The 121896-nt window shown below is 34.2% G+C and overlaps 2 protein-coding genes across 4 annotated transcripts; both read left to right on the top strand.

Annotated features, from left to right (window-relative positions):
• Positions 1-2893: 2893 nt before the first annotated feature.
• Positions 2894-96864, top strand: LOC129800712 (protein sprouty). Of its 3 annotated transcripts, XM_055845309.1 has the most exons (4): positions 2894-3827; positions 14916-15103; positions 15235-15617; positions 89037-96864. In XM_055845309.1, the coding sequence occupies exon 4, from the start codon at positions 89114-89116 to the stop codon at positions 90428-90430; it is 1317 nt and encodes a 438-aa protein (XP_055701284.1). In that variant the 5' UTR covers positions 2894-3827; positions 14916-15103; positions 15235-15617; positions 89037-89113; the 3' UTR covers positions 90431-96864. The 3 variants fall into 3 exon arrangements, with proteins under 3 accessions (XP_055701284.1, XP_055701283.1, XP_055701282.1); XM_055845308.1 differs by having other exon boundaries at positions 2970-3827; positions 14916-15617; XM_055845307.1 differs by lacking the exons at positions 2894-3827; positions 14916-15103; positions 15235-15617 and adding an exon at positions 50316-53543.
• On the top strand, positions 33605-37166 carry LOC129800711 (uncharacterized). Its single transcript, XM_055845306.1, has 2 exons — positions 33605-33866; positions 33971-37166. The coding sequence occupies exon 2, from the start codon at positions 34235-34237 to the stop codon at positions 36725-36727; it is 2493 nt and encodes an 830-aa protein (XP_055701281.1). The 5' UTR covers positions 33605-33866; positions 33971-34234; the 3' UTR covers positions 36728-37166.
• Positions 96865-121896: the final 25032 nt, after the last annotated feature.

Genomic DNA, 121896 nt, shown 5'->3' with positions numbered 1-121896 from the left:
GGAGCCCATTCGATTGTGCCTTCCGAATAACTCGTCGAGCACTTACAACCCCATCTAGAACTATAGCAATATCGTGACTTAAAGTTAGCCACCGTTATAGCACCACTCAAAATTACCACCGCAGCTGAACAGCGATTGGTCATTGATTTATAAGAATCTTCGTCAGGACGGCTTTCTTCCTCCAACTCATCCAGGCTTAACAGTCCTACTACAAATATTTCAGTATTTTAAGTAGATCAATCACATTCGATCAGAGCCAATTCCTTATGGGCGACCGGGGCAAAATTAGTCATCAAATGAAATTTTTCATTACGTTTAATTTACAAAAAATGTTAGTATCAGGTTTATAAATATTTAAAAGAATAGGAAGGGAGGTATTTACTTTGATTAAATTATGCTTTCCTCAATAAAGTACACTCTCGCAAATTCGGGCTTTTGGGACCGAAATGTCACCCGAATTAGAGATAAATTCATGCGACAAATTTTTTGAAATTCAACGATTTTTTATTCATCTTCATACACATATTGAGTTTACATACTCATATTTTATGATAAATTTCATAAAAACCCATTAATAATGCAAAAACGCATCAGAACTAAGGCAAACCATGGCAAATTTGAGCATATTTGCTTCATTCGATAATCATAATCGAACTTGAATAATGTGTGTAGTCGGCGGCAGCCGCCGCTCGAGCTGCTAGTAACTTCTAACGATTACTTTCAATTTCCCTTTCTGCTGAGACAATATTTATACTTGTAAAGCTCGAGTGAATAAATATATTATATTATATTATATATGTCTACAAAATTTTTTCAAATTTAACTGCTGCCCGAATTAAAAAGTACAGCCCGATCTTGAAAGAGCCGAGTCTACTGTATTCCTTGAAAAGCAAACTATAACATCTCAATATCTATAATACCAATGCGTGACTAAATTTGCCCCAGTCTCCCTTACTGAAATATTGGTCTCTCTCCTAAATACGTATAGCTGTAGAAGAGAGACTACCACTACACCTACTAGTAGGGGAGACTGGGGCAAAAAGTCACAAATCGAAAAATTCAAAATTCAATATCTTCCAAGGTAAAAAAGATAGCGGCTCAATTTTTTTTCTATAGATAGCCTCCATAGACCTTCTTCAAAGTCGTGAGTTTCTTAGAATTCGAACAAGGAATTTAGAAAATAAAAAATATCGAAATTTTTAGCCCTATTTCTGAAATATTTTCCTTGCAGAAGATAACAATTATTAACTACTCATTTTCCAAAATTGATGCACTGGTGAATATTTTCTAAATAATTTGGATTTTTTGAATACGAATCCGCTATCTATTTTAGAATTTCACAAAAGTTCTTTTCTCCAAAAATCTTTTTATTAAAAATGGTCACTTGGGGTAAAAAGTAACAAAAGGTATAGAGCAAAAGGTAACAAAAAGCGAAGCAATTTCTGATGGTTCACGGCGAAAAGAAACGTCATTATCATGTCTCGTCGCTTTTTGTTTGCATTGGTCAAACGATTTGCAGTCCTTTGTGTGCTTTTTCCTAAAATAGCTTGAAAAGCGCTTTTCTCGTTTTCTCACTTTTCTCGCAGAGAAAACGGTGTTTTACAATGGTGTAGATGAATAAATTTTCTATGAAAATATGTCATCTAGGTATTTTTTCAAATTTACGGAAGCCCGTAATGAAGCGAATCAAAATATGATAATACCCAATGTCTGGTACTATTTGCCCCAGCATTTTTGAGAATTTTCACAAAATTACCTTTTACAAATTGGCTCGATAAACGTATTTCCTTACGAAATAGAGGAAAATTACTTTCACAAAGTTGTAGAGCGGTAAATTTTCTTTAAAACTGCGCTAATTGGAAATTTTTGAAGCGCTCGAGTAGCTTGTAAAAAAATAAAATATCCGTTTTGTGACTTTTTGCCCCAGTCTCCCCTAATCACTAGAAGCACTTCAGAATTCCAGCCCCGATTTCTGATATGTTTCTAATTACCATAGATCTATGAGACCGCAGCGCCTCTAGTGTTTGGATTACAAACTTTTCTAGTTCTAGAACAGAGGTGTGCAAAAACCGTTGAAACCGAATTAACGTCAAAATAAGTTTGTTATAGTAGCGTTTTGACCATTGACGTACATGTTTCATTTGACGTTTATTCGGTTTCAACGGTTCTTGCACGCCTCTGTTCTAGAATATTGTTAGTAATTTAAAGACCTTTAACTTTCTTATACTGAAGAATTCAATCGGTTCAGTAGAATCCGACCTACGGTTTACTAAGTATCAAAAACCAGAGAAAATGACTTTGCCTAAATTACAGGCGCAATATTAATTTTAAATCAAAATTATTGCCTGATGGAATTTACAAAGTATTCGTGTGCTCAGTTCTTAGCAGTGTAAGAGTAAAGAATCTCTTGGGTTGAAAAATGAATCTGTTGCCTCTTGAGAAACTTCTCTGGGCAGAAGACGAAGGGAAGATATTTATGACAGAATAAATACGAATTTATGAATTTTTCATTAATAAATTGTGCAAATCTCCATGATTTCTCCTTCTTCTCTCCTTCTTGTGGTGGAGGGAGGAGGGGGTGGAGGGGAGAAAAATGCATGAAAAGCAATCTTTGGCGCCAAAAACTTGAGAAACGCGTGCGCGATTTATCCGAGACACTTGAGAGACCCGAAGCGGGCTGCATGGAATTTTTCATTGTCGGATGGGCGCGAGTGTGTGAATTGCGGCTGGTAAGTTGTCTCAATGGCAAATTTGTGTGGAATGGGTGGAAGCGAGAGGGAATGATGGTGATCGTTTTGAGAGTGCGATCGCGAAAAATGGCGACGCCCGAACGTCCATTTTGCGCGCCGCGGAAGATGAGGCATCCGCGATCATTCCCACAGCGATCCACTTCAGTTTCCACACAATTCACCGTCTGATCGAAGTCTGTGTGCGCAACTTGACACCGCGATCGTGTGCCTTCTTACCCCTCCTTCCAAGAACTTTCCATTGAGGATCGTGTATTGTTTTTGTTTGGGTGATAGGCTATCCCAGAGGAAGGATCACCTGTGATCGATTGCTGGACAAAAAGCTGTTTTTTTGTAGCTTGGTGCAAGATCACCCTTTCAAACAAAAAAAAAAACGATCGCGGATTTTTCTTCGCATTTTCTTACCAATCGGTCGTTGTATGAGTGTTTTGTGTATTTCTATTGAGATCACCGAGTTAACACTCACACAGAACCATAGAAAAATCAAAGTGTTAGTGATTGATCGTGATGTTGCACGAAATGATCGCGAGTCAACATTCACGTCGCGTCTGTGACGATGTGATTTTTACATAATCACACAAGATATCCCCAACATATTGTACCGTCGAGTGAGAAAAAACTAGAAGGAAAAAATCTAGTTGCTTTCCACAAAAAAAAGATCCCAAATTTAAATAGATGATCCAACGGTTTTATCTAAAAAATTTCCAATAACGTTTATGATCGAAATCAAAAAGCAATAAAAAAAAGTGAGGTTATGCAGTGATTGTGAATGGGAATAGGTAGTTCCCATCAATAAAAAAAATCCATTTAGGAGTTTTTTCACGAGGAATAAGTGACAAGGAAGAGAGAAGTGGGTAAAATGTAAAAGTGAAAATGCACCGTCAGGAATTGCGCGATCGCCAAAAATAGTGCATGATGTGGTTGCATCAACCGACCAAAAAGTGATCTTAATTTATAATTATATGTGGCAAAATATTATATAAATATAAAAGTTAATATTCACTGTCGTCAGTGGGATTTTGCGTGTGTTAACTTCGTTTGGCTGAAGAAGCAGGAGGATTGCAGCAGGGTGCAAGCAAAGTGAGTGTTTTTAATGAATCGCCCACGCTTGATCGCGCCCAAAGATCGCAGCAATATTGAGCTCTTATGCTGCAAATTCCCCAAAAGCAAGATATGCTTCCTCCCAAGAAACTCTTGAGACCAAAGTGTCCAAGTGTCCAAGATCGCAATCGGTGGATCATTCAATGAATGCAAATTTTTTCTTTGGTTCATTCTCAAAGCCGCGATCCCTCTTCTTACCATCTTCTTGTAAACTTAATTGAAGATCTCAAGAGACAACAAGCAAAGAAAATCAACTAACAAAAGATCAGTGATCCTCAAAATGTCACAAGATCAGTTCCCTTTGCAGCATTATATCGTACGCACAATTCATTTTATTTTTGTTTGCAAAAGAAGTTACTGAAACGGGAGACGCCCCTATAAATAGTTGTTATTTACTTTTACGCAAAGCTGAATCAATTTTATTTTGTAAAAATATGTTTAAAAAAATATTCCTCTGATAGGGTAAGTGTGCCAAATTCCGGCCAGCTTGCAATTTTGGCCACCTTTTTTGTTCCTCGAATTTCCATGAATTTTTAGATTTTACGTACTCTAGGGATTATACAATGCAAAAGAATAACAAAAAATGTAGCTTCGACAAACGAGATGACGTGAAAAAGATATTGGAAAAATTCCCGAAGGGCAAGGAACTATGAGAATGAAGGTGGCCGAAATAGGGCACCAAAGCTATGTCTAAATTTTTTATTCATTTTAAAATGTATTAAGAATGATTTCAGAGTAAATAAAGACGATAAACTGTCTACAAGGTTCTAAGCAACACTTCTTAAAAAGAAGTACAGTCGACTCTTCGTTATCCGGCTGACGTGGGGACAAAATGACATTTAGGTTTTTTGAATGATCAACGGTTTTTCTATTTTGTGCTGTGTGAATTTATTTTCTGTCTGACGAAAATCAAGAGAATTTTCTTCATGGTATCCTTATGTTTCATTTTTTATCACAATTTTGTATTAAAAACTTCGATACAATGATAATAATACTTTAATTCATTCTGGAGAAACTTCATGTTTAATAAAAATAATTTTGAATACATCAACGGACAGTGTTTGGCAGTTGTCACTCCAAAAATGCAAGGATCGGATTGATCCGATTCAGACTTGTCAGATATTCCAATAACTCTCCAACGGCGTTAAGCTTACTAAAATCGGTTGATAAATACGCTCTCTACAGTTTTCTCGATTTTGGAAAATTCTATTTAGGAATGATTAGTGTAAATCTTTATATGTCTTTTACTTTTTTTCTAATTTTTAAAAATGTCAAAATCGTTCATATCGTTTTTTAGATACTGCCTGAAATTGTTCGAAAATTACCATTTTCAACCGCTTTTCCCTATTGGGGTCGCGGGACCATGACATTTAGTATAGCAGTCCACGCTTGTCGATCCTCCGGATCCTCTGCCATTTTAGGAAGATTTTCGGGTTCGATCTGAAGGAGCTCTAAGTCAAGATTCTGAATTTGATTCAGTCGTCTTTCCCTAGGTCTGTCTCAAGGTTAAAGCTAATCGTTCAAAAATTACGTAACTTAATTTCAGTATATCTCCGTTTATTATCCGGTTTGAAATGATTTTCTTTAGGTCCAAGCTCCAAGGTCGGTAATACGGACTTCAGACCTAAAAGGCTTAGCCATATGGCTTCACATCTATAATTTATTATTAGCCAAATTTTATTACTTAAACTCAAAGAGAGTGCAGTATACAATCCGCTTTTTCGAATTTATCATCGATCAGGAGCTTAAACGGTAAGAAATATCAACTTCAGATTTTTGTCTTCTTCTCCAAAACCATGTTTTTTGGTTTATTTCGAAAACGACTCCTACAATTTTTTTTAAATTCTCGCATATATTTTGGATATCCCCTATGTAAACATTCCTCTCGTTCAGTAATAGCCTTCCCGATTTGAGAGCTCTCTCCGGTTGAGGTTGTTCCTTTACCGATTCGAAGGTGTATCAGAGAGAACTTACCTAAAAAGCCGTTGGAAGTTCGAACGTATAAACTGGCGAGTTATACAAAAGTGAGCAAGTTCATGACAAGGACATTTATCTTAATAAAATTGCAATTAAAACATTCTACCCGCTAAAAATCCACAAAATGACACAAAAATTCACTTTTCCAGCAAATATTTGTACACTGTTGCTGACCGGTGGCAGCCAAAATCCCGAAAGCCAAAATCCTGAAAGCCAAAATCCCGAATGTTCATAATTCTGAAAGAGATAAAATTATATGGAGGAAAATGTTTAGAATAATTTTCTAAGACACAGAAGATTTCTCTTTGCCTCCAGAAAGCGCGGGTGCAATCGTGGGTGTAGCTATGACACTTTTAAGAATTCAGGATTTTGGCTTTCGGGATTTTGGCGTTCGGGATTGTGACTTTTAGGATTTTGACCGGGACCCAATGGCTCCGTTCAGTAATGACCTTTCGAAGAGACAAAGCCAAGCCAAACCTATTCGAAAATCTACCGGAAGCCTTAAGTGCAAGTTCATATACTCATCACTTTAGCGCTGATTGTTCTACCATTTCGAATTTCGATATTCTTGACACTTCAATCGTCAGTACCCAGAAACGTTATGTCAACAACGGGTCCCCCCCCAACATCGTTTCTGGGTGCTGACGATTGAAGTGTCAAGAATATCGAAATTCGAAATGGCAGAACAATCAGCGCTAAAGCGACGAGTATATGAACTTGCACTTTCGGTAGATTTTCGAATAGGTTTGGCTTGGCTTTGTCTCTTCGAAAGGTTATTACTGAACGGAGCCATTATGTCCATTGTTATGTATCTATGACCAAAAGCTTTTCGACATCAATTTTTCGAAATCCAAAGTTTAATCTTTCCGGTGGGCCTATTTTTTTTTAACCGATTTGGGTATATTTAGAATTCTTAGAAAGGTCTTGAAGTTTTCAATCTAGATGCATCGGTCCCAATCAGGAATGTATCGGTTAAGTACTAGTAATTGGTTTTTCTTTCTTTAATATTTTATTTTTATCCGATAGAAATTGTATTACCGGGTTAGTGGTCAAACTATGACAGGGATGACAGGTATCAACTTTCAGTTTTTCTTGTTGGAAAATTTTGACTTAGGATCCTTAGGAGTAAATTATTAAGGGAAAATGATCGATTCCGAAAATATAATAAAATTGGTTGATATTTAGGATTTTGAAATCTTCGGGAACTGGGCTAAACCTCTGGTTTGAAGATCGCCTAATACTCAGACGGAATAAGAAACATTAGAGCTCCGTTTTTTCTTTAAAACCAAAAAACTCTGAAGTGTTATAATCAAAATTTGTTAATTTATGTTTCCTGTAGAACTTAGATCAAATTCATGGAAGGAATATGGGAAAAATATGAAGTTTTCAAAGCCATAGTGTGTGCGAAGCCTGAAAGCTTTCACCTACTCCTCTCTTTCAGTCAAAGCAGAAATATGGCAAATTGAAACACTGAAAAGAGCTGTATAATCCTTATCTCCTTTGTAACCTCCTTAATTGGATTTAGCCTCCTCCAGGCTAAGTCCAATTTCTGCTTAAGGATGTTTAATATTAAATAGTTAAGAAGTAAGATAAACTATAAACAAAACATATCTTTCAAATATAATTGTCACAATTGATTTTTAAATTTAAGAACAGCAGAAGACCATTTGATCTTTAGAATAACTCAAGATCGCCTTTTCCAATCCTGATCCTTTTCAATTTGGAAAAACAATCATAAAAATAATAAAGTTTTTTTGTAACTGTATTTGTTCTACTTCTGCCATGAAAATAACAAGTATGGGTGAGGAGGAAAAGAAACAAGAACACGAGAGAGAGAGTCTCTTGGGTCCAGTGACCGCGTAGTTCTATTTATAAATATAAAATTTTCATTTATGTGGTGTTGGATATGCGATCGCATACAAAATGCTTCTCTGCGATCGCGTTCTACAACTTCTTGCTGGCTTCTTTGTAGGCACATCTGCACAAGTATTTGTTCTATTTCATTGCAATTGCCTGCAAGAAAATCCATCGATTTCTGTTCTTAACTAAATCTGAAGAAGACGGACACAAAATAGGCAAATTTCCGCACATGAGATTGCCATCGACAGAATCTCCATTCATGCCAATGAGATCGGTGGGGAAAAAAATGAATAAAATGCATTCTAGCCAGGAAATTGCTATGTATATTTCTATGAACCGGATATTGCGTGGCGCGAATTAAAGAAAATAAAATATGAATAGGCAAGTTAAGAAAAAAAAAGAGTGGATGAGGCAGTGAAAAAAAGTGAAGAAAAAACTGCTTAAATCAACAAGCTAATATTTGCACATATCACAGTGCGATTGAGAAGTAGCAAAAATCATTTTTTTCTGTCATTTATTTATATTATTCTATTAAACACACAATTATTATAAGCTCTTTCCCTAAAAAAATCTGGAAGTGAAAACTCGCAGAATGCTCGAACCGCTCGAACTTATGAATGATCTACTACAATTATTCGCTTTTTTACAGTACATGAAATTTTGGTAGGACTACAGAAGGTGAGATTGTTAGGAATCTCACCTAATATATCTTATATTTTGAAGTAGTTCATAGAACTTTACCAAAATATTGTAAAAGTAATAGTTTTTCATTTTAGAAAATAATAATTAATTTCAATTTATTGTAATGAAAACATGAATAAAAACCGATTAGGGTAAGGATTTCAGGTTTCATAAGGCCACACATGTTCAGAAAATAAAGTCCAATTTATTTTAAAAAAAAAAGCTGAGATTATAAAGAATCTTAGCTAATATGGGAAAAGTATGAAGCGTTCGAAGATAGAGTGTGTGCGAATTCCGAAAGCTTTCCCTTACTAGTTCTACATTGTTAATAAACCTTAAAGGTTTTCCGAAATGGTTCCAGAAAGCCTACGGAAAATACTGAAAATAATTCTTTCTTCGATTATCTAAAAGTGTCTCAGATAAAAGACAAAAGAATATCATTGAAGTTCGAAAATTTACACCGAACTTAGAGCATTCGAAATAGATTTTTATACGAGAGTTCAAGAATTTTTAATTAACTATTGATCTTGATGATTAGTAACGTCAAAATTAAGAGAACTAGATAATAAATCGCTCCTTGGAAATTACAAGGGGCCAACTCACTTTTTGGCGATTTTGAAGTTTTAATGCACTCAGACAGAGAATTTAATAAAATTTCAGATGATATGAGTCAATAAATTTCGTTATTAGAAAAGTTTTTCAAAATTTTACTCTTTATGATTGCTTGCGCGGTTTTGTTTGAAGTCAAGGGGCACAAAATAGATTTATTGTTCAAATTTTTGTGAAACAAGGGACTAACTCAAGCAAGTTGATCCCGTGTCATTCTAATTCGTATCATTCTAGCTAACTCATAAAAAAAAACATATTTTGAAAGGTAAAATTATGTATGTTTCGATGTTTATAATAATGCTCATACAAATAGAAAAGAATTAAATTGTTTTTATTAACATACTTAATTGAGATAATTATTTATACAAAGTTGAATCTTTCATGCTGTCTCCTGAAAAAGGGCTCAGATTGAGTTGTCCCCTTGTAATTTCCAAGGAGCGAAATAATCTTAGAAAAATAGAAAATTAATATCCCTTGTGTACGGTCTCTAGAACACAATAAACAAATATAGTTCCTGTAAGGGCATTCTGTAAGATTCTGGAAATACATGACAAATTTTATTCGAATATCAGGAAAGGTTTCCGAAAAAATGTTTCTATAACTATGGCATTGTAAGAAGCGTAAGAAGTCACATACTTCAGGTTTTTTACAATTCCAATGACAATGAATTTTATTAAGCAAATCGCTAAGTAAAGCGAGTTCATTAAAAAATCAACGAATTGAATTTTCGAATTCATGTGATGTGACAATAAAAGCTTGGTTCGCCTATAGTCAGATTTCGAACTTACGTGTGATAGTACCACAAAATATCCAGAATTCTAATTCTGAAAGAATTGATTTACTACGTCGACTTACATAAAAGTTCCGTTAATGTTCAAAAATTCAAAATGTATACGAAATTTTCGAAGTATTTTTTTACGTAAAGTTGAAAAAAAACCGAACAAAGAAATTCTTAAGTAAGTTCCGGTTCTATCATTATACACAGAAAAAAGTATTTCGTAAAATTGTTCGTAAATTCGTGCGGGATTTCTTATTAGGGATTTATGAAATGCTCGTAAATTGTATTACCCACGAAAAAGTTTGTAAAATTTTGGATTTTATCACAAACTGTGCTTATAATATGATCACATCACGAGTATTTTTTTTTACAAATATTTGTTCGTAAATGTTCGTAAACAAAACACACAGAATTATGTTTGTAATATTTTGCCATTTGTTCGTAAAGTTTTGCCAGACAAACAAAAATATACGAACAAATGTTTGTAAAAGAACGAAAAATGTTCGGCAAGTGATCATGTTACGAATAAAGTTTGTAAAAAAGTGCAAACTTTTTCGAACTTTTTTGTCAGCTATACGATTTACGAACATTCGTAATTCACATACCCATTAGGAATTCACAGACATTTACGATTAATTTTACATTTCTTTTTCGACGTAGAGTATTAGATAGACACCATAATAGCATAAATCTCGTATCTTTGATTTTTCTCACAATAAAGTGAAAATTATTGACACTCTTCTGACACTTCGAATTTCGAACAGGGAATCAGATGACTATCTATGCGGAATTTATAGAAATTCTTAATGGAATACTTCTTTGATATTTTTATCTTATGGAAATTATGCTCAACGCACAATAACATTTGTTTTGTAAACATGTTTTTGACATTTTAGTAAGAATGAGTGAGATCTCAATCTAGTCATCTCGCTCACTCTCATATGTAATTTTGAAAACATGTTTACAAACAAAAATTATTGTGCGCTGGGCATTATACTTATGTTTAGATAGAGTTATGCCCAGTGCACAATAACTTTTGTTTGTAAACATGTTTTCAAAATTTTCTATGAGAGTGAGCGAGATGACTAGATCTAGATCTCACTCACCCTCATCGAAATGTCAAAAACATGTTTACAAAACAAAAGTTATTGTACGTTGGGCATTACTCCCTCCCAAATCATACAAAATTCGTTCGAAAACCCATGAGAAATCTAGAGTTAAAGCTAGCATTTTTGACGCTTGTAAGCTCTATACGGAGCCAATGAAAAACAAACCAGCAAGACAATGTTTGTCGTAAATAAACAATGTATATACTAATGTAATTCATAATTAGATTGATTATAGATATTCGTGTGACTTTGAGTTAGAGCAATAATAATTGTAAGTGAGAGAGCGAGATTGTGACGATGGACGCGTGAGACGCAAATACTCGAAGATCATTGAGTGAATTTGTGGATGAAAATGATCACCCAATATTAACTTGGTGATCTTTGGCGTGAAAATGTGCATTCGGTATGACCTTGATTGGAGTACGGTCTTATTATCGTGTTGAGAATGCAATTTTTACGAGTGACAAAAATAAGACAGAATCAGTTTTTTGTTGCTTTAATTAAAATAAACAATCACGAGGCATTTTTATTTCATTGTTTTTCACACACTTAATTGCCTGAGAAATTGATAGCTTTCGTCACCATCCAGGCATTTTCCCGCGCCTCCCCCCTTCAAGTCCTCTTCTATAGCACACTTTCTGAGGACGTTTTCAATTATTCACTGATATTTCGTTTTTGTTGAAGATCCCATGTTTACAATTATCTCTTATCACTTCAGTCTCAATTGCATTCATACTTTGCGATCCCAAGAGAGCTATTTCAGTTTTCCTACAGTGGATCACTCATTTTATGGGAAGACTTGCTCGAAGGATTATTTAAAAATAACGCTTTTATGATCTACTCAGATTAGGGATAATAATTTAAGGACTCTCCTTTGCTTTGGTGATAAGCAGTGGATTCCTAGTCACCACAAAAAGAACAAAAAAATAGATCTTCGAAATTTCAAAGATTGGTTTCGAAAATTTCTTTTTCGAAATTCGAAGTACCTTGTGTCAATAGAGTCAATGGTGTCAATACTCAAATTTTTGTATGAAAAGAACAAAACAACTGAGTAACTTTTTTAACAGCTTCTTCATAATTGAGAATCCTAAATTTAGCTTGAGTCCTTCGAAAAAAAAGAACATCTTGTGCAATTTACCATTTAGCCAAGACACCTTAGTCCTTTTTTCCTATTCTTAAATGAAATTGGTCCTGAATTACATTGCGATAAGGCTCCTGACGCTCAGGATCATTTCAAAGAAAAGAAAAGCCCTATTTCAAATGTGTTCTAATTCTGAACTACAGTAGACTCTCGCTCAATCGGCCGAAAAATTTTGTTGACAATTTTCACGTTTAATTATGAAGCAAATTTGCTCAAATTCGCTGTAGTTCTTCCTATTTTATCGTGATCTTTATAATTGAGCGCTTTTTGTGGAATTTACAAAAGATTTGACGCCCAAATCTATCGAGAATCCAGTAGGGGAATTCTGTAATTTTCGTGACATTGTCATGCGTGAGTTCGAAACCTGACAATGTCATTCGAGCTTTTTTTGTCATATCATATGAGTTCGAAAATGCAATTCATTGAATTTTAAATGAAATCCCTTTACTTAATGATTTTTTGAAAATACAGTACGTTTTGTGGTTGATTTGTTTAACAAAATTCATTGTCATTTGAATTGCCAGAAATCTCAAATATGTGACTTCTGACAATGCCACGTGAGCTGAAATGGCAATGTCACGGCTACAGAATCGCATTTTCGAAAAAGCTCTCCTGAGATTCAAACCCAATTTGTCACATGGCATTGCCAGAGCGTTACAGAATTTCCCTCCAGATGACATTTTGCCCCAAATGCCCAATTGAGAAAGAGTCTACTGTATCCCATTTTTTCCAATTGTCAATAATGCCTGAGGTTTAATAACAATTTTCCTCATTTGAGAGTTCTCTCCGGTTAAGGTTTATACTGTACCTGTTCGAGGGTATATTAGTGAGAACATTACCTTAAAAATCGATTAAAGTTCGAATATTTAAACCGAAGATTTGCATAAAAAAAACGTTCTGCCATCCTGAAATTCCATAAAACTACACATAAATTCACTTTTTACAGTAAACATTTACGCATTGTTCCTGACGCTGTTGACAATTGATGGTGTCAAGAATACCGAAAATTCGAAATGGAAGAATATGCAGTGCTAAAGCGGCGAATGTGTGAATTTGCACTTTAGACTTTCGATTGATTTTCGAATAGGTATAGCTTGACTTTGGACTTTGATTCTCTAATATTTAGTGTTTTGGATAAAAGATAAACGGAACTCTATTTGCACAAAATGTCGTTGATATTCGAAGAATTCTAATTCAGTTTCGTATTTTCATACTAAGTTTTCATACAAGTTGGGGAGAATTTGTAAAGCATCACACTAAAAGTTGGCAAAAGGGTTACTGAATGTATACGAAGTGATTTAATAAAGAAACAGGAATACTAAGTTTGCCACTTGAGTACAGTCGAGTTCCTCAAATTGGAACTCCTCAAATTTGAACGACGCGACCGTAGCATTCAAAATGTAAAATACAAGGTTATGTAAAAGAAATGTTGCATTGCGTCTGAATTAGAACTATTTTTCTCTGGTGTTTCATCAATATTGGTGTAATATTTAAATTTCCTCAACAAATTCTACGTATTTAACAAGAAATTCAATTGATAAAATACTCTAAAGTTACTTTCCTTTATTTAGGAAAAGTGAATTTTACATGAATTCCGTTACGTTTTTGAAAATATTGTTCAAATTTGAGGAGTGAGAAATGTCATCTATACCCCCCAAATGTTCAAATTTGAGGAACTCTACTGTATTTCGAAATTCAAAAAGGCCACCTTGCGGATTTATCAAGTAATAACAATGTCTCTTTTTTGGCTCTTCAAATAGATCTTAGAATTTTTCAAACTCTATTTGTGAATGGCAAGGCCCTGTCACTTCGAAAGACTATGCCAATTTTGTTGTATTAATCTTTTTAAAAAAAAAAAGTAAAAGTGAAAAATCTTAAAAAAAGTTTCTTGAATTGTAACAAGAAGTTTTGTTGCAATCCTGCTCCAGCCTATCCCTCTTTATCTTCTTAAGGTGTCTACACATTGAGAACAATTTTCGTCAAAAATTGCTTTTTTGAAGGAAATTGGCTGCAGTGCTGTAGGCAGAAACGTCAAAATTCTGTCAAAAACGCAATTTTTGACGAAAATTGCTCCTAATGTATAGAGGCCTTTAGTATTTCGATTGGATTTTCAAATTGGAAATTTGATTAAAGTGTTAAATATACAGTAAAAAATTATTTGCTGCTTTACCATGATTTTCATTGTAAATTTTACATTAAACATGTAATCGTGTGTACTGATACACATTTGTGTAATTTGTACACATTTTGTCTGAAAACTGTGTAATTTGTACACATTTTATTTGAAAACTGTATAATTTTACACGAAATATGTAAGATAATGTACACAATTGTGTAATCATTCGCAATTTATTACACGGTCTGCAATTACATCAAAATTAAGTTACACATTTTCATATTACACATTTTGCTGAAATACATAATTTATGTAACTTTACAAGAATAATCGTGGTAAAAAAGCAAACCAACGATTATCCTTGTAATTTTTTTTACTGTGTAGCATGTTCTCTCATCCCTCTTAAATTTTCATCACTTGACTTAGATATTTTATCCAAGACACACTTGGGAGATTATAACAGACTGTAGAGATTTTATCTGAGGAACGAACCAAGAGAGGGAGATTCTCCAAGACACACCAGTGCATTTCGAACTATCCAATTCTAAAGCAGCCCCAATAAGTAGATTTTCAGGGTTATCTTGTCATAACCTTCAGCCATTAATATTAATGATATTCCTGGGGAGGAAGCAAAACTTCCTGGGAGTTTGTAAGAAAAAAGGCACCCATTGATTCAATGAAACATGAAATTTCCGCTAGTACATGGCAATTAAAAGAAATTTCATATATCCATTTCCTTCCAAAGTGATATTAAATGTATAGGCACTAACAATAAATATTTTTGTGCTATTTACAGTGTTGATTTGCTGGTTGAACGGCGTGTAAACGGACGAAGATCATTAAGTGCAATCAGTGGATCTTTTTTTTTTTGCCCACTCTGTCGTCGTCTTTCTCATGGAGGATGGCTCATGAGCATAACATCAAATGAGGCTTCTTTGAACAATGTGCGCCTCTCAATAGGAATCATAATTAAATCATTACCCAGTGAGTGAACAGAAAATCCATCTCCTTGGACACTTTGTCCACTTGGCTGCATAAATAATATTATTAATAATTCTTTTTTTTTTGCCATCTTGGTTCAACTCCATCGGACTCAATCGACGGTTACAATTTAGTGCCAGTGAATTGCAATTTTGCCGCACTTCTCGTGTGAGTTGTTCTTGTGAATTGAAGCACAGTGCCTTGTCTCTATTTTTTTTTTATTAATTTTTTCCTCTGCTGCTCAACTTCTCTCCCATTTAATGAGAAATACAAGAAATAATAGTGCGATTAATAAATAAAATTGAGTGCTCGTGGAAGGGGCAGAGGCTTGATGTGAGGTGAATAGTGTTGAGAAACCTGGGATTATTAGCACAATTCATTCTGTGGAGAGCACATAATAAGCCCCCAAGGAGGAGGCAAAAAGAGTGGTACCCAACATAAAGAGTGAGACAGAGGATATTGACTAAGGCGGACAAAAAGTACTGCAGTAAATTGCATCTATAATTACAACACAACGGTAAGTTTTATTGAAGAAAAATCTCATTTCCAGTGACACTCCAGTTGCTAAGAAGCTGCCTAGGCAAAAAGAAAAAAGAGACCATTCTAAGTCAATTTTCCTTGGTTGCAAGAAGCGTGGAAAATTTCAAATGAAATTGCAACTCAGATGGACTTGATTAAGATGCTCGATGGCACTAGAAAAAAGTCCCCAATCAAACTTTTCCTATCATTCACCGAAAGTTCAAAATCACCATTCAGTACTGGACTTCAGAGCAAACTGATTCGAAAAAGCATATCTGTTTCAATATCGAAAATTAACTTTTGTTTTCGAATACTTCTTTTATTTATATGCAGGTGCATTTTCATTTTCCTCAATTTGTCATTAACTGAAAATATAAGGAACTACTTTCGAAAGCCTTTGATGATTTTTCGATATCGAAAATTAACTTTCGGATTCGAAAAATCAAAAGAAGGATTTCTCGGATATCAAAAGTTCGAATTGGATTTTTTTTTTAAATATCCTGATGATGATCCTGTGATCAAAAGCACATTATTCAGAAGATAAGTATATTTTCGATATCGAAAATAGACTGTCGCCTTCGAATACTCTCGTAAAAGTATCCTAGTTCTTCTGTTTTTCCCCAATTTATTAATTTGACCAAGAAAAAATTCAAATGAATTGATTCAATATTTATCATCATCATTATCATTTTCAACCGGGTTTAGAACATAGGCTAGCAGCCCACGCCAGCCGATTCTACACTACTTTTATAATTTGGATATTCACTCGGTATTAACCTTCACTGAGAGAAATCCGAAAAAGTTTAAATAACATTCCAGAAATGTTAATTTTACCCTGCAGTATTGATCCGATATCGGTGTAAATATTATGCTTTTTAGGTGTATTGGGGGTTAAAGTTACCCTTTTTTCATGTTGATTTTATCCTTAAAATGTGTAAAATTAACATTAAAAAATGTTGATATATTTTTACACTTAGAAAGTGTTAAATTTATGAGGAAAAAAGTTAATCGCACCCCCTTTTTTTCTCAGTGTTCAGACGCTTACTGATTTAAAATGAGACGTTTGTTCCTTCGGTATCGAACACTTACTTTAATTTTCGAATTTTCTCTGGAACGCATTCTGATGTATCGTTTTATATATTTATGTGTTTTCGACATCGAAAATTGAAATTACATTTTGACTACTATATAATAACTTCTAATTTTCCCCATCTAACCTTCAATTTGAAATTGAATGTTTTCAGTACTATTTCAAATGTTATTAAATAAGGTAAAGTACCCTGTAGTCGGCCGGTTCCTCAACTCGGGTTATTTATTCAATTTACTTAGGTTTGCTATAATATGGTTTCACAGATCTAACATTACAAGGTCTATTATATTGTATATAATGTAAATCAGTGAAAATTTTATAGAAATTTACTATAAAACGCTAAAAAAATTGGTTAAATAATTCAACCGGCCGAGTTGAGGAACTGGCCGACTTGAGGATACTTTACCTTACATCAGTATTGCACTTTAGAACCAAAATTCACCGGTGTAATGAGTCTAGTTCCAGTTTTTTTCGATATCGAAAATTGTCTTTCAAGTTCAAATTATTTAATTTGATCGCAAATGAACTGGAATAGCGAAAAAAATTATTTTTTTTAAATGTTGTTTTTTTCGACATCGAAAAGTTAACCTTTAGCATATTCTCATGTATTTTCTTCCAACAGAAAAATAATTAATCAGCGCTAAAACGGCGGGTATTTGAACTTGTACTTTAGGCTTCCGGTAGATTTTCGAATAGACTTGGCTTGGCTTGGCTTTGGTTACTTTTATTTCGAAAAGTTACTTTTAATAGCTTCAACATTACTTTTTTTTAATTTACCGATTATAAAGCACAAAAAAATAGGTGAAAGCTTTTTAAACTTCTTCAGCTAATTTATTTGATTTTCTTCACTATTATAGAACTTTTTCAAAAATTTCTTTAAAACCGAATACGTGTTGAAATATATTAAATTTACAATCAAATGTTTTTAAAATAAATAAACGGTGCGGCAAAGTGTCCAAGGCTTTGCAAAATGCTCGAACTCGTGACTTAGATGCTGTATCTCAAAAGTACTTTCGCATCATTTACCGTATACCCAAAAGATTCTCCAAAATAGTTTTAAAAGTATTAGAATTGATGTTCGGACAAAAATTATTTATTCGATTTCATAACCGGTCTGTTACCACTTCACAATTGATTTGAACCGATTTATAAATCATTCAAAAAAATTCCCAAAATACATTTCAGGAGTAATATAATTGAATTTCGAATAACAATGAGTTATCGGTAATGAATCGTTTCATTGCCTGTTTACAACTGATGTGAATCGGTTTCTATTGGAAATTCCAAGACCTTTTCAACGAATCTGAACTTGAATAAATCGGTTGAAGAATACGCTTTTAAGAACTTTTTAATGCATGATCTTGAAAAGCGTTATAAGGAATTATTCAAGGTTATTATGTTATGTGGACGAAGATTGGACAAGAAAATATCTAAACGTTATATAAAAATGTTTATTGTATGTGAATATAAATCTAGGTACAGTAGACTCTCACTATTTCGACTCCTTTAACATCGGGCTACTTTTTAATTTGGGCAGCGGTTACATTTGAAAAAAGTTTGTTGACATTTTTCAAGTTCGATTATGAATATCAAATGAAGCAAATATGCTCAAATTTGCAATGGTTTGTCTCAGTTCTGATTTGATTCTGCATTTATTAAGGGGCTTTCATGAAATTTACAATTAATATGAGTATGTACACTTAATATGAGTATGCAGGTAAACAAAAGATCGTTGTATTTCAAACAATGTGATGCCCGAATTTCTCTCTAATTCGGGTGACATTTCGGTCCCAAATGCCCGAATTTGAGAGAGTCTACTGTAATGTTAATGAAAATTTTGGCTATATGGACCTGATTGAGTCTGACAGCCAAAAACATAAAAAGAAGAGAGAGAGAATGTTAATGAAATGAATGTAAAGAGCCTTTAATTAAAATACCTAACCGTTTGATCTCTGGATCTAGCAATGTCCAAATAGAATAACGAATTTAGTATTTATCTCTTGTCACGAAGTTCGATGATGAAAAAAAAACAATAAATGCGACTGATACTTAGTGGCTCTTTTCAGTAATATCAGAGACAAAAGCTAAGTCAAATCTATTCGAAAATTGACTGGAAGTTCAAAGTTCACATATTCGCCGCTGTAGCGCTGATCATTCTGTCATTTCGAATTTTAGGTATTCTTGATACTTCAATTGTCAAGAATGTCAATAACCGAATCTACCGAAAATGTCAATAACATTGCGTAACCTTCGCGGCAAAAAGTGAATTTTTGTGTAGCCTTTTTATGAATTTATTCCCTTTTTGTGCAATTGATCGGTTTAAATTTTCGAACTTCCAACGGGATTTTAGGTAAATTCTGTGATATAGCTTCAAATCGGTACATTATATACCGTTAACCGGAGAGAATGGTCAAATCAAAAACGTTGGGAAATATATTTTTAAAACAATAATTATAAGAATAAAAATAATATTGTTTCTTTTCAATATCGAAAACAGAAGTTTCTGCAGTTTCGGAAGTTATGAAATGTTTAGAATTCAAATCTATGTAAATACAGCCAAGTATATCGCATTTCTGTTTTGTATCGAAAATAGCTTATTTCATAAAATTACTATTTTCGATTTATAGTGTCTCTTGTAACATTCAAATAACTCTGCAACAAAATTCAACGTTGCCATCAACGTCTGTAAATGTTTCAATGAGTTACTTTTAAATGTCAAACTGAATGATTTTCACTTCTGAGAATCTTACAAAAGGAAACACTTTCCCTCCATTTAAATTCCTCTATACCCAAATCATCAAAAGAATTTTGGTTCTGTAGCAGGAAATTTTGTCATTTGCGTGCATTTTTCGGAGTTAGTGCGTTTGCGTCAGAAAATGGCCCAAAAGGAAAAGTTCAATGAAATGGCAAGTTAAAAGTGCGTTGAGGAAATTACGACAATCACAGAGAATTTGCCAGTGGCTTGTTTTCTCCTTTCGCCAGCAAATTTGCACCATTTTCCGAAAAAAAAGAACAAAAAATGCATGACTGCATTCTATTTTTTCCAAAGCGTCAGAGCTATTTTTCTTCTTTTGCACTTCCTGTTTTTCACCGAAAAACACACAGATTTTCACTGCAGTTGGGGCAACAGAAAAAGTTGCTGATAGGCTTAAATGAGCTTATAGGATCAGTGATTCAATTAATAAAATTGCGGGTTATGTATAGGGTGAATGGTGGAAAGCGAGACACTTATGAAAAAATTCAATTACAAATGCATTTTTAAACTGAATAAATAATTATTTTTACCATTTTTTTGTATCATGGGATTCTTTGACAAATATTTTAAAAGAATCTTAACCGTTGTTATTAAATATTGCAACCGAATAATCGGAAAATTCACGGAAATTAAAAAGTAACACATTTTGAAAAGATGGACAACATTTTGGAAAGTGGGACAAAAACTTTTGGAAAGTTGGACATAGTGATATTAATGACAAAATAACATACAAAATATGTAGAAAATCAAATGTTGAGGGTTTTCTCTGTATACTTGCACATTTGATGGTTATGCTAATCCTTCCTTTATGTCCGGGAAATAGTTGAGGAACGCTAATTACCGAGAACTTCTTGGACGTCCAACCAAAAAGATAAATAAATAAATAAATATAAATGTCCAGCATTTATAGCTTTAAAGCGGATGCAACTTCTTAGCAGATTTGGATACCTTATCCGGCCAGGTCCTTTTCCATTTGCTTTGGGAGTCCTGTAGAGGCTCCCCTTTGTCTTTCTCCAGGTGTTTTTGCGATATTTAACTATCCATTCTGTCAGAAAAAGTGGTCTTCGTAATCTGGAGATCCTTGCAGCCTTTTCCACGAGATTTTCTCCTTATCAGCTGCTAACTGCTGTTGCAACTATTTCTCCGGATACTTTAGGATCTTTGTCGTTCTTGTTAACAAAACCACCAAATTCGTTCACAAAACCAACTTGTCCAAGATTTCATAAAACTTATTTTAAAAGCAATACGAAATTAAATCACTTTTATATCCTTTTTAAATGTAATATTTCACAAATATTTTTCATTCACCTTTTAAATGGATGTTTGTCCTTCGATTTTCACTACGGACTTAATAATATTTCACAAATTATGCCGAAAAATCAAACAAAACACTTTGATATTTTCCTAGCAACTTCCATAAGAAACAAAGAAATACAACTACCGTGTGAAGGTTATGAATATCACGCATGCAATACATTTTTTAAATTCTTCTTGCAAGTCACCCTTTGATTGTTTTATAACGATTTTTGCATTTTTAACTTCTGTAATAATCATAAAATTAAGTTTAATAATGTTTTTATCGAAAATTTAAATATTTAAGTGATTTATTATCAAGTGTTTAAGAAGGTGTCTCACATTCCACACTGCTTTGTTCAACTTTCCAAACTGTCTCGCTTTAGGCAAATGACCCTACTAACAATGCATTGGGGAAATTTGCAAGAATTATAATTCAATTGTGCAAAGCTTTTCGACTAAAGGATTTAGAATTTAAAATTGAGAACAGTTGCCAGCGCCACATGCGGTAGAAAACAGTGACCTCACGCGGAAGAAATGAAAGTGGAAACTTGAGGCGACGGGTCATAAATGAATTTATAGATAGGGGAAAGTGGGGCACCTTTGAATTGGGGCATTTTTGAAAATGGATTTTTCTCATTATTTTTAAAGGGAATTCAGACTTATTCCAATGTAATTTAGCTTTTTAAGTGTTTTGTTAAAAAGACCCATTTTTGAAACTGCCACAATTCAATGGTGCCCCACTTTCCCTTACTAATGGGGTTTCCCGTTCACTGTAAAAGCGATTGCTATAGGGTAAGGGCTCATAATTTTGCCCAGTCTGCTTATAAGCATTGATGTTCCAAGTTTGAAGTGTGATATTTTCGATACTAATTGACTTTTTTTGTTACTCTCTTTTCAGAAGGGTTGTTTAGAAACTTGGCAAGCTATTTATTGTCTTATTTTTACTAAGATTAGTTTTAATACGTTTAAAAATGAATTGATATGTAGAGGTGAATTTGGCTCTAATTTGGACAACTTGGCTGTAAATCTGGACAGCTAATCCGCCTCAACAGGATGCCCATTGTTCTTCATTTCATGAACCAATCTTACCAAGTCCTTTTTCTGTTCATGTAAGGGAAACGTAGAATGTCACAAGAAGTCCGGAATCTTTCCATATCATTCATTAAAGTGAGTTGACTTCGGTACTCCAAGTACGTGCGGATTCGCTCATTCCCTGACCTTTCCGGGAGCCTTTCAAGGCTTTTCTCGCTACATCTCTTTCGCAGAGATGCTTCTTTGTTTCTCCAGGCATTTTTCCAACCTAGTTATCACAAAAGCTAAAACTTCACGAAATTTCGTGAGAAAAACACCTGTCCAAAATAAGGATCATCACCTCACTGGTAAATGTCTTAAAACATTTCCCATTTTTCACACGAAAAATCTAATTCACAAGGCAAATCTCACTTCAGGTCAAATTTACAAATCACCATTAATGTGAATCAACACAACTTTCAATGAATATTCAATTATATCACTCGAAAAAAGCGAAGAAACATTGTTAGTACTTCACCACAGCTAAATAAAACTGAAGTAAACACGAAGTTCTGTCATATTTCTCGTAAGCAATTGCTCACACTGAATTTTCAACAAAGCAATTTCAACTCAAATCATATTCAAAATTTAACGTATTTAGTGTTAAAATCTTCTAAAAAGAACAAATATTTAGACAGAATTCATTATTCATCAAATATTGGAATAAAAATCCATCATTTTAATCAATTTATTTTTAGTGTCCAATTTTATCCTCAAAGTGTCCAAAATAAGAAACTGGACAAAATTATGAGCCTTTCCCCTAAGTCCAAGTAGTAGACATAAAAATCAATGTTTACCACTCACCCAGTTTCCCCTATTAGCCTACATTGGTCAGTTCCGGTTCGTCGGATTCGATGAACCGGAACGTAATTTTCGGAATTAAGGATGGTCTAAAAAGAAACTCTGTGAATATCAGGCCAATCAGAGGTGATTAACCGAACTCGTGCATAGCAATAGCTGTGATTATGAAAGAATTGCAAACAAAAAGATGAGAAAATTTATTATTCATTTTGCCAGACGATGAAAATGTCTCTCCCCCTTTTCCGTTCTCTGGGAGGCTCTCTTTTGGGGACCCCTCGGCTCAGAGTGTTTTTCACCTCCACTGAACGCCGCCAGTCACACAAATTGCAGATGCACTAATTGAGCACATATTTAACTCTTTTATTTGCATAATATGTTTGAATATGCTCTCGTATGCAATATTCACTCTCCTTTTGCATATAGACATGCTGATGGCGGCGATGAATTTAGCTTTGGCCAACTAAAATTAGCAATTAACACAGATTCATCATTCTGCAACGCAGACTCTCTTGCTTGGAAAACTGCTTTGCTATAAATCCAAACATTCATTTTCCTTCTATTTTTTTTGCCATTTTCGAGGAGGATGTATTTTTTGGTCTGTCTATTTTATTTATTTATTTTTTCTTAGAATGGGAATGTCGTGATATCACTTTGCAATTGTTTGAATTAGTATTATGTCACTGTTGAAACAGAAGCGTTTCCAGGAAAATTGATTCAAATTCTCAAGAAAAAAGGCGCTATCTTAAAAGGCTTCCTGAAGTAATCACTTTTTCAATTTATTAAAATACAATTCAAAAGGCAAATAAGTAGCAAATTAAAATGCTTTTACGCAATGTTTGTAAAAGGAAAACCTTCAGAAAGATGAATAAACTTAGAAACTGTACAGAGCCAAGAGATGAGTTACGGTTAGCATAATTGTAATAATAATGATGATAATTATTTTTGATAATACAATATCGATTTAATTAGATTTAAATAGATTTTCATATTCCATTTTATTAGCCACTTCTAGGATAATTCTCTGATACGTAGGGGGAAGTAGGGCACCTTTGAAAGTGGGGTACCTTTAAAATTGGGATTTTTCTTCTATTTTTAAATGTAATTGAGCCATGTCATAATGTAATTTTGCTTCTCAATCTGTTTGTGCAGCTATATTATATCACGATAAGGCTCAATTTTATTTAAAAATAGATGAAAAATCCCAATTTCAAAGGTACCCCACTTTCAAAGATGCCCCACTTCCCCCTATGGGCACATACGGCCTATATAGACTCAGATTTATCCGATTTATCCTCGAGAAAATTTGTCAGTAGAGGACTAGACGAAGGAATTCTATGTAATGGATCTTTAATCGATGATCCTAATACCTGTTTCAAACTGGAGGTTTATCCCAGTTCTCCAATGTCTCGATCAGGGGCCTCTCGACATTTCATTTTCCATATGTTTTTGCATAGAGGCACTGAAAACTGTTGGCAAGTTTTTTCCTAAAGAGAATTGACTTATCAGTCTGATATATTTCGAAATCTTGCATTAAAATCTATCTAAAAATACATATTTCATAATGTTCGCCAAAATTATACAAGAACTACGAACATTTTTTTTTAAGTCGCAGTGCAATAGCCGCAAAATTTTTAGAAGGAAAAGTGAAAAATAGCTTCACTTTTTATTAGGCTTGATAGGCCCCTGGTCTCGATAATCCCAAATTTGACAGGATCATCCTGAGTTTCTAAGTCTATTTGGAGCCTTACAAGTTTTTCTTTCGCAAGTTCTAAATAAGAACGTTTCCTGCTTTTTCTGGAACACTGAGAAAATTTAATAAAAGATTTATTAAACCAAAAATCTATCATTTAATGATAGACCTTAGTACAATCGAATTTAGAGTTTCCAAATTGAGTTGAAAAAAAATTATTCAACTATTAAATCTCAAGGCAAATTTGAAAAATAATATTTAAACATCAGTAAAAGCTTATTTTTAATTGAATAATTTTCGGCCAGTATAAACTGAGTATCAGGGAACCTTATTTTTATTTTATATTATATTTTTTTTTATTTCGTAAAGTTCAATAATAATTTTAAAATAAAATATTTATAACTTGACTTAATTTTTACATATACAACTATTTGGATTTAATTTCTATTAAATACAAATTTAAAAAAATTTTCAAGTTCGTTTATAATTTTACATATTTCAATCTTGAAAGTTTCTATTCATATTGTAATTTTTTTTTTAAATTTTGTATTAGAATAACGCATAAATGTTCTTACATTTGTATTAATGAAAATAATGTTTTTTTTAAGCTATAAACTAGTATTTAAAAAATCTGGTGTCTTTTCATTTTTTTTATAATTGTTCACTTAAGTTTCCCTTGAAAAAATTAAAAAAAATTACAAGAAATTGGTACAAATTATTTATATTTCTAAATAAGGCAACATGATACTAATACCATTTTAAAGCTGAAAAACTATATTTTATTTTCTTTGAATTTTAAAATCAGGTAATATTTTTTAAATAATTTTTTTTTAATTTTTAAAATTCGAAATATTCTTTGAATTTTCGAAAAATGGTATTATTAATATTGAGATCAAATAGTATAAAAATGCTCAACTACGTTAAAACAACAAGTTGTTCTTTCACTGAAAAAAAAGAGGGTGCGATTAACATTTTTTCCTCATAACTTTAACGCTTTTTAGGTGTAAAATATATCAATATTTGTTAATTTTATACTTTTTTAAGGGTAAAATTAACATGAAGAAGGGTACCTTTAACCCCTAATACACCTTAAAAGAGTAATATTTACACCGATTTAGGATCAATACTGCAGGGTAAAATTAACATTTCCGGAAAGTTATTTTAACTTTTTTGGATTTCTCTCAGTCAGTGTTAGGATCCTAAAATATTACAAGAAAAACAATAAACTAATATTATTTTTGATAATCCTAAAATGCCCCATTATTATTATTTTATTATTCGTATCGAGACAATTTATTTGCTATTACAATGTAATCATTACAATGTGCCCCGTGATGGAAGAATCTGCTGATCGTAGATCGCCTAGGAATGTCTTCTCCGTAGTGAATGCTTCTTCCGTGCTCCAGAAGTTTTTTTGGGAAAAGGCGGTGCATTTTATTACGTTGTATCACAGTGAAAATGTCTTTTTTTCTAGACATTCAGTTGCTTGCACCGAGCGGGACTTGAACTCACAGCTGTGAGAGTAGAGTCAGAGATCTCACCGCCCAAAAGCCAACGGTTTTGCCTATTGCGCCACTGAGATCCCCAAGCTCCCATTAATTCGTATTATGTGTCATGAATTAGAAAGGGACAAATGTTAGAAAATATTAAAGCCCTTAGTCAATTAGATTTTTTTGTTTTAATTCTGAATCTTGCTCACAAAACCCTAAAAAAGAAAATTATTTTTTATAGAAAACATTGTAGATTTCTCTCGAAAAGAAAATCTTTGAAATTTAAAAACTAATAAAATTAAATATCTTATATTTTTAAGATCTAAGTTAAATCTGTCTAGGGAGTTTATTTCTCAACTAATTTGATCAAATTTGGATCCATTGAAACATCCCAAAGATTCTAACCTCACCTCGGTTTCAATCGGTTATGAATCGGTAAACTAACGGTAATTGGTATAATCTGTTTTAATATTTTTATTGATTTTCCGTAAATCTTTTATCGATCTTGATCTAGAAGTCATACGGTAAGGGATATCAACTTCTAGTAGGGGGAAGTGGGGCACCTTTGAAATTGATATTTTTCATCTATTTTTAAATAAAATTGAGCCTTATCGTGATGTAATTTAGCTTCTCAATCTGTTTGTGCAGCTAAATTATAACACGATAAGGCTCAATTTTATTTAAAAATAGATGAAAAATTTCAATTTTAAAGGTGCCCCAGTTTCAAAAGTGCCCCACTTCCCCCTACTAAGTCACAACATTATTTCCTATCAAAATCAAGTTTTTTATATTTGTTTTAAAACCAATTCTGTCGATTTATTTCATTTTCCGATGTAGTTGGAAAAGTGTCTTTGATGAACACTCCTTTCATACATGCCAATGACCTCAGTTCATTACTTTTAAGGATTTTTCAATGTCAAAGGTTATTATTTTTTTTATAATTAAGATTGTTTTTTGGTGTTTAAATCGACAATAATCCGGTATGGATTCAGGAAATCTAAAGTTCCTTTTAAGGAAGGAAGTTTTCTATATTCAACAACTTTTCCGACCAAAACGAAGATCAATACGATTCCATTAGCGACGCTTCCATATAACATTCTCCAGTATGACCAATAATTTTCCATTTGTCCACCTCCTGAAGCTTTGAATTTAAATCTAAATTTACACAAAAATTCTGCGAGCAACTCCGTGCGTCGTTTGGCTTTGAATGTGAATGTGTTTACTTTGAAAAAAAAAAAATGATCATAAGCAAATAGCCTAGTGAATAAGTGTGGTAGCATCGTCACTCCAAATTATGACGAAAATCACCGGATGTCCGCTGAAGTCCATCCACTGGAATGCCACTATCGCGTGTTTCTCTTGGGCAGAATTTTGATTCTCAGACGTTGTCAGGGAAAATCGTTGCAGAGCAATCCCTCGGATTATGGAGGTCGGTGGTGTTTTTTTTTTGTGGTACCGCGACTTCTTCGCAGTTCATTGATCAAGAGCTTAAGTCAAATTTCGAAAAAGCGTGATCCACATGAACACACAATTTGTGGCTCCCTTTCTTATACCATTGGGCCCCGTCCTGCTCCGCGACCGGCTCACCGCGATCTCTCCTGCTGGCATCAAGATGATCGCCGTCTCGTCGCCACTCACCAAACGAGTCGGCTACCGGTCTTACGGGGCTATCATCCATCGTATTTGTCTATTTGCCGTTCTCCTCTTTTTTACTCCGCCACTTCTTCTTCTTCTCCGCGATCGTTGGTCTCTCTGGCGTTTTTGCCTCCTCACCTTCTTCTTCTCATGAATGTCTGATTTGTTGTTCTGTCATATCGGCTTCTTTCCAGCACATTTCGGTGGCTCCGGGATTTGGTTGCTCTCTCTTCTGGCTTTTTGCCCATCAAACATCCCCCTCGTGAGATCATCGCTCAGCAATGTTATTTGATCAAAGTCTGTGACCAGTGGATCAAACATCTCAGGGAATTTATTGGTGATTTTGGGGTCCATGCATTTTGTGCCCATGCGAGTGACCTTGGAGGAATCTCTAGGTCATCGGTAATTGTGGCAATTGTCAGGAATTTTTAGCATGTTGCTGGATAAGGCTTGAGCCCCGAGTTATGATGCAGTCTTTCATCTCCCAAGAAGTGGTTTAACGAGAAATTTGATTTACTTCCATTGCTGTTCTTTCAAGCCAAAAGAAGCATTGAGATTGGTTCATTGAGGCTCATGTAAAGAATTTTGCAGAAAATCTTGGCATTTCTTACCATTCTTGTTGGCATTAACGTGAAATTGCAGTGAACTTGAGGATTAAATTATTTAATCCACCTTCATGACATTACTTTTAAAAATTGTTTTGTCACTCATTGGCGACATTCATAAAAATCTTCAATTAATTGTACAAATTATTTTTCGAAATTCACTGAATTAATGCAATTTGCTAAAAGTCTGGTAGTGCAGAAAGTTGGTCATACCGAAAATCAGACTTACGGAAGACGACAATTAAATATAAACTTAAGCTCTTACATGTCCAAGTTTTGCCTTATAAATCCAAAATTTTACAGTTATGGAAAATGCTAGTTTTTATTATAAAATTGAAACAGCTGTCAAACATTCGAGAATCTTCCTTCAAATATCGATTTTATCTGTCATTTTTACTCTCAATTATTTGGATAACGAAGGATTGTATGTACACTGCTCTCTCCGATATCCAGTTGACAGGGAACAAAATGACATTTGGGTTTTTTGAAGCTGGTCAACGGTTTTTCTATTTTGCGCTGTGTGAATTTATTTTCTGTTGAAAAACAATAGAATTTTCTTTGTTTTCTTTGATAAAGTGAAAATAACATTTTAAGTCATACTGCACAAGTTGCATACTTAGTAGAAAAAAGTTTGAATTAATCAACTGTCAGTGTGTGATAGCTGTCAGAAGCCGGATATCGGAGAGAGCTGTATACACTCAATTCAACGTAATTCGGATAATATTTAGGATAAAATGACAAATAACACGAAAGATTTTTTGAGTTCCTCGAGTATTTGACAGCTGTCATTTTGGATATTGGAGAGCTGAGTGTAAAGAGAGAAAAATACCTAATTTTAGAGCTATTCCACTTCAAAGTTGCCCCACTTCCCCCTACAGCAGGATATTTCTGAACAGAATTTAATTTTAAATTTTGATATTTTTTCACTATTTCTATTTATGCGAAGCATCAATCGTCCGAAGGTAGCGCGCTTTCCTCTATCTTTTTTTAGTGGTTTAGTTGAAATTTTAAATTTTTAAAATCCAACCGTTTAAAACGAATATTTATCTACCCGATGTTTGTTTCGTTTTCAACCAGTAGGGGAGATCGGGGCAGAATTAGCCACGTATAGTATTAGATATTGGTATTTTATTGTTTGCCTTCGAAGGAATATTGTGGAAACTACTCTTTATTCTAAATATATATTTCCTTTACTAGGGGAGACTGGGGTAAAAAGTCACAAATCGAAAAATTCAAAATTTCATATCTTCCAAGGTAAAAAAGATAGCGGCTCAATTTTTTTTTCTATAGATAGCCTCCATAGACCTTTTTCAATGTAATAAGTTTCTTAGAATTCGAACAAGGAATTTAGGAAATAAAAAATATCGAAATTTTTAGCCATATTTTTGAAATATTTTTCTTGCAGAACATAACAAATATTACCTACTCATTTTCCAAAACTGGTGAATATTTTCTAAATAATTTGGATTTTTTGAATACGAATCCGCTTTCTATTTTAGAATTTCACAAAAGTTCTTTTCTCCAGAAATCCTTTTATTAAAAATGGCCACTTGGGCTAAAAAGTAACAAAAGGTATAGAGCAAAAAGAAACATAAAAGCGAAGCAATTTCTGATATCTCACGGCGAAAAGAAACGTCATTATCATGTCTCGCCGCTTGTTGTTTGCATTGGTCAAACCAGTCAGTCAGTCTCCCCTATTCATTGAAATATTTATCGGCCTCATACAAATATTTTTTGTAAAAATTATACGCAATGAAAAATTTCATTTGGTGGCTATTTCTACCCCGGTCTCCCCTAAGTTTTCTTCTGAATATTCGGGACTTCTGGACAAGCCTGCTTCAGCTAGTTCATTGGCAGTTAAGAAAATCCTGATCCATTGATGATGCACTCATAAATTCGAAATGGTTTTCGAGATTGATCAAATGGCGAGTGTTAATTGCAATTGGTCAGAAAGTGGAAGTTCCAGGGTTATTATGGAGATTAGGAGTGAGTGCAAAATTCCTGTTGGTCTCGTGTGGTCCATCCCGAGGGTCACTAACACATTTAATCTGTATTTATGACACTGTCAGGACTCCATTAAAAATTCCATTAGCACAGTCATATTGAGCAATCGCACTATATCTTTCCCAGCTAATTAATTTGAAATCCTACCGAGCTCACGACGCCTCAGCAAGGTGTCCAAAGGTGCGTTCTCTTGTAGGTGGCTTTTTCTGTGGGTTTATGCCGTCACCGAGCTAGATAGTTTTGTGTCTCGCGTTTGGAATTCATTGAGTTGGAAAACACCTCATGATCTCTCCTCCACTCTGTCGCTCAATGTCTCCAAGACCAAAGTAATTTCAAGGAGTGGTTCTCTCACCATATTCCCACTTCAAAGTCTGACAGTGACTTAAAGAAATTTAGGAACAGTTCTTCTGAAGATTAATGCGTTTTATAAAATGAATTTTGAATAATTTCAGAGAACGACACTCTGACTTTATTATTTTTTTAAAAAGTTTTTTTTTTAATGTAGGGTAAGCTAATTCAAAACCTGCTTCAAATGGAAATTTTTCGCTACTCCAAATGGAAACGTCATTGTTTTTACGATAAATACAGTACTAAATTATTATATTTATATATTTTTTATACCACAGTTTCATTATTTAGTTAATTTTGCTCCAAATAAAGCGAAAATCCATTCATATTCACAAATTTTGATTTGGTAATTTCTCAGAAAAATTAAAAGTGTACATTTTCACCATGGAATTTTTCATCAATCGACCATGTTTTCCAATGAAAAACACAATAAAATGACTGTTGTTTATTTGTTTTGTTTAACATTTATATCATATTTCTGGCTAATTTTAGTTAAATTAAGTGCTAATCTTTATTGTTAACGGTACGTGAAGTTTTCAAAAGAAATAATTACCTATTTCGTGAACAAAAAGGATTTTTCTGAAGTGTCTGCAAATGCTTCAACAGGAAACCATGAAAATATGATTTTATTAGAGAGATTTTCTTATTGTTTTATATGGGAAAGGAGAAAAGACCAGGAATAAGAACAAATCCTACATTTAAGAGCAACTCAAGAAAGTTTTGGAAGCCTTTCGTCGCGGTTTCACTTACACTGTTTGTCTCCAATTAGAAACTTTCCCTTGTCTCCATCTGGATTAATATGTTTCCAATAGAAGCATTTTACGCTCGCGTATTTTTCTTGTATTTAAGTAGTTTTCAAATTATATCTAAAGAATTTTCACTAAACAGTAACATTCTAGAAGAGTCAACACTGAGAAAAATGGAATTTATTTAAATTAAATATTTGGTATTTATTGTTAAAAATTCTGGGTAAATATTCGAATCAAATGACTTTCCTTTAAATATAAACGAAATAATTTTAGTTTTAAAAGTAATCACCATAATTTCAAATATTTTTGCATTCAAACGAAGAATAAATATTTTTATTTTTAACGTGAATGTGTAGATATTTGAAATAAATACTTATGCTTTTGAATTAAAGGGATTATGTAGTACAAATAAAAATTATTTTGTGTAAATGAATAATTATACATTTAAACTGAAAGTGCAACGTTGTGTTGTTAAAAATAAAATTTTGCTTTTGGTTTAAAAGCAGTGCTTTAGATAATCAAATGCAACAAACATTAATTTTATGGGTAAAATCAAATATTGACTTTTTTGTAACCATGTCAATATTATCTGTATTTATTTTAAATGAAGAAGACTTTTTAAACAATTGTTTCAAAATTTTATTTCAAATGATGTATTTTTGAGATAATACGAGATCTTCATCTGCGATATCTTCTTCCAAAAATGAGCAATTAATATCCGACATCTCGAGAAATAATTTTACTTGCTGGGTCTTTTTCGCTTTCACTTTCACTTGAACTTCTCACTTGATCAAAATAACCATAGATACTAATCGCACAATTACCTCGGACTATTTATTAATTTGACAAAAATAACTGCACAATTTATAACCGAAATACTTTCTCTTGTAAATCAAATAAATTCACATTTGATATAAATTGCAATAAATTTATTTCAATAGCATTTACCATTGATTGAAATACGTTGTTCTTACTTTGATTTCCAGTAAATTTAAATCAAATAAATCCACATTTGATACAAATATCAATCATTTATCATAAAAGCATTTACCATTAAGTGAAATATGCGTTTATTTTTATGATCTTCAGATGTGTATTACTATATTTTCTTATGCAGGAATGGATTTATAAAACGCAAGTCCTGTGAAATCATCAAATTTAATTGAAATGATTAATAATAATTAAGTTTAATGAAGTTTGCTGGATACATTTCAAACTTCTTGTATGCCAGTTTAATCGGGATATTTGCATCATAGAACAAGTACTTTACCACTTGACAAATTGTATGCTTCAAATGATTCACATAAAAAATATTATTAGTTTGTATTTGCACTAGTTATAACATTGAATTTAAAGGAAATTTACAATCATTTAGAATGAAAAAAAATTAAATCTAATACATTTTTTTAAATCAATGGCATGAGTATTTAAAAAAAAGGTATTTGTATTCAGATCTACCATTGAATCCACCAATATTGAGATACGTGTTAAAGCTTGAAACGAGTCATTCTTGAAGAAGCCGCCGCTGTGTTAACAAGTCATCAAATACATTATTTCCATTTTTTAAGTGATAAAGACTAATATTCTAAAGTTATTGTGAAAGTAAATATATAAAGTGGTTAAAGACATCAAGTGATTGACAAAGTGATTTTATAAAAAGAAAATCGTTTTATTGGTAAGTAAGAAAAAAGTTCGCTAGAAACGTATTTATCTTATTCTTTAATAGTTAAATACATTATTTAATTTTGCCTATAAACCCACTTTTTTTTTATAAAAGAACAGTAGGACTGTAAAATGCTCTAAAATGTTCTATTAAATCTTTTCAAAGATTTTGAGTAAAATTTTAAATACAAATTTTGAATACAAAGTTTTCTATTTTGAATAAAATATTTTTATTTTCAATCAGGCCGATTTTGATTCAAAAATCAAGATTTTTAAATATTTAAGCATTTAAACATTTGCATTAAAAGTAAAGTCATTTTATTCAAATATTTACCTAGAATTTTTACAATTAATTGCCAAGATATTCAATTATAATTAATCTCGCTGTTCATGTTGTTGCATTATGAGGAACTTTTATATTCATTTATATTTTTATTTTATTTCAAATTCGCTTGATAAAGATCAACATTAATAAGCAATCAAAGTCTTTGAACCTTGTCATTAAATTTGATGCCAATTTTACAATTCTTTTTGGATTTAAAGTTCTGATAATTCTTAATACCATTTGGTAGATAAAAGTTGGTTAAAAAATTTCAACTTTTAAATGTAGAATATTCGAGAAATTGTATTCGAGGAATTGTAGAATATTAACTTTCAACTGAGAATCGTAATTCTTTAATTTTTACATTAAATGAATTTAGTAACGAAGATTCACTTAAGGCTAAAGATTGACCAAATATTTACTTAAATCTTTCTTTATATCAAAATTAAGGGATGTGTAGTGTACGCTATATATAAAAAAGAATACTTTACCATAATGAAATTTTAAGCGCTGTTATAAAATATATTCATATGCTCTATTGTTATTAAATACATTACTAAAAATAAGTTATTGTTTAATATTTTTTAAGTCCAATCCATCATCCTGATAGAAGTGACTGTCGACTGGAAGCGTACGGGGGCAGAAACTGGCAATTATCGCAATTGAACATGTCTCTTAAACTATTTATCTTCAAAAATTCCATATAGGAGAGAACGAGACAGTATTAAGGTAAGAAAATTGATTTTTTTAACAATGTAATAAGAATTTTGCACTTTGTGAAAGCTAGCGTTGAATCTTTTAATTTTATTCATATAATTGTTCTTTCTTCGTAGTAACCGTTGCATCCATTCCCTGAGCAAAAGACAATCATTGTCTTTTAAGGAGTCTTTATCTGTGGAAACTGAGGCAAAACTGATTCGGAAATAACAACAGAGCTGAGAGTAAAACCGAAAAAGTGATATAGCTGTAAAACACAACTTAGAAGATCGTCCCCTTTGAACAAGATCATCTAAGGAGAGGAGCACATACACTGATTGAGTAAGGTACAACAAAAGCATTTTCAAGAAAAACTACATAAAAGTTTCGAGGATTTCAAGATGTTTACTTGCATTGAATGTAAAATTCCTTTTGATACACCAGAAATGTATATTAATCATATCAAAAATGATCATTTATATTTATCGCGTTATTTTACCTTAAGATGCACAGCAAGTGACTGTTCTCAAGAATTTAATGAACTTTACAAACTTAAGAAACATTTATTTACACATATGAAAAAAGAATCGCGTAATGACTCTTATAATGTAGATCAAATACAAGAAAATGTTCAGAAACGAAAAGATCAGAAAATTATGGAAAGTAATGATTTAGCTCAAATTGATAATTATTCAGAAACGGACGTTAATAACGTAATGCAATATCAAACAAATCATGTTAATGTTGAATGTCAATTAGAGACTAGAACTGATACTCCAACCGCTCCAACCGATAGTAATGCTGTAGATATAAAGAAGTCGCTTATTTCTTTCTCCCTGTCTTTGCATAAGAACCCGCATATGCCCCGGAAGACTGTAGTTCAAATTCAAAATGACATTACAAACTTAATAACAGTACCGATTAATAATATGCTTCAAAAATTTTTACCCGTGTTTGAAAATCATAGCAGTATTAAGTTAGATTTTATGAATATTCTGAGTATTTTAAATGATCCGTTTAAATCCATCAAAACAGATTATAAGTTGTTAAGGCATTTGAACGATTTGGATATTTTTCAGTACCCAAATACAAAAGTAGTTCACGTTGAGTTAGCTGACATCATAAAAAATAATGCTCCTGTTTTAGATGAGAATACTGTGGAATATTCATTAGTAGACATTAACTTCCAAATGAAAAAATTTTTTGAGTCAGACAATATTTTTGAATACACGTTAAAAAATATGCGAGAGTTAATGTCTAATCAAAGTAATGTTTCTCATTTTGTAAACGGTGAATTGTGGAAAGAAAAGACTAAACTTTACGGTGACAAAATAATGATTCCATACTTTTTGTACTCTGATGGATTTGAGTTAAATGATCCCCTAAGCTCACATGCTGGAATTCACTCAGTATGTGGCATTTACTATTCATTCCCAGTTATTCCAGATTTTTTAGTTTCCAAATTAAAAAATATATTTGTTGCTGGATTCATCAAACACAGGGATTTAAATGAATATGGTATAAACAAAATGTTGCGCGGTTTGGTAGAAATACTCGTGAAAATTGAACAAGAAGGCACTACCATAACTGCAAATAACACTACGTATCATGTTCATTTCGTACTCGGCCAGATATTAGGAGATAATCTGGGCTTAAACCAAATTCTTGGGTACACGACGGCATTCAATGCTAACCATTTTTGTCGAATGTGTATCCGAAATAAATCTCAAACTCAACATGATTGTATGGAGTATAAAGAATGGATCAGGACGAAAGAAAACTATAACTCTCATTTACAAATTCAAAATACTACAGACACTGGTATAGTTTGTAAATCAGTCTTTAATGACATTCCATCATTCCATGTTGTAGAAAATATCGCATGTGATCTGATGCACGATATGTATGCTGGTGTTTGCAGATATGATCTTGCCAAGATATTGAACTATTTTATATACGAAAAAAAATTTTTCTCTCTGGACACACTGAATTATCGTAAGCAAATGTTCAATTGTGGAAAGAGTGAGATTGCCAACGTAAGTCCACCCATTGAACGGCATCACATACAGAATGGAAAATTTAAAATGACAAGTGCTGAAATGAAAATGTTTATGCATTTCATATTACTTATGATTGGGGATCTTATACCAGAGAATGATCGAGTATATCAGTTTTTAGTAACATTGATTAAAATTTTAGATATCGCGTTATTGCCATCATTTACTGAAGAAAAAATTGATGAACTCGAGGGCCTGATTGCCAAGCACAATAGAGAATACACCAAACTTTTTTGCGATACTCTTAAACCCAAACATCATAATCTTTGTCACTATCCGCGTATTATAAGACGTTGCGGTCCTTTAAAGTTTTTATGGTGCTTCAGATACGAAGCTGTGCATCAGCAGTATAAAACATATGCTAGAAACATTACTTCACGGGTTAATATATGTCATACATTATGTATTAAAAATAATTTATTCTTTGCAAATCATTTAGTTGCCCAGGACTTCTTTAATCACAAAATTGAATTTGGAGATGGAATACCAACGGATGTTACTGCAAAGCCATATTATGAAGCACTAAAAGGAAGTTTATCTTCAATTTTAAATACTCATAAGAATGTGTGCTACAAGGGAAATACTTACGAAATCGGTTTTTATTGTGGTATCCAAAATAGTAGAGATATTTTCGAAATAATAGAAATATTCAGTATAGATAAAAAATGCTTTTGTATTTGCACCAAGTGGAAAACTACTTTTTGTAATAAGTTCCAATCTCATGAAGTAGAGAAAACAACAGAAAATATAGTAATTGATGTCGATGAAATTTCCACATTTCCACTTCATGTATATATGTTAAACAACTATAAGAAATACATTAGAATTAAGTACTGACAAATATTTTGAAACCTTTATAAATTTATTTTTATATAAATAAAATAATATAAAAACAAAAAATACTAAAAAGTATTTTATTTCTGGTTTGATGTCATTGCTGGTTTGATTTTATTGTTGGGTTTGATTTTTAATTTTCTTCACTATGTGAATTATTTTAAAGGTAAGTTATTTATAGTCAAAGATAATCAAACTTTAAAATATCTTTGTTTTTTTTTCTTTCCAGGGTAAAATTTCTCACGATCTGGATGATTCAAGCAACTCTATTTCATCGCTATATTAAAGTCGCCCAAGCTTTAATACAACAAAATGGGAATTTTATTTGAATTTAATTTATTTTAAGTTTACTTATAATAAATTAAAATCAATAAGTACCATTTTGAAAGCAAATATTTTAGCTTTTGGGTCGGGCTACTTTGCTAAAGGGAGAGTACTTGAACCTAACCAGATTGTATTTGATTTTACCCAAGAAGGCAAAAACATGATATAGAAATTAATGTAATATATTTTTATTTTGAATGGAGGTTAATTATGTCAAATAAATTTCTTTTTGAAACGAAAGCACTAGATATTTAAATATACCCAGGTATTTTTATACCTACCCGAGTATAGTATTTGATTTAATGTGGACTAATGTTAAAGTAAACGTATTTACCATTGAATCGATGGTAGAGAACATTTAAATATACCAAGGAAATTTTTAATTTTACCCGTTAATTTTGTATTTAAATTAGTGGTAAATCCTGGTTAAAACAAATACATCTACCGTTGAAACTATGGTAATGTTACCCATAAATTTTTGATTTTACCCATAAAAGTATTTGAAATTCACTTTTGAAATAAAGTGCAAATGTATTTGCTTGAAATGACGTGTTTTCTTTTCAAATACAGTCTCATTCAAAATAAATACAAATATATTTGTTGGAGACAAAAATTCAAACTTTCAGATCAAATGTAAAAATATTTAAAGTAAAAGTCATCTGTATTTAAATCAAATAAAACATTAGAAACAAATGTATTTTACCATTGGCTGACGAAAAAAATATTTTTTTTTGATTTTACCCAGAAAAACATTAAGATTACCCATAAAATTTTTCTCAGTGAAGGAGCAAATTTATGTAATTCTCTTCAGAAAAAATATGAACTTAATATGTTGAATCTTCTGTCAAAGTTAAAGTGTCTGGAAATGGTTTTGAATTAGGACATTTACCCTATTTAATAATTATTTTTCTAAATTAAAAATTTTTTTTTGGTGCAGTTTTATTTAATGCGTTGGTTGTTGGAAGCCTGTTCTGCATTGATACACCTTTTAACTTGTCAAAAATTTCAAATATTAGTACCTCAAGTAACTATCAGCCCTCACGCGGTTGATACATTAACCGACCATAATTGACCTGAATGCCTTCCCTTAATATACTGTTCCTTATGCCGGCTTTAGACTGGAGGTTTACCCCAGATCTCGAAGCTATTAAAAATCTTAATAACAAGCAATTTTACTGATTTTTCAAAATCTAATGAAAAATTTGCCCTTAACATTCAATCCTAAACAACAATTTCTTAAAACAAAATCAGGCTTGATGAGGAATTAGAGAAGTTAAGCCAAATAGCTAAGCCTTACGGCGTTATCACACTTGCACATTAAAATTTTAATGTGATTCACATTAATTGTCGCTTGTGAGCGTCTAAATATGTTATTTGTGTCTTTGAGTCACTTAATATTTGGGGTTTTACTATTTATTGATAAAATACTGGACTCGGCCTGCAAAAATAAGTTTAAATTTTCCTAAAGCATAAGTATTTTTCACATTAAAAAATTAAAGAGAAAATCGCATTAATTTTTCGCATTAATGCTATAAATCAATTTATATCAAATTTTGCGGGCCAAGTCTACCTTTTTATCAACAAATAGATCAAATTTTGAATATAAAATGATTCAAATACACAAATTACACATTTGGACTCTCACCAGCGACAATTAATGTGAATCATATTAAAATTTTTTATGTGCAGGTGTGATAACACAGTTACGTCTGAAGCCCGTATTAGATAACTCCCTTTAAGTTCCTATTCTTAAGTCATGTACTGTAAAGCGTAAAAAGAACATTTAGAGCATGTTTACAAATTACTGCCTCATTGCGCATTGTGCTCGTATTGTCGCAAATTAAAAGACAACTGTCAAAAATGTCACAAATATCTGTCAAACAATGACAAGGAAATGATATGAAGAGAAATTCCTGCAGTTAATCAGCCATATTGCGATACAATCACTTAGCTAATTCATTTTTTTTTAGGAACTCAAATAACTTACAACCAGAAAATCACTCAGAATTATTATTTTCAGTTTTACGAGTAAGTAGATGTGTGATGTACGTTGACCGTTTGTGCGGCTATTTGAAATGGTATCACAATCCATCTTTTTTCCAGCTCGAAGACCAAAAAACTGATAAGAGAGAATTTTGTTCATTTCCTGTAAATATCACAAAATACCCATGGTACAATATTTGCCCAGAGACTCAATGGGAGTCGTGTGACTCGGGGGGGAGGGGGGTGATTAGGGGTCCCCGTGCGGAAGGGAGGGTTCTGTGTGAGCCAAATGATAAGCATGATCATAACCGCAATGGCTCCGTTCAGTAATAACCTTTCGAAGAGACAAAGCCACTCCAAAGCCAAGCCAAACCCATTCGAAAATCCACCGGAAGCCTAAAGTGCAAGTTCACGTACTCGCCGCTTTAGCGCTGATTGTTCTGCCATTTCGAATTTCGATATTCTTGACACTTCAATCGTCAACAATGTCAACAACAATGTGCAAAGTTTGCTGCAAAAAGCGAATTTTTGTGTAGTTTTGTGGAAATTTAGGATGGCAGAACGTCTTAATTGCACTTTCACTCAAAGAGATGTCCTTTTTAGGCACTTTCTCATTTTTGTGTAACTCGTCGGTTTAAACGTTCGAACTTCCAACGGGTTTTTAGGTAAGTTCTCTCTGATATACCTTCGAATCGGTAAAGGAAAAACCTCTACCGGAGAGAGTTCTCAAATCGGGAAGGTTATTACTGAACGAGAGGAATGGGTAGACGTGTAAATTGAATTTGTGACTCTTTAGCATACAAGCACCTATTTGGAAATCGCCCAATGTGACTCTCTTCACCAAAATAGACAAGCACACGTCTCCATCGTGGCCAGTGGTTCTATTAAATTGAGAGACAGACAGGTCATTTTCTGGGCAGGAGACAAATTTCTCAACACTACCCAGATAAGATTAGTTTCCCTTAGAAATTCATAAACTTTCATTGATCTTCCATGGGACTTTGGACAATGGAAGTGTTTTTGCGTGTACTGTCCTTTCTTTTGTCCAATCTCAACGATAAATCAATCACATCATTGTCTAAAAGGAGTTTTTTTTTGGTGATCTGGAGACATGAGGAAGATAGAAAGATGAAGAATTTAGGAGATCTCTGCGAAACAAATCAGTCAGGACAGGGACATGGACTGAGATTGAGTTAATGTGCATCAATGAAGAAGGAAGTTAAGCACAGACGTCAGGAAATCTTAGGACCCTTTTAGGGCTAAATGTGATGTTTAGGTTAGGGCACACAGCACGAAACTGCCCAAGAAGCAATTTTTTCTTAATATAGTCTTATAGAATTCCTTAAGTAAGGCACTATAGAACCAAAAATCTTTTTATTTGCTTATAACGCTCTTAGTTCCATCACTGAGATTACTATAAGTAAAGTAGCGCATTCTTAAGGAACTTAAGAACTTCTATAGGAATTTCAACAGAAAATTTTCACTTTAAGTATTTTAAAAGTGCACTAAAAGACATGTTTAATACTCGGTTCTATAAGGCAACTATTTTGCTTCTTGGGTGGGATCAATTGATTACTTGGTTGATCAAATGATTTTAGAAAAATTGCATTATTTATAGTTTTCGTATTACAAATTTGATCTATTACTCAATACAACTTTACCCTACCTAACCTCACTTTAACCTTACTCATTACTTTTCAAAAGCCCACCTTGCTGTTTTAATCCATGATGAGCAATGATAAAGTAAATGCAAAAAAAGAACTTTAACATACCATTACGTTACATAAAGATTAACACTAGCTTATTTTTAAAATAAATCGTATTTGAGGTTATGTCTCTTGAGATTTTTTTTGCCTTTAAGATGAAGGAATGTCCCAACTCTATTTCAGAACTATTTTGAAAATTGAAGTGTGTCTAGGGCATAACAATATGGATTACATCAATAATTGAGGTTATACAAAGTTTTATTTAATTCAGATTAGGATTGAATTAATATCAAATCCTTATGACCAGTGTAAGATGAAATCAATTTGAGATTCATGTAAAATCTAACTCTGAGCAAAACATAGAACAGTTTAAAAAAAAACTTTTATAGATATGAACAAACTAACCTAACCTCAATCCTTCAATAATCCCTTCCTTAGGCAGTTTCTATGAACTTAACTTATTTATTTCATTAGAGTTGAAGTTCGTAATAATTATTTAGGTAAGTTTGCAAATTATCGCATTATAAAAAAACTGTATCTGTCATTAATATTTACATAACCTCAATTTTCTTTTTATAAAAATCGTTTAAATTCCTTTGTGCGTTCCGGTTGAATTTAAATTTATTTAAACTTGGGTTAAAAAGATAGAATTTTGGTTTATTTCGGCAATTACTTTTATATAACAAAAAATAGAAATGATATTACTTTATTAAAAAGTAACCTCTTAGTAAGTTCCTTTGATAAGAGTGATAAAATTTGATTAAAGAATGCTTTCCCAGGTTTTTTTTTTTTATAGAAAGGGCATTCTAAAGCGTGTAGTTGTAATAGTTTTTTTTTCATATCTTAATTAATTACTGTCTAACCTAATGTTTAACCTCAATTCAATCTTTTTCTAGCTCAATTCTATACTAATGCTAACAGTTTCGTAAAAGTTCTCTCTTTCTTTTCCGTTCATTACTACTGTTAGTCAAGCATAAATTGTAAAGCGGATTCTGTTTTGTCTTCATATTTACATAACCTCACTTTGCCCTTTATCTAGCCTTATTTTCTACAGTTTTAAGCAATCCTTTGAGAATAATATCAGTCATTTCGCTATTTATGCTGCTTGTCAGTCAAGTTTACGTTGCAAAATGATTTATTAAGTAGTATTCCCGCCGAGTTAACCTCACTTTAACCCCTGTTTTACCTCATTTTGCACTATTCTTAACAGTTTCGTCACAATTCATTCACTGTTTCAGCTATTTTTGGAATGTGATGCTCAATTTCGAATTATAAAATTGTTGTTTAGTTATATTCTCGTTAGGTATAATGCAAATTTACTATTCACATAACCTCACTTTTTCAGTTTTTGATAGATATGTCACTGTAGTCTGTAGTCTCACTGCTTCCGCTATTTCTGGTGCCTGTTAGTCAAATTTGGGGTATAAAATAATTATTAAGTGGTATTCTCACTGGCTTCGTTTCATTTCAAACTCTGTTTTAATTCACTATGCACTGAATGTGATAGTTTTGGAATCTGGTCCTTAAATTCGGTTTATGAAATTGCTATTCATCTAACCTCATTTATTTTATTATAGTTATGCTGCCTTTCAGTCAAGTGTTCGTTGTAGAATAATTAATAAGCAGTATTCCTTGCAAATTTAACCTCACTTTCACCCTTGTTGAACCTCACTTTGCGGTCTTGTTGACAGTGTAGTGATAGTTCTTCTACAATTTCAGCTATTTTTGGAACCTGGTGCTCAAGCTCCGATCACAGAATTGCTACTAGGTTGTATTCTTGTATACTTAACCTTACTTCAGGGGTGAGCACGAACCGTTTGAAACCCGTCAAATCATTGCTCTACCTGACGATTTTACTCGGAGGTTTTTTGAATTTTAACGATATATTCTAGTACATACAGAGAAAATCTGTTGATTTTCGGTAGAATTTCTGTGTAGAATATCTGTAGATTTTCGGTAGAAATTCTTCCGAAAATCTGCAGATTCTCAGCAGAATTTCTCCCTAGAAAATCTGCATAACCTCCATTGTCTCAACAAAAATATTGTTGATATATCAAGAAACTGTAGAAGTTATAAAGAAAATGGTATGCTCTGCTTAACAAGCATTACCGAGTACACATTTTAGATAAGTAAAAAAAAATGCGAGCAAAAATACTAATTTCTTAAAAATCGCCAATCGAATGATACAAAAACTCGAAATTTTGGTCGACATTCTGATTAAAGTTTTCACTTCACTATTCTGTACTTAGAACACGCCGCGCCGTTGCAGAATTCTTTATTTTATATAAACACTGTGATCTCACCAAGAATAACTCTATTGAATTTTGCAAACTTCAGTGAAAAATATTCCATATTTTCTGACACAGCTGTCTGGAAAGTCTGGAATGTAGAAAAGTCTACAGAAAGTCGGCAAAATATCTACAGAAATTCGTCAGAGTATGCACCAGGATTCATCAGAAAATCTGCAAAAATTTCTGACGAATTTTGTCCCAAGCCCAAATAAAATTCGTAGGAATTTCTACAGATTTCTCGGCAGCTTTTCGGCAGAGGTGTAGATATTTTCTGCAGAAAACTTAAAGATATCTGACGACATTATTTGACGGGAACCAAATGAACATCAAAATAAGTTTGTCCAGGTAGCGTTTTGACCTTTGACTTACCATTTGATGTTTGTTCGGTTTCAAACGGTTGTTGCCCGCCTCTGCTTTACTTTAAACTTTCTCTAACCTTACTTTCTATAGTTTTGATAATTTTGTCATTGTAATCTCACCGTGTTCACTATTTCGTCGGTTGCGTCTACCTCTGTCGTATCTGTATTTCTTTTGTGTCTGCATTTAACGCAAGAGGGGACGTCTGTATTGTAGCTTGCACCGAATGCAGATATAAAACAAATGCCAGATACGACAGAGTTAAACGCAACCGACGATTTGTAAAGAATATCGGTCATTTAGATTGCAAAATTTCTATTAAGTAGTGCTGTATACAGCACTACTGTAGATTACCGTAATTTACAATGTAGATTTGAGCGACGGGCAATAAAAATAGCGGAAACTGTGGAGATAACTGTCACGAAACTGTCAACAACAGTGCAAAGTGAGGTTAAACAGAGGTTAAAGTGAGGCTAAGTCAACTATAGTTAGCTCAAACTTACATTGTAAACTACGGTAATCTACAGTAGTGCTGTATACAGCACTACTTAATAGAAATTTTGCAATCTAAATGACCGATAGTGACTATAGTTGACTTAGCCTCACTTTAACCTCTGTTTAACCTCACTTTGCACTGTTGTTGACAGTTTCGTGACAGTTATCTCCACAGTTTCCGCTATTTTTATTGCCCGTCGCTCAAATCTACATTGTAAACTACGGTAATCTGGAAGATTTCGCGTGGTATCAGTCTAAATAGTCATGGCTCGATAGACAAATAGACGACTGGAAGAGTCGTCTTTTTTTCGCAAAGATAACACAGTCAAAGATATCGCATATCTCAGCACCTTTTGCAAATTCTGCATGGCATTGCAGAAAGTCAGACCTCACATATAGCTGAACCCTAAGCACAGGCTAAGAATTTTTTGGGTAGCATACAAAAAAAATATAAGAAAATAAAAAAAGAAAGAGCTATAAGAGCAAATGGGGAGGAATTGTAACATATCACCAAATAGTAGAGTTGAAGTCGAGACGGAATCGTGCATGTCGTAGTCTTCTTGTTACGATATTTTCTCATTTCCTGTTTACATCTTTTGGTTCGAGAAGAGCAACTCAACTACAGAGATATAATTTCTTGTCGGGTTTTTGGCTTCAGCGACGCCGTTTTCTTGAAGATCACACTGTGACTTGACATGGCATACACACTCACGATCAAAGTCGTGATCGTTCACCAAGTGAATAGGCTTTTTTGTTGTTGTTTGAAATGCTGGATTCTCTTTTGGTTTTTCTTTGCCCATTTTGGCGACACAATCATTTTATTGAAGGTATCTCAGCTGAAGAGGTGTATTAATTAGCAATTACCGAGTCAGATCACGATCGGACCGGAGATGATCTCACAATTCACTGTCAGCCCAAATGAGATGGGGAATTAGCGAGGCAGGAGCCTATATAATGCACTTTGAGAAACGCTTCGGGGATTCTTGCCATTGTGTTATGGAATTCCAGGAGATTTACAGCATCAGTTTACCGTGAAGGTAGTTTAGTTGGCATTTTGAGAGCTTATTTTCTTTCGATACTGCCGAGGTGTTTTTGTCTCAATAGGGGATTTCCTCTTGGTGGGACATTTTGAATGATATCCCTCGAGCATGAGGTCGCAATCGTGCAACGGAAATCGATAAGAGGGCCTAGCTTGGGTATTTAGTATCTCTGAAACAATTCAATCTGTTTGTCCATCAATTTCCGGATGGAAACACTCTGGGTATACGGCCAAACGGAAATGGGATAGAAGTCGCCTCTGTGGTCTAGATCTGGGTAATTCTTACTCCAATACAGATACCCCTATGTGTAACATTTTCAGTCTATTTCCACTTCTATTCCACTATTTCACATCTCTTATCATGCGACAGAGTCAAATGCACATATATGGTGTACTGAGAACAGAGAGGGACTTACGGTCAAGACAATTGGTTAGAAGGCAATGGGAATAGTTCAACACAGTCGTATCATTGAATGAGATAGAAAGAGAATGGAATTATTTGAAGTTGAAAAAAAAAATGTGAAACAGAAGAAGACACAATTCTATATATATTTATAAAAAGCAATCTACTTGAACTTAACCAATAAAATATAACCAATAAAAAGTTTATAATATAATATTTTATTTACAATACACCAAAATCTATAGATGGTTGGGCCAAGAGAGGAAGGAGGTTGAATTGGTGTGAGTTTGGGAGTTTGTGGATGAAGTTGTGAGATCTTCCATCTCGCTCGTGATCATGGCGAGTGCGAGCGCACGATGTTGAGAATGGACGAGTCCATCTCGGCGACTACGAAGATGTTTCAGGGGAGGCCGCATGGCTTCATCCGGCAATACTGCCTCTCACTCGTACCCATAGCCCTCCAATTGAGCGCGACCGAGATGGCGCCACATAAGCTTACTTCGATACGATCGACCTGCAAGAGAGGACACTCTCAGTGTGATCTTTCAAGGAATAATCAACATTCTACACCGTCTCCCTTGATCACACACGATCCCCTATCCCTCCGTCCTGTTCCCCCAGATCGCCCTCTTGCGGAGTCTGTGAACGAGTAACTAAAAAAAAAACAACATACTCGCCACTTCCGGTCATTCATGCTAAAAGACCAAAGAGAGTGAGAAATCACCCAAGATGAGATGGCAAGAGTCTTTGAGACATTTTCACCTTGATAACTTTCTTGGGGCGCAGATAAAAATCTCATAATTTGAAGTTTTTATTTTTTTTTCCATCCTGCTCACACTCCAAATGCCTCAGATTGTGCAGATTATCTCTTCCTCTTCCATTTCACTCACACACCCCACAGTTCAATCAATGATAAGCTAATGAACTGATTTGTAGCTCTTTTCTCTGGCCTCTCTTCCTTCTCCCGGGCTTTTTTTCCAGCCAAAGAGAGAGCTCATAAAATGATAGGAGCGTCTAAATCCAGCTTGTGCATGACAATTTTTTCCCTACCCATATCTTACACAAAAAAAAAAACAATTCCAAATGCGTGGAAATTCGGGTTGGATTTGAATTTGACGGGAATTCAATTGAGAAATTTTGTTTTTGACTTTGTCAATGGAACTTTAACTCTTTATGGCTCCGGCACACCTTTTAGATCAGGAGAATTTCATGAAGTCGAAAAACGGATCCCCTTCTTTCTCACATGTTTTGCATATGACTATCTCATTCTTTCGCATACCAAATCCGATTGAGCTAAATTGAATTTGGAATGATGTTTAAGAGAAGAAGAAGAGTGCGAGAGAATGAAATAAACATACGCAAAACATGTGAGAAAGAAGGGGATTTGAATTTCGACTTTATGAAATTTTCCTGATCTAAAAGGTGTGCCGGAGCCATTAAGGACGATTGGGTCACCCGTGACCCAAAAATGAAACTTTTCCTATAGCCTTCTAAAGCTGTATTTTGCTCTAAAATGTTGGAAAAAATATTTTTTTCTGACCCTCAATTTTTGACCTTCTCGTCCTTAAAGGGTTAAGACGGGTTTGGATTCTCTTTTGGATTAGATTAGATCGAAAACGGATTGTGCTTGATTCAGTAAGCGAACGGACAACTAGGCTCTTTAGAATTACTTATGGAGCAAATTTACTCAAACTGATTCTTGAGATCAGGTACGGAATACGTAATCGTAGATGTTCTTAGGTAAGATGGGTAAGATGCTGAATTAGCTTCAAGCACCTTATTTTAGGATAGACTGGAGATCGACACCCCTACACAAGGGCTTACTAATGGCGCCATGTGGTGTGACCTTATATAGCAATGAAAATGAAAGCTACCTTAGCAGTTATTCAGACCTTTTATTTGCATCTACGCATCAAGTGATACGCAAATTCGGTGTGATAGACTCGGAGCTATTGTGACTCTAATTCAGATATACAATATGCCAATTCAAGACAAAGCACCAAATCACATCATATCCGTACCTAAGAAAAATTGTTCAAAAGTTGAAAATCAGTGAAAACAATTTCCTGAAAGAACCTTCCCAATTGATAATCTGAAAGTGATGATATTGTTCAATCCCACACAAAATAACGATCCTCATAAAGTACAAAAAACATAGTTTTTAGTCGACCACTGAAGAAGGTCCACATCCAGGACCGAAAGCTCTGGGAAAGATTGAAGAAGTGTTTTTCTTTGTGAAGTGAATTCAAATCCACTGGCCACCACCGGAGAGTCCCCTATCAATATGCCAAAACCATTTCATTCCCACTGACCTACAACGTCCTATTGTTAGAGAACTGATCGTATGATCGTAGTCGAAGTTGAAGGGAAAATTGCGTCCTGATGAAGACGGTTTTAAAGCAACCGTATGCCATTTAGGGCAGAATCGCATTTCCAGTAAAATGCTCACCGTATTTCGTTAATTTACGCATTTTCATCGCAATCAAAATCCCGCAAACCAAAATCCCGAAAGCCAAAATCCCGAACGCCAAAATCCCGAAAAGGCCAAAATCCCGAATGTTCAAAATCCTGAAAGGGATAAAATTATATGGGGGAAAATATTTAGAATACAGTGCCCGCTCTCTAATCCGGATCGCCGTAATCCGGACGAGTTATCGACGGTCACATTTAAAATAATTTTGAGGTTATGTATGCACGAGTATTCAGCAATGAAAATGAATTATCCTGTGATGTTTTTGTTTAATAAATGAAGTATAATAGCATAGAATTCTCTAATTATGTCTTTTTAAACTTTTTTAAAACGTTTATTCTAATTCTAGAAAAAAAACTTGTATTATATTTTCGAGACGTTGAAGAAATTCAAAAAAATCATCCGGATTACGAAGCGGACATCTGTCATTTTGTCCCCCAATCATCCGGATTACGAAGCGGGCACTGTAATTTTCCAAGACACAGAAGATTTCCCTTTGCCTCCAGCAAGCGCGAGTGCAATCGTGGCAGTAGCTTCAAGTTCGAGATTTTGGCGTTTGGGATTTTGGCTTTCGGGATTTTGGCTTTCCGGATTTTGACCGGGACTCCTTATCTCATATTCGGTGGCACTAGGTGAAAATAATATAAGAAAATTGAAGAAGTAAAACGAAAATACGATAAACGGTGAGCAAAAAAAAACTGTACGATTAATTACTCGTACAGTTTTTGTTACACACCGTTTATCGTATTTTCGTTTTACTTATTCAAGTTTCTTATATTATTTTTACCTAGTGCCACCGAATATGAGATAAGGTAATACGGTAATCGAGATTTTGCGTAAGAATTACAATGAAAATGCGTAAATTAACGAAATACGGTATGGCTTTGACGGTGACGGTGAGCATTTTACTGTCAATGTGATTCTGCCCTTACTCTTCAGTTTTTGTGTCGTGACTCGGTGGGGTGTTCGTCGTTATAGAGACTAACTTTAGAGTGCCCTATAACGATGGCTTATTCTGAAAGCGTATATCGATCGGTTTTCCAGTCAGTCTAAAACTATTTAATATTTAGGTTCGATCCGTAGTATATAATCCTAGAACTGGGTCCCGGTCAAAATATTGAAAGCCAAAATCCCGAACCCTTATGATTTCAACCCTTACAGGATTTTATGTAAACGAGATTTTGCATTTTGGTATATTACTTTTCAGGATTATGGCGTTTGGAATTTTGGTTTTACGCATTTTGACTGTTGCCGCTAAGAGCTATCTTGATAATACCTTAAGTCACATATGTCGTTTAACATATCGATCGTTCAGAATAAGAAACGCACAACTCGCAGTAGGCAAATTTTACAGGAGAGCGATTTGAAGCTGAGATTTTACATGCAGAGTATAGGGTTTTTGAGATTTAAAATCTCTATTACTTTGAAATTAATTATCTTTCAAGTATATTATTCAGTAGAGGGTAAGTATACAAAAAGCGAATAAAACGATTTTTGTAAAAAATCGAGTTATTCGACTTATATTCTGAGTCGTCGATATGACATTTGAATCAAAACCGCAAGTGGATCTGTCATATCGTTTTCAAACGGTTGTTAGCGCTAGTACTAGCTTTCTTTTTTTTTACTTAGGTGGCTGCAACGTCCTTTCTCCAACTAACCTCGTCCAGTCCTGGCGACTCTTTCCTAGCTTCCTGTATAGGTCGTTGTTGCGAAGTCTGGCCTGTACGAGGCTTATTCAGAGTTTTCGTAACAATCTAGCGGGGAAGGGATATTAGCCCCTCGCCAACCCTCTATAGAAGAACCAGATCTCTTGTTCGTTATACGGGCTTCAGACATAAGGCTTAGCCAAATGGCTTAACTGCTCTAATTTCTTATCAATCATGATTTTTTGGGAAGACCTAACTTAGGATTGGATTATTAAAGATGAGTAATCTATTAGTCTCTCAAAAAGCAATTAAATTGCACGCTATTTAGGATTTTGAGACCTACGGGAACTGGGCTAAACCTCTAGTCTGAAGACCGCTTTAGCCTCAGGTTCGTGACTTCCCATTGGAGTTCTATCACTTCTATCATTCTATCACTCACAGGACATACCCAGTTGAGTTTTAAGTGGACATTGAATATGTCTGCCGCAGTGGCATTGATTCCCATAAGAGCGACCCTAGCTTTAGACAGTGACTTAAACTATTTTCAAAGTAGAAGTTTAGCTGGAATAAGACTTTTTTCCGAATGTAGGTTCTCCGATATTCGGTTGTTTTGGACCGAAAGTGAAAGAAAATGACCTATACGAGAAAGGGATTTTTTAATTGCTATCGTCCAAACATCGAACACTGTGTAGTGATTTTTTAAAATCGTTTTACAGTCCATGTTCGGGTTTGGATATAGATCAGAGGTGTGCAAGAACCGTTGAAATCGAATAAACGTCAAAATATGTTTGTTCTGATAGCGTTTTGACCATTGACGTACATGCCCAAGAAACAAAATAGCTGTCTTATAGAACCAAGTATTAGACAAGTCTTTTAGTGTACTTTTAAAAGACTTAAAGTGAAAATTTTCTGTTGAAATTCCTATAGCAGCTCTTAAGATCCTTAAGAGTGCGCCACTTTACTTATAGTAATCTCAATGATGGAATCAAGAGCGTTATAAGTAAAAAAGAAGATTTTTGGTTTTATAGTTCTTTACTTAAGGAATTCTACTAAGAAAAAATTGCTTCTTGGGTGTTTCATTTGACGTTTATTCGGTTTCAACGGTTCTTGCACGCCTCTGATATAGATCATGTAAGGGAACGTTGGGAATTTAGGTGTGAAATCCTTTATAAGACCGCTTTACCTATTTTTCAGTACTTTTCTAGGAACCAAAAGAATCACGTCCTGTATATTCCGTTCTGACATGTGATACCAGTTTAATGAACTAAGGAGCCTTATACGTATTCCTTTCCTACTTCGAGGTCTGTCCATTGAGTTTAATTCATCAGGTAATTTACAATAGATGAGATAGAGGAATTTCACGCAAAGCCGAGGTGAGATACCAAATACAAATATTTCCACATTTTGTAAATGAAACCATCCCACAAATTGTGGCAGCTTTCTGTCTCACTCGTGTCTGAAAAACTAGACCGCGCTTTTATCTAAGTGTTGCTCAATGATGAAATTTTGATTAAGCTCATTAACAAGGTTCGTCTGCTCTCAATCCTTCATGATAGGGCTGAAAATTATGGGATAACCCCCTGCCTCTGAGATTCTTATCCGAAGTATCATCATGGATTGTGAACATAGAACGGAATATAACTGTTATGGCTTAGTATGTGTTTGAAGAGATCTTTCATAATGTGGTATCGTGGTGTGTAAAACAGGGCATTTTGACCGGAAGTAGAAATTACACAAGTGTGATGTCTATGATTTGCAATAGTCCATATGGGGTCTGTCTATGTTTCACCCTAAATGGATCAAGAGGGGTGCTTGGACCACGTTTTTAAAAGAGGTACCTTCAAGGTGATGGGCTTTTTGTGAATGAAAGAAGGTACGTGACTGAGGAGTGCGGCATTTGCATGATTTATTCCATTTGGCCGAAGTGGGCTTGCATCAGCAAACTGGCCGGATATGATCGAATCGTCCACATATGTCGGAAGTTGAAGATCCGGTCAGGAAGAGTCGAATGAATTGTGTACACATTGTGTGAATTGTAATTGGAGTCTGTTGCTGAGTTTATGGTAGGATTGGTTAAGTCAGTTGTATCCTTTTTGGCTGAAAGTGTCCCGTGGAAGTTGTGAACTGCGTACCCGCCACGTGGCCATTCTGTTCCCTAAAACATATGCATCCGACGCCATATATTCCTCCCGTCCTGCAGCACCACACTCGCCAACATATCAATAAACTAATTTTATGCTCTCGCATGTTTCATGAATAGTGAGCATTCATGGCACGTTCATGAACATTCCTCCCGCCTTGCCCATCCTGCACTTCATCCAACATCTTACTAATTTTTACAACACACACAGGCCCAAAAGGCCCCTATTCTACCCACTTGGGCTGGAATGAGATGGGGCTATTGGGATGGCTGATGTGAGGGAATGGGATAGATGATGATCCAAGAGCTGTGATTTTTCGTTGATGAAGCTTCAATGTAACGGATTTAAGTCAACTTTTCGATACAGGCTTCTGGGATAGATCGGCTGCGGGAGGTGTGTGGTGGGGAAGTTTTATTCACGATCCGAGACGTGTTATTTTTTTTTTTTTGTCATCGATGATCGAAGAAGAAGGAGAAACGTGGCCAAACATTAATCTCTCTGCATACATGAGAATCTTGCATCTCTCTCACACCTTCAATTCAACTTTCAGCAGTTCGATCAGATCCGAATGGTACCCGAAGGTACTTCGGCTCGATCACTACCACTGCAGCACGATCGGCTCGATCGGCTGCTAACATCGTGCCATCTCGCTTCGGCGATTGGCGTTGGTTGAGCACAGAGCGGAGAGGTGAAGAAAAGAGCCAAATCGCCTCTCCCTATAAAATACTCCATTCATTATGGCTGCTTCATTCATAAAAACCTTCAAGCCACTAGAGGCGCTTTTTATCGAATCACTTCTCAATCTCACTCGGTTGTGTGTATGTGTGTTCGATGGTGAACTTGCTAGGCTTTCAATGTATGTGTAAAGCATAGGCTTTAGGAGTATTTGTACGTATTGGGGTACCGCCTCTCCTCTTACTGCGCATGCTAACACCCTCTCCTGCAGAAATCCATCTCCCTCACTCACACCACAACACCAACACCAACACATCTCACTGCCTAAACTGTGTCGAGCTGTTCCGAATGGAACATTTATCAGTCGTTTGAGGAATTTCTCTAGAGACGGACCGCACTACCGCAGTGTTCCGTGATTATTTTTCCTCATACTTGTGCTGGCACTATAAGTTTACTAAAAAAAGAAAAGTAGAGAAAAAAAACAAGAAAATCAAGGAAAGAAACGATAATTTTTCGGAAGGAAAACTTTTGTAGTGTAAAACTCCTTCAATCTTCCTACAATTCTGTTTCCGGAACAACAAAACGTTTTTTATTTTTCATCCTACAAAGCCCCCTTCTACTGTGCTATCTTGAAAGGAAATTGAATTTTTTCCAAAGTGTGAACCCAGTGATTTTGTTTTTGGTGAACAACTTGGAGAACTAGTGTTGCAAAACAGCCTAAGAAATTATTTTTTTGAAGTTTTTCTGACCATTTTTGTTGTTGGCGAATGGGTAGATGGTGATGTGCTAGTGAAGTTGTGCTTCAAAACGAATTAACCGAGATCAACGACAATCGATCGACAAGCCCCAGGATAGTTGTGCAAAAATCCCGAAAGAAATTTCACAAAGTTTTTCAGTGTGACAACAATTTTGCAAAAGGATTGTTGTTAGTCAGCAGAAAATGTGAACGAAATTGTGGTTACGTTTTTTTTTCTTAAAAAAAAGTCTTTGGCTAAAGAAAAGAAAATGGTGTTAACCGGAGGTGAAGAGAAATTGGTTTAAAACAGAGGCCGTAGAAACAAGTACAAGTTGATTTTTATTGAAGTTGTTTTTTTTGGTTTTGAGAAATGAAAAAAGAGAGTTCTGAAAGAAAAAAAGGAAGTGTTCATAGTTGTGCCATAGCGTTTTATTGAAAGATGTGTTGCCACTTATGGCCAAACCTTGGATTAATTTTGGATACATTTCTTCATCAGCATCATTCGTCTTTTTGGATTACCAGATATCACACCTAATTGCTTTTCAACACAAATGTAAGTTTAAGTTGCACATTAAAAAAAAACGGTTAAAAACGGTTTTGTTCAGTTTGAATTGAGAAACCCTTGGATTGTGCCGGACCCTATACCACCCTGTGAAATCGCGTGTCCGTCCGTCTGTGTGTTGTGCCATTTTGCAAGAAGAAAAGAAATTTTCTGAGAAAGAGACACGATGTTGGGAAGGCAAAGAAAAAGACCTAAAGAGACGTTCATAAAACTTTAACATAGGCAACATTTTGCACTCTCTTTGCGTCTGCAATTGTTGACCGAGAAGAGGGCACATATCGCCGGAGAATTCTGGAAGAGCCAAGAGCCGAGCTACATTTCAAAAAAAAAAGTAATAAAAAATAAATAAAAAAGCAAAAACTGAAAAGCGCTTTAAGAGATCAACATGAGAGAGATCTCTTTAAATACAAGAACACGCCAGAGAAAAGATCTTGTCGTGTGAGGAGGAGATGAATAAAAAGAAGAAGAAGAAGAAGTTAAAAAAGCGAAAAGAAGAATAATATAAAAAAAAAGACGAAACGGCCTTGTGTCTTACAAAATCGCCCGGTTATTTTTTCATTCGGTCGCGCTGTTTTCTTTCAATAAATACATTTGTACATTAACCAAGTTGGAATTGTATACATGGTGTGCTATATACACAAATTAATTAAAGAACGGTTAACGCAATAAATAAAATCAGCCACAGAGACCATTCATTCATGAAAATAATAAATATATATAGAAGAGATATACTTTCAAATCTGCCACCACAATCTCATATTGTTGAACATTCTATCTCGGTAATACTTGCGAACTTTTAACGCGCCAATCTTCCAAAAAAAAGATAGATGAAGAAAAAAAACCGCGAACCAACAAACCCTGCATCAGGAATTCACTCTAATGCCTTTGATACTACAAATTGGAAATTCAAGCAAAAACTTGCTAATTATGTAACGCAACTTTTTTCCTACCTCATACTCACATTCTCGAAACTAACACTTTTTTTTTGCGTCTCAGGAATATTGGCTTTGAGTTTATCATACGGGTTTCCAACAAGTGTGATCTGTTTAGCTTGTTTGAGCATGGGTTTTTGAGGTTAGGGACAGTATTTAGATAGACATTCCAGTGTTTAGGAGAAGCAATACTTTCAATTGTGGAGAAAAGTTGCTATCGGAATAGGTTGATCGTGTTAAAGTACTTTAGTACTAGGCAATCTTCGAGGTTGTGCTAACCCTACTATATCACTGTTCCGGTTTTTTCGGTCAAGTCCGAATCTGTCCCTATACCGCTACCTAATTTTTGACACTTCGATTTGTGAAGATGTTCTGTAATGTTCAGAAGCTGAGGGACAATTAGGCTCAGAGCCTCAGGTTTTAGTAGGATCAAGGCAGGGGCCCATCAAGCCTAATAAAAACTGAAGATATTTTTCACTTTTCCTTGTAAAAATTTTGCAGCTATTGCACCGCGACTTAAACAAATTTGTTCGTAGTTCTTATATTTCTTAGGCGAACATTATGAAATGTGTATTTTTAGATAGCTTTTTATCCACATTTTCGAAATATATCAGACTGATAAGTCAATTCTCTTTAGGAGAAAACTTGCCAATAGTCTTCAGTGCCTCTATGCAAAAACGTATGGAAAAATGAAATGTCGATAGGCCCCTGGTTAAGATCTTTCTAAAATATGTAGTCGAAATAGGCAGCTCCAATCTTCGTGTCAAGTCCTTCAGTAAAGGTGCTCTTAGTGCATTCTGAAATGGTTACAAACGAAATCCTTAATCTAGTCCTAACTAACTTCTAGGTGCGGTCTTAAATCGTTATCCTTGTAAATCCTCAGTACTAAGGAACATTGGTATTAGTAGTATTACTAAGTTCTTTTAGTGAAACTTTGGGTTAGTGGAGTCAGAAACACGGGAAAAGATCTTCTTATCCCTCTTACAACAGTGTAGCTTCAAGAAATACTAAGTCGGATCTAAGCAAGGCTCTAGGTGTGAGGATCATGACATAGGGCCTTACAAACCTATTGCCCTATACACATTTACGACTCAAGCCGATAGACGGCTTAACGCAGTAGTAATCAAAATAATGATCATATTGCAGTTCCATCAGTTTCTGACTAATCTGTCCCTCGGCTTAAGCTGAGAAACGGCCTAGTTAGTGGGAAACTGATGGGAAAACACTCAAATTATTATTTTGATTATAAATACATCAAGCCGTCTTTCGGCTTAAGTCGTAAGGTGTCAAGGAATTCATTTACGACAACTTAAGCGACTTAAATCGCAGATATACCTATTATCCTTACGACTTAAGCCGAGAGACGGCTTAACGTAATTATAATCAAGATATTAATTTGACTAAATTCTCATTAGTTTCTGACTAATCCTTCTCTCAGCTTATCATGAGAAACGGCTTAGTTAGTGGGAAACTTAAAAGCTTAAGTTGTAAGTGTGTCTAGGGCATAAGGACTAGGCAAGGAAGTACATTTCACTAAGATGTCTTTTGGATATAGTCCTAAGATTTGTAGGCCCTTAGTTTACTCATTCAAACTTCAACCAATTACAAATTTTGTGAGTGGTTTTCTGTATTTTTTGAGGTTATGAGCAGATATCCTGTGCCACAGTGAAAGAACGAACGGAAGTAGTTAGTGAGAGTATCACCCGGTGGTTCGTTATTCTTTATAAAAGCCTAAAAATTTGGTCGGTAGATTCAAGGAATGACTGATTTAACTTTTCAATAAATGATTTGAATTTATGTGCCCTGATTAATTTTGAGACAAAAAATGAAATGCTTGTAATACTAGTCTCAACACTATCTAATGAATTTGAAGCTTTTCTACAATGATTGAGATGGTTACTTCCGTAAATTTTATAATTTGAACCTATTAATTTCTTTAGCATTATTCTGTTTCTTAAATGATTCTGTTATTCATAATAAAAACAATAAACAATGGTGAGCTTATAATCTCTAAACTCAAGATTTTAGTACTTTCAGTGTTATTGTGCTATTATTAAGAGCCTATAATATATCGCCGGTTCCGAAGAAGACTATTGTAAGTCTACTCACAGTAGTATAAAAAGATGGTATCATTGGGTGCAGAAAGCTTAGATCTACATCCCCACAAAATGTTATATTGATCAAGATATTCCTGGAAAAGTTACAAGAAAAAAAAACTGAAAATCAGCCTGCCCGATTATCAAGTTTTTCGGTCCACAATTTTACTGTAAATAACTCAAAGTAGCCTTAACCAGAAGATATTCAATGCGTAAGTGTGATACAATAGTTTCGAAAGCTAAAAACATATTAATTCCAGTGAAATTAATAAAAATAAATTTTAGCTGTCAAACTTTAAACCTCTCTCCTGAAAAGTCGCATTTTAGACTTACAATAGTCTTATTCGGAACTGACGATATGAGGTTATGTTTAGAATATAAATCTGTTTCTCAACTAGTTTTGTCTATAACGTCAGTTTTATTCGTAACTTCCTTTAAGGCTCTTGTCCATGAGTATTAAAATTTAGTACTTCAAACTTCTTGACTCAATTCATTAGATATTTAGTAATAGTTTGCGATTGAAAAGTTTTAGGTTATGTTTAAAATACGAAAGAATATATATGCTTAGTTATCTAATGTATTCTTGCATTTTTGAGTTCAAAATGGTGTTTTAGAGCCTTTAAAGTACCAAGTACTAAAATTAAGTATTCCGTAGTAGGGCTGTACTAATTTTAATAATACGCTGTAAAGTTTAAAGTTTGAGTAAGAAAGTCATTATCGTCAATTACACATTAAACGAAAGGCACTAAAAGGCCCTAAAATTCATTATTAATTGAGCATTACAAACAATTCCTTATATTATTCATTTTCCAATTAAATAAATTCTTTAAACCAAAATGTCATTGCCTTACAAATTAAATCAACATAGCATTCCCAACTACGATAAAATGCTAAAGTCATAAGGAATTCCTTCAAAGTGATTGGTGAAAATATCCCGCTAAATGCCATAAGTAAAGTCACAGCTAAAGGCATCAATTGAAAAGTATAGTGAAAATATTCATGAATGAAAACAGTTTATTGCGTTGCCAACAGCGTGGTGTAACTAAAGTGACAATAAATTGATTGAGAAAAAATTCCATGTCCATTTATGAGCATGTTTTACGATTTTTTTTTCTCATTCTGACTCTCCCAAGGATGGTGGGGAAAATGTCGCTGCGGGGCATTGAGAGGGTCACACGATTTTTTTCCGTGTTTCATTCAAATCACCTCAGGAGGTATTAGTCAGTGTAACTTCATGAGAAAATTGTCACGTTTTTTTTTCTCTTGGCGTAATTTGTTGATTTGCCGGATAAAGCTGTATAATTTTGTAAATTTGAATTTTTAAAATTTAACAAAAAGAAAAATCGCGATGCGGTGATTCAAAGTTCATCAGTTGACGTCACTTGTGACTTTCTACAAGAAGTGCTGCGTAATCTGGCATGTTTTTTCCTGAGAAAAGGTGCTGAGTTAGGAACACGCGCAATGCACTTTGTTCCCCGCCTTTTTGGGGCTCGGTGGGACAGGAGGCGCCCAGAGAAATGATGTGTGGGCTTATTTTTGAGACACAGGAAGATGAAAATGGGCAAAAAGTGCCCACGTTTGCTGTTATATAACCGCCACAATTTTTCCTTAATGCCGCACTTGCAATTTCATTCATAATCCGAATACGATGAGGCTAATGACCTCTTGTCTCTGACCATTGAAATGGTCTCCAAAAACTCTGTGCTACACCGAAAAAAACGTTAGTGTAAAACTTACTACCAGACAAAAATCTACATGGAGAAAAAATTAAATTGCTTTCGCTCCTTTGGTACTACAGAGGCATATCTTGATTTTCATAGGTTTTATTACATCAATTTAATTTAATTATTTTACTAAATATTTTTGTTAAGAAACCCCTATTTGGTAAAAAGAAAAAGTAGGGGAAAGTACTCTTCTTTCGAACGTTTATGCCTTCGAATAATGTGAATTTTTCTTCCTTTTCCTAAGAGATTTCCACATGATTGTCACAAGATTATCAATAATTGATAATAAGCTAACTAATATTTAATAGAAATACTTAATGCTCTTAGAAAAACTTAAAGGAAATTCACATTATTCGAAGGCATGAACGTTTGAAGAGAGAGTACTTTCCCCTATAGCTAACAGAATAGTAAAATATTTTTCTCCAACATTTTAGTGGTTTACCTTTCGTAAAATTGTGTAAAATTTGACGTAATACATTAAATTTTTAAATTCAATTACATTTTTCTTCAGAAACTTATTATTTAGAAATTATTGAATTTAAAAAAAAAATTTCTTTGTTTTATCTTAGAAAATAAGTAAAATATAAATTGTACAAAAGAATATATCAGAAGACAACACGTCTGTTATACTCTGTTATATATCTTCTTTTCAAACATTTTACCTTAAAAATCCTGTTTGATTTTTTACATATTAAACAAATATTAATTAAATAGCCAGAGAAATATATAAAAGAAATCAGTAAAATCTTTTGAAATTACAAAAAAAATACCAGATAAGCTTGTTAATTCTAGTTGAATCAGTAAATGTAAACATCGAATTTGATAGAAATTATTATTAAAATTTCAATGTGTATTCTATAAATTAATAAAAGATATCATTAAAACAAGTTGAAATCATTGGGAAAGTTTAGAAAAAAACTCTCACTAACTTTAGTGTATTTTATTAAAATTGGCAGGGATAATTTTTAAATTTTACACTTCTCTTAAATCGAAAAAGTCTTCCTAAGGCCCTTAAAATGAATATAAATATTAATACAAATGATCTACAAAGTTTTAAAAGTTTAAACTCTGCAAAAGTATCTTTTAAAATTAGTAGAAATAATCTCTTAAGCCTCCAAAAAAAAAAACTTCTTAAACCCCTAAAACTAAACATCGAAATTGATAGACATAATCGTCTAAATTTAATAGAAATTCTTTAAATTAATTAAAACAAATATAGAATGTGATAGAAAAAATCAATAACACTGAAGGTATTTTTTTAAATCCGTAAAAATTAAATACTTTGAAAAAGTTTCAAAAATAAGTAAAAGAAACATCGAAATTTATAAATAAAATTTATAAAGATTTAAGAACAAGTTCTTAAATCTGAAGAAGGTGTTATTAAAATTAGTAGAAAATTACCGTAATAGGTTCAAAAAAAGCTTCAATATCTAAAGTATCTAAAGTATCTGTTAAAATTAGTTAGAACTTTACAAAAGTTTCGCGAATCGGTGAAGTAAAACATCGAACTAAACATCGAAATTGGTAGAAAAATTGATGAAGTTTGAAAGTGAACTTTTTAACCTTTTTAACCATGAAAAATAACTTATAATTAGTGGAAATTAGAAATATTTGAAATGATGATTCTTAACTCTTTCGCGTCCATAGGGTCATATATGACCCGGGGAAAAAAGTTTCTTTTTGGCTATTTACATTAATTGAAATCTAACTGGAGTCTTGAGAAAATGAGCCAAGAATCTTACATCCTTCTATTATGATGTCGTGCACGAACAGATAGATTTCAATTAATGTAAATACCCAAAAAAAACTTTTTTCCCCGAGTCATGACATTACCCTATGGACGCGAAAGAGTTAAACGATCTTCAGACTTGAGGTTTAGTCCAGTTCTCGAATGTCTTAAAATCCTAAATAGCAACCTAATTTTATTGCTTTTCAGAATTTAATAGATCTTTTTTCCTTAATAATCCAATCCTAAGTTACATTTTTCCAAAAAATCTTGATTGTTGAAAAATTAGAGCACTTAAGCCACGTGGCTATGTCTCAGGTCTTAAGCCCGTATTAGAGTTTAAAATAAAACTCTTGGAATCGGTAAACATCGAAATTGATAGAGATAATCGCCAAATTTTTATAGAGGTTCCTGAAATTGATTAGGGTAACTATCCAAATTGGTATAGAAACCACCGGTAAAAGGTTAAAACTTTAGGATAAGCTCTTGAGACCTCTACACATTGGGAGCAATTTTCGTCAAGAATTGTTTTTTTTGACAGGATTTTGACGTTTCCACCTAGGGTCGGAAGAACGTCTGTTCGACAGGGAACCCCTATTAACACTTTTGTCAAAATGTTGAAAATTATTTAATGTATCTAGTAAAATATAAGTAATATAACGTTTTTTCTGTAATATACGTCTTATTATAAACAGAGATGTTCAAATTTCGTATCCCAAATGGTACAGAGTATGGTGTCAATAGGTGCTGACACGGGTTCTTAAAGTGTCAATAGACGCTCCTTTCACCCTACTATAGGGCAGACAATTTTCTTCAAAATAACAATTTTTAACGAAAGTTGCTCCCAGTGTGTAGAGACTGTAGATACCTTTAAAATTTTGGGAAAACAACCGTCAAAGACGTTAGATGTTTTCGTCGAAATTTGTAGAAATGTCTAAAAAATCGTTAAATTTCTCAAATCAGTATTTATCGATTATCAAAAAAATCGGAAAAACCCTTTGTCAAATTTTCTGTACCCCTAGGTATCCCATTTTAAAAGGTGCCCCCATTTCCTTAATCATTCAAAATTACTGAATGCTTTATGTTTATATTAAAAATCGAACAAGAAGGCAGAAATTCTTGACATTTTGTACCACTTTAATTGCAAACGTACGACACGTCAGTAATTGGTTGATAACCGATTCACAACCGATTTTTAAATGAGTTTCACTTTGTTGGTAATTAGTTTTAATAAAGTGATATTTCGGTTTTGTATGCTGTATAAGTAAAAGTGTCCAGAGAAAGCATGAGAGGTGCTTAAGGAATGCGCACTTAAGTCACTCGCTCTTGGCATGTTTCCTCAATGAACGGAGGGTTAGAGTACGTCATCGATAGAAGAGGAAGTGTCTAAATTGGCTTCTTTCCCGCATGACAATGACTTTCTTGAGAAGTTTCAACACAAAAGTCACATTAAGACCGTCTCTGTGCTCTATTGACGTGATGTCTTCTCAACTGATGTTGAAATCACAGTCGGATGTTAGCAATTACGTGTGTTAGTTGTTTCTCACTAGCTTCCCATCAAATCTCTTTCACAAAACTATATATGCATCATCCGGTGAAAATTGCTCTGAGAGAGAGAAAATGCCCATTTTTTCCCATTTCTCTAAATGAAGACACTTAACACATTTATGTAAGTCTTATTTTGAAATTTCCTCTCAAGGGGCTAGAATGAATTGCCTGGAGGAATTATCCCTAATTTCTATTTCAACATCACCCTCTCTATAACCTATTTCCGGGGTTGGAAGCTCTGAACTAGATTTTTGAGCATGTATTGAGGCATTCATTCAGCTTTTTCTTTTCCTCAAGCCCCAGGTACCAGCGTTTTGTCAATGAAAGAAATTCCCAAGGAGAGGGGCAACGAGATTTACTTGATGTCTGTGAATTTCTCAATTATTTTCCCCCTCCCATTTGAGTGTTCAAAAATTACACATAATAGTGTTCATTCATGAGAAATCTTGTGGGTCATTTTCTCATTGGCAGGAAGTGTGCAATTTCCGTTCAAATGGGATGCAATTAAACATTCCCATCTTATGGCATGTTTATCCAGGGGAGTTCCTCGAGATCTTGGGAGTTAGAGTTAATCATTTCAGTGATTGAGATCAGCTTGAAGAGTCAAAAGTTATGGGGGATTGTTTGATTTCCTTTAGATTATGCTTTGAACTATTCTATTGTGTTCGAAATCGTCTTTGTGGGAGATTATGTGGCGTGCATAAAAGTTTTATTCGAGAAGATTTGCAGAGGAGATCTAAAAAGAACGTTTTGTGGGGGGTCATCGAAGAGCGGAAGTCAATATCTCTTACTGCTTAGCCTCAAAGCCGGTAATAGATCACTGAGAGAAATCCGAAAAAGTTAAAATAACATTCCGGAAATGTTAATTTTACCCTGCATTATTGAACCGAAATCGGTGTAATTATTATGCTTTTTAGGTGTATTTGGGGTTAAAGTTACCATTTTTTATGTTAGTTTTACATTTAAAAAGGTGTAAAATTAACATTAAAAAATGTTGATATATTTTTATACCTAAAAAGTGTTAAAGTTACGAGGAAAAAAAATTAATCGCACCCTCTTTTTTTCTCCGTGTATTCATTGAAATATTTATCATTCTGAAGCATACTTTTTGCAAATCACAGGTAGAGAAAAAAATAGTTTTCTCGCTAAACTGCCCCGGTCTTCCCTAATACCATGCCCCATTTAATACCATTCTTAATAAACCGATGTTCCCATAAATTATTAATATTATTAAACATTGATTAAAGATTTTGATTTTGTAATTTTTAAATGCCGGTATATTCGAAAAATAATATTTTTAGGACTTGTACTAAATGGAATAAGTCTGAAAAGGTCAACTAACCCAGACTATGAAAAAACGTTTGTTTTTTCAATTTTTTGTACTAAATGTGTGTTTATTAAAAAGCAATTGTTTGTTTTAGGAAAAATTGTGCATTTTGGAATGGTATCGGAATTGTCTACAGGTTTTCTGAATCTTAGAAGTTTTTAATAATTCTAAAAAAAATCTAGGAAGGTTGGCTCGTCACATAAGACCAAAAATAATTTTTTTTTTAAATTATTCATCGCTTTTGACGAATTATCCTTTTCAATATGTGTTCCATTAGTAAACGCAAGATATTTTTCAAAAAAAAAAATAGTAAAAAGCAACGAATAATTTTCATAAAATCGTTACATTAGTCATGGTCGATACGAAGCTTAATAAAAATAGGAAGAAACCTTCCCTTTGAAGTTTAATACTCCCTCCGCTCCGAAATAAGTCGTACGTTTGAGAAAAAATCTTGTTCCGAAATAAGTCATACGTTTGGGAAAAATTGGAATTAAGGGAAAGTTTGTTGGTAAATGTTTTATGTATCAACAATTATCTCTTGTAAAGAACTATTGCTAATGTCCAGTACTAAAATTGGGGTCCAGTCTTGATGGTATGTTGAGGAACGATTGTCTTGCAAATGTCTTATTTTTGGCGTTTTATTTTCAATCTAAAATAGGTGCAGAATGGTGAGAGATACAGACTTGGGACCTTCGGGGGACCCCCCCATAAGTTGACCCTGGGAACATTAATATGTTCTTTATTTTGCCCCCACTCCTTCCCTTCCCCTTCAAAATCATGTTTTTTGGGATTACTCGAAAACACGTCGTGCGATTTTTTTCTTCAATTCAGAATATGTTTTAGAGAAACATATAAAGTGTCCCAGGGTCAACTTATGGGGGGTCCTCTGAAGATCCCAAGTCCCTATCTCTCACCATTTTGCATCCAGATATTCGAACACATAAAAAAGGATGTTCTTTTTATTGCTCATTTTGCAAAATTTGAGCAATAAAAAATGTCATATCGGTAATAACTGTTGAGTTCTACTTGTGCATACTAAAAATTTAGAACAAATTCTAGCCTGTAATGTTAATCACAGTCCATTTTTTAGTAATTAACTATCTACCGGAGCTCTTTGAAAAAAACGCGAAAAATGGACAACTTCAACATATCGAATCCTCAACATACCATCGTGATAGGATCCTCATATTATCCCTGAATATGGAGGATAGTTCATACACAAGATATTTGCAAATAACAAAAACATTCTCTGAAACCATTCCTTAATCCCTAATTTTTCCCCAAACGTACGACTTATTTCGGAACGGAGGGAGTAGTATTTTTCAACATTTATTAAAACATTTTCAATGACTTTAAAATTATCAAATCGATTCGAATATGTTTGGCTATTTCGGAAAGGTTTCAGAATTGTCCTGTGCTTTTTGGAACATTGTAAGTTCGTAGCTTTTCCGCAAAAGGCTCTGTCTGTTTAGCCAAATTGACAATCTCTAAAAAAATGTCTACATGATAACTTTCCAGTATAAATATTACACAAACCAGGATTGCAATTTTGTCACCTAAAATTGATATTTTTGGCTGTGATAATTTAATCTTTGGTGTGAATAAAGTTTAGTACACATAGGTCATAAACATAGATCTTCTAAGTGTTATAATCTAATCACTATCTAATAAAAAATCGCGTGATATTTTTCGCGATTACTTTTTCCATTTGCAATAGCGTGTTTATTCAAAAATTAGCTCAGTGATTCAAATTATATGAAATATTTGCAAGAAATGTAAAAAAGTGTTATGCAAAGTTTTTGAATTAATGTTTGACTATCCTGAATTTGTGCATAAAATTATTATGAATCAACTTTTAGAAAATAATCTTAGGAATGTCGATTTCAGTTTGAAAATTGAACGAAAGATCGAAGTGAAGTTTGCGTATCCACCGCATGAGCGTTGATCGTTGATAGTCTTTTTCGGAATTATTGACATTTTTCACAAAGCTGAGAATTGTCTTTTATTTTTGTTACCTTAAAGTTTCGAATTTCCAACAGAATTTCGAAAAAAGATATGTAAATTACTTTCTAAATTACGAATTGAAGTTAGTCGTAATTCGACCATTTGACGTTATGATGTTAAACCACTTAGCAAAAAATGTAAACATTGTGACAACTCTATAGAAGATGCTTATTATTTCGAATTTACTGAAAAGTTTTACATATTATAATGATAAGTAAACTCCAGATAATTAAGATTGAAAGAAGTAAAATTTTAGTTTGTTACAAAAATTTCACTTTTCGCTCAATCACAGGCATCGTTTAGTTTAGGCTTTCCTAAGATACGATCTTAAGGTGTAAAAGCCTCAGTATGTCACCGATGTTCGAAAATTTGAATTATACTGTACCAGAATATCCAGCAAATACATGAAATACCTCATTAAAATATGGGAAATTAATTGTGCAATGAATCTATTGGGAATTATCCAGTATGACAGGAATTTCAAACACTTTTAGGCTTTGGGTTTTCTCCTGTAGTATCATCGGGGATATTTACTTATTTTCGAAAGTACCTGTTACATTCACTAATGCCCTACGTATAATTATTTTGAAACTTATTTATCATGCTTATAGTGAGATGTTATAAATGTTTACTGAATCCTGCGGTAAAATCAAATTTAAATTTTCGAACATCAACGTCGATCTTCCCAAAAATTAGTGGACCTTTTTTACCTTTCCCTACATCAATTTCAGTAAATGACAAATAATTCAAATTCACATATCAAATCTCCGAAAATCAATTTTTTACGTATATAAAGTGAAAAATTGATTTTCGAAAATAAAGAAGTAGCCTTAGAGACACTGATTGGCTCCGTACAGTAATAACCTTTCGAAGAGACAAAGCCAATCCAAAGCCAAGCCAAACCTATTCGAAAATCTACCGGAAGCCTAAAGTGCAAGTTCATATACCCGCCGCTTTAGCGCTGATTGTTCTGCCATTTCTGCCATTTCAAATTCCGATATTCTTGACACTTCAATCGTCAACAATGTCAACAACAGTGTGCAAAAATTTGCTGCGAAAAATGAATTTTTGTGTAGTTTTGTGGAATTTCAGGATGGAAGATTTTCTTAAATGTTATTTCATTCAAAGAAATGTCCTTTTGATGAACTTGCTCACTTTTGAGTAACTCGTCGGTTTAAACGTTCGAACTTCCAATGGTTTTTTTATGTAAGTTCTCTCTGATATACCTTCGAATCGGTAAAGGAAAAACCTCAACCGGAGACAGCTATCAAATCGGGAAGGTTATTACTGAACGAGAGAATTAAGAATACCTAAGGTCTTGTATTTTTTAAAATTCTTGCCACATTCAGTAATTCCAATCAATAATAAATTTTACAGGGTAAAATATAAAATACATTGAAGAATTGTATGAAAAATAGAAAGCAAATTTAAAGTGTTTTTATCTCGAATTCGGTTATTATTATTGATTATATCGAGACAATACAAGGCAATCGTTTTTTACAACATCTGAGACAAGCCTTTATGCGGCCGAAATGAGAACTAAAAGAGTCTTCGTTAGATTTTCGAACAGAATTTCGAAAGTCAAACTCGTTAAGTTAGTGTCTCAGCTTGAGACTGACTTGTGTTCTATGTTAATATGTTTTCATCTTTAAACTTTAAACCCCAGACTATTCCACAATATTTAAATATTTTTTGCTATGTGATTAAAGCAGGATATTGGCTTAAATGATTTTGTAGACATTTGCAAATAAAGCTGTCTGATGATGACGCTATCTTCCAGCATTTTTTTCCGTCAACATTTTTTCTGCATTCCTCATTAGAATGAGCAATTTTTTACCTGAAAAAACAAAATAAAAATTCCAGAGATCGATTTAAATGAATTCGACATCAAAGGTGAAATGATGAAAAAATTTCCTAATATATATTTGTCTTGAATTTAACGAAATTAGTTGTTTGTTTTTCAACTGATTCATATTTTTCTCAAGTTCAGACTCTGTCAAAGAAATTCCTCTTGGGGGCCTCTATCACAAAACTATTTTCATTGTGTTTCATCTCACGTGGTTTTCTCGCCAGAGATTCACATTCATCTTCCCATTGACAGATATTCTTGGATCTCTCGGTGCTTTTTTTTCATCTGCTGATTTTCTGAGGGATTTCTGCTGATGTTTTTGCAAAATTTCCTCTCAAACTCAATTGCCAGACACTTTTTTCTTTTCAAAAAAAAAATTTTTTTTGGCTTTTTTTCTCAAACAGAAGAAATGTGAGGAATTTTTCACGCTATTCTGCGCCTTCAGTGATTATTTTTTCTCAGATTTTTCTTCATGATGAGAAAACAAGCATTTACCTTTTGCTTTAGTTGCTTCTAATGCCTCAATTTGACGTCATTTGATCGTGTTTTATTTGCCCCAATGTATTTTTAGAGCAAAATAAAATCCCACTTTTCACTGGTGAGCACAGCAAAAAAAAAAGAGAGACTTTTCTTCTTGGTGAAAATGTAATCAATTCTCTCAGAAGTGGCTTTTCTGTTGTTTCTGTTGAGTTTGAATTTATGCGAAATCTTCTATTTGTTTCTCGTATAAATTTCCTATATTTGCACCTCGATGAAAAATGATTAAAAGTGGTTGATTTTATGGCTATCGTCGAGAGACATCCGCTTGCGATCAGAATTTAATTGTCGTTTTTTTTTCTCTCTTCTGTCGAAATGTGACATTAAATTTTTGAATCTGTGTGTCTGTGTTGAATAATCAAGCTTTAATAAGATACTTTCCATATTTTTATGGTTTTTTAATCTTTTCCGGGAGCATCTTGTTCTCATGGGAATTATTCTTTTTCTTAACGAACATTTTCAATTTTTGAGATTTCATTTTATTAAATAAAATTTACGACTAAACCCTTGATGCTATCTCAAACATAAAGCGGGATTTATAAATTATTAATTCAATCATATCGAGGCGAGAAATCATTACTCCGGTATATAATTAATCCTGAGATGATTCAAGAAAATCTTCAAAGAATATGAATTTTCAAAGACACATTGTAACGTTTTCAGGACTCTGAAAACAAAAATCTATTACCAAGGCTTTAAAATGTCCCTTCTTTAAGCATTCCTTAATTGTTTTTGAATAGGACTCTGGCACATAGGGCAATTACCCATAAAATACTTTACAATTGATGATTAGTTTTATTTTTCAAATTTCTAGTCAAGGGGTAATGTATATTAAGAAACCCGTGACAATTGGATCAGAAAGGTTTAATGAAATTCGAGAAATCAAGAGGAGGTCACAAAAGAACCTAAAAAGGCTTCAGGTTCGCGATTACGAAGCCCAAGAAACTTTAATTATGTTTCCAAAAATTGAGGAAACCCTAAAAAGGTTCAGCTCTAACTGGGAGACCCTTAAAATCTTTTAAAAAACCCTTGTACTCTTTAAAAGATTAAGCGAAACCTAAGTTAGTATAATATCGATTACCGGGAAATCAAGGATTTTGGAGAAACACCAGAAATGTTCGTCTGGCTGAGAAACCTTGATTTTTGATTCTTTAGGATTTACAATTGCAAAACTTCAAGGAAATGTTCAAAGGGGTACATAAAACTTGTGAAAATCTAAGAAATATTCTTCCAAGTACCAAGTATCTTCGATAAGTTTAGCAAAAGCGAAGAATTCTTGAAGATTATGCAATGTACCTTAGAAACCAAAGATTTTGCAAAATCTTCAGCATTTGAGAAACTTTAAAAACCAAAGATTTTTGCGAAATTTTCAGAATTTAGATTCGAATTTAGAATTTTCAGATTTCGCAGTCTTTAGGATTTCAGAAAGCTTAGAAACCAAAGATCTCGCAAGATCTTCAGGATCCGATAAAACTTAGAAACCTAGGATTTTTTGAGCAAACCTAGCAAATCTTGAAGAGGCTTCGTAAAATCTTCCTCATTCGAAAAGGCTCAGAAACAAAGATTTAACGAAATCTTCAGGATCAGAAAAAGCTCAGAAACCTTAAAGAGGTTTCGCAAAATCTTCATGATACCAAAAGGCTTAGAAACCAAAGATTTTGCAATATTTTTAAGATTCGAAAAAGTTTCGAAACTTTGAAAAGGTTTAGCAAAATCTTCAGGATTAGAAAAAGCTTAGAAACTAAAGATTTTGCAAAATTTTTAAGATTCGAGAAGGTTTCGAAACGAAACTCAGAAAAGGTTTCGGAAAATCTTCAGGATTCGCAAAACTTTGTAAACCAATCTCCTTAAATTTTCAGAATTCAAAAGAGCTTAGAAACCAAGAACTTTTATAAATCTTCAGAATTTGTAAAAGTTTAGAAATCAAATATCTAGCAAAACCTTCAGGATTTGCAAAGGCTGAGAAATTAAGGATTTCAAGAAATCTTTAGGATTCAAAAAGCTTAGAAACCAAAGATTTCGTAAAATCTTCAGGATTCGAAAAAGCTCAGGAACCAAAGATCTCCTGAAATCTTCGAGATTCGCAAAGAAACAAGAATTTCAAAAAATTTCTGGGTTTGCAAAAGCTTAGAAAGTGAGGAATTCCTAAAATCTTCAAGATTGGAAAGAGCTTAGAAACCGAAGAGTTTGTAAAATACTCAGGATTCGAAAAAGCTTAGGAACCGAAGAGTTCTTAAAATTTTCAGAATTGAAAAAAGAGCTTAGAGACCAGAGAATTCGCAGTTTAGGTTTCGAAAAAGTTTACAAGATAAAGATTTGTAAAATCTTCAGGATTCGAGAAAGCTGAGAAATCAAAGATTTCGGAAAATCTTCAGGATTTTAAAAGAAATTAGAAAATAAAGATTTCTCAAAATCTTCAGGATGTGTAATTTCTAAGCACGGAAAATCTTTACAAAGATTAACAAAACTTTGAAATTTGGAACAGGATTCCTGAAGCCGAGAAATCCTTTAAAATGTTTAGAAAACGTTAAAACAACCTTGGAAAAATTGAACGAAACTTAATCAATCTTTAGAGACTTTCACAAAACCTGAGAAAAACTTTATACAATGTTGCTTAAACTTAAAACCTGCAAAAAAGTTTCTTCATAACCAATAAATATTGAAGATTCTAAAAACTCTATTTATGAAACACATCCGGGAAATACTGAAAATATTTTATGACACTCAAGAATCCTGATAGCTTTCTTATGATCGTCATGTAGTCACTGGTAAAAATAAAAGGATCAAATTGATCCAAATTTGATCCTTTTGCAAAGGATGGATCAAATTTCGAACTCTGAATGCACATTTTTCATAATTGAACTTGTTAATTTGATCCATCCTTTGCAAAAAGATCAATTTGATCCTTTAATTTTTACCAGTGGTGTTTACGAAACCTTTATCACTGAAATATGAAAATGAATGACCCCTGAAGGATATGCACTGTTAAAAACGGATTAACAGTCCTTCTCCCCACAAAGGACACTCTAAAAAGAGTTCAATGTTGATTTTACACTGTGAGAGAAATATTTTGGCTGATATTTTGGCTTCTTACCCACCCCCTTCTTTGCTTGATCCCATTTTCGTCCGCCAATCTAATTTTAGTGCGGTCATTTTCAAAATTAACAGCGATATTTTGCGAAAATCTTGCAACATAGGCATCGCATGAACGGAAAAGAAGTGCATCTGTGTAGTGCATGAGGATTACGGGTATGATCTATTAAAAAACCCAAACATTCCCTCTTTTCTATAAACACGTCTGGGAAGAAGAGATCTTATGAATCTGCACCTCAAGAGAATCCTCCCGATCTCTCCAAGACATAGACTCCCCACATTCAACTTGCATGCCATTCGAGCGATGCAGCTTGAAGATGAAGAGAAAAAAAAGAGAAGAAGTTTATCGTGTTTTTAGTTTTGGATCCCTCTTCTGCTTCGCGATGTTGAATTTATTATTAGCACATTTTCATTCACAAGAAAACATGGCAAAATGTTGACGTCGCGTCTCTCTATTTCCAATTCATGCTCACATTTAAAGAACTTATGGTGGATGTATGTGTCAGTTATTTCGAAAGTTTCTGCCAAAATGACCAAAGTGTTGGTGCAGGAAAATGTAATTGGCCAGCCTAGCCCGAAAAAAGCTGTGTGTTTACAGTGTGAAATTCATTTCCGTGGGCTCTGTGGCTGAGAAATCTCTCTCTTGAGAGATCTCTTTTTTTTTTCCTTAAATGAAACAAAAATTAAACAAAAACGGTCCACGAAGCCCCGAGACACATGAGGTCAAAGTTAGATCACACGAAAAAAAGCAACTCGTAGAGATTTTTCAACTCTTTTTTTCACATTAAACAACGGTGAAAGAAAATTCGCCAAGTGCTCGAATTATTTCCATTTTGAGAAGTTTCCTTTGGCATTATTTTGAAGTTTGTAACGGACTTGTAAGCTATATCAATTACTACACTGAGAAAAAAAGAGGGTTCGATTAACATTTTTTCTTCAGAAATTTAACACTTTTTAGGTGTAAAAATATATCAACATTTTTTAATGTTAATTTTACACCTTTTTAAGGGTAAAATTAACATGAAAAAGGGTACCTTTAACCCCTAATACACCTAAATAGGGTAATATTTACACCGATTTTGGATCAAAACTGCAGGATAAAATTAACATTTCAGGAATGTTATTTTAACTTTTTCGGATTTCTCTCAGTATTGAAAATGTACTCTACGCCGTGACTAAGATTTCTTTCATTATGTTATGATATCCCTTTATTATATTTTTGAAGCGTTATTCTATCCCAAAGTGGTCTTTAGACTTGGGATTTAACCCAGCTCTCTAAAGTTTTTAATTTTTTTTAGGTAATCCAATTGTGTATTAGGAAATTGGTACAGTTAAGCCGTAAGAATATACCTTAGGCTTGAAGATTTTATAAAAGTACTACCATTACATAAACTTATCAATGTCAATGAAAATTATTTCTTTATTATTTAAATGGAAATTCTAAATATTATGTTGAATTTCTTAGAAAAATTTTTCAGTTCTAAGCTAAGATCTTTCTCAAAGTAGGGTGAAAGGAACACGTATTGACACTTTAAGAAGTCGTGTCAGGACTTATTGACACCCAACTCTGTACAATTTGGAATACGAAATTTGAACACCAATCCTTATCAGAAAACGTAGATTAAAGAGAAAATGTTATCTTATTTACATTTTATTAGATATTTTAAATAAATTTCAAGATTTTGACAAAATTATCAATAGGGGTTCCCTGTCGAATAGCTGTTCCTTCGACCCTAATGCAGAATTACATTGAAGATTATTTCCCTTTTTATGCTCAAATAAATGAAATATTTTCTGGCGCGTCATTTTCTGTTGCAGTGTTAAGAGGAAGTATTTTGATGATGCCTACCGAAAAGTGTGGACTTTGTGCGTCTACGATTGATCGTCGGAGTGGCTGCGGGGTGTCCTGTGCTGGATCATGTGGACGTTTTTATCATTTGCAATGTGCTGATCCCCCGCTTGCCCCGGGATCTGTAAATGAGGTTCTATTTGGGTCCTCGCCTTGGCACTGCAGGCTGTGTATGGATAATAGCCGCAGTAGCTCTTCTGCGGCGCGTAATGTGTCTGGTAATCCTCCTTTGACTGAAGCGGGACCTGCAGACATTACTTTCAATGCACTCTTTGCTCGGTTATGTAAGACTGAGAGTCTTTGTGAAGCCCTTATTGAGGAGAATCATCGTCTCAGACAGCAAGTGACGGAGTGCCTTGATCTAAAAGCCAGAGTTCGTGCGGTTGAGTTTCGGCTGGACACTGTTGGATCCTGGTCAATGACGACTCCTGGCCCTTTTCATAATCGTAATAAGTTTGTGGAGGAGAGACTGGAGTCGACGCTGTTGAACGACCGCGAGTCGCTTGGTGGTAATCGTCGAAGTTTTATGAATCCCATTACTGCTAATGCTCTTCCTAAAGTGTTTCCTGACGCTCCGAGTGAGATTGGTGCTGCGGGTGGGACTGCACCTACCCTGCAGTTTACTGCACCCGTTCCTATAAAGCATGTTGTGAGTTGCGCTCCCCCTGGACATGACGTGGGTGATATGGTGCCTCCACCTTGGCCTGCGTTGTCAAAGCCTGCTTTGGCCGACGGTGACGGGGTGCCTCCTCGCGCGGGGCGAGCTCGGGAGAAGGTGGTGTTGGGTCAGGCGAGGTACAGTGATGGTCTGCCTACCGTCCGAAGGTTTCGATGGCTGTTTCTGGCGCGTCTCTCTCGCGGAGTTACGGAGGACCAGTTGAGCTTGACTCTTTCGCGGCGGCTTTCATCTGGACGTCGTCCTAGATGCATATGTTTGACAAAAAATGCCCCTGAGTCTAGAAGAAGTGCCTCCTTCCGTGTTGAGCTCACGGAGGTGGAGTTCGAGGAAGCCAACCGCTCAGCTTTCTGGGAGGAGGGAGTCTTGGTTAAGCCCTTCTTTTTTCGCCCGAGACGGGAGAGGCCTGGCGCGGTGGCGGGCCCCGCTCCCTCGGCTGAGGAGGGAGGTGCCCCATCGGATCCCGTCGTCGAACTCTCTGCATAGTTTATCTGCTGCCCTGCCCGTGAGTCTGGATGGCTCCTTCTGCTGCCCTGCTGATGATCAACTTAGTTCGGATATTGTCTCCCGGCTGTCCTCTGGAGTGACTGCTGACCAAGATGCTTCTGTTCGCGGCCCGGATTCGGCTTCCCGTTTTCCTCTGTATTGTGGGTCTTCCCTCAGTAGTGGCGTTAATGCTAGTTTCTCTTCGAATAATATTCTCTCAATTGACTTTAATTCTAGTGTTTCACTTGGCCATGATGATTCAGGAAGTGTTGACTTGCACTCTGATTTAAATATTTCTCGTATTAGTTTTAACAAGTTGGTTACTAGTTCGCGTTTTTCATTTCTATTTGCTCATATGAACGCCCGTAGCGTAAGACGGCACATTGACGAAATTCGTTACCTTTTGTTGAATTCACCTATTTCTGTTCTTTGCCTCTCTGAGACTTGGCTCGATTCCTCTGATTCTGCTGAGGCTGTTGGGATTCAGGGTTACCGCTTGCATAGGCACGATAGACTTGCTCGTAGAGGAGGTGGGGTAGGTATCTATGTGCGCCAACATTTAAACTCTTCCATTCTTTCTGCTGGGAGCTTTGGTGGCCTGGAATACATTGCAGTACGCATTAAATTCGCGGGTGTTGATGTGTCTGTGCTTTCTGCATACTTTCCCCCACCTGTGGTTGCTTTATCTGAGATGGAGAGTCTCCTAGATCTTGCCATAACTTACAATAACCTAGTAATTTTAGGAGATTTTAATGTTAATTTGGCTCGCAACTCCGGCATTAGTGCTCGGCTGCTTGATCTACTATCTTCCCACTCCCTTCTTCACGTGCCCTTAAATCCCACCAGGCAAGGGTCACTTCTCGACCTCATTATCCTCCCAATCTGCGACCAGCCAAGGTTGTTGCATTGTGGTCAAAAACCATTGCCTGGTATTTCTGATCACGACTTGGTCTTTGGCTCTTACAACTTTCGGTTGCCTAGACCTAAAAATCGATACAAGGTTGTTCCCGATCTTTCAAAGTGCGACCAGGCGCTGGCCTTATCCGCAGCATCTGAAACTAATTGGGCTCCTCTTGCCGAGGCCTCCTGCTCTTCTAATAAGGTATCTATCTTTGCCGACATTTTGAATGACCTGTTCATTAGGGTTGTTCCTCGGAAACGTGTCCTTATTCGGGATTTGCAAACTCCCTGGATTACTGATGAGATCCTCTCTCAGATTAAACGCCGTGATTCTGCGTACAAGAAGTGGAAACAAACTGCTTCTGTCTCTGACCATGAGAACTTTAAAAAGTTGCGGAACAGGGTAGGTGGGTTGATAAGGAGGGCTAAAAAATCGCATTTCCATAAAAATCTGAATCCCCAGCTCCCATCCAGAAAGCTCTGGGATAATGTAAAGAGGCTTGGCCTGCGACCGACCGTTGGCTCTGTAGCCGATGGGGCCGTTGGTGCAGCTGAGCTAAATCAATTTTTTTCATCCTCCACTCTTGGCTCTTCTGTGCCTTGTTCTTCTTTTCCCGACCCGCCCTGGGAGGGTTTCAGCTTTACCTGCGTGTCTCAGGATGACGTAGTGAATGCTGTTTCCCGAGTGAGGTCGAATGCCATGGGGTGTGATGGGATTTCCCTTGTTTTCATAAAAATTCTACTCCCGGTGATTATTTCAGTGCTCACAGATATTTTTAACCACATAATAACTACTTCAACCTTTCCTTCATCTTGGAAGATGGCATTAGTTGTTCCCATTCCAAAGATTTCTAACCCTAAATGTCCTTCTGATTACAGGCCAATCAGCTTGCTTCCGGTTTTATCAAAGGTTTTTGAGTTTCTACTGCATGAGCAGTTGACTCAATATTTGGAGGATGGCAAGATGCTATGTGATTTACAATCGGGCTTCCGAAAGGGTCACAGCACTGTGTCAGCTCTCTTAAAAGTTAGTCATGATATCTCGGCAGCCATTGACCGAAAACGTTTTGTCATATTGGTACTGCTTGATTTTACGAAAGCCTTTGATAGCCTTCCGCATGATCTGGTCTGTTATAAACTTTTCAACTTTTTCGGGCTCTCTTCATCTGCAGTCACCCTTTTCAATTCATATCTTAATGGTCGATCTCAAGTTGTGAACTTTCGAGACGAAGTGTCTCCCCCTGCCTTCTTGTGCAATGGCATTGCTCAAGGTTCTATCCTTGGGCCTCTTCTTTTTTCTCTTTTCATTAATGATTTGCCCTCTGTCCTGCGCAGCTGTTCTTATCACCTTTATGCGGATGACCTCCAAATTTATGTTGAGGGTGACCCCTCAGACCCTTCTTCAGCGTTTCAAATAATGAATGAGAATCTCTCAAAAATTGAGCACTGGTCAATCTCCAATGGATTACTTCTAAACCCTAAAAAGTCGCAGGCTATTCTCATTTCTAAAAAATCTGTTCACATTACTCCTTATCCTCTGATTCTTCATGGTGAAGTTATTCCTTTTTGTGAGCAGGTCAAAAACTTAGGAGTCATCTTCAATAAAAACCTCTCTTGGTCAGATCATGTGTCTTCTATTTGCCGTAAGGTCAATTACTCTCTTTATACGCTTAGGCGCTACCGGGACATCACACCCCGTGACACACGACTGCTTTTGGCCAAAGCACTTTTGCTCCCTTTTTTCAATTATGGGGCCGAGCTGTTTTTTTTAGCGGATGCAGAATCGATGCGCAGACTCTCGGTGACCTTCAACAACTGTATCAGGTATATCTGTTGGCTTAAACCTCGTGACCACATTTCCTCGTATAGGGATGTGTTTGTCGGGTGTGACCTACCTTCACACTTGCAAATGCGAGCCCTCACGTTCATTTGTCGGCTTCTTGTGTCGCGGTGCCCTGAATATCTAGCGTCCCTCTTGACGGACGGTGGTTCGGCCAGGTTGAGGGGGTTCATTGTGCCGAAATCTGTTAGTGAGACATTCCGTCGCACTCTCTTTGTTAGGGGAGTCTACCTGTTCAACTCCCTTCCTCCTCTTACGAGACGATCGGTTGCTGCTATAAGGGAGCACATCCTGAACTCATCTGAGTAGCTCTATGAATCTTAACAATTTTTCTTTTCTTTTTTTTAACTCATTTTTTATTATTCCTAAATCTTTTTTTTCTTTCACTAATTATTTTTTTTGCATTTTTATTTTTTATCTTTCATCTGCCACAAATTTGTAAGAGGGAAATACCCTATTTTTTGTGATGAATAAATGAATTGAATTGAATTATTTATAATTGATCCTTTTTATCAAGATTCAAGGGGCTAGAAGATTCTGTAGGCTAGTGGACAAGTCTATTTCCTGAATTTCTCAAAATTTTAAGTAACAAGAAATTTTATTCATACTTTTTCAGAATTTAATAGACCTCATAACCGTAGTATCCGGTCCCAAGTTAAAATTATCAAAAAAAAATCTTGAATTATAAGGATTCAGTTCAAGCAAGTTAAACCATATGACTAAGCCTTTGGTCTGAGGTCTGTATAAGTTAGCTTAGATATTTATGATTCCTGTTCGGAGTTAAAGGTTAATAACTTATCGTCCAATTATTATCTGTTCACTTCAAGTTCTTCAATGCTTAATACTTTAAAAGATCCATAGGAAAGCTTAAAAATCAAAACCAATTTAAAAACGTTTGGTATATCTATTTCAGTTTAGCTATTGTGAAGCTTGGAGTGTTTTTTGCTTAAAGGTGTAGTAATGAATTTGACAGTTGATACCTTTAGCGCCTTTAGCACTTTGAAAAGAAAGATCTTTATCAAGGAATCTGAATTGGCTTTGATAGGTAGATTTGGTGATTCATAATTTAACGTTTTGGTCTTAGAATAGATCGGTCTAGTCCTTAAAAATTACGAGGTCTTCAAATTTTCGTTTCAGCACTTCAATACTTGAAAGTTTAAGTTTAGGTTTAAGCAAATTTCCGAAGGTTTTTAGAATCTAAGTAACAAACAATTTTACTCATTTTCAGAATTTAATGGATCATTTGTGTTTAAAATCGAATCTTGTGCATTAGGATCATCAAAAATATTGCATGAAAGTGAATTAGAAAAGATAACCCATATGGTTGTTTGATAAAGCCTTAGGCCCGAAGACTACGTTAGATTCCTTGTTCTTGTAGAGCTTAGTAATATCAGAATTTTATAAATGAAGATACCTGTAGGGGAATTCTGTAATTTTCGTAGCATTGTCACGCGTGAGTTCGAAATCTGACAATGCCAATCGAGCTTTTTTTGTCATATAATATGAGTTCGAAAATGAAATTCATTGTCATTTGAATTGCTAGAAATCTCAAATATGTGACTTCTGTGAATGCCACGTGAGCTGAAATGGCAATGTCACGGCTACAGAATCGCATTTTCGATAAAGATTTCCTAAGATTCGAACCCAATTTGCCATATGGCATTGCCAGAGCATTACAGAATTCCCTCTTGAATCGGAATTCTGTAACGATATGACAATGTCATATGATAAATTTTACGTAGTAAAATTCGGGATCAGGATAACATAAAAGCCCAGTGAGCATCAAATGGCCGTTGGATGGAGCTCTATGAAGCTTTTAGTAACTGTTCTAAGTGGGTCTTACGATTAGTTTTTCAGAATTTACCAGACAAAAAATTTAAATTTGTCATATGATATTGTCATATTATCATAGAATCTTCCTAGTGGATGAAAGAAGATACCTGCGTAACTCTCGTATCGTAGATCACTCAAAAGGACGTTCGTTCGTCGATTTGATAAAAATTACTAGTATTCTTCTTCACTTTTGACATGGAAAAACCTCCTATGACAATTTTTTTTTTACAAATTGCGATGTATATATAATATTTCGTCACTAGCATAAAGGCCTCTACATATTGGGAGCCATTTTCGTCAAAAATTGCATTTTTTAAGAAAATTGTCTGCACTGCTGTAGGTAGAAACGTCAAAATTCTGTCAAAAATGCAAATTTTGACGAAAATTGCTCCCAATATGTAGAGGCCTTAAGTAATTGTCGAACTTTCTCGTCTCTTAAATCACTCAAGAGAATGTTCTTTCGTTGATTTGATAAAAATTACTAATATTCTTCAATTTTGATATGGAAAAGCCTCCTTTGACAAACTTAACAAACAGCGACCTATTTTTAATATTTCGTCGCTTGGATAAGCAATTGTGGTAATTTCTTCGTCTCGTAAATCGCTCAAGACGTTTTTTCATCGTTTTGATAAAAAATTACTAGTATTTCTCTTCACATTTTTTTTAATGGAAAACTTCCTTTGACAAACTTTAAACAAACCGCGGTCTGTATATAATATTTTGTCACTTGAATAAGCAATTGTCGTAACTTTTTCACCTCGTAAATCAGCTACGCTTTCCAGCAACGATTTGCATAATCCAGAATTAAGGGATTAAATGATACAGCTCTTCCTTCAGAGTTCGAGCAATAAAATGACTTTGCTATCTTACATCGTGACTCTGGGGGGACTAAATTTTCAATCTTCTCGCAATTTTCTGTCTCTCACTTTGCTTTTTGTCCACCAACTGTGACTTTTTTTTGCCTCTTTTCTCAATGAAACACATGACGTCAAATATGAGAATCTATATAGCTCTTTTGGATTTTATTTTATGCGTGAACGCCTCGAGTTGTGTGTGTATAAACATAATTTAATGATAGTGAATTTTATAGCGAGGCTCTTTCGCAATCGGAAGACTAATTTCCGGTGCTGACTTTATCGCAATTTATAAAATATTCCTTTCTGATGGTTGGGCTTTTTCACTATGTTTGCGCTCAAGTAAATTTGGACTATGAAGAAAAAGAAAACGATGGTAGCCTCATGTTTAAATTAATTTTAGATTGATACTAAATTAGTTAAGTACTTCGGAAGGAAGGATTTGCTTGTTTGTTAAAAGTTTGTTAAAAGGATCTTCTGGAGTTTGTTAAAAGGAGACAAACTTTTAACAAACAACACTACCAACCCTTCCTTTCAGTGTAGCTGCTTTGAATAGAAAAGTTCCCGGCCGGTGTTCTTCTTAACCCTTTTCTCACAGTGTTTCCTTCAATCATTCTGCTTCGAATGCCATTCGGTCGAGAAAATGAATGAAGAAAAGCACTGAAGCCACACCCTGTGTATTCATTTAATTTTTGATTCACATTTTAACAATGTTTTCACCACATACACAACAAAAACGGATGTACAATAGTGGTGTGACCCCTGAAGGCCATTTAAAACCATTTAAATACACATTCCACCAGTGACGTCATGTTTTCTTCACACCAACATTTTCGCGACAGACAATATGGTCATCTTTTTTTTCTTCTCTCTCAACTTTGCCAGAAAAAAAACACTCCTCACTCAATTTTCAGGGACATGTCGTGGGCGGGAAATGTGTCCAACCCCAAGAGAAAAATTCCATAATTTTTTCTCCCCATTGGAATTCCACAATTTTTCGTGTTTGAGCAGGGACTAAATCTGTTACTTAACGCATTATCAATGCGGAAATGTATCGATAAATATCGCTATCTGTGAATAAATAGACACAGCACGCAAAACATAGAATTTTTTTTTTCTAACGTAAGCATGGTATAAGACGCTTTTGGCGGGAAAGCGCGAGGCATGGGGAAGATGACTAAAAAGGAAATTGAATAACAAGACACTGTCTAAATAGTGAGATGATGAGATGAATATTTTTGTGATTTTTTTTTATAATGACTGCGAAGATTAGAATGCCACGAGGTTAGAAAAGCATGTTGCTTTTGTTTAGATATGACTTATTCGAGACGTCTTCGTTGAATTGTTTCGTTTAGTTCAAATTTTATTGAGTAATCATGAATGAGCTTTTGGACAATTGCTTAGGACTTTTCCATCTCTATCATTTTCACTACAGTGAATGTATTACACTATTTGTGATATTTATTATAAAATGTGTTTGAATAGTAAACTTAACGAAACATGTAATTTTTTTAGCTTTTGGACAGTTGCTTAGGGCTTTTCCATCTCTATCATTTTCACTGCAGTAAATGTATTACACTATTTGTGATATTTATTATAAAATGTGTTTGAATAGTAAACTTAACGAAACATGTAATTTTTCGAAATAGTGCTCACTGTGGACAAAGGGAGAAATATTTAATTCAAAACTTTTTAGAAGTTGAATTTCACTTCCGATTAACGATTTCGTTAAAGTTTTAAAAATGTTCAATTAGTAACTTAACGAAACCTAAAAATCTTTCAAGATAATAAATACAGTTTGTATACAGAGGAATATGTAATTTAAAGGTCTTTCAACTTTTTTTATTTCCATATTCATATTGGTAGTGTTTAGATACGAATTAGGCGACTTCGTTATGTTCTTTCGTTTAGTTTAAAACTTGACGTGTCAAGTTTTAATACTACAGAGTAGTTATTACATTTTTTCAATTTATAAATTTGAGTTTCAATTAAACAGTATGTAAGATATATATTGTAAAATGTACGATTAGTAACTTAACGAAACATAAAATCTTTCAAGATAATAAATACAGTTGATAAACAGGAATATTCAATTTAAAAGTCTTTCAACTTTTTTTTATTTCCATATTCATACTGGTAATGTATAGATACGAATTAGGCGACTTCGATAAGTTCTTTCGTTTAGTTTAAAACTTGACGTGTCAAGTTTTAAAACTACAGAGTAGTTATTACATTTTTTTTCAATTTATAAATTTGAGTTCCAGTTTAACAGTACGTAAGATATATATTATAAAATGTACGGTTAGCAACTTAACGAAACACGCAATCTTTCGGGATAGTACATGCAGACGACAAAGGAGAATATTTTATTTCTCTTTTCGCAATTCATTATCATTTCCGAATTCATGTAAGTTTTATTCAGATGAGTTATTAAAGGCGCCTTCGTCAAAATTCTTTCGATTAGTTTAAATAATTTTGACGAGTCAAGTTTCACAACTACACATTGTACAGTTTTTCAATTCATTAATTTCCATTGCAATAAACTTTATATTCTGAAGTATTTATATTGTTTATAATTTTACAAAACGACAATATAACGAAATATCGAAATAAGTAACAGCTCCCAATGAAACTCTTATTTTTCTTTTAAAGGACTTTCAAAATATGTTAAAAGAGTAATTTTATAAACTCCAGAGTTAAATTGATTTTTTCAATAAATATTTTCTCATAATTTAATAATTTTCGAAGAGTTCAATCAGTAATTCAACGAAACATACTAATTACTTCGAATACTGTATCTGACGCAGTTGTATATTCTCTTCAGTTTCTTCCAGTGTTCGTCAGAGGATTGCCTTCTTCTTAAATCAAAGACTAAAAGTTTTTCTCCAAAGCTTTCAACCCTCGGTATGGGTCTTCCTCAGTGGGTCAATTATAGTCTTTCTACTGATTTGGAAACGTCTTTCGTCCTCTTAACACTACACATAGCCACATTACCGGAATTAAAGCATTGCAGATACCTTCGTTGAGTAAATTTAAATTAAAAGATGTGGATGTACTGAAAGTTGTTCAAATCGAAATGGTTTCTAACTTTTCTCCTAATTAAGAATTATTTATTTAGCTAATGGATTTATTGTGAAGTTAATCTGTAACTATTTTTGAGGTTAATAGTTTATCTTGAACTTTTACATATTTAAATCCTCTTTATAAATCTCATTGATGATCGTCAATGAAGATCTTACATTTTATAGTTCTTTATTTTATAGCTCTTTGTTTCTTAACTTCTTGAGCTTAGAAATCAGGATGGATTTTCGTTTAAGAACGATAACTAGATCGAATTAGGTTATGTCTTACATGGTATTTTTCATCCGGACGATATAGAATACTTTATTTACTCCTTTGACCAAGAATAACATCATAGAAATAATCAATTTCCACCTTTAAAAGATATCTTTCATTTCTAATCGGAAACTTAACGAAACAATTATCCTCACACGATTTTCCGAATTATTAGCATTCCATAAATTTCATATGTCTCTTATTTTGAATACAGAATTAAAAGAAAAAAAATATGCAAAAAAGTAAAAATAGATTTACTTGACAATCATGAGAGATTGTTTACTTCCTCTCGTAATATACAAACAATCGATAACTTAACGAAACTCCAAATAATGAAACTCGACGCAAAAAAAAAAACGGAAAACATCGTGCCCTTAGTAGGTCATATCTGGCTTAACCCTTGACTTCGAAAATCGTCTAAAAATTGTCTTTCATACCAAATAAGAGTGCTGTATCTCAAGTGTAGACGACCTTGGTGGGGAAAAAAGTGTGGCACTGAATGTGCTAATCAAAGTTGGTCATCGAAGAGCTGTGAATATTCAGTTAATTTAGCAAAACTCGATGACATTTCTTCGCTTTGGTGTGTCCATCCAAAAGTAAAAATGGAAGAATTTCTTTTTCATCTTTGGCCACAGATTGCCCTGTTTAAATCATTTCAGATGGATGCTTCAAAATCAGGAAAATCAAGTTCTTCGCAGCTATTTATATCACCATTGTCAGCAATTATCTCTCATGAATTATTTGTAAAAATTACATTTCAAACTTGAGATGCCTTTTGATTGCTCGAATTCTATGGAGAGAGCTGTATATATTGCATACGATGTATATATAATACCACCATTTTGATATATTAAAAATTAAGAAAAGTTACGTGAGACTATTTGTCCGGTCTCCAAGGGCCAAACGGTTAGAGACGGGGTTTGTGGGTAATCCGTGCGATAAATCGGTTTTGCGATCACGACATTAATACTCCTGCTACTGCCAGCATTGTCCAGAATGTCAAATTCTTTATATACGTCACTATCGTTGAATTTCTCCTTCTTGAAATTTTTCAATATTTTCACTTCCAAAGGACCTGTAGGGCGTATTTATTAACCGACTGAAACAAATTTGGACTCATTTGAAAGGCCTTGGAATTTAGAACTAAGAGAAGGCTTTTCAGGCTTCGCACACACTCTGCCTTCGAACACTTCTTATTTTGCATAATTTTCAAAGGAAGCCTGGATGATTGTTTTAAAATATTAAATCAAGATACATAGATAGATTACATTACATAGATTCCAAGGCACAAAATCGAGCATTTCGCAAAGCCAAGACACTTTGCCACCTCTCTGATTCCTTTTTTTTCTGAATCTCCTGGTGTATGTTGCTTTTTCTGGTTTTATTCGTGAAATTATCACATCTTCCTTTTCATCTTGACATTTTGTGCGGTTTGGAATGAGGTGGAATTGTGGTTTGAGCACAGAGACATCGAACTATGGAGCAAGAATTAAAAAATAAATAAATAAATAAGAAGATAAAGTGAGACAAAAGTCCAGTGGAAAAGTCTAATGAACTTTTGTTATTTGTAGTACAAACTCTTGGATGTGACTTAACAGTTTCACATGTGCACCTCCTGACTTCACTACACAAGTGGTCAGTGAAGTGAAAAAGAAGTTGATGATGAAGAAAAATAGGAGAATTGTAAGATTTAACAAAAAAAAAGAGAGACAACATTTTCACTTGGGGAGTTGTGTTATGAGAAGGTGAAGAACTCTGGGGGATATCTCGTATTCTAAGCATATAGCACTCTCTTCCTACCTTCGCGGGTGCCAATGACAGGGATTATTTAGTATTCCGTCGATCATTTGTTTATTTTCTGCATATTGAAGACCCATCCTCAGAATCATCAGGGTTATCATCCTAAGTTACGTGCTTCCGTCAAATTTCGATTTCTCTTTAATAGTTTTTTTGTCACTTTCCTCACAGCCGTGCCCAAGTCATGTGCATTTGGCACATGCATAACTTTTCCATGTGCCCTAACTGCAGGCACTTCCAACAGTGCCACTGCAGGCGTCCCCAAGTAACAGATTATCTTAAAGGTCAATAATGAAAAGCAAATGGATCTTACCTATCTAAGTGAACAAAGACTCTGTGACTCAAGAGACCTTAAAGTCAATACTTCTCTATATACTATTATAAGATGATCCAAGTGTATAATTTAACTTCAGAGTTATCAAAATCGAAAAGTTTTAGTTCCTAAACCAGGAGTCTCAGTATCTATCTAATAAAGCATTAACTTAGTGACACAAGGGTTCTAGACACGATTTCCGGAAAAGATCAAAATGAGCCTTTCTAGGCTTATTTTGAATCCTCAATGTTTAATTTAATCCTTTAGGAGGTTCACGATGAACCTACGGGCGTGCTTTTCCGTACCCCTTTTACTTAATTTTGGATTTAAAATAATTTTGAAAGCTTCTTAACTTTCTTAACATTCTTAACTTAGGGGTAGGTGGCCGGCCTTTAAAAGCGCTAGCCTATGAATACAATACTTCAAGTTTTTATTGACTACTTTTATTTACTTATTTTCAATTAACTAAAATTAATGAAATAGATTTTTTTCTTTGGGAAATGGAAAAAATTGCAATAGCCTAGCCCCTAGCGCCTTCAAAGACAGACCACTTTCTTCTAACTGAAAATTTATATGAAGCTATCAAGAGTATTTTAAATATTTTTAGGAGGATTAAAATGATATACAATAGGTTCGAATTACGAAAACTTGACCAAAACTTAAACTAAATAGTAGTACGAAAAAGCATACCTGTAGGTTCATTTTGTATCTCTTAAAGGTTCAATATGAGTCGTTCGGGGTTCAAAATCAGCATGGAAAGGCTCATTTTAAGCCTTGTCTGGATCAAATATTTTTTTTTAAACGTAAACTTTTTTTTTAGTAGAAATACTGAATAGTTTTTTTCAATACGGATGATGTTCGACATTATATGTATAAAGCAGAGGTGTACAAAAACCGTTGAAACGGAATAAACGTCAAAATAAGTTTGTTATAGTAACGTTTTGACCATCGACGTACATGTTACATGACGTTTATTCGGTTTCAACGGTTCTTGCACGCCTATAATATAAAGAAATGGACACAGATCGTAGAATATACCGTACTTTTTTACTATGATGGACTCTGTCAAGTTCAGACATTTTCCATGAGTTGTAGCCTTAAACATAACCTCATTATTTTTACCCCGAGAAAAAATAGTCTCTCGTATCTGAATTTCCCTATTAAAATGGCGTGCTTTTGCCCGGAGTGGCTCATATCAAAATTAAACCTAAAGTGGTACTAAATACTATACTAAAACGGTCAAATTTACAGTTTTTTGCCAGTGAATTTTTGCATTTTTTAAGTCAATAAATCAATTATAAGACATGAAGAAATAGATTCTTACGTCACTTGTAAGCTACTTTCGCTCTGACAGTCTAAGACAATAAAAATGCTAGGTCTCAAAATTGACATACGATGTTCTAATACTTTAGTTGTTGTATCAATAGTTATATCAATAGGGGTTAGAGCAAAGCTGCTTAATCTTCTTAATCTCTTCAATTAAGAAACCGATGATAACATTTTTCATTGCTGAAGTATATTGATATGAATATTCAAGAAGTAATCATGTGGCGGTACTTAGGATCCAAATAGACTTAGGCTAATTCTCGAAAATAGATAATTCTGTTGAGTTTGGTAGGGGAAAATGCCCATGCTTGTTACCATTGGAAGCTTCGTAATGACTAAATTTTCTGTGTTTCACAATATATAATGTTACTCGTCGCAACCATATTTTAAAAACTATGGGAAAGTGGCCAGATTTTAAAATATATTGCGGAGTCACGTTTATTGAGAAATATAGGAAAAATTTAGTCATTACGAAGCTTCCAATGGTATCAAGCATGGGCACTTTTCCCTAGTGAGATTTCTCTTACACTATTTTCTTTACAAAACTTTTGGTAAATATTCTAAAATACAAAGTACTTCTTCATAAGAAGGTGCGATGGAAGACGTTTCGTTTAGCATCCTTATGAGCATTCAGATGAGTCGGTGTTGCACAATAGTTATTAACCTTTACCAGCTCTTAAGACCTTCTGCTTACATAGTTCTTTCTGGATATATTCGGGCTATTGGGACCAAAAATGACAGTTAAAACCCATGGAAAGAACGAATACTCTTTGACATTCTCATCCATTTGACAGCTGTCACCGAAATATCGAAAATCCGAATCAGAAATTCTGTGTAATTTAATGTTTCTTAGGATTCAATGGTGACAAAGATGAATTTTCTGCAATTTCTGGGTATACAATTGCATTTGCACCATAAATTCAACTCAATTCATTCATTAATGGCAATTAATTCACATGGAGAGATTAATTAATTAATCGGAAACGGGATTTTCATGTTTAATGGCGTCATTCTATCATTTTGCTCCCCTTCGACTTTGCGGTGCTGTTGTATGACATCGCACGATACTTGTTTTTAATTGAGACCCGTTTTTATTATTATTCCTTCCATTTTATCTTTTTTCAGTTCTAGGAGAGATTGTATGTTTTACTTGTCTTGCACTCACTCGGTGGGACAATTTAACTCCATTCTACTTGTTCTTGGTGTTTATTTATTTGTTCTTTTACTGTGACAAGACGTTGTTTACATTCTGTCAACAATAGATGTCCTTGTTTTATTTGACAAAAATGTCAAAATAACCTATATATTCACTAAAATTGCTCAATTTCTCTTCATTAACTTCCGCTTAGCACATTTTTTTCTCTGTTTAAATCTTTGGCAAGTGTCAAAGAATGACGCCAGTGAACTTGATGAATAAGCCATTGAGTTTTTTTCTTGTTGGAAATTGAAAGAATAAAAATCTCTGATTTCACCTGAATTCCACGAAGAATGGAACGATGATATTTCCAGGAGGAATTCGATAGGCCAGAAACTATTGTAAAAAGTGGCAGAACAATAAATTTCTTCAGATGAAATTGGAAACATTTAATCTCTCTCGTTAATTTTTTTTTCTCTTTAGCCATTATCACAAAACGAAAAATGTGTATTACATTTCCAATGGAGTTGAATGCCCTACATCTTTCAACTTCAGTAAATTATGTATTTGAGTGTATTCGTGGCTCTTCCCTTCTTCCAATTCTCTCAAGCAATTTCCATGGATGATTCTGTTGCACCCAAATTAATGATACAGATGATCGTGGGTTAAGTCACCATCTTTTTTTCTACTGTGAATTTTGTCCAATAAAAGAGTGGTCTTTAAAAGTCTCTTGGTGACTCTTCAAAGGGATAGATCGGGGAGTTTCAAGATGGATGGACAATACAGAAAAAAAAGAAAGAAATCGAGAGAGAATTACAAGGTCTCATGTTTCAATGCGTGTGCTAGAGAGTTTTCTATGCGAGAATCTCTTGTGTCTTCCAGGAATACAGGTTTTAGGTTCAAAGATTATTTCTTCTTTTTTTTCTTCTTATTATTCTTTCCTCCTTCAATAGTTTCTGTCACGCTCTTGCCTTCATCTTGTGTTTTCATCATGTTTTGCTGGTTGCTCCTTCCATCCACCATTGAATGTGTCTTCTGGATGTTGCTTCTTGTATATAGTCTTCCACCTTTCTGGGATGTTGGAACTATATACATAAAAATGATGACTGCTGGGCAAAACTGAAGAATGAACCTCAACATTCAATGACGAGACAAGATCATGATCTTGTGCTGATCTCTTTCATTCTCTAAAATTATTCTCTACATCATCCTGGCCTCGATGAATAGGCACACGAAGAATGGCAATACCTATCCCTCAATATATACTTCTCAAAGTCATCTTTTCCAGGCAAGTTTTTCTCTCTCTCTGTCTCTAATTCTTTGGCACATTCCTAGAGACCATTGCTATCAGCCTGCGACATCTCTCCCCTATCGAAAAATTGTTTGATTTGCAAAATAATCGTCTCAAATGTCTCAGTCCATTGCGATGGCCAGGCCATCTTTATCAGCAAGAAGCGAGAAAAGTGTAAAATTGGTGATTATTCAGTTTTATGTAAAAAAAATTTTACACTGCGGGCTCGTCAAGATACTCTCTCTCTCTCACTTGCTTTAAGATAATTATAAACTTTGACATTGTGTGCATTGGTATCGGTGATATGAATGCAACATCGTCAGATGAACTCCAATATCGCACGTTCAGGCATTCCAATCGGGATTATCGCTTTTGGTGTTGAGGGGTGGCTGGCACACTTTGACTAATTGTCTGGGAAAGCTTTAATACCGGCTCAAAGGACCAAAAAATCTACTTATAAACACCATCACCACTTCAACACGCCCTCTACCATGAACACTGACTAATTGGATTAAATTTATTAGAAAGGTTTATTGTGCACTTATTTTGACAGCAAAAAACCCTTGTGTAGAGTGAAGATAGTTGCATTCCAATGCACCTATGGCAACCCTTTCGCAATCATCGATGGCAATCTCGCTAAAAAAATTTGAATTTGAATAATCTCCCTATTCCAGAAGAATTCCGAATAATGTCTAAAGCTCACTATAACTAAGAGATTCTCTATGTTGTGTAAGATAAGTCAAGGTGGACTTGAATTATCTCTGCATAATTAACAAGTCGTTAGTCGTTGAATAGTTTTCCTATCAGTTTCTCAATCACTTTTATTGCCATTCTGGCATAATTTTGTTGATTTCTAGGCGCTACTGAAACCCAAGTGAGATAAGACATGAGATCTTTAACTGCTGAAAACTGTTAAAATTCCAATAGGCTATCTCTTATTTTTTTCTTACTGTGAATAACATTAAGATAAAGTTGACTAATGAATTTCTTTTCTATTTGGATTTAATTGCAGAAGGCGATTACGAGAGTAAAGGATGACGGATCTTGGAGGACCCCGGCTGATGCTCCGAGGCCGTTAGTTTTAGCTACATGGATCGCAAAAATGGCGGCGATCCTCTGGCGCCTCCCCGGCCCCCTAAATCAATACCCCGAGTCCATCGCCCCAGGGCCCCCGAGCCGCCGATGATGAGCGCACCGCTAATCGGTGGAGCTCAGCACCCAACAGCAGCACCGCTGCCTCCGCGCCAGCCAGCGGCGGCTGTCCCGCCCCCGCCGCTGCGACCTCTACCGGCGCCAGCGGCCGCCCCCACGACAGCCCCTCTGGCGCCACTCCAGTCAAGTATTACGTTCTCGCGACGAAGGCCACCGGCGACGGCGGCCCCGTCACAGGGCGGCGGGACGACATTCCCGCACCTCGGCGGCACCACAGAGCCGCCATCCGCAGTCACTCTGGCGGCCCCACGGCCTGAGAACGAACGGCTCGCCAATGAGTACGTGGACACGCCTTTCCGGAATAGTGGGCCACCTGTGGCCCATATCCAGTCCGCCACCCGCCAACACACAGCACCCGCAGCGACTGAGTCACCCCTTCTGGCAGCCCAGAGGCATCCCAACGCTGTGCCGGCTCAATCGCCGGGCGCCAAGCTTTCACCTGTCTTTCTGCCGGCGCATTCAACACAGAGGCCGACTCTGCCGGCCGTCATCACCAAGCAGCCGGTCTCCTTTACCAAGGAGCTACCGTCTGCGGCCCTGCATGAGGACGTGGACATCCACCCGTCCAACGGGGACTCCCTCAACTCCATCACGTGTCCTCAGTGCAACAGATGCCGCTGCGAAGAATGCCAGCGGCCGCGACAGCTACCGTCGCGGTGGGTGTGCGACAAGACGTGCCTCTGCAGCGCCGAGACTGTCATTGACTATGCCTCGTGCTTATGCTGCGTAAAGGCTCTATACTACCACTGCTCCAAGGACCACGAAATGGACAACGGCGAGGGCGACAGTATATCCTGTGCCGATGATCCCTGCTCGTGCCTACCCCATCGGAGGCCAACGCGATGGGGCTGCCTGGCGGCTCTGTCGCTGGTGCTGCCCTGCCTCTGGTGCTACTGGCCGATGCGTGGGTGCGTGGCGGCGTGTGCTAAATGCTATGCACGTCACGCACGCCACGGCTGCCGCTGTCCGCGCGGCAAAGCGCATTCCAGCGCCATCAGTTCCCTGGTGAGCCTCGTGGGTACTACAGGGGGCGGGGGCCGAGGAGAACCAACTGGAGGCATCACAGCTCCAAGTGGTGTTAGTGGTAACAGTGTCAGTAGTGTCATGGGCAATGTCAGTAGAACTTTTAGTGCGTCGCGAAATTGCGATCTGACGCCAGAGAAGAGATTGCTGGACTCGAGTCCCGAGTACTGAAAAACGGGGCGCAAAAAAAAAACACAAAACAAAAAAAAACAGACAGTGTCAAGTGGTGTGTGAAGGTTCTAATGGACGTGGATGGAGATGGAGAAATGCAGTGCAACACTGCGACATCTTTCGTAAATATTTCCGTTCTTAACCCCCCGCTCCAACATTAGCGCCATCGGCAGGAAACAGGTACTAAGCTACTTTTCTTCTAACTTCGGCAAAAAAAATATATATTCTCCGGAACCTCCCATGGATCGGCATAATTTTTGTTTATGTCGCGTGAGAGGACATCTTGAATTAAAGATGTCACTCATTCTACGTCAAATCCAACCACTGTTATTAGAGAGAGATAGAGATAACAAGAAAATTGTCGTTGTCACTGCTGCCGTTTGGTGGCCATAGATTAACAAAAAAGAAAAAAAGAATAGAATTGAAAGTAAAAAAAAACAAATTTTCAAAAATCAACATCATTTCTCAACATTCATCCAACCAAATCGGCATCACTGATGACATAACATTTAGTAACCAAAGACTGCAAAAGTTTGATTGTAATAAATTTTTTTTCTTAGAAATTTATATTTACTACAATTTAAATTTAAAAACAAAAAAAAAACAAAAGAAAATATAACGTTTAGTGAATGCATAACGAATGAGAGGGACATTGATTGTGAGGTTAGAGTGAGGGAAGAAAATCTTGTTAGTTTTTCTTATTAATTTCTCAAATTTAAAAGAAAAATGTCTAAATTCGCTTGATATACATAAATTGTTTTTCGAAAGAATATATTTTTGGGATAAATATTTTTTGGCTTCAAAATTTTGGCGTATGAATGGGGTTATGGTTTGTTTAACAGATTTGTTGAAATTCAGATAAATTTTGCTAGGTTGTCACACGTGACATCGTATTGACATAACTCTAAATGGAAAGAGATGACTATATGTTTTGAGGTATATCCGGCTCCTGAACAACTGAAATGGTAATCTGTCAGATTGCGTTGAAAATAGAGAAACTTGAGGAGATTCTTATATTTCTCATAACAAATAATCTTGTCAGTTTAACCTACATGTTCACAAGTAACGATTTCAATGTGTAAATCCATTAGAATACTCTGGTAAACGTCTAAAAGAACCCTTCTGCCCAAATTTTCGATGTTTTGACAAGTGCTCGAAGGAAAAATTTTCGATATTCGATATATTTACAATACCGACTCAAAGGACCAAAAAATCCACTTATAAACACCGTCACCACTTACAGACATCCTCTACCATGAACACTGACTAATTGGATTAAATTTACTAGAAAGGTCTATTGTGCACTTATTTTGACAGCAAAAAACCCTTGTGCAGAGTGAAGATAGTTGCATTTCAATGCACCTATGGCAACCCTTTCGCAACCATTGATGGCAATCTCGCTAAAAAATTTGAATTTGAATAATCTCCCTATTCCAGAGGAATTCCGAGTAATCTCTTTTTTTTGACACTTTTTGACACTAACTTTTTGACCCTAACACTTTTTCGCAGATAAAATGAATAAAATGATAAAATTCAAGTAATGTCATAAAAAGCGCCTTGTAACAGAAAAGCGGAGGAAACTTTAATAAGAATGGATTAGTAATTGCAATGGCAAATTAATCTTCACTGAGATTTCTAGCACTTGAAATTCACTTCAATTTGATCTTTCTGTCACTTTTAAAATTGCACAGAGTTCTCCGAGATCCAGATGATAAGGACTGAAAATGACAGATAAAAGCTGAAAACCAATGCGAGAAGAGTGATTTTTTTTGACTTTCTCGTGTATTTGACAGCTGTCACCTGAATATCGGAGAGCACTCTGTATTAAGTAAAACAGAGTGGTGTTCATTAAGCTAAATTTAAAATAGAAAAATACCTGCGCTAGAATAGATGAGCTCTTGTTGAGTAATACGATCGTATTTTTTATTTTCCGAATTATCTAAAAAGCAATTCGAGTAATTTTCCATGAGTGCCAACTGTTCTCTGGGCAATTTTCTAGTAGTTTCCAGGTCTGCCAACATGCAGATATGGAAACACTTCAGAAAGTTTTATTATTAATCTTATTTATGACACAACGATGATGTTTGAAAAGCCTAAGGAAGTTAATTGTGAACAGGTAGAATGATAAGCTTGACAGATGTCAACAATGGACAGTTCTTCTATCCGGATCTCTTAGTCAAACGGAAGTATCAAAGAAGCAATATGGAGAAATTTACAGTATAGTTCCTCAAATTTGAACATTTGGGGGGTGTAGATGACATTTCACACTCCTCAAATTTGAACGATATTTTCAAAAACATAACGGAATTCATATGAAATGTACTTTCCCTAAATTAAGAAAGATAACTTTAGGGAATATATCAATGCAATTTATTGTTAAAGAAAATGGAATTTGTTGAGGAAGTTAATATAATACGATAATATTGAGGAAATGAAAGAGAAAAATGGTTTTAATTCAGACTCCACGCAAAACTTTCTTCACATAACCTCAAATTTTACATTTTGAACTCAACCTTCGTTCAAATTTGAGGAGTTCAAATTTGAGGAACTCGACTGTAATATGGTAATGTCAATACGATCTCATTGAATGTGGTAACCCGATTAGGAATACTTTTGACAGATACAATAGCTCTTTGACAGCTGACTTTGACACATTCCTCTGATTTTTCCCGCGCAAATTTCATCGGAATTTCTTTAGACTTGGCTCTTTCTCCCTTTTGCTATTTTTTTCATTTTTATTTCAAAATCCAACTGTTCCATTTGCTATGTCTATTTTTCTACGATGGGTCTTGGGCTCTCTTCTCCTTCAAAATATCTTTTCCGTCTCGAATGCTGTTCACATCTTTTCTTGTGAATAGAAACTGGAAGAAGAAGAGAAGCAAACAACAACCAGATGGTTGTCCGATTTGAATCTTTCTGAGAAATTCTCGTTAGGATTTTTTTATTCATCATTTTTCTTATGTCGTGTGTGTTTTTTTTTCCACCATCGACCTCTCCTATTTTACAAATCCCATGCAACTGAGAGAGATCACAAGAGGAAGCACCCAGAGAAATCCCAGAAAAATTTTTATTTCACATTTTTTTTAACCTATTGCTCTCGTCGTGCCTTGTAGAGGTTGGATCGGTTGAAGGGATTTTTTTGATTTTTTTTTTTTTGGAAAATGCCTCTTAAAATCGGTTGCCACCTGTTCGATGTCGGTTTTTGGTGATTTAGAACGACAAAAAAATGTGCAAATTGCTAGTAATGTTTCAATTAATGAGTTTGGAGAATGGTGGTGAAAGGAGGAACGGTTCTTACTGGGAAATTCAGTAAATAATGAAATATTTTTCCAATTTTTCATGACAATGCCTATACGCACATTTGTGTCTCTCGTACACCAAATCGTGGTTGGTGTTATCATGTTTTTTGTGCCCCGCTTCCAACCAAATAGGTTATCACAACATTAAATTAACGAAATAAATAAATATGTACATGGTTGTATATTTAAAAGCACGATGGCTTTTAATAGAAACACCAATTTAAATAAATACATAAGGTTTACAATAGCGTAATGTGTGCGTAAATCTCTTTTTTCGCCTTCAGCATCTAATCCTATTCTCTAGCTAAAATTACAATAAACATTCTCAATTCCTCCTATTTCAATCCACACGGGAAAACGGGAAAAATCAATAAATGGAAAATGTGTTTTTTTTTGGTTTTTTTAAGAAAAAAAAAACAGCTATCAGAGAATCTAACTGCTAAATCCCATTGAATGCGCTTTGCTGTATGAAGTACTTTGACAGCTGTCAATTTTAAATTTCCGCAAAACCTGTCAAAGTATTCGGAACAGATGCGCCCTCACTGTGGTTTGGATCTAAGATAAAAAAGAGAAACTATGAGAAAAAATTGCGAAAAAGGTGTCGAAAAAAAAAACATAGAACATAGAAATGAAAAACTAAGTCTTAAAGTAAACTACATTTACTATTTTATACGAAAAACAAAAAGTTGCAACAAAAGAAAAAAAATTGTGAAAAGGGTTGAAAAATTGAAAAAAAAAAAATATCGATAACGGAGAGAGGTGTTTTAAGAGAGATATAAATAACGCATAACTAAATATTCTTTATAAAATATTTATTTTTAATGAATTACTAATTTAATTAATGACTTTTACTTGTATATTGGATTTATATATATTTTGTATAGTTTTTTTTTTTCACAAAAATATAAAGAAAAACATTTCACTAAAAAAAAATGCAAAAAATACAGCACAAACACGTAAATATTTAATTTATTGCAACGGTGAGGATATTCGAAAGAATACAAAAAAATTACGGAGAAATCCTACAGATTTTTTTTATTTTTAAAAAGCATTTTAAAGAAATGTCTTTTTTTATAAATAAAATTTTCGTTGAAAAAAATTGTAATTATGAAAAATTAAATTTTGGAATTTTTTTTTTTGGAACAAAAGCACTTTCATTAGGCATGAACCAATTTATAGAAATTATATTTGTTTTTTTTTTAAATACAGAAATGAATTTTATTCATTTCGTTTGAGATAATGTGAAAAAGAAGGAAATAGTGAAGAGAGAAAAGAAAATAGAATTTAATTTCCAGTATTATCTAGTCGAAACATTATTAATTGAGACTACAATAAAGGGTAATGAAAAAAATGTTTTTTTTATCATTTACTATAAATGATATTTAAAGATAAACAGAAGCAGGAGATGTCAATAATTCTTTGGGGATGCGAAAGTGAGATGGACAGAATTTGACAGATGACAGAAAGTGTCGGTATTAGTGAGGGTAATTGTTTGACAAATTGAAAGGATATTTCTTTTGACTATATTTTATCGTTCCCCTGAAAACTCAAGTGCGCCTATTTTTAGTAACTATCATCTAAGACGTGATAGAAATTGATAAAATACTTAAAGAAAAAGAAGAATAAGTGTCTTGTGCTTTGACATTTGGAAGTTTTGACATATCTGTCAAAGATCCCTGCTAAATGTCATTAAAACGTCATTTGCATCAAGGTATAACCTCCAAATTTGACAGCACATCTCAATGAGCATTAAAAAAATATTCCATAAAATAACTGATATTAGAAATGAAACAAACAAAAAATATTGTTACTCCAATGCTATAGGAAAAAAGTGAAATTTATGTGTTTTAAAGAAATGAATATTGCAAAATTGAATAATTGTTAAACTAAAAAAATTATTTCCCTGATTACGCCATTAAATGTTACTGTGAAACACCTCTTAAAAAAAATAATAAAAAAAGTGTATCACGAAATTAATATCCATGCAGCAATTACCTGTTCATTATAATTACCTCTCGTAAAAAATAATTGCAACAAAATATAGAGAAAAGAACTAAAATATTACACTCTTCGTAGTAGTAATTTTTTTTTGTATAAAGGATTTATAGGAAAACACCTTCTCTTATGCGACAGATAGCGTAAAAATTATTTAAAAAAAAACCATTAACATGAGCCTCAGTGGGAAATTATTGAGAAATATAAATGTGAATAGAGAGAAATAATTTACAAAACAAAATAAAACACTCTCAGTAGTGTTGAATTGCTTAAAAAAAACAAAATTTAGAGACACTTTTAATTGACTTTCACAATTTTTTCTACAATCCTAAAAGGAATAACAATAGATTTAAAAAACGGAAATATTTTACAATATTGGTTGATTCACAAAAAACACTCCGTTGCTGCGCAACGCCATCTATTGTGAAAACAAATGACAGATTGTGAATCTAACCTAAATATTTTTCCTTCACTGAAAAAAGTCCACAGAAATATAGCAAAGAATTAGCAAATGAAGAAGAAAAACCATAATTAAAGTACAGCAACAAAAAAGGGTGTAAAAACCAAGTCAATACTTTACTTATAATAATTTTCACTATAATATTTTTTGTAACATGAAAAAATAAAGCGAGAAAATCTTTATTAAAAAAAAGGAGATAATTAAATGAAGTGAAAAAGAAAACATTGTCACTGTACCTACATTTGTAAATTTAATGTTATTAAATAATTATTCTTCTGAATATGAATTAAACAACTGAAAGAAAAATTAAATGTAATTCAGATGAAGTATACAGAAAGAAGTAAAAAAAAGCTGCAGAATATTCACAGGATGAAAAATAAACACAGAACTCTTTTTTTTAAAAAGAAAAGTAAAAAACAACAAAAAAATCAACAAATAACTAAAATGAGTAAATTATAAATAAATAAAAAAAAAATGAAGAAATTGAATGCAAAGTGTTTTGTCAAATGAGAAAAAAATGCTGAATGGTGAAGCAAGATAAAAAGTAAGGAAAATAATACAAAAAAAAAGATAAAATGAAATCCTCTGTAAATGTTTGTACATATTAAAAATTATAATTATCTAATGTTAATAACAAGCGACCAACTTAAAAATTAAAACAAAATGCTTTTTTATTATTTCTGTTTTGATTTTCTTTTCTCGTTCCACTTTTTGTTCTTTCGTTTTTTTCATTGGTTTGAGTTTTCTCTGCACGTGAATTCAATTTAATTTCTTGTACGTTCTTTTCTCCATTGCAACAGAATTCATTTATTTTCCACCTCTTCGAATTCTCTAATCCCTCCAATTTTGGCGATACAAATTGCTGACTTTAATGCATTTTGCTGGGATTTTCTCGATTAATTTAAAGTGTAGGAAGTTTGAAAGTGAAGTGGATAAATTCAGTTTGAAAAAAAAAGGAATCAGTGCATAGTGTCAAGAACAAGAAAAGGTTTGTCCAATATTTTTATTTTTTAGCATGTGAATGTATCGCGTGTTCTAATGACTTATTAAATATGGATAATTAATATTTTCTCATTAATATACTTAATTGGATTCCAAATGATTATGCGTGAATTGAATTTTTAAAATAATGAAGGTGCAATAATTGTGCTGACCAATTTATTCTGCTGAAGAATTATTTTATTGCATAAGGGATTTATCGCAGAACAAGCTATTGTATCATTGTGAAAATGGCTACGTTTACCAACGCAACGTATGAAAGCAATTTTTAAAGGATTTTTGCTACTTAATGGGTAGTGTTTTCGAATTTTAGAACGGAATGGGATTTAGGTTTTCAGATCATTCTAATAGAATATTTGGTAAGCAAGGGTGGAATAACTTTTCGATGATATCAAATCGATAGTATCGATAATTCTGAATCCGTAAAGCGATCTTTAGACTAAAGGTTTATACGAGCTTCAGACCTAAGGCTTAGCTATATGGTTTAACTTCTCTAATGTCTTCTTAATCAAGATTTTTTGGAATATTATCATTTAAGATTGGTCAACATGTGCAAGTGATCCATTAAATTTAAAAAAAAACAATAAAATTGGTTGCTATTTTGAATTTCGAGACCATTGGGAACTGGGCTAAACCTTAGGTCTGAAGCCGGCCTTAGCCCAGTTCCTGAAAGTCATAATATCTTAAATAGCTAGCAAATTTATTACTTTTTGAGAACCCAATAGGTTATTTATCTATAGTAATCTAATCCTAAGTTATATTTTTTTCAACAAAAAAAAATGTGATTGATATAAGGAATTATAGCAGTTAAGTCATATGGATAAGCATTAGGTCTGAAGCTTGTTAATTAGGAATTTGAGACCACCAGTAACTGGGCTAAACCTCTAGGGTAACGTATGGTATTTCGGGACACTTTTTAGCAATTTCAAGTTTCAAACAGCTTAACGACTTCTCAAATAATTTTTTTCTTTGTTTATACAAATATCTATGTTCCTAATGCTATTCAGAATAAAATTCTTAATGAAAAATGTTGAAAAATGCATCATTTTTTTATAGAAAATAGCAAAAAGTGTAAAGAAGTAAGAGTGGTATAATTTGGGACAGTTGGGTATTTCGGGACAGACTAAAGTCGCTATTATGCAAATAAATTTCACCGAGCCTGATTAGTTACCCTTAAGTAGAAGTTCTAAACTTCACTCTTTCATAAAAAAAAATTGTTTAAATTTCACTTCTAAAGTGACTTAAATCTAAAAAAAACTAAGCACTGTTTGTGTTGACATCTACGAAATTGACCACACTAAAGGTCTTGTAAAAAGTGAAATGGGACACTCACAATTCACGCGTATTTCACGCTTTAAATTAAATAAAATTTCAGAAGTTTCATGTTTATCTTATATGTAAAGAGCTTAATATTTCATATAGAACTTAAAAATAATAAGAAAACAAATATTTATAGGATTTTTGATGTGTCCCAAAATACGCATATTATGTCCCGAAAAGCACCTTGTCCAGAAATACCACATGTTACCCTAGTCTGATATTTAGATTTAGTCATTTAGTGATTGACGCACTTTTAAAAATTATTGAACAATGTATTGTATCATTCTTAGAAAGAATGTAAATGTTGATAAATATTTAAATCAACTACAAAAAGTGCAACTATCATTTAAAATTTTCAGAATAGATGGTCAATAGTATCAATAAGAACTTATCATGTCACCACAAGGTTTTGTTTCTAATGATTTACAACTCTTTAGTTAATGAAGTTAAATTATTATTATTGCTAATTTAATTACTTTAATTTAGTTTAAAAAAAATAAATTTTCCCAAACTTGTATGAAAATTTAGTTTGAAAATTCGAAACTGAGTTTCAATACCTCGAACATCATCGATAAAAATCAATCATGAGCTGCAAATGGGAAGAACAAAAATATGGAAATGTGGTTTAGTTTAAAGTTTTAACATTATCTGAAATATTATTAAGCTAGTCTAGTATTTTGATCGGTAAAGGTCTTAAGAGGGATTCATCAAGCGAACTCCAGATTAAAGATATACCCCAGTTCCCGAAGTTATCGAAATCTTGAATAGCAACCAATCTTATTCGTTTTTTAGAATTTAATGGACCTTAAAACCCCATCTTCAGTCAATATTTTCCAAAAAAAAGCCTTGATTGATAAAAAATAGAGAAGTTTGAGCTTAATGTTTGAAGATCAAAGTTTCTAGAGCTTAAGAAATCATTAAAAAACGTATTTTGTATGATTTTATAGTTGTTATTATTTTATTCATTTTTGGATATATTGTATTAGCGAATCCAGATGGACATTTCGACAATATAGGGTAAAGTGTATAATTTGGAATTAGTTTTACAAGTTGGACAATTCGCCGGTACAAGTTGGACATGGCTTTTTTCTTGATAAATACAGTACAAAATTTGTTTTTAAGCATAAGGAACCAAATTTTAAAACTAAAGCATTAAAAATATACAAATAAAAATGAAGTACTAAATTTATCAAGACGAAAAGCACTGTCCAAATTGTACCATTGTCCAACTTGTACCACTGTCCAACTTGTACCACTTTACCCTATACCTATGACCGGAAAATTCACCAATTTGAATTTTGAAGATCAAAAGTCTATCACTCAAATGTGCTCAATTTCACAATAGATTTTGGAAAGATCTTAGAATTTCCAATCCAACTCGGTAATGAATCGGTGAAGTACCCGTAAATGATTTCATTTCAATCAATCATGATTTTTTGGAAAAGTAACGTAAAATTGGATTATCAAAGATAAATTACCAATTAGGTTTTCAAAAACCAATAAAATTGCTCGATAGTTAATATTTTAATAAGACCTTCGGGAAGTGGGCTAAACTTCTAGTATGAAGACCGCTTTAGTTTGACAGTTTAAGATAGTTTAGTTTAACACTTTTTAATATCAATTTAAGATTTCACGTTTAAAGTTTTATTCCAGAATTGAAGGGTTTCAGAAAATACTTTATAAAGTAATTTGATTATAGCCCTGTTTAAGTTTAACTTAGAATACCCGTTTCATGTTAACGTCTATGCGATTTATAAACTAGACTAGATAGATGTCCATTTCGAAATGTAAGAAAAGTGAGGAGAGAACGAGGAGAGTATAAGAGCTTAAATAGACTCAGGATGATCTTTAAGAATATTTAACCTGCAAAATTTGGTAGCGAAGATTTTTCCTAAATTGTCATACACTGTGGGAGGCCTTAAGCGGTCTTCAGACTAGAGGTTCAGGACAGTTTTTTAACGTCTCAAAAACCCAAATAGCGTGCAATTCTATTGATTTTAGAGAATCTACTACGTAATTTTTCTTTAGTAATCTAATCCTGAATTAAATTTTTTCCAAAAAGTTGTGATTAATAAGAACTAGGTCTGAAGTTCGTATTAGGAGCATCGCATCTTACAATACTAAAAGAAATACGAAAAAGTTAAAATGACATTCCGTAAATGTTTATTTTGCCCTGAAGTATTGATCCGAAATCTGTGTAAATGTTATGCTTTTTAGGTGTATTGGGGGTTAAAGTTACCCTTTTTCGTGTTAATTTTACCATTGAAAAGGTGTAAAATTAACATTAAAATATGTTAATATATTTTTACACCTAAAAAGTGTTAAAGTTATGAGCAAACCAAGTTAATCGCACCCCCGTTTTTTTCTCAGTGAAGGCAAAATACTCTCGAGGATCAGTCTGAGTCTAACTATTAGAGCTGTCGAAGGGTCATTGAGGACCTGAAGTCGATATCTCAGCCCGTTTAGCCTGACGCTTTATTTTTCAGCTCCAACACTGAGTGAGAGAAAAAACGCGGCTGCGATTAACTTCTTTGCCTCATAAGTTTAGCACTTTTTAGGTGTAAAAATATATCAACATTTTTAATGTTAATTTTACACCTTTTTAAGGGTAAAAATAACATGAAAAAGGGTAACTTTAACTCCAGGGTAACTCCAGGGTAAAATAAACATTTCCGGAATGTCATTTTAACTTTTTTGGATTTCTCTCAGTGAAGATCAATCTGAGCCTATTGGAGCTGTCGAAGGGTCATTGAAGACCTGAAGTCGATATCTCAACCCGTTTAGCCTCAAACTTTATTTTTCAGCTCCAAGTTTGAAAATTATATTGCTCTCCTTTTGAGATTCAACCAGTAGGGGAAAGTACTCTCCCTTTGAACGTTCATGCTTTCGAATATAGTCCTAAAAGACTCCTAAGAGATTTCCACATGATTGTCACATAATTATTATCAATAATTGATAATAAGTTAACTAATATTTATTAGAAATGTTTAAGGCTTTTAAGAAAACTTAAAGAAAATTCACATTATTCGAAAACATGAACGTTCGAAGAGAGAGTACTTTCCCCTAGTAAATTTTCTTCAATACGTGAACTTTCCTCCAAAACATTAGAAGTCTTCGTATCTTCATTTCTCCACTGAACATTTGGAGAGGCTCTCTTGGTCGCCACAATCTCAAATGGCTGATCCATCGCGAGTGATGTGAATACAAACGCGCGATCCGAGACTCTTGTGAGCTATTTTAGCCTTTTGACTCATTCCCGACTTCCTCTGAGACTCGTTCTCCCATCTGCCCCTCTCGTTCTGGCCCATCTTCTTGGGGGCCTTCCATCCGACAATTGGAAACGCACACAGAGAGTTGGAGAGAAGGCAAACCATTTAGATTTCATCGTTGCCGAGAAATTAACGATTGTCAGGAGGGAAAAATGATCTTGTCGCAATTGCAAGTCAATGGAGTGGGCTTGGAAGGTTCACTTTGGCGACCAGCCCAAGAATAATGAAGTGCATTGCTACATTGGACACTTATTGGAATCATCAAGATGCACTTTACCGGCGTCTGCACAGATTTACACAGCAGTGGCGATTTAGCGAGGTGAAAGGTAAGCATGGAAGATTAACGAACCTGGTGGTGTTCGTTCTGTAATTGATGTCTAACCTTACATAAATTGATGTACAATGTTAAAATACCATTCTGTGTAGTGTTTATTGGGGGGAATTGCTAAAAGGGGGTAAAATCAAGCCATTTAAGGGTAATTTTAAACCCTTTACCTATGCCAATTGATCATTTCTATACCATAAGGAATAATTCCGTTAAATTTAAAAAGTCCAAAGTGTCGAAGGATCATTTGGCATTAGTCTATCATTCAAGGTCAAAAGATCATATAAAAATGTTTCAATTTGTACAACAGCTTAAACCATGCGTGATTAAAATTAAGTGTAATTATTACACATTCTACCTATTAAATAAATTAATAAAATAGATAAACTAGGTCTTCACCTCCAACCACAGAAGCTGTGATTGCAAAGTATCCCAACTAGAAAGATCATGATTTTTTTTTTAGTGTTTGCTCCACTACTTGTGGCAAAAAACTAACTTAGATTCTCTCTCCCAGAGTTCTTTCCCCTTTTCCGCACAATTCCCCCCATTTTAGCACCAATTCACACAAATAATCATAAATTAAGAGTTTGCTGCAATTTTCCTTCCACCAATCGTGCCCTCTCGCTCGTGTACACTAGACCATGTGTTTGAATTATAATGTTTGCATATATAAAATGTGATTGACGGGAAATGGGGGGAAGAACATGCAACGCTGAATTCAACGTCAATGATCGCGTCATTTCCGCTGCTGAGACTTGCTCACTCAGCTAACTTTCCCGGCTTGTAAATCTGCGGATTATATCTTAAATATCTGGGCTCTTTTTTTGCCTCTTTGCCTTCAATGCTACTTAAAGTGCAATAAAAATCTCTGCGTTCGCCACTAAAACAGCCATCCGACACACTCTAGGTAATGTGAGATGATCTTAGGGAAAAATGTCTCAGAGGAAACTTCAGTAAATTGTCACTCGAAAACATTTTATGTGATGAATTTCCAATTTTACTCTGTTTGACCTAAAATAAACACTATTTTAAGTTAATTGGACCAACAATGTCATAGTAAATTTTAAAATGTCTTCCTAATGTTTTATTTTGAAATGTGATTAAATTTGTAGTTAAATAAATCTACAGTGGAGAACAGAAACTTTGATCAGAAAAATAATTTCAAAGGTTTAGGGGAACCAGGGCAGACTTAGGTAGTGAGATTATTGAAAGAATATTAGGCAAACCATTTTAGAGTAATCATCTTCTTCCTTATTCATTGAAATAAGGGAAGAGCACCAGCGATTGGCAGTGTTCCTGGGATCGTCAAGTTATTGTCATATTATTGCGCACCAATTAAAATAAACTTTTAAAAATTATTAGCTACTTTTTACCATTTAATTCTTACAAGAATACAGTACATTAGTGTAGAGTTAATTTATAAAACCAATTTTCCGTGAGACACCTGATTAAATTCGTGACGATCCGAGGTGCATAGTACACAGTAGCAATTACATCTATTTTTTATTAATTTATTGTAAAATTTTAAAGTCCTAACGCACAGATGTAGTTAAATGGATCACTAATATACCGATTAGCAGACACAAAAATACCAAATAGTATTTTGAGGCTTATATTTTCTGCTAAATATCGAGCATGTCTCTTACATTCCGATCCGGGGTACTTTTCCCTTACCATAAATAATTAACAATTAATCAGTCTGAAGCAGAGAAAAATTTTATATGCTGGCTAATTCTGCCCCAGTCTTCCCTACACCGAAAACAAAAGTTTTGACAATGTGGCGGTCAAGTGAACCTTTTTAGAAGTTTACTAAAAGGATCATTGTTGACAGTTTAAACTTTTCCTAGGTCTGTTTCAACATTACCCACATTAGCTATCGAAAACAATTTATTTAAAACGGAATTTTAGGGTAAAGTGGTACAAGTTGGACAATGGTACAATTTGGACAGGGTTTTTTTCTTAATAAATTTAGTACTTCATTTTTATTTGTATATTTTTAATGCTTTAGTTTTATAATTTGGTTCCTTGTGCTTAAAAACAAATTTTGTACTGTATTTATCAAGAAAAAAGCCATGTCCAACTTGTACCGGCGAATTGCTCAACTTGTAACACTAATTCCAAATTATATCACTTTACCCTACTAAGGGAAAATTCAAACCAAATATAAAATCCTTCGATTTTAAGTTGTTCCTGGGACCGAGGTTTTCAACTGATGAAAATTTAGTGGTCATCCAACGCTCGGGTAACGAAATATTCAACTTTTTCGAAAAAAGGAATACATGACTAGGGTAAATGTTCTAATTCAAAACAATTTCCAGACGCTTTAAATTTGACAGCAGATTCAACACATTAAGTTCATATTTTTTCTAAAGAGAATTACATAAATTTGCTCCTTGACTCTTCTAGAATGTTACTGTTTAGTGAAAATTCTTTACATATAATTTGAAAACTTCCTAAATACAAGAAAAATTCGCGAGCGTAAAATGCTTCTATTGGAAACAAATTAATCCAAATGGAGACAAGGGAAAGTTTCTAATTGGAGACAAACAGTGTAACTGAAATTGCGTCGAAAGGCTTCCAAAACCTTGTTGAGTTGCTCTTAAGTGTAGGATTTGTTCTTATTCCTGGTCTTTTCTCCTTCCCATCTTAAACAATAAGAAAATCTCTCCAAAAAAATCATATTTCCGGGGTTTCCTATTGAAGCATTTGCACACTTCAGAAAAACCCTTTTTGTTCACGAAATAGGTAATTATTTCATTTGAAAACTTCACGTACCGTTAACAATAAAGATTAGCACTTAATTTAACTAAAATTATCCAGAAATATGACATACATGTTAAACAAAACGAATAAACAACAGTGACCTCATTGTGTTTTTCATTGGAAAATATGGTCGATCGATGAAAAATTCGATGGTGAAAAGGTACACTTTTAATTTTTCTGAGAAATTAACAAATTAAAATTTGTGAATATGAATGTATTTTCGCTTTATTTGGAGCAAAATTAACTAAATAATGAAACTGTGGTATATAAAATATATAAATATAATAATTTAGTACTACATTTATCTTGAAAACAGTGACGTTTCCATTTGAAAGCAAAAAAATTCCATTTGAAGCAGGTTTTGAATAAGCTTAATTTACCCTACCATACGAAATCGCCAACTTCGAATGGCTCTCCGCGGTTTCCGGAATAATTGTTATTCTGAGGAATGGAACCGTCGATATGTATTTTGGCTCCTTACCCCATAAGAGGTCAGGCTATTTGCCTGTCTATCCGTCGATCTGACCATCATCAGACCTTAAGACTAAACTGTTAGAGACACCGGCTTGGATTTTTCGTAAAATCTCAATTTGTCTTAACTGATAATAAACTGATTACTAATTTTTAAGCGAAATTAAATTGAGGAATCTGGGCGATCTTTTGTGTGATTTACAAATCAATTCAAATCAATTGTAAACTGTAAATTGTAAATTGCGCGGTACATATATTTCTCGAATGCTCGAAATCGTGTACCTTATGTTTTTCCTCGTTAATTCGACCATTTAAGAACTAACAATCTAAAGCGTTTTTTAAACTGAAGGTTTAGCCTCACTTTCCGAAAGTCTCAAAATTCTAAATAATAAACAATTTTATTAGGTTTCCGAAATTTATTTAATCATTTACACTTAAAATTAGGAAACTTTAATTGAAATTAGGTCCTGTAAGTGGATGTCTAAGACTGGACTGGAATGACCTTTTGAAATTACAGCCGGTCTATCAAATGAACTTTATCCGGAAGACTGTCTAGTACAATACACAAAATCCGTGATTCAGGACAACCGAGGGGGTACCACGGCATAAGGGCCCTAAAAAGAGGCCTAGATGCAGTTGGCGAGTTAGGGAGGACAGGACGTAGGAAGAGGATGGAGTGGCTGAAGCTGTATCTGAGACTGGACGAGAACCCGATGATAAAGGACAACGCTTACTGTTCCCAATATGAACCTAACTATCTACTCCTAATATCTTAAGTTAAAAATCTCCAAAAATGTTAACTGATATAAAATCAGATAAGCCGTATGGCTAAGCCTTATGCCCTAGACCTAGGAAGACACACGGTTTAGCACGAGAAAAACGACTTAGTAGGAAACTGATGGGAATGTAGTCTGATTATTATTTTAATTACAAATATGTTAACCCTTTAAGGACGATTTGAACACCGGTGTCCCATAAAGAAAATAATTTTTCCTGACTACCTAAAGTTATTTTTTTCTTATGTTTCTACGTAATTGCAAAGTAGAAGGTTGAAGGAATCTAGAATATTTTTTGCAAGTCTCTAGCTATTTAATTTCAGAATTTTTAAATTCTGAAATTAATAATTGATTTTATTTATTTTTTATAATTCCAATTTTTTTTAAGCAAAACACTTTTGGCAATAAAATCTACAATACTCATACGTAATATTTTTCATTAAATCGTAAAATATTGTTCATTGGGATTGTCAGAAAAATTACTTAAATTTTTGGGCTATTTTTGTCCCTATCGTTCATAGAAGCACAAAATGCACCGAATCAAACTCTATTGGACTTTCCAAGGTTAGATGTAAAACTTATCATTGATTATGTTTCTCAGTTTAATTTTTAATTTTGATTTTCAGTCCGTAAAAAGTGTCTCGTCGTTAAAGGGTTAAACTGTCTCTTGGCTTGAGCCGTAGAAGTATTTGGCACGTTAGGCCGGGTTCATATTTTCAAAATTAATTAGATCACATATCCATGTTGTCCAATATTAAGTGATAATTTTCCAAAAAATCTTGATTAAGAAGAAATTAGAGAAGTTAAGCCATATGGCTAAGCCTTAGGTCTGAAGCCCGTATTAGGTACGAAGTCGTAGTCAAGAGTTCGAGCATTTCTCAAAGCTGGATGCTTTGCTTTGCTATCTATTGTTACACGTAATAAGCGTAGTAATTGAAAAGTATCAGTTATAAATTTAGTTTTGTTCAGGAAAACATTCTAGTTTTTTCATTATTTTTTTAAGGATATGAAGCTATTAGAACGAGTAGGACAGCGGTATCCCTAAACCAAAAACCACTTTTTCTGGGTTTTCAGAGGACAAATCAATTTTTTACTGCCATTTTTGAATTATCTGTAGATCAGCTTGATTTGTTATTGTGATTTCGTTTTTTTAAAGCTAAGCCAAAGATCACTCAAAAGCCCTCTCGGTTCTACTTTTGGCCAACAAACCGTAAAAAGTCATCAGAATTCAGACTTCTTTATTATTTTCGTTTATTTACATTTAACGATTTCCGTTTTATTATGATTTAAGTATTTGATATTGAACGACGTAAAGAATCCCATCTGCTATATACTCCGGAGAGCCTATACCTTATTTTCGTTGTTACTTGTGGCTTTTCCTCCGGAGATGTATATTTTTGCTGGAAATCTGCGAATATCTTACGGTGAATGGAATGTAAATAAGCACATAATACATTAAGATTTTCCAGAAGGAAGATTCTCTTCTCTTTTCTACTATTTTCTTCTTCGGCAATCGAAAATTGCCGGTCAGAAGAATAATATTTCTTCGTATTTCGTGATGATCAAGTGATCGCATGAGAAACTTGCGCTATGCCTTTTCTTAATATTCTTTTCTATTAAAATTCTCCCACTCTGTTTCATCCACATTTCATATCAACCTCTCTAGTTGACCCCTTTATAAAATTGCTGATGCTACTACTATACACTGTATTTTATATAACCCCACAAATGATGCCTCCCAAAGAATGAGTGTGAGAAAGACATCGCGATCGTGCTTTCGTCTCCGTATTTTGAGACGCGGGAAAAAAGCCACCGCACTTGAAGTTCATCGAAATTGTGATGGCACAAACAATTTTACTAATAAATAATATTTAATGTTGTGTTACTACATATGAATATATGATGAATTTTATTTATAACACCCATCATTTTATGAATGATCACTTGGGTGAGACGATGATTGTTGGTGACGATCACTTGCAATGAGACTCGGCAATTAGTTACGGTGTTACATCAATTAAAATATACACCATCATCGTCAATTCTCAGAATATTTTTTTCTATTTATCTTTTAAAAAAATTGTTTTAAATAAAACTATCTTGCAAAAATTTGCATGATAGAATGGGGAAAGAAAAACTAAATCGCTAAAATTCATACGATCGCGATCTTTTTGGCGATCGCGCGTAATTTTCAGGTTGGCGGGGTGAAAAGATATTCAATTTCCGGTCACGTGAATGATCTTTTTGCGTCTTCACCCTCAGAAGCATCTTCTAAAGCCGAGCGGCTAAATTATAAAATGTCGAGTGAAGAATGATATACCGTGGTTGGATTTTAATGTGTATAGACGAGCAATTTTCGTTGAAACTCTGCCAAAAACTCAACAAACAAACTCGCAAGTTTTCTTTTTTTTTCCTTCACTTTCGTCCTATCCTCTCACTTTTCCCACCTAAAAATCCTCACACTACACTTTTTCTCATAATTAGCCATTAAACCACTAAAAGAGAGAGATTTATTAATTAACCTTTTTTTTCAAGAAGAGCCATTAGAAGTTAAGTTGAACCGCTTGAACCCTTTGATAGAACCAGTCTTACGCGGAGCACTAAAATAATTTTAAGCCACGCCCCTTGGTCGAGAAGAAAGATTCCCCAGAAAACCTTGTAGGCCATTGTGAGGAGACCTCGACCTCGGGGAAGACCTAGGACATAGTGGATGAATCAAATTCAGGATCTTACCTCTAATTGCCTTAAGGTCGAACCCAAACATCTTCCTGAAGTAGTGGAGGATTGATAGGCGTGGCCTGTTAATCTTTATGCTATGGTCCCGCGACTCCAATAGGGATAAGATGTTGATAATAATGCCCCTTCTTTGAGTTACAGCGAAGTTGATGTTATTATATATTAATCGTATCGAGACACTTTATTTGGTATTACAATGTAATCATTACAATGTGCCTCGTATTGGAAGAATCTGCTGAATGAAGATCTCCCAGGAAAGCCTTCTCCGTAGTGAATGCTTCTTCCGTGCTCGTGAAGGTTTTTGGGCAGAGGCGGTGCATTTTATTACATTTTTATCACAGTGAAAAATGTAATTTTCTCGACATTCAGTTGCTTGCACCGGGCGGGACTCGAACTCACAGCTATGAGATTCGAGTCAGAGATCTCACCGCCCAAGAGCTAACGGTCTTACCTATTGCGCCACTGAGATCCCCGAAGCGAAGTTGATTATTTCATATTACAACAAATGTTTAATAAGATTAAAATATTGCACATCATGGACAATTTTCACTCTTAAATATAAATGTGATTGTGAAAAAGCGTTCCACCCCTTGGAAATAAGTCACGCCCTTTTATTTACAGATGTTGAGGCGGTGCCAAAAGCAGGCCTTGACACCGCGGCTGATCGGTCTATTGTATCCATTCTTTTTGTTTGTTTGCGTTTTATTTTGGCGTTTTTAATGATGGACCATAAATCTCTAGGGTGGAACGTTTTAACGAGGGAGGCGGGGCAAATAGTCACGACCCTTGCAAGGTTTATTAGTATGAATTATTACTGATCACTTCCAAAATTGATTTCCTTTAAGAGCTGAGAGGTTTTAATCTTGTATAGTTTTAGGAATATGTTTAGAAAAACAATTTGGTAATTTAGAATTACGACATTTATTCTAGGATAATCAATCACTTTAGAAACATAAAAAAAATTACATTGAACATAGTTCATATTATTTGGGTAAATTAACCTCCAAATCAAGTGAAACAAATGTGAAACATACAAACTTATTCTTCTAAATGTGAGATAATCGATTTTCACGGTATGAAATTGATATCGAAAGAGAACAACGAGAAGCCACGCCCATTTGCTATTATTGTCTCCACCCATTGTCTCTAATTTTATCTGTTTTTTTTCTGTAAGATTGCCGGAAGCATTAGAAAACAGAAAGCCTATTGAAAAATCTCTTTGAAAAACACTTTATTTTCGTTCATCATATACGTAAGTGCTATTGGGGGCGTGGTCTATTTTTCAAAATACTGATTTCTTTGTGTTAAATCTAAATTTGCATTAGTTATGGGGCTCTGCTTAAGAAGTCTGGCAGAATTTCAATATATTTCATGTTCAAAAGTCAAGAATTCAGATTTAAATCGGTCTTGACTTCTAAAAGGGGCGTGGCCCAATTTTTTGGTAATGGAACTTACTCATAAAAAACAATTCTGCTTTCCTGCTAAGAACGTGATTTCCAAGACTTACGTTCATCGTACTTCGAAATTTAAATACCAGAATTTTGAAGATTAATTTTGAAGAGGATCTTGTGATAGTCCCTCCCATATTCTCTCCATAATCATAATGTGATTAAATATTGATCAAAATTCTAATATTTCATTCTAAGCTACCACCAATATTTAAATACCATCATTTAAAGTTATGATGCATTTAGATTCTATTACCAAACTGATTTTAGAACTATTTTGAACTAATTCCCTAAAACCCATAAATTACCAGTGAAATAATAATAATTATTCAGAGAGAAACTTTCTCCACCGCCTATAAATTTTGTGATTTGTCCTTATCGTTTGGCCACAGAGATTATTTTTTTATCGCTGGATGGAGAAGAAGAAAAAAAAAGTTAAATGTTTATATTGGGGAGGGAGAAAAGTCATAAAAATTAAAATGAGTCGGTTCTCAAGTGATCGTACGCCGCGATCGTTCGCACTGATCACTTTTCTTTTGAGGAGAGGATTTAAACAGAGCGGGTTTGATTCATCGGGAGGAATCACTGTTGGATTTACAGTGTTTCTGAAATTTTTATGATTTTTTCTCCGAAAAATTTTCCCAAAAAAAAAAAAATTGAAGAAATATCCAAAGATTGATCGACACTTGAGCGATCTCCATAAGATCATTCTTCAATTTCCTCGGATTGATGTTTATATTTCAGAAAAGTTTTTTTTTCATTTGAGGTTCTTTGCAATCTCAGTTTCTGTTGGCAGATATCAACCTCAGCTTTTTCGGATCGGGCTCAAACTTTGTAGGAAAACAACTTGACACTCATTTACATTAGGACACGATGATTACACGCCATTACATACCCTCGTAGCTGTTTCCTTTCTTGAATTCCTCGTTTCCATTCTTGAGTTTTTCCTTAAAAACAAGCTCTATACTTAGGAAGTTGTATTTACGGAAAAAGCAAATCGAGTATCTTTGAAATGCGTTCTGCCACAAAAAGGAAAGATTATCCTCTTTTTTAGTTAGGAAAGGGTAGATCTTTTAAGTAGAGCTTTTATGTGCAAAGAGACACTGAGAGAAATCCGGAAAAGTTAAAATAGCATTCCGGAAATGTTAATTTTACCCTGCAGTATTGATCCTAAATCGGTGTAAATATTACTCTTTTAAGGTGTATTAGGGATTAAACTTACCTTTTTTTATGTTAATTTTACCCTTAAAAAGGTATAAAATTAACATTAAAAAATGTTATGAGAAAAAAAAGTTAATCGCACCCTCTTTTTTCTCAATGAAGAGACAAATATGATCATGTCACATTATTTTCATTAAATTATTTCAGAAATTGAAATTTTATTTCGGAAAAGACGATTTGAATCAAAATATCCAAGGAATCGGGTAACTCGAGCCAATTTGGCTAGGAAATTCATTGGGAACCCACGGAAACCTAGAAATTTCATATATTTCTCACAGAGAACCTCTTCATTTTTCGAGGAACCTTGGAGACTTGATATACCTGGACAACCTATACATATTTCAGAGAACCCCGGTAATTTGGAGAATCCATATATTTTTCAGGGAACCCAGGCGATTCCGATATTTCAGGAAACCCGTATGGAACTTGAGAAACTCAAACATTATTCAGAATACTCAGTGAATCCATACATTTTTCAGGGTACCCAGGGAGCTCGGAAAACCTAAGGAACTTATATAGGGAACCCATGGCACTCAAAGAATCCATATGTTTTCAGGGAACCCAATGAACCCATTACATTTTTCAAGTAATTTTAGGAGTTCGGAAAACTCGGGGAACCTATTCATATTTCAGGGGATCCAGGGAATTTAGGGAACTCATATATTTTTCAGGAAACCCAGAGAACTCAGGGAATTCTTATGTTTTTCAGGGAACCCAATGGATCCATACATTTTTTAAGGAATTCAGGTAATTCGGAAAACCCGAGGAACCTACATACATATATCAGAAAACCCAGGGAACTCGAGGAACTCGAAGATATTAAAGAGGTGTCTCAGGTGATTGCCAGTGAAAAGTTAGTCACCCTAAGATGAAAACACTTTTTTGGTTTTTCCAAAGCTTTCGATCCTGATGTGGATCTTCTTCAGTGGTCAACTAAATTGTGATTTCAGAGTCTTTCTCAGGGATCGTGTGGTTCATGGGGTTCCAGATCATCACCAGCAGGACGTCAATGTGGGGCGGCTTTTTCTCTTCGAGAACTTTTCTCACTATTTTTAACTTTCTTGGTGTTTTTTTCCGCGAAAAACTAACTTTTTAAGAGGCGGTTGGTCTTTGTCTTTGTCTCTAGACGTCAATGTGGGGCGGCTTTTTCTCTTCGAGAACTTTTCTCACTATTTTTAACTTTCTTGGTGTTTTTTTCCGCGAAAAACTAACTTTTTAAGAGGCGGTTGGTCTTTGTCTTTGTCTCTAGACAAAGACCAACCGCCTCTTAAAAAGTTAGTTTTTCGCGGAAAAAAACACCAAGAAAGTTAAAAATAGTGAGAAAAGTTCTCGAAGAGAAAAAGCCGCCCCACATTGACGTCCTGCTGGTGATGATCTGGAACCCCATGAACCACACGATCCCTGAGAAAGACTCTGAAATCACAATTTAGTTGACCACTGAAGAAGATCCACATCAGGATCGAAAGCTTTGGAAAAACCAAAAAAGTGTTTTCATCTTAGGGTGACTAACTTTTCACTGGCAATCACCGGAGACACCTCTTTAAAATCATTTGCGCCAGTTCATTATTGATAAAACTCGAAGATATTTCAGGGAACCCTGTGAATCTATACATTTTTCAGGGAATCTAGGGAACCCGGAAAACTCAAGAAACCTATACATATTTCAGGAAAGCTAGGGATCTTGAGGAATTATTACATTATTCAGGAAACCCAGGAAACTCGGAAAACCCGGGGATAAAGTAAGATAAAACTTTTAATTCGAAATGAGAATTTTAATCAGAATATCCTGGTTTATATGGGCATTTGCCTAAGAGAACAAGAACTTTTAGGATGTTTTCGGAATTGTTATAGCTTAAAAACATCTTTTTTATCAATTAGCAGTATAATTTTAGTGATTCAAACACCAGTGTTCAATGCATTAAAATATTCAAAGTTTCACAAATTCAAGTTATTAAATTTTCCATGATCTTTTTGAAAATTTTATAGTTTATTCCATTTTCTGGAAAAATTGTGCAAAGGTCAAAATAAACTTTCAGTATGTATTAATATATCTCGAATTATCCGCTTTCTATTGTAATTAGGTTTTAGTATCTTTTAGTAGAGTTCAAGACTTTTCCAACGATGGGTCGCACTTTTTATTTGGTCTATCCTGAATCGACTTATGAAAGAAAAGAGTTTATAATTTGAACTACTCCTCTCAGGATTATTAATTGACTTCGATTATCATTACATTATGGTTCAAGACTTTGCTATTAAACGATTTTGACTAGCTGTGTCTGAGTTTTAACCATAAGTTCCACTTCGACATTTTTAATTTTCATTCAGAGAATCCCAGTTCCCATAAGCATATCTGTGCTTTTTACTGCTTTTCGTGTTCTTCTAATCGATGATCTTCCTAAGCTAGTAAAAAAAAAACGAATAAAAAAAGTGAAACGGAAATGGTATGGGTATAGGATGTCACTCAAATTGTGAATGTAGTTGAAGCTGAGAAACAAACACCAAGATCTTGGGCCTTACTTCCGGTGTTAGTTGATGAATTTCTGTGTGTTATTTGTGTGTTGTTATTTTTCTCAAGTTTATTTTGCCGCATTTGCTTACACATTGGCATATTGAGTGATCTCCCTCTCAAGATGAGGAGGAAGTGGCAGAATATTCCTGGCTTTTGGGTCGATTCCATCATCGACCTCAAACAGATTCTGCCGAGGAGGAGAAAAAAAAACGTATCAACCCAAAAATACCCATGAGAGGACAAATCACAAACCGTGGGAAAACTTATGGCCAGAACACTGAGGAAGTTCAATTATAGGACACACAAAAAATCCACACACAAGTGGACAATTTTTTTCTGAGATTTCCTCTTGTGCCTCAAAAGTGGCTTGAAAAATGCTGGAAAATGCAGATTTTTTGGGCTGGATTTAACACTCGACATTTAACAGGGAAAGTGCATTTGTGGCAAATTCCCAAAATGCCACTGAACCTGAAGAATTTAATTGATATTGATTTATTTGGTATCAATTGGAATTTTCATTGATATTCTGGGAAATGGAAAGGAATTTTAAATGGTATTCTTGCAATTTTTGATCGTACTATAACAAAAAATTTGGATCAGGGAAGATATTTTGGAAGTTAATTGTTTAATTAATTATGCGTTTATAATAGGGGAGAATGGGGCAAATTTCACATTACTTAAGTTTTTCTTTTTTTTTTTACAATTGTTGCGAATTTAAAGACTATTCAAGCTCTTTGTAACATTTCTTGAATTTTTAAGGAATTGAATACTTGAAAGATCAGAAATTATCAATAAGTTTTTAAAAATCAGCTCATTCCGGAAAATTTGACAAACCACTCCGGAAAGGCTATACTAGCACAGGCAATCTATTTTTTGCAAAAGTAAATTCCCGAAATTCCCACGAAATTTATCAAGTATCAATATGAAAAGGTAATGGAGTCCCCATTTTTTGACAGTTATTGTAAGAAAATGTTAATTTTTTAGCTTATACTTAAGTAAATCTCAAGATCTTCTGCAGAACGCATTGAAGATGGCGCGGTAAGCGTCTGTCAAAGTCATAAGTCCATTTTAAGATTCGAATTACAGTGCCCGCTCTCTAATCCGGATCGGCGTAATCCGGACGAGTTCTCGACGGTTACATATAAAATAATTTTGAGGTTATGTATGCATGTCTGTTCACCAATGAAAATGAATTTTCTTGTGAAGTTTTTGTTTAATAAATGAAGTGTAATACAGTAGACTCTCTCTCAATCGGCAATATGGGGCAAAATGTCATCCGGTTTAGCGATAGAATTTAGCGTCAAAGCCTTTGTAAATTCCACAAAAAGTGCTCAATTATAAAGAATCACGATAAAATAGGAAGAACTACAGCGAATTTGAGTGAATTAGCTTCATAATTAAGCGTGAAAACTGTCAACAAAATTTGACGCCCGATTGAGAAAGAGCCGATTGAGTGAGAGTCTACTGTAGCATAGAATTCACTAATTATGTCTTTTTAATCTTCTTTAAAACTTTTATTATTAATTCTTTGACGTTGAACAAATTCAAAAAATCCATCCGGATTACGAAGCGGGCATCTGCCATATCGTCTCCCAATCATCCGGTTTACAAAGCGCGCACTGTATACACTTCTGAATTTCAAAACTAGTCGCTGTCAATCTTTGCCTACATCAAATAATTTTCCGATGTAACATTACATTTTCCCTTAAATAAGATACTACTTTTGTGAATTTTGGAACTAGTCAGTAAGTTTTGTGTAACTGTAAGCCCCAATTATTTCCGAAATTTAAAGATTTTCATTCAAAATTTCAAAATATTTGCGATATTTCCAAGATTTTTTGTTTTTGTGGATATACTTTAGCCATCTTGTGGAATTTTAAAGAAGTTTTTACAAATTATAAGAAAAGAAAATTTTCATTTCCTAGCTAATTCTGCCCCTGTCTCTACTATTGAAATTTATGTAAAACTGCTCTTACAATCCATATACACTGAGAAAAAAAGAGGGTGCGATTAACTTTTTTTTCTCATAACAACACTTTTTAAGTGTAAAAATATACCAACATTTTTTAATGTTAATTTTACACCTTTTTAAGGGTAAAATTAACATGAAAAAGGTTAACTTTAATCCCCAATACACCTAAAAAGGGTAATATTTACACAGATTTTGGATCAATACTGCAGGGTAAAATTAACATTTCCGGAATGTTATTTTGACTTTTCAAATTTCTCTCACTCAGTGTAACGACCTACAAATCATACAAAATTTTGGCTGGTTTTAAAGCTAATTTCGCATCTCAATTTTGTAGCAAAAGTGTCTCGGTGTGTTGTATGAGATCAGTTGGTATGGTTCTTAGCTAAATTTTTGGTTTCAACTAAACAATTTCCAAAATGAATAGACAGTAACCAGTTCTATCCGGTTATACCCTTGAATATGGTCTCAGATTCCTCATTCGCAGAAACCCAGAAAATTGAGTGCAATATCTCAAATAAATTCTAAGAAGCGAAAGGGTTAATTTCGGTGATTTAACATGTGGTGTTGGTCAGAAAAAGTGGTCTCAATTTTGCCATTGGATTTGAAGATGGAAAAGAGTGCTGACTTGAGTTTTTTTTTGCTGGATCTAAGGAGTGTGACAATATTGTGATGTGATGGTGAATTTTGAGCCCAATTCCATCGTCAGCAATGCTGATCTCTCATGTTGACAGACATAAATCAATTACATCATCAAAAGTTGCCTCTGACAACAAGCCAGGAGCTGAGGGATGTTCTTCATTGGGTTGCTCTCAACATTTTGCCATTGAGTGTATGTTAGAGCTAATCCCATGAGAAGCATAAGCCACATAAATTGTGCACGGCAAATTGGAGTGAATGGAGATGAGTGAATTAATTGGAAGCGCGATGTGTTCTCGCCAAAAGCCGGAAGTGGCCAATCGAAAAATGGCAGGAAGTCGGCAAAAAGAGGGTTCCTTGTATCTCCTCTTCACAGCTCCGGCTGCCCCATTCTCTCAGCACCCAACAATGAACTCTATTCATTGCAAAACTCTTCAAGTAGCAACGCTAGAACAGCCCATTGAAAAAGAATAAAGTAAATAATAATGGAGAACGATGAGTTGAGGAGGAAGAAAAAAAAAGCACACACACTATACTCTTGGAAAAATATCCAACAGTGAGACACTCAATTGTGAAGGTTCTCTTTTTTCTCATCTTTCCAGCTTCATCCCAGTGAATAGGAAATTCATGAAAAGTGGGAAAGAAGACAGGAAAGAAATTTATTCTCTGAGACCTCTTGAAAGAATTCTGGAGCCAAGTGGTAGCACAACTTTTGAGAGAATTTGTAAAGAAACTATTAAAAATGGGGTGGAATTTTTTAAAAACCCGCAAATTTGAGGTTAGAAAATAATTATGTAAATTTGGGAAAGGTAAAAATTCCAACAAAATAGCCATAGTAGACATGTTAACTAAATATTTTTATGACTATCTTGTTACATTTTATTCCTTTCATAGATTTACATAATTATTATTTACTAAACTCAACTTTGTGCGTAACGGACTTCAAACAATCCAACTCCAATTTTAATAGCTTCTCCACAAATAAACAACGTCCAATAAATATTTATAGTTTTGCATAATTATTTTCTAATTGCCTTGTAGGGCTTAAGATATAAATACTAAATTTGTTGAAACAATGTTAAACTATCAGCTAACAGTGCTATCACCGCTATTACACTATGAACTTTCACATTGAAATTTCAAGTTTAATTAAAGAAAGGGCACCAACGATCGGCAGTGTTCCTCGGATCGTCAGGTTACTACCAGATTGTCGCACCAATTCAAATGAATCTTTAAAAATTAGTACCTACTTTTTACCATTTAACTCTAATAAGAATGCAGTGCATTAGTTTAGATTTAATTTATCAAACCAATTTTCCGTAATACACCTGATTAAATTTGTGACGATCCGAGGTACAGAGTACATCGTTGCAATTACATTTAGTTTTTATTAATTCATTATTAAAATTTAAAATTCAAATACGCAGATATAGTTAAATGAATCACTAGTATACCGATTAGCAGACACAAAAATACCAAATAGTATTTTGAGGCTTATATTTTCAACTAAAGATCGAGCATGTCTCTTAACATTCCGATCCGAGGTACTCTTCTCTTATGCACAATAAAAATTTTAGAACAACTTGAAATTTTTCACTTGACCAGGATACCAGGAATTTTGATTAAAGTGGTCGAACTATTTATTTAGAAAGTGTAAAAAATTATAATGCCAGCGCTACTTGCGTAAGAAACCAACGCCCTCTTGCGGAAAAATAGCTTGAAGTGTCATCCAGAAATATTTTTACGCAATGATCTCTAAACGCAATGATCTCTAAATTAAAATATTTTTCTCTTGAGATGGCAAAAATTAGTTTTCATTCAAATTTTGTAAGTTTTGATATATTATGTTTTTATTTGGCTAATTACTTTCGTAGGGGAGGGTGGCTCAGTTTCATGCATGCACTACTCGAAAATATACATTTTTGCAGGATAAAAAAGAATCATCGAGGAATTGTGCTATATATATTTTTAAACAGCCAATATTAAAGAGAAACTAAAAAAAGTTAATCCATTTCAATATGGTTCATACTCGTTTAGCGAATGAGTCTTGAAATAAAGTTTAACTGCGTAAAACTGCCCCACATTAACAAGGACAAATTTTTAGAAAACATTAATTATATTTCTTATCGCTTTAACTAATTCCTAAAGAATAGAATTCTTTAACAAAATTGCATAGGGTAAGTGTTTCAAATTCCGGCTAGCTTGCAATTCCGGCCACCATTTTTGTTCCTCGAATTTCCATGATTTTCTAGTTTTTACGTACTCTAAAGTTTATACTATGCAAAAGAATAACAAAAAAATTAGCTTTGACAAACGAGATGACGTGAAAAAGACATTGGAAGAATTCCCGAAGGGCAAGGAACTATGAGAATGAAGGTGGCCGAAATAGGGCACCAAAGCTATGTCTACATTTTTATTCATTTTAAATAAAGCCGATAAACTGTCTACAAGGTTCTAAGCAACACTCCTAAAATAGAAGGAATGAAAAAAATCAATTTCTATTAAAGATATTACATTTCAAGCTTGAGACTTTGGCGCTTGCATGCAACTATGCCGAAATTTGGCTCACTTACCCTATAGTCTTTGAATTTTCAAAATCTCTTTTATAAGAGGTTTGATTTTTGAGGTTGTGTTGAAAATAACCTCACTTTAGAAACTAATTTCTTCGTAAAAAGGATTAGAATAAATATCGCAGAACAAAAAAACAACCAAACGTAATTAAATCATTTGAACTTAATTTAAAAATGGGATTTACGAAATAAAGACATAAAAGTTTATAACTTTTCTCTTGAGGAATATAGGGTAAGTGTTCTAAATTTCGGCATAGTTATAAATGAGAACCGAAGTCCTAAGTTTGAAATGCAATATTTTTAATGCATATTGCAATTTCTTGTTACTTCCTATTCGGGAGGGAGCCTTGAAAACTACCATCTTAGTTTTCTTTAAATCACTTCCTAAAATATTGAAAAATTAATAAAAATATAGACATTGCTTTGGGTAGTATTCCGGCCACTTTGAGTGTAATACCGGCCACCTTGTTTGTGATCACATTTTGTGAAGCAACGGATAGCAAATTTCAAAACGCCATACGGAACGAATTTAAAAATATTTACTTTAATACGTTTATATGATCCACAATCCCTGAGATTTTTCGTGTAATTTGTCTTGAAAACCTGAAAAGTTTACTTTGGCAGATTTCCGGAGCAGTTTGCCTTTCCTGAACTCTTCCAAGGTCTATTCCACATCATCTTTTTCATAGAAGCGGTGTTTTTTTCTATGGGCAATATAGAACTCCGAAATTGAAAAAAAATAATAAAATGGATAAGAAATTTAGGAAAGCAAAAGATGTTGCCGGAATAGGCAACATTACCTCACCGGAGAGACCCTCACAAAGTATCAACTTTTACCCAAAGTATAAATTTTTAGGGGAAAGTATTTTTGTATAGACCAGTCTTTTGAACTTTTAATTTAATGATCATAAATAATAACTAGTTACCGTGACATCAGCATTTCGACACTGAACTTACATCAATTTTGATCCACTGTTAAAGAAGTAAAATTTTAGTCATGCTGCTGACTTGTTCAAAAAGACATTTTGAACGATGTCTTCATGACCTAATGATATGCTTTTAGTCATGCAGTGCTACTTGGGATTCAAAAAGAAAGATCTTAAGATTTATTGGGAAAACTCGTAAAATATAATTAATTTGTAATTTTAATTTTATCTTATTTATTTATTGTGAAAGTTTAAGCACATTTTGGGAGAAAAGGGAGACAAGAATACACAAACTAAAAATTAAAAAAAAATAAAGAAATGTTAGAATCAGGGGGTGACATTAGCTGTGAAAAATAAGACCAGTTTTAATGTAAATTTTTCCCTGTTTTCGTACACATTTCACGAGATATCTCCAAAACTACGTAGGTTGCCAATTTTGGGTTTTCGGTTGCCCATTCCATATTAAATTGGCTTTTATTTTGTATTTGTATTTTTGGCTAATTCATTCCACAATGACAGAAAACACCGAATAAACTCCAAAGTTTTTTCGGCACGCTAGAAACACATGGAAAACATAGGAAACGTCATGCCTTTTGTTAGAATAGACCTCAGTTTATTAGTACTCTTTTATAAATTACTTTCTTTTATATAGCAGAATTGGACACTCTCTTTTATGTCTTTCCGTTCTAGTGAAAAATGTTTAATGCAATAACTTTGGAATAAGTATGTAAATTAAATCATCGCCATTATTTATTTTTATTGTGTTGCACAATTATAATTCCCTTCCTGTTGGGTTACTTCAATTAATGCAGCCTCAGCGGAGTCTTTTGTTGGGCTTTTCTTTTGAACTAGCTCACATTTTCTCCCTCCCTCCTGCCCTCTATCATCCCATTCCCACAGAATCCCATCCTCAAGTGGAGACGGAAGTTCTGAGATGAAAAGGTGCACACAAGAGTCTTCCACCCACTTCTTTGTTCATCCAACCCTAATCCTCGCGCTTATTCAGTGATGCAAGGCCTCTGGGAGAGAGGGGACTGAGACCCAGGAACTGGATCATATTACCCAAGCAATCTTATTCAGAGTCCCTCTTTCCATTCCTCCGTGGAATGTTTCACTCTCGTGTGTCTCTCCAATAGAAATTTTTGTGATTAATTAGACACAGTCATTCATTGTGAAATCCACACGGAGAGGCAGCCAAGATGGAACTGGAGAACCCTTTAATTCATTTCTTTTGACCAGAAGAGATTGCTCTCTTCATATGCAAATTTCACCATTTATTATTCCGTTTAGTTTTACTCTCTTATAACTCCAAACCAAGTCTAATGAAAAATAGTGTAACGGGGCATCTTTTTTTACTCGTTCAGTGAAATATTCAATGAATAATCAAAATTGAGTGGTTATTTTCAAAGGTACATGGCTTTTTTATGTGTTCGAAAGGTAATTACAGGGAACTACTTCAAGAAATTGAAGACTTCTCAATTCAATTCATTTTTGTAAAGTTAAGTTACCAAAGTGTGAAGATTTTTGTAATACCAAATGAAATGAATGTTTTTTTTTAGGATACTACTGTTCTCAAATGCTTCTACAGTATCGACTTTTCTTTGTAATGGTTCCTGTCATGACTGTTTGGCGGTTTCAGAACACAATGTGGATTAGGGAATGTAGTCAAGACAGGAACCAATAGAAAGAAAAGTCGATACTTCAGAAGCACTTAGGAACAGTAAAGTGGTAAAAAACAGACATGTTATTTTCTCAAAAATGACAGGGAGAA

The sequence above is a fragment of the Phlebotomus papatasi genome, chromosome 2 (assembly GCF_024763615.1).
Source record: "Phlebotomus papatasi isolate M1 chromosome 2, Ppap_2.1, whole genome shotgun sequence".
NCBI classification, from domain to species: domain Eukaryota; kingdom Metazoa; phylum Arthropoda; class Insecta; order Diptera; family Psychodidae; genus Phlebotomus; species Phlebotomus papatasi.
This window is presented reverse-complemented; position numbering and strand designations above follow the sequence as displayed.

Bases quoted from the DNA above. Each gene is read 5' to 3' on its own strand.
- LOC129800711 (XM_055845306.1), top strand. From the start codon at position 34,235: ATGTTTACTTGCATTGAATGTAAAATTCCTTTTGATACACCAGAAATG.
- LOC129800712 (XM_055845309.1), top strand. From the start codon at position 89,114: ATGGATCGCAAAAATGGCGGCGATCCTCTGGCGCCTCCCCGGCCCCCT.